The sequence below is a fragment of the Pinus tabuliformis genome, chromosome 7 (assembly GCF_031772625.1).
Source record: "Pinus tabuliformis cultivar Carrire ecotype Pingquan chromosome 7, CPIR1, whole genome shotgun sequence".
Lineage (NCBI taxonomy): Eukaryota > Viridiplantae > Streptophyta > Pinopsida > Pinales > Pinaceae > Pinus > Pinus tabuliformis.
In genome coordinates, this window is record NC_142293.1 from 1,793,193,308 (window position 1) to 1,793,337,486 (window position 144,179).

At 40.0% G+C, this 144,179-nt stretch overlaps 1 protein-coding gene and 1 pseudogene across 1 annotated transcript; both read left to right on the forward strand.

Moving 5' to 3' along the window:
- Positions 1-44,902: 44,902 nt before the first annotated feature.
- On the forward strand, positions 44,903-45,301 carry LOC149255510 (uncharacterized). Its single transcript, XM_089455063.1, has one exon. It carries the CDS (start codon positions 44,903-44,905, stop codon positions 45,299-45,301), a length of 399 nt encoding a protein of 132 aa, XP_089311189.1.
- Positions 45,302-45,355: 54 nt separating this feature from the next.
- On the forward strand, positions 45,356-86,907 carry LOC149255511 (uncharacterized; annotated as a pseudogene).
- Positions 86,908-144,179: the final 57,272 nt, after the last annotated feature.

A 144,179-nucleotide genomic window follows, 5' to 3' on the forward strand; every position in this document is an offset into this window, starting at 1 on the left:
TGGCTTCACCAAAAGCAAAGCAGATCACTATGTATATTTTAAATTAATTGGTGACCATGTTATTTATCTAGTCTTTTATGTGGATGATATGTTGTTGTTGGAGATGACAAAGAAATTATCTAGGATTTGAAGACTCAATTGTCCTCCAAATTTGACATGAAAGATCTTGGTGCTGGAAATTATATTTTGGGCATGGAAATTAAAAGAGATCAGGCAAAGAGAAAGCTCTGGTTAAACCAAAGGAAGTATGTCGAGACAATACTACAGAGGTTTAATATGCATGATAGTAAACCGGTGAAGGTTCCTATTCCTGTAGGTGTAAAGTTATCTGTTGAACAGTGTCCCAAGACACAAGAAGAGGAAGAGGATATGTCCTGTGTTCCATATGCAAGTGCAGTCGGTAGCCTGATGTATGCAATGGTTTTTACTAGACAAGACATTACACATGCAGTGGGAGTATTGAGTAGGTTTATGTCAAAACCAGGGAAGGAGGACTGGACAGTAGTGAAGCGGGTTTTCAAGTATTTGCGTGGCACTAGTGATTATGGTTTGTGCTACCAAGGAAGATCAGGATTGGACAGAGTGTTGGATATTCGTGGCTTTGATGATGTAGACTGGGCTAGAGATCTGGATTAGAGAAGATCTACAAGTGGGTATGTGTTTAACCTATTTGGAGGTGCAATTAGTTGGATGAGAAAGAAACAATCTGTAGTGGCACTATCAACTACAGAGGCAGAATACATGGCAGCCACTCATGCAAGCAAGCAAGCAATTTGGTTGCAGAGATTTTGTTCAAGTGTGGGGTTAGTATAGGGAGCTATAAGGATAGACTGTGATAGCCAAAGTGAAATTTTCTTGGCAAAGAACCCCACATATCATTCAAAGACAAAGCACATTGATGTTCAGTATCACTTTGTGAGGGATATGATAGAAGACAAAAAGGTGTTGCTGGTAAAGGTGGACACTTTGAAGAATACTGCAGATGCATTGACACAATATGTGAGCTCTGAGAAGTTATCTTGGTGTAGAGAGACAATGGGCATTTCAAATATGGAAAAATGACTAAGCTCTCTTGTGGCCCCCTCTGGAAAGAAAACAACAAGTGGGAGAATGTTGGGTTGTGTTATATTCTTTCCATGACTAGCCCACGTAGTTAACTGGGGGGTTAGAGGGGGGGCGGAGCCCCCCTTCATTGCGCTGATTGTGTAGCGAGGGTGGGTGAGTCACAGGGGTTTTGAGGCATACCCATAACTCCACTTTATGGGGTCCAGGGTAGTGCCCCAGAAAATTTTGGTTTTGGACCTTATGTTTAGATGGGTAGACCCACCTATGGTTTTGTGCATGTTTTTCGCACATGTTTTTGGAATGCGATGGTTTTCGGTCCATGGTATCGGATGTTTCGACATGTATAAATATGTATCGTAACATTGAAATAAAAATAATGAAAAATCAAACTGGTAGTCCCAGTTTTGTGATCCAGGGGAAAATCTTTCTGTATATGTGTTTTATGTGTTATGCTCTTGCATTGTTTATTTTCTGTGTTTTAGAATTCGTATGCAGGTAATTTCTATACGGGTTAAAACCTACAATGTAGGTTCTAACCCATACAAAAATTACCTACATACGAATTCTAAAAACATAGAAAATAAACAATGCGAGAGCATAACACATGAAACACTTATACGCAGAGATCTTCCCCTAGATCCCAAAACCAGGACTACTATCTTGATTTTCCATTATGTTCCTTTCAATGTTACAATACATATTTATACATGTCGAAGCATCCAATACCATGGATAAAAAACCATCGCGTGCAAAACCATGGACCGAAAAGCATCACATCCAAAACCATGTGCAAAAAGCATGCACAAAACCATATGTAGGTCCACCCAACCTAATATAGGGTCCAAAACCAAAATTTTCCGAGGCACTTCCCCAGTCCCCATAAAGTGGGGTTACCTACACCCTCAAACCCCCTATGACTCCCCCCGCTATGCAATCAGTGCAACGATGGGGAGACTCCACCCCCCTTCTAACTCCTAGTTAACTACATGGGTTAGTTGTGGAAAGAATATAACATAACCCAACAAAGAACTCTCTTTCATAGATCACAATTGCATAGATAGAAATTTGATTTTAACAACAGGAAAGGAAATTGTGCATAGATTACATTTGCATAGTTTTTAGGGGAGTTGTGCATAGATTACATTACATGATTTAACATCTTTTAATGCTTTGAACTGAATTGGAATAGTGAAATTTAAAGATCTAGTTAGGAAGCTCTTATTTGTGGCATATTTGGTTGTTGCATCATTATTTGCACCTCTTCCCTACACTAGATAACATTCATCAAAAATGGAAAGATTTTTTTTTCATATTAGTTGCATTATAGGCGTGTTCACGTGACATCGAGTTTTGAGCCTTGTAACTGAAATCTAATTCAAGATCAACTCTAAAGTTTACCTAAATTAACCTAAGGATCATTTGAAACTTAATGACACACATAGAGGTCTAGGTTAGAGACGTGTTCTAGCATCGTTAAATGTAGGAGCTATCATTTTTTTCTAGTGTTTCATTGTGGGCTGATATCCCATTACATGTACATAAGTGTATATGATCGTTCTCCAAGTACCTTTGGGTATGTCGGATAGCACTCCACACATGATAAGTATATGGGAATGCTCTGATCGAACAATTATGCATTAGATAGCACTACTATAGACTCCACTTCCACATATAGTCGAGTATATTTTGGAAGTCCACCCTAGGTTGCTATCTATCCATAGGTACACTACATGAAAAAAAGGTCATTGATCAGGGTCATGCTTGTGATAGACCTTTAATGTTAGGTCCCTATAATACTAGTCATGCCCCCATTAATATTGTAGTTGTATCCTTTATTAATATTGTTGTGCCCCTATTGTCTCCATATTGTTATTACTGTGCCCCATAGAATTCCTCTATTGTTATTTTTGTGCCTTTATATTATTATTGTTAGGTCGGCTTGGTTATATTGTGACCCCTTAGACTCCTATATATAGAAAGGAGGTTTTGTCATTTGAATCATCCAAGAATTGTTCTTTTGTGTAATGTAAAGGAGGTTGCCCCCTTGAAGAGGCTGAATTCTAAGGCATTCAACTATCTTTTCTATCTTTTTGTGAGCTGGTTTCATAACATTTGGTATCAGAGCTTTGGATTCTAGGGTTTCACTGCTCCAAATAGGTCATCGTTGCATTTTGGCTATAAATTTTTTTCTGCAGTGTTTCAAAAGCGAAAAAAAAAACCATTTGAGATGAAATCGCACTGAACCTTGGATCTAAACTTCAGAGCTTTTCGTGCTATATTCGCGGAGATATGATCTGAGGAAGTTGGTCTTTTTGTAGACTCCTGAATTACATTTCAAACAGGTGACCTAGGGAAAATCGTCATAACATTCTCTCTAGGCATCGGATTGAAATTTCATAAGAAGTTATAGAAAGAGGACAGACTATAGTTTCTTGTATATATTTTTCAGAGCCAAAGGTCGAAATAATGAGATGTGGCACTTCATACAATTTCTCCCTTCTAGAAAGGTCTATAATTAGGTCATCTTGGGAAATTGTGCATAACTTTGCCTTGGAGAATCTAAATTTGATCAGAATGGTGGCATTGGAAAGAGGACACAGAGGGCTACTGCAAGTCACAATTTCAGAACTAGATGATCCGAAATTACAGAGATACATCAGATTCAATATCAAGCTCCTACAAAGTGAAAAATGGTGTGTAGTTTTTTTAAATTTTTTCATAAGCTTGGTTTGAAACATTAGTTTGAAGGGCATAGTAAAGCATTATTATCGGTAATTGATGCGCTGAGGAAAGAAAATTCAAACTCCTAGTAAGAAACCTGAAAGCTCTAGCATGACTCATGAAGAAGAAGAAGAAATGCAACATGATATATCAAAATTACAAGACCAAGTGCAACAAGTGTCACTTGCACAAAAAGTAACAAAATCTAAGATGGATGGTTTAAAGAAAGATGTAGAAGCTAAGATGGATGGTTTAAAGAAAGGTGTAGAAGCTAAGATGGATTGTTTAAAGAAAGACGTAGAAGTTAAGATGGATGGCATGGAAGCTAATATGAATAGCATGGAAGCTAATATGAATGGCATGGATGCTAAGATGAATGGCATGGACGCTAAGATGGATGACATGGATGATAAGATGGAAGAATTGAAGATAAATTTGAACAAGTTGCTACAAGAAATGGTCACTAATGGTGAAAGGGTAGTAAAGGAAACTCATGATGAGAACAAAAGAAATGTTAATCATGATTTCATAGACTCTAATGTTGGATCGAAGACCCACCATATTCCAAAAATCGATATGAGGAAGTTTGATGGCAAGGATCCCACAACATGGATATTACAGATGGAGCAATTTTTCGATCTCAATAATGTGCAAAACACACAAAAGGTACGTATTGCAACTTTATATTTGGAACCAAATCAGTTTGTATGGTATCAATGGCTTTTCTCTCGTAAACAAATTATCACTTGGGCAATTTTTATGGAAGAATTGACAGCACATTATGAGGATACAAAAAGCAACACTTTTTTTAGCCAATTGATAAGTCTCAAACAAAAGGGTTCAATAATGGAGCACATTGAGGAGTTCCAAAAATTGAACATAAGGGTAAAAAATATTCCAGAGGAGCATAGGATTGATGTGTTTTTCATAGGGACTTTAAAGGATAATATACAACATGATGTTCGCCTTTGGGAACCTGAATCATTAGAGAAGGCATTCAGGTTAGCAAGAAAAATGGAAAGAAAAATTATGGCAACCAGGAAGCATACCACTCACAACTATAAAGATGGAAATGTTGTTGCCCCTAGTCTTCCACAACCTATAAGGTTGACACCACAACAATTGGAAGAAAAAAGAGCAAAAGGGCTTTGTTACAGTTGTGATAGCAAATACACTAAAGGTCATAAGTGTGCTGAGAAGAAATTATTCTACCTAGATTGTGAAGAGGAAGAAGAAAAGGAGCAAGAAAGGTCAAAAGAAGAGGATATACTCTAGGAACAAAGCCTAGATAAAGAAGAAATGAATCTGACCATATATTGTAATGCATTGGCTGGAATTACCACTTCTCAAACCATCAAGATAGAAGGACAAATCAAGAAGAAAAAGGTAATAGTGTTGATTGATTCAAGAAGTACCCACAATTTTATTCATTGTAAGATAGCAAAAGAATTGAATTGATTCCTATATCCAGCACCAGAGTGTCAAGTGATGGTTGCAAATGGAGGAATGATAAATTGCTCTGGAAAGTGCCATAATATCAAGCTATCCATGGGAGAATATGTATTGAAAAGCCCAATGCTTTCCATTCCAATGGGAGGTGTTGATGTTGTACTAGGATTCCAATGGCTACAATCCTTGGGTACAATAGCTTTTAACTTTCAAGAACTTTTCATGAAATTTTATGCAGAAGGAAAGGAAGTTGAATTAAGGGGTATTGCAGGGAAACCATGAAAGATAATAAGCTCTAACGATATGACAAAGCTTCTAAAAAAGGAACAACGAGGTGTAATGACACAATTATGTTTGCTAGATGTTTCCACATCTAAATCATCTATTTCTCCAGATCTCCAAACAGTCTTGGACAATCATTTCAAGGTATTTGAGACTCCCAAAGGTCTCCCACCTATTCGTGATCATGATCATGCTATTCATTTGATTCCAGGAAGTGTTCCTCCAAACATCAGGCCGTACAGATATCACTATGCCCAAAAGAGTGAACTTGAACGTATGGTTGTAGAAATGCTTGAGGCTGGTATAATTCAACCTAGCCAAAGTTCTTTCTCTGCTTTAGTAGTATTGGTGCACAAGAAGGATGGATCATGGTGCATGTGTCCAGATTATAGGGAGCTCAACAAGCTCACTATTAAAGATAATTTTCCCATTCCTGTCATTGATGAATTATTGGATGAATTGCATGGATCAATTTACTTCACCAAGTTAGATCTTCGTTCAGGATATCATCAAATCAGAATGAAGATTCAAGACATTCCAAAAGTAGCATTTAGAACTCATGAGGGTCACTATGAGTTTTTGGTCATGCCTTTTGGCTTTACCAATGCACCTTCTACATTTCAAGGTTTGATGAATTCCATTTTGAAACCCTTCCTTAGAAAATTTGTGTTAGTATTTTTTGATGATATACTAATCTATAGCAAGTCTTGGAAGGATCATGTTGAACACGTTGACAGGGTGCTACAACTATTGGAGGAGAAACAATTATATGCAAAAAGATCCAAATGTTTCTTTGGAGTATAAGAGGTGGAATATCTGGGTCATATTGTATCTCATGAAGGAGTTAAGGTAGACCCTAGCAAAATTAAAGCCATTAAGGAATGGGAAATCCCCACATCCATAAAGCATTTGCGAGGATTTCTCAGGTTGACAGGGTATTATCACAAGTTTGTTAAGAATTATGGGAAAATAACAACACCTCTAACAACATTGTTGAAGAAAGATGCATTTTCATGGACTCCAAAAGCAACAAAGACCTTTGAATATCTTAAAGAGGCAATGTGCCAAGCACCGGTCTTAGCTACACCAGACTTCACAAAAACCTTTATTGTGGAATGTGATGCTTCTGGAAATGGAATTGGTGCTATTTTAATGCAAGATGAAAGACCCATTGCTTTCAAAAGTCATCCAATCAAGGGAAAGTATTTACACAAAGCTATTTATGACAAGGAAATGTTGGCAATACTACATGCACTTAAGAAATGGTGACCCTACCTAATGGGAAGACACTTCAAGGTAAAAACGGATCATGATAGTCTTAAATACTTTTTAGAACAAAGATTATCCTCTGAAGAACAACAAAAATGGGTTACAAAGATGTTGGGTTATGACTTTGAAATCATACACAAAAAAGGGAAGAAAAATGTTGTGGCAGATGCACTCTCAAGAAAGGATGAGGATGTGGAATCATTGTTGTGTGCCATTTCTATTATCCAACCTGATTGGATAAATGGAGCAAGGGAGGAATGGAAGAATGACGAAGAAGTGTGGGAACTTATTTGAAAGTTACAACAAGATTCCAGTACATCTGATACATTTAGCTGGAAAAATGATTCGTTATGGTACAAAGATCACTTATACCTCTGTAAGAATTCCCAACTCAAACAAAAGATTGTTCTAGAATTGCATGCTTCTCCCTTAGGAGGACACTCAGGATTTTTAAAAACTTACCACAGGGTTAAGAAAGAATTTTTTTGGGGTGGCCTTAAATTGGATATTCAAAAGTTTGTGGCAGAATGTTTGGTATGCCAACAAAAGAAAGCTGAAACAATTAAGACACTAGGTCTATTACAACGTTTATCCATTCCAAGCCAACGCTGGGAGGAGGTTTCAATGGATTTTATCATAGGTTTACCCAAGTCTGAGGGAAAGTGTGTCATCATGGTGGTAGTTGACAGACTTACCAAGTATGCACACTTTTGTGCATTATCACATCCATTTAAAGCCAATACAGTTTCTACGACATTTACGAAAACAATTCAAAATCTACATGGAAACCCAAAGATTATTGTAAGTGACAATGATCCCATTTTTACAGGAAATTTTTGGACAAAATTATTTTCTTGTCTTGGTACTCAGTTAGCTCATAGCTCATCTTATCATCCTCAATCTGATGGGAAAACGAAGATAGTAAACAAATGTTTGGAAGGATATCTTTGTTGCTTTGTATCTGATAAACAGACACAATGGGTCAAATGGTTGCCTCTGGCTGAATGGTGGTATAACACTTCCTTCCATACTGCAACAAAAATGACCCCATTTATGGCACTTTATGGATATCAGTCACCATCCATGACATCATATTTAAGAGAAAATTCTAAGGTTCAAGCAGTGGAACATCACATCAAGCATCAACAACAATTTCTCCAACTCTTAAAGGATAACCTCATGTTGGTGCAAAATAGAATGAAACAACAGGCAGATCAACATCGCAGTGAAAGAATTTTTGATATAGGTGATTGGGTATTCCTATGAATACAACCATATAAACAAATGTCCCTCAAGCAAGCTAAGAAGGATAATAAGTTGTCACCAAAGTATTATGGTTCGTACAAGGTGTTTCAAAAGATTGGTATTATGGCATACAAATTGGAGCTTCCTGCAGCTTCTCGAGTGCACCCAATTTTCCATGTTTCATGTTTGAAGAAGGTTATAGGCGACAAGCTCCCAGTTCAAACAATATTGCCAGAACTTGATGAGGAAGGAAAAATTATATTGGAACCAGAAGCAGTCATAGAAACAAGAACTTGACAACTACGAAATCGATCCATTTCAGAGTATCTCATCAAGTGGAAGAACTTATCTGCTGAAGATTCCACATGGGAGGATGAGAATTTTATACAGAAGCATCCAGAACTACTCAAGCGTTGAGGACAACATTTTTTTGAAGGAGAGGGGCATGTTAGGTCCCTATAATACTAGTGATGCCCCCATTAATATTGTAGTTGTATCCCTTATTAATATTGTTGTGCCCCTATTGTCCCCATATTGTTATTATTGTGCCCCATAGAATCCCTCTATTGTTATTTTTGTGCCTTTATATTATTATTGTTAGGTCAGCTTGGTTATATTGTGACCCCTTAGACTCCTATATATAGAAAGGAGGTTTTTTCATTTGAATCATCCAAGAATTGTTCTTTTGTGTAATGTAAAGGAGGTTGCCCCCTCAAAGAGGTTGAATTATAAGGTGTTAAACTATCTTTTCTATCTTTTTGTGAGCTAGTTTCATAACATTTAAGGTCCGTCACCAATGTCGCATATGGTGACTGTCCTTAAAAAAACATTGTTTTAAGTGTATATAGTGATGGTCCTTTAAGGTTTGTCACCAAAGCCATTTTCAATGACACTTTTGATGAGGTCATTAAATTCCCGTCACTAATTCTCTCTTTGGTGACACTTTTGGTGAGGGTCATTAAGGCCCATCATTAATTATCTCTTTGGTGACACTTTCAGCGACAATCTTTTATTGACCCTCAACAATGCTCTTTTTGGTTAATTTTGGTGACCCTAGAAAAATGTTCGTCATCATTGATCATTCCAATGAATTTTTGATGACGCTATGTATATATTACTATATTTTTGTCAAAATATAATGATTTAAGACCATTCTTTTGGAGTCCTTTTCATTATGTTTCCTTGGACATAGTGGTTAGAGTCAGACAACTTGTTAAGAAATAATTAGTGTGTATCATTTCCCTCAAGTCATAAAAATATAGTTTTCCTATTAGTCAACACATGATTAATATTTGTTAGGTCTACTATCTAGAAAATTCCCTTTAGATAAAGTTCCACTAGTGTTTGTAGGAACTATATTATTTAATACATAATCAACCTCTATCAATTCTATTAATGAGAGAGGCCTAGCACTCCTCGACACTCATGGCACACCTTAACATGGTTTGGAACACACTAACATTCCTTGGCATCTCGCATGTCTTGGAACATATTTGTACCTGGAACATATTTGTACCTAGAACATCTTGCCATGAGTAGGATGCCCAAGCACATGTTGGCATGCCCTAACATAGCATAGCACTCCCCTAACATGTGTTGGAATGCCTTGTATTCCCTAGGATGCCATGGAACACCTTGGCATAATATTGCATTGACATACATTAACACTTGGCACACATTGGCACTTGGAATGTATTGGAACATATTATTAGGGTTTCTAAAATTTCCATTTTGAAAAGTATAAATTCCAAACTTATTAACCCTCTTATGTGTTCATTTCCTTGCATTTTAGCTTGGTTATTCCTTTTGTTGTCTTGAAACTCCTTGACAAATATTGACATACTCTGGCACCCTACACATCCTAGCATCTCTTAGCACCTGGAATGTCTTAGCATGCCTTGGCACTATTTAGCACATGTTACCACACCCCGGAACTACCTAGCACACTCTAGAACTTCTTGACATGCCTTGATATCCCCTGGGATTCCTTACCTGTGCTTAAAATACCTTTTCACTCTCTCCTTGGCATGACAGCTAACACTCATTGACACTCCTTGACACACCCTCATATTCATTCACTTCCACACATTTTTAGCTAGTTCTCTCGTATTGTCCTAGTATTCCTTAACACTCCTCAGCATGCATTGGCACTCTCTAGTGCACCTTAGAACTCTTCAACATGCTCCACCACTTCATAGCATGCATCACACTCCAGACACATGTTGGAACTTGGCACGTGTTGGCACTTGGCAAGTCTTATCATGTTTGGCATGCATTGAGATGAGTTGGTATGCTTTGGCATGGTTTAATATTAAATTTATTCGAGATAAATTATTGGAAAGTAGATGAGAAGCAATTTTTGGGTAAAAGTATGGTAAAGGTTCCGCGAAGTGCGCGGAGCACAAATTGTAATAAGTCAAAGGGTTGTTTGCCCGAGAATAATGTAAGATAATAGAAAGTGAGTCAGCCTACCCATGGTCCGTAGACCATGGGAATGTATAAATAGACCAGGGCTCTAGGTTTAGAAGTTAGTTTTTGGTAGCTTGATGAAGATCTAAGTATTATGGGTTTGTGAATGCAGTATTGGCTCTGAGTCTGTATGTTTGAGTCACGGTTGGTAATAGTTATATAGAGGCTCTACTGCTGCATGCGCAAAGGCCTGGTAGAGTCCACAGCTGTGTGCGCAGACCCTTGCAACTAAGTGCACGGGGTGGAATTGGAATGTACTGGATCAAAGTTAATAAAAGATAAGTTGTTCTGGAAATATTGTGCATTTGATCGCAAATCTATATGTTTATGCTTATGTTCTGAGTTTATGCATATGTTTAGGGTTTAATATTGTGCGCACTGGTTATAACTGTTGAATGCTTTACTAAAGACCTTAAGAATTAGATTGGATCTATAATAAGCACATTAATTAATAAGAATCTAAGAAGTTCCCTGTTGCCAAGCTACGTGAAGGCTAGACAGCTATGCAGGGTAGCACTAGTGCGCAGATTGGTTCCCGACCCTTCCAATCCTCATCAAGACATCCTTAGGGTGCAAAAAACTAGTTCCAGTAGCCTCCCATACTACCTCAGGTGAGACTTCATTTCGCGCTCTATGGACTGTTGCCAAAAGGGCCAGTAGTGCAGGATTTGTTTGGCTAAAACACTTTTGAACCTGGGTCAAGCCCCATCAAGCCAACAAATGGTTCTGTTGCCGGGACTGGGATCTACCTAAGGGATGTCTAAAGTCAAGATGCTAGAACCCTACAAAGAAAGGGATTGAAGATTGGTTGGATCAGAATCTTCATGAGTTCATAGTGCAGGAAAACAAAACCCCGTAGATATCTGAGAAAAGGTTGTTGGATTGCTACATATACACAGAAATCCACGAGATCTTCTTCGCGTCCTTCTCATCAGAACTGTATGAATGGATCGTGAGGCTAGCTGATAGTTATGGAAGGTGTAAAATTGATCGACCAATAGTGTGGACTCCAGAGTTGGTGAACAGGCTAGAAGCATATGAAGACAAAATCGCACGGGTAGTAGATCATTGGTTGGATCGAATAATAGGAGGGTTTATCACTGAGTTCATGATAGAGATTACCTATAAGCCACAGCAAAGCTGAGAGACATTTTCTCAAGGGACCGCAAGATAGGCACATCAAATCCCTGAATACCTAGATTAAGATGTTGTTATGTGAAAAATGGGTGATGCAAATCTATTAATGAGTGGAATGACGCGAAGTGGGAGGGCCTACAAGGGTATCGAAGGGTTAGGAAATAGCCCGTTAATTTTGCCTCCGTGAGGGGATGAGGAAGAGCGCACTTGGGCTTCTCTAAGGAGTGTAGTCAATTTGATAAGACAATGCATTCCACAACTATCAACTCTGCTAACACCACCACTCGTGTCACCTCCGTCACCTCCATCTTCGCCCACACCACCTCCACCAAACCAACGGCTTAACATGGTGAGCACAATCAAGTTGCCTATATTCAGAGGAGTAGGAACTGAAGATCTAGATCAGTTTTGGTTTATAGTAAGAGCAGTGTGGGAAGCGCACAGAGTTATGGATGATAACATTAAAAAGGCCACCTTGGTAAGTGCACTGCAGGATCGTGCATAGACTTGGTACATCAAGCACTCGAATGATCATCCGAATGCTAAGATAGTGGAAATCTAGATTGCATTAAACGAAGAATTTAGCTGGCCGAAATTAGAGACACAGTCAACCATCGGATTCAAGGAGATCGTGATGCTTCTAGGCGAAACCCCATGGGATCTGGATCAGAGACTGAAGAGTACGATCTGGGAGGCTAACATGACACTGACAGATGTGCAGCACCACATGTGGTTTGTGGTGTCTCTAACACCACATTTGAGGATGATGCTATCACAGTAGAAGATTTCAACATAGGTAGAAACATTGGAAATAGCGATGAGGTTACATGAAACTCCAATACCGGATCCTGGGTTGGGGGTTCAGCGAATCCACGTGCAACTACAAAACCTATGCTTGGAGATGGAGAGTTTGAAATAGGATAGGGTGCCCCGGACAGAAGCATGAGAAGAAGTATGGTGCATAAAATGTAGAAGCTAGGGCCACAATAAGGATCATTGTCTGGTATTCACGAACTATTTAGCATGGAGAGGGTCAATGCCGTTGAGACCAGAGGCACAGGCAGGACCAAGTGCGGCGCCCGTGCTCTGGTGCATGATCTGTTAGGTGGGAGGAAAGCAAACAATGGATAACTATCATCTATTGCAGAAGCTTACCCAAACTCCCCAGCAGCTATTTTGCAATTTTTGTCGATTGGTGGGTCATGATGAACAAAACTGTCGGAGTTATGAATTGTTGGTGGATCAAACACCTACCTACAGGATGCATACCAAGGCACGAGGCCAGGATCCAGCCATCGCAATAGCTTGTGGAGGATTCTAGGGACAAGGATAGGGACGAGGAGGAATGGGACCCGGACGACGTTGTGGATTGTTAATCTGCTACAATTGTGGAGGACCTGGGCACTACGTGCGTGACTATACGAACCTGACCAGAACATGTTGTCCGTACTGTTATCAGTTTGATCATGAAGTAGTAGATTTCCCCACTCTAATTGCATAGATGCGTGAGAAAGGAGCACTTCAGACTACTCCAATGCAGAACATCCAAATGATAAGGTCTGAACCATGTGAGAAACACCCCAACATGAACATGGTGCTCAGAAGCGGTGCAACCACATGGGAAGATACGGGAAAGAAACCTGAGGAGAATACATGGGTTCTCAAGGCCCCTACAAAGAAACCCGAGTTTGACTTGGAACACGCAAAGGAGACATTTATCAAAGATAAGAAGAGCTTCATGGAGGCCTCTACTTCAAGTAGTAAGGATCAAATTGAACCAAAAATGGATCCTTCTATGATAACTACCTTTTTAGAGACATGCATGAAGCTACTACGAGACAATAAATTAGTTAAGGGATTACAGGAGCTAATAACTAGGGGTGTAGGGTTGGGCGAACCGCGCGTGGTCTGAAAACTAGGAAAGCATGCTTTGCGCACCAGGAGGGAAATGCGATTGACAGCATAGATTGGCAAATTTGAGATGGATCGGGTCATCTTGGACTTAGGTTCAGATGTGAATGTGTGACCTAAACAGACATGGGCACGCATGGGCAAGCCCACATTACAATGGTCTCCTATTTAATTATGGATGGCAAACCAATAGAAGATCTTTCCCATGGGGAGATGGGAAGGAATCACAGTGGAAATCGAATGCGTGAGCACACAAATAGATTTTGAGGCAATAGACATTGTGGATGATAGTAACCCTTACCCCGCATTGTTAGGGATAGACTAGGTCATGAACATGTATGAAGTCATCAACTTAAAGAGGTGAAAAATGATATTTGAGAAAAAGTCTCTATGTGTAGTAATTCCACTGGACCCAGCTGAAGGAGCACACTACACTGAACCTGTGCGCCATGAGGACAGTGACGATGAACTAGACTGCATCTACCAAATAACAACATAAGACCAAGATCGGGTGAATCTGACAACGGATGGGAGAATATCATGGGAACATGACAGTTCTTGCATGTCGAATTCAAATGAAGAGAAAGAATGATGGCAAAACCGATTGCATGAAGTAACAACACTAAATTGTAATATGATGGTTAGATCACTACGACGTGTGACGACCAAAGCAAGGGAACTGCCAATCGATGAGGGCACAATGAACGTGGAGGAATCTGTAGACCACTGTGAAAAGATGATACTTAAACAAAAGCAGCACGATGCGCAAACAGGGGTGCTGTGTGCAACAACTACATAAGGGTGGAATACACATCAGTAGACTAGGTGGACCTAGTGCGAATATAGAAGGCAGCCGTGTGTACGGTTTGGAGGACAAAGTGGTTTGAGAATCCACCGGTGGCATAGGATGCAGATGTATGTTGTGTAATTGCCTACTCGACTAAGAAACAGAAATTAGAGTCCACCACGATAGTAGGAAAAGTGACGCATTCCACCAGTTGTTTGCAACAAAGCAATCAAAAAAATAGGTGGGAGCATGAATAGATTTGGCCAGATAAAACAAACCAATAAGAATCTGCGTGTATCAAGGGTTCGATGGGCTTATAGGACCATAAGAAAAAAGAGGAGTGCGAAGGTGATCCTATCATTGATAAGACAAGATGAAATCATGAGGACAGGGGAATATCCCTAGACCGCAGCCCCCACAGTTTGGACAAGACGCGAGGACCAGGGTAAAGGAATTCGGCATTTATAGGAAGCCATTCGGCATGAGAGCTTAAAACTTCACAAACTCAATGACGAATGGGCACGGCTGAGAAGGAAAAGCATGATATTGGACGAAGAAATCAGCAAACTAAACACTGGAGTCACACGAGTGGATCACGTGGAACTAAGGGGACCAGGCCTAGCCGGCCCTACTACTGCATTAGAACAACCTGTGACCCTACTATCATGGTTGGGACTGCACCTTACTAAGCAAAGGAATGTAGAATGCGATGTGTTATCTAATACAAAGGTACTCAAGGGATGCCCATAGCCCGGGCTAGCAGGGAAGCAGAAGTCTCGCACGTGGGGTGTGGCCACCTCACTATCTGTGGAAATCACAGTCTCAGCACTCCAAACAGTTGAAAGGAGGCGCGGGACTATAAACAAGTCTGCAAGAGAGCTGCGTAGAAAGGAGGGTCTGCATAGGGCCAATTGATCATCAAGATCGCGGTCGCGTAGAAGAGGCTACACTGCCGCGTGGGAAGTCTGGGAGTTGACCGTTGACGTCAGTGTTCATGACAAGAAGTCCGATTTATGATAGAGAGGAATGGGTGGTGGGCCATTAAGACAGGAATTCCGAGCTAGATACAAAAAGATCTACCGCCAAGAAGATATTAATGACTCAGAAGTGGAGGGAAGGGTCGAATTCAAATTCACACATTCCTATAAAAACCCTTGGGGTAGCCCCACAACAACACTTGCATATTTGAGATTCGAGCCAGTACAGAATAGCAAACACCCAGCTACCTGGCCACCCATGAGTATGTACCCGAGTGGATCCAGGATAGAAACCATGTCTCGAACCAGAGTAAGGTTCGCAGAAGAGCTGTATCTAACCCAGGAGGAGCCGAGAGAGGCAGCTACTACCCCAGAGGTTCCAAAGTCCCCATGCATGCTGCAACCCTGGAAAGACAAGTAGGCTATGGGGCCAGTCTGGGTATCGCTGCGATTCAGTAAAATGTCAATGGCAGAAAAGGGCAAAGAAATCACCATTGAACTCAAGGAGGAAGAGCAAGATTTGTAAGCACTGATCGCTCAAATTGAAGCATAGGATGAGGAAGAGGAAAATGTTTCCCAAGTACCTTCGCTACCACCATATATCTCTCCATGGAAAGGGATGACCAAGATATCGAAGGACCTAGAGGCCATGAAGAGTATGCTCCAGATCCCGCTTCTTCTGGATGAAATAAGGTTTGACAATCTACCGCTGGGTCAAATACTGAATATCAAGTTTGAAGATTGGGATCTTGCAGATAGTGAGAAGTTACCCAAATTGTTCGAGGAGAAATTACTGTGGTGGAAGTGATTACAGGGTGTGGAGAAGTCGGGATTACTCAATCTAAGGTGGATACCCCACTATCACTGCACGGCCTTGTTATCTAACAGTTACTATGTCTAGTACATGATGGGTATCTTTGGCTAGAGGAACCGATTCCCATCACGGCCGATTTAATACACCAAATTTCCAAGTTGCCTACTAAAGGAAACAATCCTGCAGACGTAGCCGGAACGAGTAGCGACGTGGGCCTTGCAGAAGCCATTAAGGTTAAATATAATCTGGAAAAGTGGAAGCGAGGGTATGTAATAGAAAGCATCAAAGACCAAGGGGTGCGCATCGCCACCTAGTTACTGGCTGATAAGCTCATGAGGAAATTCTGCGCAGATGAGGTGTTAGCCTCTATCATTGCGCTCGAAGAGCAATGTGCAGAAGGGGTTTAGTTCAACTAGGCGCAGTTTCTCTATGACAAATTTTTGATGAATTGTCGGGAAGCCCAGGAGCAAGGTAAGACTTTCCATTACACATGGTTGCTCCTAACAATCCTACTGGTTGTAGGAGAGCTGCCAAAGGGTAGCTAGTTTCCAAACATTGAGAAGAACCTACCTGAAGACGTGCGATATAACTCGCTCCGAGCTACGAAAGATGCCACAAGGATTCGTGAGATCAAGGTGTTTTGGATATTCATGGAGGCCAGTATCCAGACACGGATCAACCACAGACCACGGTTATCCCCAACAGTATACAACTATTTGCAAAGTGTGACCAAGTTCAAGGCAGATATACATAATCTGTATATTTGGGCGTGAAAGGATCCCCCTCGAACATGGGTAAAGCTTCCATTCATTGCAACGGATGATGCAATTTTCGAGGCAATGGCGGCATGGCCTCCAGAGTGGCACACTCTGGACTTGGCCGAATTAGAAAAGATTGCAGCTCAGTAGTGAAAGAAGGAAATCAAGCTGCGCATCACAAAGTTCGCGAAAGAACGCATCAAGAACAAAAAACACCCACGCAGCTGGAGGCGCCCGAGGCAGCAGCAGAGACCATCACTACATCCATCGAAGAGATTGTGGAGGCTCAGGAATGTCCATGGAGCAGGACATACAGGGGGAAGTGGAGACACAAGAATGCATGGACTTGACCACCGCATTGACTCAACTTAAGAGACCACGTGTCCACGAGTAGCCACTTGCATGCAAAAAGACGAAGAAAGCAAGGAATTTGGAGGGAGATCTTCTTGCCAACTATGTACCAATGCGTGATATCGCCAAGAATGCTTTGGAGGAATTGATGATGGAGCAGAAAGCTATGTTGGGAGTGCTCAAAGTGTAGGTGCAGGAATTACAGGTGTGACCCCCAGGAGGGATGATACCAAACCTAGCGGATGATACATCCACAGCTGAGCAGATGGTGCACGCCCACACAATGAACACTTTAGTGTTACCAACAGGTGCTATCATAGCAGAAGTCGAAGGTGACATGAGGAGTTGGGGGTTGAATTTGGCCGCCCTTCCCAGAGAGACCCTATACCACCTACAGGATGGGGTAACCGCTAAGCTCCGCGCCAGGGAAGGCCGCGCCCTCTAGATCTTGACGAAGAAAAATGGAAATCTGGAGCAATTCAGTCTACAACATGATGACTTGGTTGCACACACCCAAGAATTGGAATAGGCCATGGCAGAGGTCTGTAGTAGTGTACAAGAACTGGCTATGCTAGTGGAACTCCCAGCAACCGAAAAGATTCGTCACATGGCTGACGAATTTCGTAAGGCCTAAGAGGAGGCTGCCAAAGCTCCGTGGGAATTGAACTTGCAGATTGTGGAGCTAAGGCTGAAAGTGTAGCCTCCTACACCACCAGAAGTCAGAGAGTAGCACCGACGCGCCCTTTAGGTAGGATTGGCAGTGATAGAGCGTGCTATATGGGATTGCATAGGATTGTTGGGTCAGTCACTTCCTACACTCACATCACTGAAAGAAGATCCAATGCTGCAGTAGGTAGAGACAAAAGTATGAGAGTTACAACAAGCTTATGACAATGTCCAAGGGACTGTGCAAACGGTCACCCTCACTCAGTGCTTAGCCAAGATGAGGGAGGCCCAAGCCATGAAGTAACAGGTGGATGTCGCATGCCAGAAAGAAGTCGAGCTTAAAGCTCACATCCAGCCTTGGCTGGAGGAAGCGTTCATGATCACCACTATGATTGAGGGGAAGTTGACTCAGCTGCAGGACACATATGCCCTAGGACAGGAAGGTGCCTCCAACAGTGCATCAAAAAGCTTCGCACAAGTGATATAGTGGACAGCGGAAGAATGTGTGGTAGGTATCAGCATAGTGTGGATGTTGTTGGATGGACTCTGAGCCAAGATCACCGCACCAGCCGAGTGACTCGGGACGAGTCACGATGATTGTGTTGGGGTCCTGTTGGGCAGCGGGTCCCTCGTGTAAGTGTTTCTGGGCTCAAAGCCCACAATTTTGTGGTAAAAGTATGGTAAAGGTTCGACAAAGTGCACGGAGCATGAATTATAATAAGTCAAAGGGTTGTCCGCTTGAGAATAATTTAAGATAATAGAAAGGGAGTCAGCCTGCCCATGGTCCGTGGACGATGGGAATGTATAAATAGAGTAGGGCTCTAGGTTTAGAAGTCAGTTTTTGGTAGCTTGATGAAGATCTAATTTTTATGGGTTTGTGAATGCAATATTGGCTCTGAGTCTATATGTCTAAGTCGCGGTTGGTAGTAGTTAGATAGAGGCTCTACTGCTACGTGCACAGATACCTAGTAGAGTCCATAGTGTGTGCGCTGACCCCTACAGCTGAGTACGTAGGGTGGAATTGGAATGTATTGGATAATATTTAATAAAAGATAAATTGTTCTAGAAATATTGCGCATTTGATCACAGATCTATATGTTTATTCTTATGTTCTGAGTTTATGCATATCTTTAAGGTTTAAGATTATGCGCACTAGTTATAACTATTGAATGCTTGACTAAAGACCTTAAGAATTAGATTAGATCTATAATAAACACATTAATTAATAAGAATCTAATAAGTACCCCATCCCTAAGCTACGCGAAGGCCAGATAGCTATGTAGAGTAGCGCGAGTGCACAGATCAGTTTACGACCCTTCCAGTCCTCATCAAGACATCCCGAGGGTGTGGAAACCTGGTTCCAGCACCCTCGCATACTACCTCAGGTGAGACTTCAGTCCACGCTCCACGGACTGTTGCCGAAAGGGCTAGTATAGCAGGATTTGTTTGGCTAAAACACTTCCGAACCTGGGTCAGGCCCCATCAAGCCAACAAACATCTTGGTTGCATGTCACCCTAGTAACATGGCATGACTTAGTGTAACCTAGCATACCATGTCACTCTCTCTTTAACACACTTGGAACTCGTTGACACTCCTTGTCACACACTCTTATTCATTCATTTCCATGCATTTTTACCTAGTGCTCCATTTTGGGCAAAATTTAGTGTTTTAACAAATGCCTAACCCTCTAGACTTAGTATCTAGTCTAGAAACAACAGACAAAGTAATTCACTACCTTTTCTTTAATCAACAAATAAGAGAGGTAAGAAGAGAGAAACCAACTCGTAGCTTTCACTTGCTCCCTCTCTCCCTTGACCGATCTTTCCACTCCTTTCTATACTTAACTCGGTTAGAAAGTACCCACACAGAAGCCGAGATAGAAACCAATCAAAGCATACAATAAATATTTGTTAATCAAACATATCATAGAATCCAAAATATGATATACATATGAGGACATGAATGGAAAAAGCTTTGAATTATTTATTGATGAAAGGAAGGATTACAACCCATGAATGTTCATGCTTGATTCAGTGTCCTCCTTCAAGTTCAATCCCTTTTCTCCTCATGAAGAAACAATTCGACATCATTAGAATACTCTTACTAATCTCATTCAAACAACATCTCCTTAGCTCAATAAGTTCCAACCTAGACTAGCCTTTGAATACTTGATCAATTAATAGCTTAATGGAGGAGGTTAAGTCATTAATGGCCCTCATGAATTCTCTACTAAATTTGGGAGGTGGTTCCCTGGAAGAAGGGATAATGGATTGAGGTTCATTAATCCTCTTCCTCATCCAAATGCGAGCTCAAATAACTTGGAAACTTCCAGAATCATCCATTGGATGAGGAATCCAATGGATTCATTTAAAAGATTAGTTAAAACTTGCTCAGCGCAGGTGAAACAAAGGCTAGGTGCATTGCAGTGCACCCAGTCAGTGAAGTTCCTGCATTGTAATGTAGCTTGATAGAAGGCTACCTGCGCTGATCTCCTTAGGGACACTTTTTGGATGAATGGTTTCATGGAAACTCTTGGGAGGCAAGCATGATGTAGGTTGACCTCATTAGGGAATGAAAACAACTGAATTAGTGAATGATGGACCCTAATAATACGGATCTGGAAGCTGGGGTTGATGTGCCCAAATTGACCTGTAACAGTTTCCCCCTAAAGCATGAAGTTGAAAATAAACATGTCAAGTGAGATGCTTTACTATTTGGAGAGAAGGTGTCGAAGTGGAAGGTGACCTGCATCAGTTACAATACAAATATCATGATAATTTGATTTTTCTCACGAACTAACTGAGGGAAGGCATACCTATGCTCATCTTATAAACTTTCATTACATGTACAAATATAGTCATCTACAGATGAAAACCCATGAATGGATGACCATGAATGTAAGGCAATTCATACATTTGATATAGTACTCTTGAAAATATATCGCAACCTGGATGGATGAAACTAGATTTGGGGTATTCAATCTCATTCAATCTATACTCAATGTACAAGTCTAACCATGTGAATAGATGATCTAAAGTTGAACATGGAGATACATCGTCTGATTACCAGCCAATGATGTAAGCTGTTAACAGACGCAAGAGGAATCACCGATAATTTTAATGGTCCTCAAGGTACTACAGTACATTTCGCAAGGTGTGAATAAATGATTTGATTTCGAACACCATACGAAGTCTTTCGGTTGAAGTCCAATGATGTCAACCTATCACCGGAAGCAAGAAACCTGCCATTGATGTATGCAAGCCTCAAGGTACTGAAGGGGTGTTTCTAAGTCAACTTCTTGGATGATTTGCTAATGTTGACAAGAAGCAACTCGTCGCAGGAGGGCCTTGATGTATCCCACATCAATGACATGAAACGAGATAAATGATTTTGGAGATGAAACATCAACTGATGACATAAGGTTCAGGAATGGTGGGCATGAAAATGAAGGTTTACTATATTGTAAAGGATAAAGTTTTGAACTGAATGACTTCTCTTGAAAATATCAGTGACATTGAATGAATTGGCAGTGTTAACCCAAAACAAAGTAATGGATGGTGTGATAGACCATAGGTATGATAACCATCAAGTAGATAACCCAACCCAAGTAGTCTAAATGAATTGGTAGCATTTACCCAAAACAAAAGTTATGGATGGTGTGATAGACCATAAGTATGATAACTGTCATGCAGATAACCCAACCCAAATAGACATAGAGATGATGTGAAAATGTCATGTTCAATAGTGACCTCCTACCATAAAGTTTTCTCGGCTTTTTCCATTTTCCCCAGTCATTTCTGACTAGTACCTCTTTATTTTTATCAAGATTGAGGAGGATAACATATGCTTGTTGTACAATTTCACCCTTCGGGTGAATCCATCGCTATTTCATGTTTCAATGAGTCTAGAGAAGGTGAAACTTGGTCTTGTCTAGACGGACAAGTTTGTCGCTATTTGATGTTTTTGACAAGTTTAACGACAAAGATAACTCAATCCTTTTCATGTTTAAAGAGTTTGAAAAGGGATGAAAGTAAAAATCTACAAGTTATTTTTCATAAAATAATCTCTCAAGTCCAAAAAAGCATAAAATAATACATGAGAGATATCGTTTCCAATCCTTTAACGAGCTGGAAAGGAAAAGCACTCGGCAATCTTTTCATGTTTAGAGAGTCTAAAAAGAGCTTAAAGAGGACTCCATTTTGAGGAATGAGTGGTGTCTATGGTAGCAACTAGTTCCAATGATGTTCGAACTTCTAAAAACATGTTGATTTATGTGAAGAGGCCGCTAATAAGACCACTCATTGCAACTGTTCCTCAAAAAAGGGTAAAACAACCAAGTGAAAGCATATGATTGGCCAAAGGGATAGTGGTGATGGAATGAAACAAACAAGGCTCATCTGATAGAAAAGGCCAATAGAATGGAAATCACAAGGGTTAAAAATGGAAATGGGTTCATTTTTACACAAGCTTGAACCATAGGGAACTATGCTTGGATTCAGTTTCATGTTTACACAAGCTTGAAATGAAAAACTATGCTTCGATTTAGTTTCATTTTTACACAATCTTAAAACGAAAAACTATGCTTGAGATTGGTTTACATGCCCCCAACATGATGAAATGGAGAGTCTCCTGTAACCATATGGAAGTCGTTGTAGTGAAGCAGGATGATTATCCAACACCTTTTTGCTTCATCCAAAAGGTGAATGGGGTGATTCCCTTCACATAACCTACAAGGAATCTTAACTTTACCATTAGGTGTATGCCCCCAAGCTTCATTACATTCACCTAAGTAGACTACTCATGGCTATCAGGTGGATGGAATGAAGGTTCATTTACGAGATCAAGTGAACAAACTCGACTGGGATTTTACGAGATCTAATCAAAGACTCGACTTGGAACTTGGGACCTTGTTTCATTTTTTATTGAGCTTAACACAAGACAAGGAACTTTGCTCAGATTCCTTGTTTCATTTTTTTAATGAGCTTGACACAAGATAAGGAACTATGCTCATATCCTTGGTTTCATCTTTTAACGAGGTTGACACAAGACAAGGAACTATCATCATTGACCTGTTTCATTTTTTAATGAGGTTGACATAGTCAAAGAACTATCCTCATGCCCTTTGTTTCTTTTTTTAATGAGGTTGACAGAAGACAAGGAACTATCCTCATATCCTTGGTTTCATTTTCTAACAAGGTCGACACAAGACAAGGAACTCTTCTCGAGAACCTGTTATATTTTTTAATGAGGTTGACATAGTAAAAGAACTATCCTCATGTTCCTTGGTTTAATTTTTTAACAAGGTTGACACAAGACAAAGAACCATCCTCATAGAACTTCACAACTCATAAGAGGTCATGAAGGAGAGATCTGGTTCCAATGCCCCCAGTGCATGTTGTACAACATCACTGAATTGATCATCAGTTGATGTAGGTATGGAACAGGTTACCACATAATTAACCCGTGGCAGGGATGATACCATTGGTATGGATCATTTAGGGAAGATGGTTGACTAGAAGCCATATTTGGACCAGGAAATGAAAGCTGGTCAATGGTGACAATTCCGCCTTCATGCAGGAAACACATCACTCGAAAGAGTTTCGAAACAATAGCTCCCATTGCATAAACATAGTCTTACCCTAGAATTAAGTTATAATCTAAAGGGCTTGGGACTACCATCACATTCAAATAAATGATTTTTCCTCCCAGAGTAATAGGTAACTGAGGAAGGATCTCTAATAGTTGACTGGTTCCTCTATTAAAAGCCAACATTTTTTGGGTAACTGGCACAAACGGCGGTGAACCGAGTGCTTTCCAAGAAGTTGAGAAAAGGATACTCACTAATGCGCCTTCATCTATAATAGTGTCTGATACAATCATATTACAAACTTGTACTATGATTTGGAAGGGCACATAAGAAGGAAGGCAAAATTCTGCCAGTCAATTCCAATCAAAGGAAGTGACTAGACTACTTTGGTGAGGGTACCGTAGAAACGGGAGAATTAACCCCTTGAGTTGCGAGAATTGGAGGATTTCCCTCTTGTCTTGATGGAACATGAGGACTGCCCCCAAGCTCATTTGAATCTAAAGAAACAAAAAGAACTTGAGTGGTATCATATTTACTCTCCTCAGGAATAGTACGATTTACTGAAGGTGAAATCAGGTCAACTGTTACCTCGACTTGTTGATTTGGTTTGGGTATGGACTCATAGGATTCACATTCAAAGAGAGTGGGTTTGACCGATGGTTGATTTTGGTCAATCAGTTCATCAACTAGTGAAGGATTTAGGGAGAGTTTCCTGTAACCAGATGGAAGTCACTGTGGTGAAGCAGGACAGTTATCCAACACTTTCTCGGCTTCATCGAGATAGGGACAAAGGTGAATGGCGTGATTCCCTTCACATAACCTACATGGAAACTTAACTTTTTCCTTCTTTCCATGATCTTTACTACCACTAGTTGATGGTGTGTCACCAACATGATCTCGAAAAGTTGATGGCACAGGATGATGTGAACGGGAAGACCATTCTTCTAAGATTTGAGGAATATTAGGACAATTTCGAAGAATATTGTCTCGCACACAAATTTTGCATGGATATCGAACTTTATGAGGCTTGACGGATGATTTCTCATCAGATGTTGCATTCAAAGCAATGGTTGCTTTGTTTCCCCTCTGTTGAATTTTCTTCTTCTTCTTCTTCTTCCCTTTCTTCTTCTTCTTAGCCACCTGGTTACTAGTACCAATACTTTCACCAAGCGAATAGGAAGAAGGGGAGGAAGAAACAACTGAGGAAGAAGGCAAAGGGTAAACTTTAGGATCAACTAGATGTTGATTTTGTCAAGTTGGAGGTGTACTCGATTGGGGAGAAATCACGACATTTTGAACCAAGGAGGTTGAAAACAACCATATTAGCATGCCAATGGTAAATCCTAAAAGGGACAATGTAGCCATGTAAGGAGCACCAATATTTCTGAAAGAAGGAAAAGGACTAGGATTCCCATCAAAAGGAATTCCTTGATCAGTGGACTCCAAATTTGTTGCCATATGTTTCAACCTAAGATCAACTAAGGAGCAAGCGTGGAGGATGTTATCCATAGTCAATTAATTTTACGACACTGGAACACAAAATATGACTCTAATCGCCTTCGATGTTTAATGAGACTGAAAGGACAAGTGCTCAGATAATCCTTTTACTTTTAAAGAGTCTAAAAGGAATGAAAGTGACTGCTCTAGAGATTCTAGACAAGAGGGTTTACCAGAAAAATCGCAAAACTACAATATACACCTTGGTGATAAATGAAAGAGAAATGACCAAGGACTTTACGTACGACAGTTAATATTCTTGAATGCTGTGTTTGGTGCATTGCGATCAATAAGGCAACAGACTCGACCTCCTAGGGATAAAGGATTTCAACCTATTGGGGTCTCCCATCATATACTTGACGGTACAGGGAGCACAAGTCCATAATAGCACTTATCGAATCTAAGAGGAGGAATCACACATCCTTAGTGAAAATGACAGCCACTGGGTTTAAATATGTCGGAAAACGTCTCTAGCCTAGACCTCTAGATGTTTCTTGTTAAGTTCCAATGTGTTATTAGATTAATTGATGTAAATTTTAGGTTGATCTTGCTTAAAATTTGCCTTTAAGGTTCACCACGAGATGTTTTTTGAAATTCCTAAGAACGCAACTAGAATGAGAAGCACTCTTTCCATTTAATTTCAGCAATGAAAATCCTAGCTATGAGGGATAGAGCATACACGTACTTTTTGAACAAGCAACAAAGAGCACAAACTAATGCAATTCCCTAAACTATTCCTTTCAAGCATTCACAAACTACAAAATGCAAATTGCATGTATTTATTTTCAGTTTATCTTAATGTGAACGATGCAATAAGAAAAACTAATGCACAAACGATTCATAACTCTTTTCATAAAAAATGACGATTTGTGACAATTTCTTTTAAAGGGAAAGGAAGATTATACAACACTTTTGATTTTAAAGAAATGAAGATTTTCGACACTTTAAATGAAAATACAAATCAAATGCACACATCAATCAATCGATCTTTCATGAATGAAGACTTTACAACAATTCAACTTTTGAAAGAAAAGACAATTTTACGACACTTTCTTTCGACAAAGATCAATCAACTATATTCTAACTTTGACTATAGACTGATAATGACAAAGAAAAAATTAAAGAAACATTAATCAATCCAATCAAAGTAGGGTTGGATTAAGGAGATGAAAAACTATTTTCAGAGATAAGACATCATTTACATTCAATAAGCAATTCAAACTGATGAAAATTAACAAAATTCTTCAGTTCCTAGATGGGAAAACTGATGCTAAAGGGATTAGCGCAAGTAGAAGTTAGAGACAGTGCATTGAATCACACTGGATCTATGCAGGAAGTGCACTGTGTCAGTTAGAGAAGTGCACTGATTACAAGAAGCCATTCTGAAGGCGATTTTATGCTTAAATTTGATTCAATTTTCAGTGAATTTAGACTTGAATTCTATAAATGATAGGAAGTACAGTATGTCAAAATGCTTTAAGAAGACAGATAAGCTACTAAAAGGGTTAATTGATCCCCAGTGGAGTAGCCAATTTTTTTTGGTAAAATTTAGTGTTTTAACAAACGCCTAACCCTCTAGACTTAGTAACTAGTCTAGAAACAACAAGCGAAGTAATTCGCTACCTTTTCTTTAATCAACAGGTAAGAGAGGCAAGAAGAGAGAAACCAACTTGTAGCTTTCACTTCCTCCTTCTCTCCTCATGAAGCAACAATTCGACATCATTACAATACTCTTACTAATCTCATTCAAACAACATCTCCTTAGCTCAATAAATTCCAATCTAGACCAACCTTTGAATGCTTGATCAATTTATAGCTGAATGGAGGAGGTTAAGCCATTAATGACCCTCATGAATGCTCTGCCAAATTTGGGAGGTGGTTCCATGGAGGAATGGATAATGGATTGAGGTTCATTAATCCTCTTCCTCATCCAAATGTGAGCTCAACTAGCTTGGAAACTTCCAGAAGCATCCATTGGATGAGGAATCCAATGGATTCATTTGAAAAATTAGTTAAAACTTGCTCAGCGCAGGTGAAACAAAGGCTAGGTGCACTGCAGTGCATCTAGTCAATGCAATTCCTGCATTGCAATGCATCTTGATAGAAGGCTTCCTGCGCTGATCTCCTTAGGGACACTTTTTGGATGAATGGTGTCATGGAAACTCTTGGGAGGCAAGCATGATGTAGGTTGACCTCATTAGGGAATGAAAACAACTGAATTAGGGATTGATGAACCCTAATAATACGGATCTGGAAGTTGGAGTCGATGTGACCAAATTGGCCTATAACACACACACTCTTATTCATTCATTTCTATGTACTTGAAACTAGTGATCCCTTTTGTTTCCTTGGCACTCCATGACACTCCCTGGCATGCATTGGCACACCCTAACACCTGGCACATCTTGGCATGTTTCCCTAGCCTATAGAATTCCTTAGCACTTCCTACCATACCTTGTTACTCCCTCAACACACATATATCTCACTGACACTTCTTGTCACAAACTCTTATTTATTCATTTGCATGCATTAATTTGACCTAGTTCTCCCTTGTGTTTCCCTGGCACTCCCTAGCACTTCCTACAACATGTTGACACACCCTGGCACCTGGAACATCTTGGCTACATGTCGCTCTAGTAATATGGCATGACTTAGCGTATCCTAGCATACCATGTCACTCTCTCCTTAACACACTTGGAACTCACTAACATTCCCTTTCACACACTCTTATTCATTCATTTCCATGCATTTTTACCTAGTGCTTCCTTATGTTTCCATGGAACTCCCTAACACTCCTTAGCACACATTGGCACACCTTGGTGCTTCGCACATCTTGGTATGCTCCCATAACACTCTAGCATACCTTGGTACTGCATATCATACCTTTTCACTCCCTCTTTATCACACCTAGAACTCAATTAAACTTCATTTCCATGCATTTGAAACTAGTGTTCCCTTATGTGTCCTTGGTACTTGGTGCTAGAAATCCCTAGCATGTATTCACGCCACCCTGGAACCTAGCACATCTTGGTGTGCCTTAGTAGTTGGATTGTCTTAATATGCCTAATATTCCTTGGAATTTTCTAGTATGTGTCAATACTTCCTAGCATTCCCTGTCACACCTTAGCACTCCCTAATTGTCATGCACTCATAGATATATTTTCGATTTTTGCGACTTGGGAATGCAACCAAGTCATTGGAAAAATAGTGTTGTGCCCAACCCAAAGTATTCCTTTGTCTGAAACTACTTTGAGCAACCCCTTATAATTGTAACCATATGCTTGCCTCCTACAATTCCTATTCTGAACTTCTCTTAACACACTTTGTCCTGGAGACACTTGGAATTCATTAGCACTCCTTGGGACACACACTTATGTGTTCATTTCAATGTATTTTGACCTAGTTCTCCCTTGTGATGCCCTAAAACTCCCTAACATTCCTCAACATGCAATGGAAATGTTTGACATGTGTTAGCATTCTTTTTCATTCCTTGGCATGCCCTGACACTCCTTAGCTATAATTCCCTCACAACTACCCTTACTTTTTTTGGGACTTGGGAACCCAACCAAGTCTTGCCTCGGCTACAAAAACTTGACCAAGTTATAGATACTACAACTATACTATTCTTTGTTCACCTAAGAACTGACTATAACTCATCTTAGGCTACTCATGTATAATTTCAACTTATCCAACTTAACAAGTTACAAGTTATGATGTCAAGGCTCACGTCCAACTGTGGCCATAAAACAACTAAGCAACATAGTTTACATCTTAACATGCCATGGCACCTAGCACATCTAAAAATCCCTTGGAACTATGTGGCATGTGTTAGCGCCCCCTACATTCCTTGGCATGATTTGGTACTCCCTAGCACTCCCTCTCATGCCTTGGAAATCTAGCACGCCTTGGCACTACCTAGCATATAACCTTGTCACTCCCTCCTTAACACACCTGAATCTCACTGACACTCCCTATCACACACTCTTATTCTTTCATTTCCATGCATTTTGACCTAGTTCTCCCTTGTGTTTCCATGGCACTCCGTAACACTTCCTAACACCTGGCACATCTTGGCATGTCACCCTGGAACTCTTGCATTCCTGGCACTACCTAGCACACCTTATTACTCACTCCTTAACACACCTAGAACTCACTGACACTATCTGTCGCATGCTCTTATTCATTCATTTCCATGCATTTGAAACTAGTACTCCCTTGTGTTTCTATGGCACTCCTTAACACTCCTTGGCATGCATTGGCACACCCTAGCACTTGGCACATCTTGACATATCGTTGCCCTGGCCTCTAGGATGACTTAGCACTGCAAATAATATCTTGTCACTCCCTGAACACAGCTGAAACTCACTGACACTTCCTTTCACAAAATCTTATTCATTCATTTCCATGCATTATTTTGACCTAGTGGTCCATTGTGCTCCAATGGAACTCTATAACACTTCCTAGAACACGTTGGCACTTGAAACATCTTGATCAAATGATGCCCTCACACTCTAGACTTCCTTAGCCCTACCTAGCATACCATGTCACTCCCTCCTTAAAACACATGTAATTGGTTGCACTCTCTGTCACACACTCTTATTCATTCATTTCCATGCATTTTGACCTAGTGCTCCCTTGTGTTTCCCTAGCACTCACTAACACTCCTTTGCATGCATTGGTACACCGTGGAACTTGGTACATCTTGGCATGCTTCCATAGCACTATAGCATGCCTTGGCACTACCTAGCATACATTTTCACTCCCTCCTTAGCACTCTTGGAACTCGTTAACACTCCCTATCACACATTGTTATTCATTCATTTCCATGCAATTGAAACTAGTGCTCCCTTGTGTTTCCTAGCACTCCCTAGCATGTGTTGGTGTCACACCCTAACATATGGCACATCTTGGCATGCCTTAGTACTTGGCATGAATTTTCATGTGTTGGCATGAAAATGTGAATAGGGAAGAGACCCTGGGTTTAGGTACAAGGGGCCAAGAAGGCTCCATTGTAGTCTATAACAACATTGACATTTTCACCTTGCCTAGAGAGGGTAAGGAGTGTCACCTGAGGTGTGTCATGACTGAAGTGTGAGGGGGTAGAATGAGGCACCAAGGGAATGGAAACCTACAACTGATCTTAACTCATAACAACCAAGCACCTATTGTAATCTAACCAGACTATTCTACTCACATTACCTTAGGAAATCATACAACATATAGATAGATATCTAGATTTTTTAAAGAACTAGTATAGAACTCAACTGTCTCTTTCATTACGCTTCATAGAAAGAAATACATAAATAAGTATAGAAGGCTCGAAGCCCAATAATAACCAACAAGAATGGCCCAACCCACAGATCAGAGACCAATAGAGAAAGGGTGTACTCACCTTCCTCAACTCAACAAGGTTGCACTAATTCCTAGCTCACTTGGTTCATGATCAACAACTAGTATTCACCAATGCTTTCCCATCCTTTCATCTGCCTTTTATCCTCTGCTCCACACCTAGACTACTAGTTCCACTTGTTTCCTTCTCGGCTGACTCTGTCTTTGGCTTCCTTTGCTCTCTACTTTCTTGGTTTCTCTTGCTCAAATGCTCTTGCTCTCCCCCGCCACCTTTCCACAATTGTTGGACCACTCTTGGTTCATGTTCCCCCCCTCAGCTGCCAGCTTCGCAACTCGACCGGTCATCCCCGCCACATGTTCATGTCTTGTCTTCTCGCAAAAACTCAAAATGAAGGCCCCAGCAACATGCTTAACATGCCTTGGAACTATCTAGCATGTGTTAACACTTCTTGGCATTTCCTAGCACATGTTAGCACTCCCTAGTTGTCATGCCCTTATAGATAGCCTTACCATTTTTTTGACTTAGAAAACCAACCAAGTAATTGAAAACATAATATTGTGCCTAGCCCTAACACTCCCCAACACTCCTTGGCATGAAAATACATTGTCTGGCATGTGTTAGCATGCCTTTTCATTCCTTAGCATGCCCTAACACTCCTTAGCTATCATGCCCTCACAACTACCCTTACATTTTTTGCAACATGGGAACTGAACCAAATCCTGCCTCAACTATAACAACAACTTGACCAAGTTACAATTACTACAACTAGACTATGCCTTGTTCACCTAAGAACTTCCTATAACTCATCTTAGGCTACTCGTGTTGAATATCAACTCATACAGCTTAACAAGTTACAAATACAAGGCTCACATCCAACAGTGGTTGTAAAACAACCAAGCAGAAAAGTTTACATCTTGACATGCCATATCACCTGGCATGCCTAACAATCCTTTGGCACTATGTAGCATGCGTTCACATCCTCTGCATTTCTTGGCATGCTTTGGCACTCCCTAGCATATCCTAGCACTCCTCGACACTTAGCACACCTCGTACTCATTAACATTCTTTGTCACACTCTTGTTCATTCATTTCCATACATTTGAAACTAGTGCTCCCTTGTTTTTCCCTGGAACTTGGCCCTAATGCTCCCTAGCATGTGTTGGCGCCACACCCTGGCACCTAGAACTTCTTAGCATGCCTTAGCACTTGGCATGTCTTGGCATGCCTAAAATGCCTTGGAATTGTCTAGCATGTGTTAGTACTTCCTGGCATTCCCTAAAACACCTTGGAACTCCCTAGTTATCATGCCCTCACATATAGATTTACTTCTTTTGCGACTTGGGAACCCAACCAAGTCATTGACAAAACAATGTTATGCCCAAATCAAATTCTCCCTTTGTCTGAAACTACTTTGTACATGCCTTATCACAACCATAGGCTTGCATCTTGCAAGTCGTATTATGAACTTCTCCTAACACACTCCATCCTTGGGACACCTAGAATTCACTGACACTCCTTAGCACACACTCTTATTCATTCATTTCCATGCATTTTGACCTAGTTCTCCCTTGTGATGCCTTGGCACTGGATAACATACCTTTTCTCTCCCTCCTTAGCACACCTGAAACTCGCTGACACTTCATTCCCATGCATTTGAAATGAGTGCTCCCTTGTGATTCCCTGGTACTTGGCCCCCACACTCCCTAGCATGCATTCACACCACACCTTGGCACCTGACACATCTTGGCATGCCTATCATGCCTTGGAACTATCTAGCATGTGTTAGTACTTCACTTGTAAATAAAGAAAAACATCATTTCATTAACATAGACAGCGGATTATTTAAGTTGTACAAGCTATGTCAATTAAGAAATCAACAAGTTTTCATGCATTGGTCCTTCGAAATGTCAGTTCTATTATGTAGGACAGTTACATCAGACTGAAGATATGTCACAGAATATGCTATATAACATGAATTTGTATGGGTAGGAGTAAGATAATTTTTCTCCAATTTACACTACTCCACAAACCCATCCAATCATAGCATAATTTCAGTTATTTGTTTCTCCAAAATATGGTTATGAATTAGCTCAAGTGTCCAAGACTTTTGATTTTCCAAGACTTGAGTTTTCCTTTCTTAATAGTTAATCCAAACACCTGCAGATATATTATCTCAATTGTTATATTTCTAGCATGTACTCCTACAACATGTAGCCAAATCACATCTCAAAAAAAACCATAAATATTAGAGTTACCAAATCATAAAAACCTTTAGTCATGATATCAAATACTACTACTTGCTTGTTCTAAGATCAACATCCCTTTACTTGGTTTATTTTCACATAATACTTAGAGTTCCCTTTTCCATGCTCTTCATCTTGCAAACATCAATCAATATATTCCTGAAACGAATCAATCAACAAGCTTCAACATCATATCCATCAAGGTATTTGCATCTCCCTATGAAGTTATCATGGATCATTTTCATTTTTCAAGAGACCAGATTGGATGTTGATCAATATCACTAGGTTTTATGCACAACTGTCACGCTTCTATACATCGAACACCCATAGGGAAGAGTCCTTATTTCATCTAGTATTTAATCAAGACTGTTGGGTAGCGGAAGCCCCGTGGAACGAGTATGGGGTGCGAAGCCCAAAATTTTGGGTAATATTAGGGTAAAAGACTTCGCGGAAAGCGTGGAGTGTGAACTATAGTAGGTTGAGTCAAAGGGTAGTCCACCCAAAAATAATGTAAAGAAATAGTAATAGAGTCGGCCCGCGGCGGGAGCGCAGGCCAAGGGAGAGTATAAATAGAGCGTGGCTCTATGAGGGAAAATAAGTTCTTTGGGAAGATGGAATGTAATGGGTCCTAAAAGGAAATAGCTTGAAAGCATCTATAAGTCTGAGTCGAGGGAGTAGGGTAGAAGGTAGAGGCTCTAAAGCTATGTGCACAGAGGCCTGGAAAGTTCACAACTATGTGCACGGACCCCTGTAGTTGAGTGCGCAGGGTGGATCTAGATGTATTGTTTAAGATTGATAATAAAGATAAGTTTCTTTTGAATTCTATGTTGGTTACGACTTTACTCTATTATGATAAATGAACTATTATGATTTCTACATTTGCTATGATTGAATAAATGTAAACTAGATTAATCTTGATGTGCAAAGTCACCAAAAGAAATAAATGTTTGCTTAAAGACCATTTTAACTAGATCAAACCAGTAATAAGTGATTCAATATATAATAAGCGTGATAAGGGTATTTCGATATGTGTGGATCTAGCATAGTGCGAGGCTGCAGAATAGCGTGCAAGCCCCAAACCACATCCAAGACATCCCCAGGGTGCAGAAACCTGGTTCTAGCACCCTCCCTTCCTACCTCGGGTGAGACCTCAGTTCGCGCCTCACGGGTTGTTGCCGAAAGGGCCGGTAGCTGCGGGATTTGTTTAGCTAAATAATTCTTTCGAACTTGGGCCAAGCCCAAATAATCCAACAAATGGTTCCGTTGTTGGGACTAGAATCTTCCTAAGGGGTGTCTAGTGTGAAAGGCAGGGACACTAGAAGAAAAAGTGACGAAGGATTAGGACAGTAATAATGGCGAGCGCCATCCAATTACCAATATTGAAGGGAGCAGGAAGTGAAGATCCGAAAATTTTTTGGTTTGTATTGAATTCAGTATGGGATGTGCAGTAGATCATGGATGATATTATCAAGAAAGTCATCTTAGTTAGCACACTGTAGGACTGAGCGCTAACATGGTATATGAAGTATTCGGGCATTAATCCAACGGCAGGGATAGCATACATCTACACGGAGTTAAAAAAGGAGTTCAGTCGGCCAAAATCAGAGTCGCAATTGGTCGTAGGATTCAAAGAAATCACGATAATGCCTGGTGAGACCTTGTGGGATCTGGATCAGAGGTTAAAAAGCACTATTCATGAAGCCAACATGACCCTGATGGATGCATAACACCCCGCTTGGTTTATCGCATCATTAACGCCATATCTTAAATCGACTTTGTCACAATAGAAGATCTCAACCTAAGCAGAAGTGCTAGAGGCATCAATGCAGCTGCACAAAACCCCGGTACAAGACCCAGGGTTGGGAGCTCAGCAAATCCAAGCGCAGGTCAAAAATTTGTGTTTGGAAATACAAAAGTTAAAACAAGACCAGGTGCCGAAAGTTCGGGAAGAATTTTGGTGCGTCAAGTGTAGGGGCCAGGGACATGATAAAGACCATTTTCCAGTCGCAGTAAACCTTGTGGTCACGGGGGGACCAGCACCATTGTGACAAGAGGCACAGGCAGGGCCGAGTGTGATCGTGCCACTCTGGTGCATAATCTGTCAAGTAGGAGGAAAACATAACACAGATAATTGCCACCTGTTGCCGAAATACAATCAAACCCCACAGCATCTCTTTTGCAACTTTTGTAGATCGGTGGGTCACAAGGACAGAGATTGTCGAATGTTGGTGGATCAGGTACCTGCCTACCAAATACAGATTGTGGGATGAGGTCAAAATCCAGTTGCAACATTTCTGCGCAGTGGATTCCAAGGACGAGGTCGAGGACAGCTAATTTGTGACAATTGTGGAGGACCAGGACACTACGCGTGGGATTGCACAAATCCAACTCAAGTATCATATCCCTATTGTGAAAAATTCAACCATGAACTGCTAGATTGCCCTATACTACTAGCACAGATTCATGAAAAAAGGACAGCACCTCTTGCGTCGACACAGAATGTCTAGATGATAAGGGCCGAACCACGCGATGAAGAACCTACAATAAATATGATACTAAGGAGCGATGCAACCTTAGAAGGAGATCAATCTTAGGCATATAAAGGTCCCTCGATGTTAGCAACTTTGATAGAAACTTGCATGAAGTTACTTCGCGATAATAAGGCAGTGAAAGGATTGCAGGAGGTAATTAACAAATACGCAGGATGGGGAGAACCTTGCATAGTCCGATGAATGGGGAGCCATACATTGCGGATCAGACAAGAAATGTGGTTAACCACGTGGATTGGTGACTATGAGATGGATCAAGTCATTCTCGACCTCAGTTCGGATGAAAACGTCTTGCCCAACCAGACATGGGAGCGTAATGGCAAACCCCCACTCCAATGGTCACCGATCCAATTACGGATGGAAAATCAACAGAAGATCTTGCCCATGGGTAGGCTGCAAGGAGTCACCATAGACCTGGATGGTGCAAGCACTAGAATGGACTTTGAAGTTATTGAGATAGTGGATGAAAGAAGCCCATACCCACATTGTTGGGAATAGACTGGGCCATTGACATGAATGGGATTATTAATTTCAAGCATAGGAAGATGATATTTGAGAAAAATTAGCACCGCGTAGTGGTTCTTCTAGATCCAATCGAGGGACCCGCTACATGGAACCTGTGCGCGACGACGAGAAGGACAAAGAATTGGATTGCATCTACAAAATTGTTGCATAAAGGCCAATAAAGGGTAAGGTAATGGAGGAACAGAGAATCTCACAGGGTTACATGGAACCATACATCGATGGTTCAGAGGAAGAAGATGAGCAATGGCGAAATAGAATGAACGGGGCAACTACTTTAAGCTGCAATATGCTAACAAAATCTGTATACTGCATTAAAGCTCAGGACCACGAGCTACCAGTGTATGACAGGCTCACAATAGTAAATGAATTCCTGATGAAGTTTGAGAAGGCAGTACCAAAGTACCAGTGATTTGATGTGCTCAAATGGGCATTGCGCTTGACACCGATGACATGGTGGGGTACCCATGAAGGAAATTTCACAGATTGGCGAAGTTGTAAGTGCATGATGCAGGTACAATTTGGGAAGCCAACACTCCAACTAATGGAGAAATATGACGAATGAGAGAAACCGCACATACACCTGAGAAAATGGACCAAAGCCTATGGCGAGGAGCCGCAACCAGAATGGGTACACCTTTTTTTTCATACCCTAGATGTCATCCCAAGGAATTGGTATACTGAAACAAAGCTCCGACGTGGAACAGGTAAGTGGGATATCTTGCGTGAAAGGTTTCTATCAACATTTCTTTTTGAGGATCAATGGATGGATACAGTGGATGACGCCTTAAAGCTAGTAAAGACCGCAATTTTCATGTTGCCATTGGAACCAGAAGAAGTCATGCAACCAGACTGGTCGTGACAGTTGAGCCGGGCCTTGGAATGTTACAATGTAACAGTAGAAGAGGACAAGGATGATCCACGTGACATACATATACCATAATCCAAAGGAAGTCGGGAAGTGCGCAACCCTGAAATAGAAGATCCAGGGGTCGCACTGATCTGAACTTAAACAGGAATGCAACAAATTATAGAGATAACCATAGACACAGATATGCAGCGGAAATAATACTTCATTTCGTTAATGTAAAATACTGAAATATTCTTACAAATAGTAATGGAAATAAACCGGCTAGGGCAATGGCAGCTTATCTCTAAGAAGAGATGTGGTGGCTACATGCCTCTGAAATGTCTTACAATGAGGCTCGAAGGCCTATTTATTGTTGAGAAACAATGGAAAACCCTTAACATTCCAAAACCTAACCCTAGAAGATGAAACGCCAAACTGTGGGCCCTGTTTGGGTAAATTGGTATATCAACTTCTCGGGGTCATAAATTTAGCATACGATCTCTGTTTGATGTGTACAATAGCTCGTTAGAAATATCTATCCGAGAAATACCACTTTAGGAAGGGCAACATTAGTCCATGGACCCATGTTTCCCCCATATTTCCCAAAAAACGTTTTTTAGGGCCTCAAAATGGCTCCGGAAGTTCAGGACCTGAAAAACTGCTAAAAATAGTAAGTTGTGCTACGATTAAGGAAACTGAAAATGCAGAGAGAAAAAATGGTGGGGGTCCAGGTGGACTTGGAAGGTGGCCACCAATATCCACCTGGATCAGTCCTCCCCCCTTAGGAAGAAATGGTCCCCATTGCATTGAGTTCCTGCATGAGATGAGGAAACTTTTGCTGAACTTGGTCCCTGGTGACCCACTTGCCCTGGTGAAGGAGTTGGCTTGCTTTGACAACTCGATACAGTTGGATATTCTGTTGGCGAGTGTTCTTGATCTGTGTGTCCATGATTCAATCAGTTGCAGCTTGTTCCATGCAATCTGGATTTAATTATGTGGGTGTGGGCTATTCTGCAATGTCGGATGTGTCTAGTAATGGTGGAAAGTATGGCCAAAGGCGGTCCACATTGAACACTGGGTGCAGGCCAAGGAATGGGGGAATGTTGAGGTCAAATGCATTGTCTCCCACAGCCTTAGTAATGGTGTAACGACCATATCATAGTGGTCTCAGTTTTCGATAGGCTCTAGTAAGGCATTCCTTTTGCAGATGCAACCAGACTTTGTCGCCCACCTGAAACTTGTGTGGCACCCGATGTTGATCATGTCGCTGCTTGTACTTGGCATTTAATTTCTCCAGAATGTCATGGACCTGCTGGCGAATATGTTGGATGTGCTCGATGAAGCTGGTTGCCTTATCTGTTTCAGACTAGACATGAGCTGAATCTATGTGAGTAGCTACAAGTGGCATGGCCACGTCAATGGGGCTTAGTGGCTGGAATCCCAAGCCCACCTGAAAAGGGCTGTGGCCAGTAGAGCTGTGAAGAGCTTGGTTGTAGCTATGCTGAACATAGGGGAGGCTCTAGTCCCATGTACGTGGATGCTTTGAGTTGTACATGCGGAGAATGTGCATAATCATCCTATTGACAACCTCTGTTTGGCCATTAGTTTGAGGATGGAAGGCTATGGACTTAGTGAGTTTGGTGTCCAGCATTGACCAGAGACTGGACCAAAATGTACTAAGGAACCGACTGTCCCGATCTGAGATGATAGACTATGGGATCCCAAAGTACACTCACACTCGTTCAAAGAAGAGTTTAGCAATGGCTTCTACTGTGATATTCTTCTTGCAGGCCACCATAATAGCCATCTTCGAGAACCTGTCGACGACCACAAAAACACATTCATTTCCATGCTTAGTGGAAGGAAGGCCTGACATGTAATCCATGGAGATGGATTCCCAAGGTCCACTAGGGTTAGGCAGTGGGGCATAGAGGCCTTGCTTCTTGATGGCCAGTTTGGCAATGGCACAGGCAATACATGATCTGATGTACTTCCCAACATCCTGTCGAAGATTCGGCCAATAGAAATACTTTTGCAATACTGCCACTATTTTCTCGACCTTGAAATGCCCAGCAGCCTGACTGTAGTGTGCTTCCCAAATCATCTTGGCACGCTCACTTGAAGGAACACAAAGGTGACCCAGGTGGCATAACAGGGCATCCTAGAGGTGAAAATCTGGAACATGCTGACCCTCCAAGAGTGTCTAGTATGTGTGGTCGAATTCTGGGTCACTTTTGTAGAGAAGTGGCCAATCAAAAGTCTCATGCCCACAAGAGTTGAGCGCAGTGGTTAATGCCATGATCGGTGGTCGACTGAGGCAATCTGCAACATTATTGGTGCTGCCCTTCTTATACTTGATATTCAAATGGAACTGTTGTAGGTGTGTAGACCACTTCTGATGGCGATCATTCTGCAATTTCCCTTGGGTCTGTATGAACTGCAAGGGTCGGTGGTCTATGTGGATGACCGTTTCCTTCCCCAAAATGTAATGCTTCCATTGTCGGTAGGCCTGCACAATGGAATACATCTCTTTATCATAAGTGGGATACTTCTTGACTATGTCTGAAAGTGTTTCACTTCGATATGCCACTGGATGCCCATGTTGAGTAAGGACTGCCCCAATAGCATAGTCAGAGGCATCTGTCTCAACCTCAAATGGTTGTTGTAAATCTGGTAACGCAAGCACTGGTGCCATGCAAAGGCGATCTTTCAACTCTATGAATGCCTTCTGTTGAGATTCAGACCAAAATAATTTTTCTTTCGCTCCTCCCTTGGTGACTTGACTCAAGGGCCAAGTGATATGAGAAAACCCCAACACAAACCTGCGGTAGAAGTTGGCAAGACCTAGAAAGTTGTGGAGCTCTATCAGAGTGGTTGGAGATGGCCAATCCCGAATGACTTGGATCTTGGCTAGATCGACATGCACCCCCTGTTCATCAATAATGTATCCTAGATACTAGACTTGGGTCATGCCAAAAGTGCATTTCTCCAAATTGGCACATAACTTGTGTTGCCGCAGTGTTTGGAGAACCTGTCGGATATGGTGGAGGTGCTCTTCCCAACTCTGGCTGAAGATCAAAATGTCATCCAAGTATACCACTACAAATGAGTTGTTGAATGGCCACAAGATGTCATCCATTAGCCTCATGAAGGTTGCAGGAGCATTCGTCAATCCAAAAGGCATAACCAACCATTTGAAAAGGCCCTCCTTGGCTTTGAAGGCAGTCTTCCACACATCAGAGGGTTCGATTGGTACTTGGTGATATCCTGACTTCAAATCGATCTTGCTGAAATATTTCGCCCCCTTTAATTGGTCTAGGAGGTCATCAATCTACAGGATCGGGTACCTATTATGGACAGTGATCTTGTTCAGCGCCCGATAGTCAATACAGAGTCTCCAAGTCCCATCCTTCTTCTGTACCAACATGATTGGGCTCCCACAAGGTGATGAACTAGGATGGATGTGACCTTTCTACAAGAGCTCCTGAATCTGCCTCTTGATTTCATCATTCTCTAGAACAGAGCGTCGATAAATTGGTCCATTGGGTAGCGGTGCACCTGGGGTCAGATCGATGGAGTGCTTGACCTGACAGTGCAGAGGAACCCCTGCGGGGGAGGTGAAGATGTCCTCGTACTCCTCCACGACCTCGTCCATCTGTAGTTGTCATGCGGAGGGGCCCTGTCTGGAGGCCACAACCACCATCTTCTTCTTTCCTTGAGGGCGTATCATCAGGAAAACAAATTTCCCGGTTTTGGAAATGAGCTCACTGCATTGTTTTGCAGTGATCAAAGAGATGGCGATAGGTGGTGCTACCTCTGGTATCCTGTACAACTTATTTCCCAATGTAATAATAACAACATGGGGCCTTGATTCATACACAACATGTCGTTTCCACAAGTATGGTTTTCCTAATAATACATCACAAACTTCAAGGGGAGCAATGTCACACAATACCTCATCCGTGAAGGGCTTGATGTTGTATGGAAGGGGACACTGCTGGCTCACGCGAAGATCTCGTCCTTGGTGAAGCCACCCAATGGTATACAGTTGTGGATGTGCTGTAGTCAGTAAGCCCAACCGCTTCATGACCTCTGCCGAAATGAGGTTCTTTTGGCTCCCTCTATCGATAATGAATTGTAGTGGGGAGCCCTTTACCCACATCTGGGAGTGGAAGAGACGCTCCTCCTCCTCTAGATCTTCGGGTTGATTTTTCTGGATCTTGGCGGTAGCAACAGTGGCGTTGGGATCCGCATCAATGATCTGCTTCCCTTTGTCATTCCCCTTGTCAGGTTCTAACTCAGAATTGGAACATGCATCTGATTCTGAAACCTTTAGCTCAGCCACCAGTGACTACTTGGCCCAACACTCACTTGTGTTGTGAGTGGAGCTCTTATGGAACTCACACCATTTTCCCATGTCCTTTTTTGGCTTCACGGCGCTATTCTTTGGTTGCAGCTTCGGCGGGTTGTCTTGGGCTGCCCCACCTTGGCTTTGTCCTTTGTTATGTGGTTTAGGGGCACCTTTCCCTTGCTTTGGATTCACAGATCCAAAGTCTCGCTTCTTCTGTTTAAACTTCTGCTCGACCTTGATAGCATATTGGTATGCTGTGCCGAGCGAGGAGATGTTTAGGAATTGTATTTCTTCCTGGATGTACTTGTACAGGCAACCGCGGTATTTGAGTATCAAATGCTGCTCTGAATCCTTGATACCCAACCTTATGTGAAGGGTATGGAAAAGATTGGTGAACTCCGGCACGTCTTGGTCCCTTCCCTGCCGCAGCATGGTCCACTTTATGTATTCATCCTCATAGCTTCCGACAGGGTAGTACTACTCCTTGATGGCCTCCCGGAATGAATTCCAGGTGGGTGCGGCTGAAAATAGTGAGCCGGTACTTTCATCCTTCTGCTCGCAGTAGGTTTCCCACCAGTCCTTGACGTGGGGTCTGCTTTGAGAAGAGCGAAAACAATCTTTTATCGACTTGAAAATTCATGAACAGAAAAATAACCCTCTAGCATATTTAACTATTTATCTACAACATCTGCATCTATCTGACCCTTGAATATGGGGATTTCAAAATTAACTTGTACCTTAAAGGGCGTCGCGTTTCTAGAGTAGCTGCTGGAAGCCGATGCGTCGCTGAAGGATTTGGGCAAAGCTGTCCATCATCACGTTCCATTGTCACTCGAGGGCTTCTTCGAGCAATATTTTGATAGGATCTCCTACCCCCTCGTCTTTCTTCTCATCCTCCATGGGAGGCCGTCGGGATTTGCGAGGCTAGTCTTGCAAAGGTTCGACCAGTTCAAGCCCTAACTCCTTATATCCCGACCTCGTTGGGGACATGCAAAGAAAAACAGAGAAAAAGTAGACCGCTCTGATACCACTGATCTGGACTTAAATAGGAATGCAACAAATTACAGAGATAACCATAAACACAGATATGCAGTGGAAATAATACTTCATTTCATTAATGTAAAATACTGAAATATGCTTACAAACAATAATGGAAATAAACCAGCTAGGGCGATGGTAGCTTATCTCTGAGAAGAGATGTGGTGGCTACATGCCTCTGAATTGTCTTACAATGAGGCTCAAAGGCCTATTTATTTTTTAGAAACAATGGAAAACCCTTAACATTCCAAAACCTAACCCTAGAAGATGAAATGCCAAACTGTTGGCCCCGTTTGGGTAAATTGGTATATCAACTTCTTGGGGTCATAACTTTGGCATACGATCTCTGTTTGACGCGTACAATAGCTCGTTAGAAAGATCTATCTAAGCACTACCACTTTGGGAAGGGAAACATCCATCGATGGACCCATGCTGCCCCCAGATTTCCCAAAAAATGTCATTTAGGGCCTCAAAATGGCTCCGAAAGTTTAGGACCCGAAAAACTGCTAAAAATAGTAGGTTGTGCTACAACTAAGGAAACTGAAAATACTGAGAGAAACAATGGTGGGGGTCCAGGTGGACATGGCAGGTGGCCACCAATATCCACCTGGATCATGCAGCGCCATTAAAAATGAAGCAAGTGAATATCAAAACAGAGGAAGAACCGAAGTATGTTATGCTTGGGGATTACTGGGACGACGCTACAGTGGAAAAGGTCGTCGAGTTGCTCAAGGAATATCGAGACCTCTTCCCTACTAAGATTACAGAGCTAAAAGGAATTCGGGGCCAACTAGGAATGATGAAGATAACTTTGAAGCCTGACGTGAAGCCAATAAATCAGTGACCTTACTGATTGAATCCAAAATACAAAGCAAAAGTACGAGAAGAGTTGGACAAGATGCTGGTAGCCGGGATCATTGAACTAGTTGAGGAGTCTGATTGGGTAAGTCCGATGGTGGTACAAGAGAAGAAACAGAAGGGTGAGATCCGCATCTGCATGGATTTACGAAAACTCAATAATGCTTGTGTTAACGATCCATTTCCCACACCATTTACCGATGAAGTCTTAGAAAATGTGGGTGGACAGGAAGCATATTCCTTTATGGATGGATTCTCTAGATACCATCAGATCAAGATCACACCGGAGGATCGAAGAAAGACAACATTTGCTACGGAATGGGGTTGCTTTCAGTATACAATGATGCCATTTGTGCTGAAGAACACGCTGGCAATATTTTCCCGCATTATGGTAGCCACATTCAAGGAATTTATACATAAATTCTTGGAAGTCTATATTCATGATTGGACCGTCTTTGGCCTAGTTAAGAAACATAGTGAGAGCTTACGATTAATGCTGGATACCTGCCGTCAACACCAGATTGCGCTCAATCTAAAGAAGTGTACATTCCTTGTTCCTTTCGGGAACTTGCTGGGTCACATAGTTTGTAGGCAAGGTCTGATGGTGGATCCAGAAAATGTCATTTTTGTACTAGGTTTGCAAGCACCGCATAGTGTCAAACAGCTCCATGCCACACTGGGACACACAGGGTACTATCAGAAGTTCATAAAAGGTTAATCCCAAATCACGGCTCTAATGGAACAATTGTTAAAAAAGGATGCTACGTATTGCTGGAATGAGGAATGTAACAAAAGCCTGGAATTGCTGAAGGAAAAAATGGGAGCTACCACTATTTTGATCTTTCCAAAATTGGACATGGAGTTCCATGTGCATGTCGTGTATCGCGTTAAGAGTAGTACTTACTCAGGAAGGCGTGGAGGAATTGACCACCCAATTGCGTTTGGAAGTCGAAGGTTGTCAAAAGCCAAAAAGAATTACTCTACTATTGAGCGAGAGGGATTGGCAATGGTGTACGCACTCCAGAAGTATCATCACTACTTTCTTGGAGGAAATTTTAAGATCTATACTGATCACTCTGTGTGAAAATACCTAGTGAATAAGCTTATGTTGGGGGGTCGCATCTATTGATGGTTGCTGTTGTTTCAGGACTATGATTTTGAGGTTGTTGTAAAGCCTGGACATCTAAATGCGGGTCTAGACCACTTATCTTGGATTGAAACAGGTGAGGAACCCACGAATCTAGAAGAAGGACACCCAAACACCTAGTTGTATGCAGTGCACATTGTGGATGGCCACTTTGAAGATATAATCTATTTTTTGACTACCAACACTGCGCCGCAGGGGTATTCTATGTAAAAAAAAAAGGAATTGGTGACACGAGCAGCAAATTTCACTGTGACTGTCGGCCATCTCTACAAGATGGGCCATGATGAGATATTACGCAGATGTATACCAGAGTTTGAGCGAGAACTGATCCTTGCCGAAGCACATGGAGGGGTTGCTAGTGGACATTATGTGGGCCGTGCCACAGCCCAGAAGGTTCTTCGCGCCAGATTATGGTGGCCTACCCTCCATCAAGATTCAAAAGCATAATGTTGGGCCTGCGATGTATGCCAACGAATGGGTAAGCCGTCGCGAAGGGATGAAATGCCACTTCAGCCACAAGTAACGCTACAACCATTTGAGAAATGGGCGATCAACTTCGTCGAGCCTATTGAACCACGAGGGAAGATAGGTGCATGATATATTATCACTGCAACCAAATACTTAACTCGGTGGGAAGAAGCACAGCTTGTTAAAGATTGCATAGCCACGATAGTAGCAAAGTTCTTGCTCGAAAATGTGTTGAATAGGTTTGGGTGTCCTAAGATTCTCATGAGTGTTCGAGGAACACATTTTTTGAATGAAAGTGTCAACGCGCTCACTAAGGAATTCCAGATACATCACCAACAGAGCACGCCATACCATCCACAAGCAAACAGGACCATTGAGGCATTCAACAAAATTTTGGAAACCGCGCTGACTAAGATCTGCAATGCGTGATGGAATGATTGGGACTTGCGCATCCCTACTGTGTTATGGGCATACTGAAGCACGTGCAAAAAGTTGACAGGCCAGACACCGTTTCGACTAGTCTATGGTAAGGAGGTCATGATGCCTATGGAATATATCTTGCCCAGTCTGCGGATTGTAGCAGCTACAGGAATGGCAGATTGTGGGGTCTTCGAGGAAAGGTTCGCACAACTCAATGAACTGGACGAAGAACGATTTCTAGCGGGATTTCACCAACAACTACAAAAACAGATCGAGAAAGCATGGCATGATCGCCATATCAAGGGGCGCACGTTCAAGGAGGATGATCTCGTATTGTTATATAACAGTACGTTCAAGAAATTCCTAGGTAAGCTCTGCATGCATTGGTTGGGGCCTTATGCCATCAAAGAAGTAATTGATGGGGACGCAGTTCAGCTGGGTAAGCTCAACGGATACCCCTTCCTGGGAAGAGTGAATGGCAGTCACCTGAAGCTCTATACAAGTAGGCCGACTGCCTGACTAATTGTTCCATGAAGAGTCTCACCACTCTGACCAGTTGAAAGAGAGTGAGGGATGATAAAGCAGTCTGGGGAACAGATGTGTGGATATCAGGGTGTGTGTACAATTGGCCAACAATTAGGGGCATGGTTCTGCGGACAGAGCCCTGCGGGTGCACCGCTCCAAGAACTGATGACCGTTAATACCACTGTTCATGACAAGATGGCTGCATTATGGCAAAAGGAAGTGGGCGGCAGGTAATTAAGAGCCACAATACGAGCCATATATGAAATGATCGACCACATATTTCACACGAGAAGGTTACACGAACTGGAACAAGCAGTAATCCAGGCATTTGCAGTTCACATGGCTTATAAATCACCATGGGAAATCCGCTGGGCAACCTATGCTTTGAAAATACAAATGGAGTTGTTCATCATCTTTGCACCCGGCATATGCCCGAAGGTAGTAATCTGGCTGAAGAAGGGGTAGGACTCTCTAAGGAGTCTGGTATTGACAGCTGCGGGTATCCCATAGGCTACAGTGTCACTAGCAGGGGATGTACCGGAAAACAGGGAATGCGAAGTAGAATTGGTCCGGATGTCGTCGCCCCGCCTAGGGGCCAGATGGCGTGTTATAATAGAACAAAAGAAGGATGGACAGATGATGACCATGGGTGGAGATGCAGTCCATAAGTCGCCTCTAATTGTTCCTGATGATTGGGATCACGCGGAACGCACCCAGGGTCTTTCAAAATTGCAACACAAGCTGTAGCAGACGGTGCGAAAAGAAGATACATTGGTCGGAAAGGACTACAATGGTACCAGGGGTTCCCGTATGTGGCTCCCCCGATTATGCTAAAATCCTCGGAGGGGGTGTTATGTGTTAATCGAGAAAAGAAAATGAGTATCATTGGTTGCAAGATATGGTCAAAAAACTGAAGCAGGGAAAGCATTGCAGGAGACAAAGTAGGAGCAGCCGGATGACAAGCACCACTCAACGAAAGGCAGACTGTGAAGTCAAGCCAAAGCATCTAGCCATGCTAGTAAGTGACTCGGGATCACTCATGATGATTGTGTTGGGGGACTATTGGGTAGCACAAGCCCCGTGGAATGAGTATGGGGTACGAAGCCCGGAATTTTGGGTAATATTAGGGTAAAAGACTCCGCGGAAAGTGTGGAGTGTGAACTATAGTAGGTTGAGTCAAAGGGTAGTCCACCCAAAAATAATGTAAAGAAAGAGTAATAGAGTCGGCCTACGGAGGGAGCGTAGGCCAAGGGAGAGTATAAATAGAGCGCGGCTCTATGAGGGAAAAGCAGTTATTTGGGAAGATGGAATGTAATGGGTCCTAAAAGGCAATAGCTTGAAAGTGTCTGTAAGTCCGAGTCGAGGGAGTAGGGTAGAAGGTAGAGGCTCTGCAGTTGTGTGCATAGAGGCCTGGAAAGTTCGTAGTTGTGTGCGTGGATCCCTATAGCTGAGTGCGCAGGGTGGATCTGGATGTATTGTTGAAGATTGATAATAAAGATAAGTTTCTTCTGAATTCTGTGTTGGTTACGACTTTACTCTATTATGATAACTGAACTATTATGATTTCTACATTTTCTACGATTGAATACATGTAAACTGGATTAATATTGATGTGAGAAGTCACCAAAAGTAATAAATGTTTGCTTAAAGACCTTTTCAACTAGATCAAACTAGTAATAACTGATTCAATCTGTAATAAGCGCGATAAAGGTATTCTGATCTGCACGGATCTAGCGTAGCGCGAGGCTGCAGAACATCGTGTGAGCCCCAAACCACATCCAAGACATCCCTAGGGTGCGGAAACCTAGTTCCAGCACCCTCCCCTGCTACCTAGGATGAGACCTCAATCCGCGCCTCGCGGGCTATTGTCAAAAGGGTTGGTAGCTGCGAGATTTGTTTGGCTAAATAATTCTTTCGAACCTGGGTCAAGCCCAAATAAGCCAACAAAGACATACAATGCACATGATTCCAAATATATTTTTGCATCCAACTCTTCCTACCATATCTTTGAATACATAAAAACTATTTCTTCCAACCCAACCCTATACAACTTGATGATGCATTACACCACTTTCCATATAAACCACAATAAGTAAAATAATTAAAATTATAAATCTATAAAACATAATAAATAAAATTATAAATCTATAAAATAAAATAAGAGAAGACATTCCATTTGTCCCTAAATTTATATCCATAGTTTAAATGGTTTATGTTTTGTTTTGGCACGTAGTTTGGTTGCAATGTGGGGGATTTGGTAGGAAATTTGATTAAGGATAATCAAAAGTGGATTAAGAGGGAGAAGCAGAGGGCATAATTTGGTAGAGAAGTGATGGGTCCAAATTCTCTACCCGATTGGGCCTGCGAGTGGATTAAGAGGGGGAAGCGGAGGGTGTACTTTGGTAGAGAAGTGATGGGTCTGAATTCTCTACCTGATTGGGCCTGCGAGCCATGTAATGGGCATAGACGAAGATGACAGAGGACCTGTTTTATGTTGGACATGCTTTTGCTAATAAATATCTCTATTTAGAAATTTTTTCTGTGTGAAATTTGGCCTAATTAGTTTTTGTTATTCTCAAGTTCCATGGTGTATGGATGCTTATACAATTCAACTTCTTACCAAAAAACCCTTGCTACATTGAAGTTTGTAGGTTATTATTTTTTCATATTTTTTTCTTTTTCTTTTCTTCTATTAGAAATAATGCATTAGCATTACGATTTAATGTCCATAATAAATGTTGGATGGATTTGAGTATTAGGATGGCCTCTGTGTGATCGTGCATGCACACAATTATGTTATTTGCATCACTTCAAAAATGCAGAGCTAGACGTAACACGTCCCCATTGCATGAACCCTAAACTATCCATACAATTAGTATACACGTAGATCTATTTTGTCTGGTTGGCGCATAACACTACCCTTGCTTGTTTTTTATATCGATGTTTTAAATAATTTTATTGGAGATTAGCCCATTATGTGTCTTCTCTGCACCATCTTATCTAATTTTCATTTTTTACTTATGGTTTTTTTAAAGTTGCAAAGAAAAAATTGTCTTGGAGTTGGTGTTGCATTGCATAACAAGGGCTTCCCTGGGCTTAGGTTCTAGGTGTGATGGATATCTGTTTTTCCAAATTCAAGTGAAACTTGTAACCAGCTTTGACATGACACTCAGGTGAGGCATACCATAACAAAATGGGAACATTGGAAATGATTAAGGTCTAGTTGGAAACACACCATCATTTTTCAATGTTATGAATTTAATGTTGTAGAGGAGATTAATAGTTCTCTGCCTATTATTTTATTGTTGATTTTGTTCCTCTATTTTTACCTCCCAAACATAGCAGGGAGATCCTTGAACCTATTGTTTCCATGTTTCTTTTATAATGGAAATATATCTCTAATCTTGAAGCCATAGAGGATTAAATCAGAAGGGAGGAGGGCCATATTTTTGGGTCCACTATAACAAAAGAGAAATTGGCCTATGATCTAGAGCTCTATAAGGAATTATATTGGAGGTTATTTCCATTTTCTTCATAAGAAGCCCACTAAAGATTAAGAACTAATCCAAGATGGCCACAATGCCTCTTGGCCTAGCCCTTTAATTCTTCCATGTATATTTTCACCTCTTTGACTTGATATATACTAGATCTCTGTCTAAAATCTAGTGCACCTTTTCTCTAAATTGATCCCAAATAATGCTTTCTCATTATTTTTTCATCTTTGAAATGCAAATGAATTAAAATATCTTGCTATAATACTATTATCTATATAAATAATGCCCTTCATTTCTCATACTTCCAACACTCAAATTCCTCTCTATGATGAACATAAGCGTAAATGTTAAATAGATTAACTTGTTGACTTGTATTTCTACATACTAGCATTTTAAGGATCCAATGTTGAGTAATATTGAAGACTTGGACTAAACAATATAAAATAAGGATCAATTTCAAATACTTTATATACCCCCCAAATTCTCCCATCTAGTTTGTTATTGTTCATGGACTTTCCTTCCATTGTTGGCTTGAGGCATAAATGTTTTTCGTAGTGACCCAGTTATAACATAGTTCGATAGCCTACTAGTGGTTAGGCTGGGCTCTTTCAACTCTTAACTAGAGTTACAACATTGGCTCTTCTTGAGTTTTCTTCATCATGATCATGTGGTTAGCCCCTTTTCCATGAATAGTGGGGGCTGATATGGCATCCTATGAATTATGGTGTTCAATTTCGATATGTCAACTTTCGAGAGGCATAAATTTCTCATACGAGCTCTGATTAAGGTGATCCTTGCATTGTTAGAGAGGTATCAATGTGCAGATTATGGAACCTAGATCCATAATAAGGTTGGGACTACACAAATTGTTCATTTAAGGCCTAAAAATGGCTCCTAGAGTTTTTGACCCATTTTTTTTCAAACTAGGACCGTTGGTAAAAATGGTCTGATGTGTTGATACCTCCACTTTTTTCCACTTTGAAAGTGTTAAGATGGATGAAAAATAATACAATGATCCAATTTGGATCATGGACTATCTTTGAAGCTTTGTGTTTGAATTCCTAGACTTGTTAGAGATGAATTTGCTCCCTTTGAAGTCACATTCATTTTATTTTTTAGCTGTAGATATGTCTGTATAAACAACTTTTTGCTGATCTAGTGTCTTTCCTCGGTCCTTACCTTTCCATTCTTCAATGAGGTTTGAAAGACTGAATTCACCCATATCCATGTTCTCCGACCCAACAACATTCCCTGTTCCTTATATGTTTGACATATCAATTTTCCGTATTGGTGCGTTCTTTGTGGATTCCTTTGTCATTTTTCTCTTATGAGATTCCACCTTTAGTTTTCTAATTCCCTTCTCTTGATTCATTTATTAAGGATGTACTTGATTCGACATATCTTGCTCCTCTCTAGTCACTACCTCATAATGGTTTTTGGATTGAAAGGGCTCCTCTAGTGCTGCCCCATTTTGTGCTTGAGGCTTTTTTCAAGATGTTGGACTTTCTGAAAATCCTCGTTATCTAATTTTGGTTGAATTTTTTTTGTTGCCTCTATGAGACTCAAGGGACAATCCCTGAATAAATGGTTTTATTCATGACACCTACAACATCTTAACACTACATGCCCATAATCTAGAGGTTGTTTCCAAACCTCATCATGGTAGTAGATTTCGATTGATTCTTGTAGTGGTTGGGAGACATTCATATACACACATATACTTGCATATGAGGTGTAGCATCCACACTTGCCACTTTGAATATTTTCACAAAATCTCTAATCATGTTTCCAATACCTTGTAAGATTCTCCATAGGGGAACCCAAATTAGGGTTGTGAGGATTTTTTTTTGTCTTGTACCTTTCTTGCTAGAATTTCATGAATACCATTGCATTATTAAAAAAGTCTAGGTAGTTCTTGAATACTCTATCTTTGTCTTCTAGATTTGCAAAAATCACCGTGAAGAAACCATGTGCTCTTACCTCAATATCAATGTGTCCCTTCAATTTCCATGTTAATTGGATCCATCTAACCAATGCTCTCTTTATTGGCCAAATCCCAATGAACTTGCATATTAAGGCACAATCCTTCATATGTTGGATGCAACTCCCAATTTTGTCTAATTCTATTTCATATTTCATATTCTTGACTGCCTTAGGGAGGCATCTTTCTTGATACAATTTTTCCAATTCAACTTAGTGGAGGATCGTCTTTGTTTCTATCCACACGACTTGGCCCCAAAGTTGATCCATGGGGCGCTTGCATCTGATGGCTCAAACCAGAATTTCCATCTCTTGTGCCCACATTATTAAAAGATGGATTTGTACCCCCTGAGGCACTCGCCATAACTGTTGTGATGCCACAATATATAATTTAAGAGCTAGATCAGTTTGGCAACAATGCAAAAGAAATTACTTCCGTACAATGATGCATTCAAGCCCTACAAAATAAACCCTAACCCATTTACTAAGACAAACCTAACATATACATATAAAAAAACAACCCTAACATATTCTCTAAAATATAATAATTTTAGCTAATTATATTATTTTGACATATATATATATATATATATATATATATATATATATATATATATATATATATATATATATATATATATATATATCATACTCAATAAAAAAATCACTATTATTAATTAAAAACTTGTTTACTAATATAATTAGTTATTCAAAACTTTAATTTACCATGTGTTATCTATAAACTCAAATAATACGCTCTTCCATATCATATTGAGATAAAGTTTCTATGATAATAATGCATATATATCCAATGATAAAAACAGACACATTATATAGATTATATATTTATTATTAAATTAAATACCTTTATATTTAACATTATATTTCAATTTATATAACCTTTATGACTTTGTTACATGCTTTATATTGTTTTCCATTTCTAATATGTACGTTTTTTCAATCTTCCATTAATAAATCAAACTCCTTTACACTAGGTTTGTGTGTTCTCTAACATTAGATATTAAGGGTGGAAGAATCAAACCCATAGTCACATTGCCTTAGTTTTGAGTAATCCTTGTCACGGATCTCCGTAGCGCCAATGGTGTGACAGTGGTGGCAACCCAATTTCTCCATTTTCCCATCTGCATTTCCCGCAATATTCCAATATCGTTAAACTTCTGATACCCTTCTTTTTCTGCTCGCCAGTGTGATCACACTGAACGCCCATTCTATCTAAATTAAGGAGATCTGTTCACGGCAAGGGCTGAGACCACAAAGAGTCGAGTATCGTGAAATAAAGGTTTCATAATTGTCACGTACACCTTCAACGAAAAAAGGATCGAAGAGAAAGCGTTCTTTATTTTTGGAAACCTTAGGTTTAGAGTCTAAAGCAGGAAATTTCTTCACTGTTCCAGTATTTCAGTGAAGGGTTTGAAAAATATAGCTCTTAAGGCTCTGATGAAATCGTGGATATGGGCAGCAACAGTACCAATGTGATTGTTGCACGATTTTTGGAAGAAAGTAGGCTTCCATACTCAAAACTAGTGCAACAGATTTGAGAAGTTGAAAGACAAAATAGATCAAAATGGAGGAGCAGAGATCAGACTGGCAGCTGTAAGAAGTTCAGTGCTGCTTATTGGACAACGTCCTTTCTATGGCATTCCAAAAGCAGATGCTGATGTTCTCAAAGATGAATCTGAAACTTGTCTGTGGTGCTGGGAGGTAAAACACAAGTTATAGTTATCTCATTCTTTCCTTTGTTTTCAAATTTCATAAACGACTAAAGGTTCAGTTCATTAAAATCCTTTTGCACGGTAGTACATCACGCCAATGCAAGATTTTGCATTGTTGAACTCAATTTTGCTGCTTGGTTGTTGTCAACTCCATTTTATTTCTTCAACTAATTTTTTCATCCATGAAGGCCCGAACTAAATATATTTGATCTTTCCCATGATAGGTTCGGGAGACAAAGTTTTTTCCCAAGTGTTGGGCATGGGATCTCTTGCAGCCAGTTTTGGGGCTCAAAGCCCAAGTTTTGGTCAATTGTATTGTAAGACTCTGCGAAAGTCTAGGATGAGTCATAGGGTTGTCCGCCCTAAGAATTGTAAAATAATGTAAAGTTGTGTCGGCTTACCCATGGTCTGCGAACCATGGGATTGTATAAATAGAGCGAGGCTCTAAGTATAAAGATAGCTTGGTAGAGAAAAAGGAAGAGAATAGATGGAATAACGAAGGCATGGTAAAAGCAAAGAGTGAAAGTTGAAGTGTATTGGGTCGTAGTAGTAAGAAGAGGCTCTCTGAGTGCGCAGAGGTTTAGTAGAGTCTGCAGCTGAGTGCACAGACCCCTGCAGCTGAGTGCACAGAGCGGAGTTGGGTCTATACTTTGGATTGAAAGATAATAAAGAGAATTTTATTCTGTGCATCTGTTTTTGAATCCTTACGTTGATGTTATTCATTACTTTACTCTGTTTATTTACTGCACACACTTAATGAATACTTGTATGAATGCTTATATGCGAATTTAATTTAAGTAATCTGCAAAGAAAGAATAAGTAAGGAAGACTTGGGTAAATAACATGGGTCGCACTGCCGCTGAAACCGCACAAAGGCAATATCACAGGGCGCGGGATGCCCACAGGTGCGCGTGGCGCAGTAAGTGCGAAGATTGGACCGCATACCAATCACCACATATCAGACATCCCCAGGGTGCGGAAACCTGGTTCTAGTACCTTCCCATACTACTTCGGGTGAGACCTCAGTCCGAGCTCCATGGAATGTTGCCGAAAGGGCCAATAGTACTGGGATTTGCTTGGCTAAATCACTTCCAAACTTGGGTCAGGCCCCACTAAGCCAATAAATTGTTCCGTCGCTGGAACTAGGATCTACATAAGGGATGTCTGATGTCGTGCCACTAGAACCCAGCGAAGAAGGAAATTGAAGAGTGGTTGGACAAGAAGATTCACGAGTTCGCGACACAGGAAAGAAAAACTCCACAAGTATCTAAGAAAAAGTGGTTGGATCGCTACGTGTATACAGAAATCCATGATATTTTCTATGCATCCTTTTTGTCTGAGTTGTATGAGTGGATCGCGAGGTTAGCTGACAACTAGGGAAGGTGTAGGCTCAACCAACCGATAGTTTGGACTCTGGATCTAGTGCACAGACTAGAAGCCTCAGAGGATAAGATAGTGCGAGCTGTGGACCACTGGCTCGACCAAATAATAGGAGGATTTATCACTGAGTTCACGGTGGACACGACTGTCAGTTACAGTGAGGCAGAGCAACGTTTTCTCAAGGGACCGCGAGGTAAGTATATTAGATCTTTGAACACCTGTATTAAGATGTTGTTATGTGAAAAGCGGGTTATGCGAATAAATTAATTTTTGGGACTACGCGGAGTGGAAAGATCTACATAAGTGGAAGTAGCAAAGAATTAGAAAACAGTCCCTTAATTTCACCCTCGCGAGAGAGTGAGGATGAGCTTGCAAAAGTTTCTCCGAGAAGCATGGTCAGTTTGATAAGGCAGTGGATTCCATGGTTCCCACCTCCACCCACACCACCACCCACTTCACCTCCCTCACCTCCATCTCCACTCACTCCACCTCCACCACCCCCACAGTTTAGTATGGCAAGCGCAATCAAACTACCAGTGTTCAGAGGAGTAGGGAATGAGGATCTTGACCAATTCTGGTTCATGGTAAGAGTAGTATGGGAAGCACAGGGTGTCACAGACGACAAAATTAAGAAGGCTACGTTAGTGAGTGTGCTACAAGATCGCGCATTGACATGGTATATCAAACACTCTAATGACCACCCAAATGCAGGGATAGCAGAGATCCAGAATGCGCTAAACAGGGAATTTAGCAGGCCAAAGTTAGAAACATAATCAATCATTGGGTTTAAAGAGATTGCGATGCTCCTGGGCGAGACTCCCTAGGATCTAGATCAATGGCTGAAGAGTATGATCCGCAAAGCCAATATGACGTTGACAGATGCATAGCATCGCGCATGGTCTGTAGCATGTTTGGCACTGTACTTAAGGATGGCGTTGTCACAACAAAAACTTTCCAGGCTGAAGCATTGGAAATGGTGATGAGATTACATGAGACCCCGATACAAGACCCTAGGTTGGGAGTTCAACAAATCCGCGTGCAGCTACAAAATCTGTGTTTGGAAATGCAAAGATTGAAGCAGGATAGGGCACCGCGGCTAGAGGTGCATGAGGAAGTATGGTTCATAAAATGCAAAGGCTAGGGCCATGACAAGGATCATTGTCTGGTGTTCCCGAACTACTTGGCAGGAGGAGGGCCAATTCCATTGAGGCCGGAGGCGTAGGCAGGGCCAAGTGTGGCACCCGCTTTATGGTGTGAAATCTAACAGATAGGAGGAAAACACATGACGGACAATTGTCATTTGCTACAGAAATATACACAGACACGCCAGCAATTATTTTGTAATTTTTGCAGGTCAGTAGGCCACGATGAGTGCACTTCCTGTAGTTACGAGCTAATGATGGATTAGACCCTAGCCTATAGGATGCAAACCGAAACGCGAGCCCTCGACCCAAATGCGAGGATGACACACGGTGGATTTCAGGGGCGATGTCAGGGACGAGGTGGAATGGGACCAGGAAAGGGTCGCAGACAATTAATTTGTTACAATTGCGGAGGACTAGGGCACTATACCCGCAACTGTATCAACCCGACCAGAATATCTTGTATGTATTGTGGTCAGTTTGATCATGAAATAGTAGATTGTCCCATGTTGATCAAAAAGATGTGTGAAAAATGGGTATTCCAGCCTCCTCCAACTCAGAATATACAAATAATGAGGTTTGAGTGGCACGAATAGGACCCGAACGTAAACATGATGCTCAAAAGTGGTGTGACCACAGGAGATGATAAGGGGGAGCAGCGAGAGGAAAGTACATGGGTTCATAAGGATCCTGTAAAGAAACCTGAGTTTGACTTAAAACGCGCAAAGGAGACATTCGTGGAAGCTAACAAGAGCTTTGCAGAGGTCTCCACTTCAAATAGTAAGGATCAACCAGAGCCAGGAATGGACCTTTCAATGCTCACTACCTTTCTGGAGACATGCATGAAACTACTACGCGACAACAAGGTAGTTAAAGGACTACAGGAATTGATCACCAGGTGCGTGGGGTCAAGGGAACCGCACGTCGTCTTGAAATTGGGGAAGCATGCATTGCGCACTGGAAGGGAAATGAGGTTGACTGCACATATTGGGGAATATGAAATGGATCAAGTAATCCTAGATGTGGGTTTGGACATGAATGTATTACTGAAGCAAACATGGGAATGCATGGGCAGGCTCGCGTTAAAGTGGTCCCCTGTTCAATTATGAATGGCGAACCAACAGAAGATTTTGCCCATGGGAAAGTTGTAAGGGGTAATAGTTGATATTGAAGGCACGAGCACGTAGACATATTTTGAAGTGATAGAGATTGTTAATGACAACAATCCCTATCCCACGTTGTTAGGAATAGTTTGGGCCACCGATATGAACAGAGTCATCAATATAATGAAGTGCAAAATGACCTTCGAGAAGAAGTCACTACACATAGTAGTCCCACTGGACCCAGCCAAAGTAGCGTGCTACAATGAACCAGTGCGTGATGATGAAAACGATGATGATCTTGATTTTATTTACAAGATAACTAAGTGAGACCAGGATTGGGGGAATTTGACTGCAGATGGGATGATCTCGTGGGAGCGTGAAAGCTCTTGCACTTTAGATTTAGACAAAGAAGTAGAGCGTTGGTAGAATCAGTTGCATGAAGTGACAACACTGAATTGCAACATGATGGTTAGATCACTGCGCTACATGGCAACGGAAGTGAGAGAACTGGCAACATATGATGGATTGGCAGCGATGGATGAATTCCTGAGCGAATTTGAAAGTGCAATACTAGAACAGCAACGATTTGATGCGTTGAAGTGGGCACTGCACAAAACAACCGTAAGATGGTGGGTTACACATCAAGGAAACTTTGAGGACTGGTGTGGATGTAGAAGGATAATGCGCCTATGGTTTGGAAGCCCCCAGCTTCTAACAAGAGTCGGGCAGCAAGGACGGAGCAACTTGCGTGCCCACCTGTGTCGATGGGTACAGACGTGTGCTGTGCAACCCACTCAAGCACACCTTGAACTAAGGATTGAATATCGTAACAGGACACAACAGCGGGAGAGGCGACACACACCACAAACGTTCCACGTAGGAGCATTCAAGAAGGTATACGTAATCCTGAAGAGAGTTCACCAAGCGAGACAAACTGATTGGGACCTGCGCGTACCAACGATCTGATGGGCTTATAGGGCCATGTGCAAAAGCCTAAGCACGGAGATGATTTCGAAGATGAGGAGCAAGGTCGAGACCATAATTTTGGAGGAAAGGAATCCTCACGCAATAACTCCCACAGTTGGGACAGTACGCGAGGACCAGAACGAAGGAATTATGCAGCTACGTGAAGGTGAACATATGCGGATTTAGGAAGCCATTTGATGTGGGAACCTTAAGCTTCGTGAATTTGAAGAGAATCAAGTATGACTAAGGAAGAAAAGCATGTTAATGGATGTGGAGATCAAAAGACTAGAACACGAAATCATGCAAAAATGTATCGTCGATAAATTAAGAATGACAAGACAAGATACAGACAATCATACTACTGCATTAGAAGATGTCGTCGAGAATTTGGGACCCTACTACCATGGCTGCGACCGCACCTTACCAAACAAAGTAACTAGGGGAGCACACCGCATAAGGAAGAATGCACGGTGCAGACTATCACAAGGATAATTAAGGAGTGCCCACGGACTAGGCTGGAAGGTGAATTGCAATCTTGCACGGGTGGTGCGACCACCTGACTAACCGTCGGAAGCATAGTCTTAGTGCTCCAAGTAGTTGACAGAGAGCACGGGACTATAAAAGAGTCTGTGTGGGAGCTACGCGATCGAGAGGGTATGCGTAGGATCAGTATGTCACAGGGGTCGTGCTCGTGCATAGGGGGATGCACTGCCATGAGGGCAGGCTAGGAGGTAACCGTTGGTGTCACTGTTCATGACAAGATGTCCAATTTAAAGCAAAGAAGAGCGAGCGACAGGAAAATAAGACATGAAGTCAGAACTAGATTTGGAACGATCTGTTGCCAATCTAGCATTAATGGGCTGAATATGTGGGGAACGATCGAATTTGAATTCAAAAAGGCCTATAAATCACAGGTGGCTATCCAACAAACAACCCTTGGCATTTTGAGAATTCAGTTGTTGCGCTATCAAGTGGGTATGGACCTTACAAATTTAAAGGCTTTGAGAGCAAGTTCAGTGTTTGAGACATTGCCAGAGACACAAGACCTCATAAATAAAATGATGTCGACAACCAAGAAAGCCGCACAGAGCCCTATGATGTAGGTAGGGGATGCACCAGAAATTCTAAAATCACCCCGAACGCCAAGGCCTAAAAAGGAGCCACAGGCAGTAGGACCGGTCCGCATGTCTCCGTGAAATCCATAGTTTGGTAAACTTTCTATGGAAGACAAGGGCAGAACTATTAATCTTGAGACAGATGATGAGGAGGAGGACCTCCAAACTTTCATAGAAGAGATCAAAGCAGTTGAAGAAATGGAAGAAGACATTCAACCGGTGCGCGTTATAGCAAAATTACCAAAGTATGTCCCTCAGTGGAAAGGGAAAGCAAAAGTACCAAAGGATTTGGATGCCATTAAGAGCTCACTCCAAACCCCGCTCCTCGCAGATGGAATTCTATTTGAAGGTTCAGTTCTAGGCCATGTGTCCACGATGAAAGTTGATGATTGGGACCTCGTGGAAAGTGAAAATTTCCCACATGTAGACACTAGCAAACTCATGAAATAGAGCAAGGAGGCATCCTTTACAATGCTAGAACCGCAAAAATGGCTGCGTGGTGTGGAGGAGGTTGGGCTACTCCACCTACTATGGATTCTGCATTTTCACCGTGCACCGATTATGATCTTTGTCATCAGGAAGTTGCTTTGCCTAGAGCACGATGGGTACCTGTCGCTGGAGGAGCCCATTCCCATCACGATGGAGCTTATTCACAGGATTTCTCAGATTCCCTGTGAGGGAAGGGACCTTGCGGAAATAGCTGGAAAAAACAGAGATTTGGCACTCGAAGAGGCAATGAAGAAGAAATACAAGTTGGAAAAGAAGTAGAGAGGCTACGTAATTATTAGCATTCCAGACAAAGCAATGCACGTAGCCACCTAGCTACTAGCGGGGAAGGTGATGAGAAAATGTTGAGGCAACGAGGTACCAATGACAGTCATTGTGTTGGCCAAACAATGCATGAAGGGTGTCCAATTCAACTGGGCCACCTACCTCTGTGAAGAATTCCTCACCAACTGCAAGGAAGTCTAGGAGTGAGGCAAGACCTTCCACTACGTGTGGTTGTTCTTGTCCATCTTATTGCTAACCAAGGAACTGCCTAAGGACAGTCAGTTCCCTCCTCTTGAATAGGACCTGCTAGAGGTGGAAAAGTACGCATCGCTCTGGGCTACGAAGGGAACCATGAGGATCCGCGAGACTAAGATCTTCTGGGTGCTCATGGAGGCGAGCGTTTGAATGTGGATCAACAAAAGGCCGTGCCTATCCCCTACAGTGTACGATAGTATGCGGAGCTTTGCAGACTTCAAGGCGGATATGCAAAATGTGTATATTAAGGCATGCAAAGATCCGGTGCAGAACTGGACCAAACTGTCGTTCATCATGACTGATGATGCCATTTTCACTGTGCTCAGCTCATGGCCACCCAAGTGGCATGCCCTTGATTTGGCTGTACATGATAAGACAACAGTACAAAAATAAAAGGATACCACCAAGTTGTTGGCACAACAGAAGCGAAACAAGCAGTTGGCCAAGGAGGTAAGGGCTTCCCGCGAGGCAGCGAAGGCTACCGCAGAGTAGACTAAGGCCACCAAAATAGCAGCAGCACCACCAGCAACAGGGGCTACCATGACACAGGAGGAAGGAGGCCCAAACCTGACCACAGGACAAGGGACAGAGGACATGGTGGAAGGCGTGGACCCAACCACGACATCTACACAACTGAAACGGCTGCACGGTACGGAAGAAACAGGCCCACAGAAGAAGACCAAGGCTTCCAAATTGGATGGTGAACCCATTACACTGACAGAGGGAGACCTATATGACATCGATGACACAGTTCGCAAGGTCACTAGGGAAGCGCTCTAGGAAGCGATGATGGAGCAACAAAATGTGTTGGGGGCCCTTAGGGTGCAACTGTAGGAGCTTCAGGTGCAGCCCCCACAAGAAGGGACGGTATCCGCATATGGTGCTGCAGGTACATCGACAACGGAGCAGTTGCTGTGGGCCAAAATGGCTAACACCATCGTGTTGCCAGAAGGAGCACTGACAACGGACAGCACGAAGGATAGAGCCATGGTGGGCCAGATCAAGGGACCTGGCCTAAACTTGGCTACCCTTCTACGGGAGACATTATACCAGTTATAGGACAATGCGACGACAAAAATCTACGCTAGGGAAGGACATGCTGTACACATGCTCAGCGAACAACGAATCAACATTAAGTAGCTTAGTCTACAACGCAATGAAACGTTGGCACAGAATCAGCAACTGGAACATATAGTAGAGGAAGCATGTCGTCGCGGTCCAGAGTTAGAAATTGCGATAGACCTACCTGTTGGAATGCGAATTCACAGATTGGCTAGTGGATTCCGCGAGGAAAAGGAGGAAGCAATGAGGATACAGCTGGACCTCAACCTTCAGATTGTCGAACTGTGATTAAAGACCGAGTCATCCATGCCCCCAGAAGTTAGGGAACAGTGTGCTGGTGCTATCCAAAAGGGACTAGAGGAAATAGGACAGGAAGTGTAGGACTGTACTATGATTTTGGAAGAATCCCTCGCGGTCCTCACTTCCTTATAGGAGGATCCCACCATACAGTGCGTCAGAAAAAAAGTGAGGGAAATTCAAGTGCAGTATGATAGTGTGCGTGGAATGGCGCAGACAGTTGTCCTAACGTAGTGGTTGGTGAAGCTACAACAAGTGAAGGTGTTGAAGGAATAGGTGGATGTCGCACGATAGAAAGTGTTACACTAAAAAATGTCACCATGACTATTTACAGTTAGTATGGCTCAATCAACAGTCATGCTACCCTCTTAGGCAAGTCTTATGCCTCTGCTATCCATCTCAAACTCAAAGAAGAGAGAAAGTCTTGTAAAAAATGTGTTTATCTCTGGGGACACAGGTTCTCTCAAGCCTTACCTGCGGGGACGCTCACAATGTTCACAAAGGCTGCATCTTTGGACGCTCTGTATGTTAAGGGACAGGTGCGTCCTTCTGTAAAAGGCAAAATGCGCAAGTTTCATCTTAAAAAAGTTACTTGTGGTTACTTCTAGAACTTTCTAGAGGTCGGTTTGATGAAATGGATGCGCCTCCAGTTGGTTCATGTATCCCTATTAAGGAGGAACTTATCCCATCAATAAGGGAGCTATCCCACCCAAAGAGGGGGATTATCCCATTGATGGTGGACCTGAATAACCTCTTTACAGCACTATAAATAAAGGCATTGAGCCAGAGGGAGGGGAGGTTGAAGCTATACATTTTCTTTGGGTAAATGCTGCAGGAATTAGGACTCCCATTTAGAACCTTGTGAGGAGAGATTGTCTTTGCTTGATTCTACTTGGAAGTGGGTGAGCTTTGTCAAAGTAGAGGAAAACCCTTGATGGACCCTAGGAGGAACTTGCACAACACCAAGGCCAGGTTGTAAGAGTTTCTTTGTTTCGTTATTAATACAGACTGGTTCATTTTTCTCAATAGCTTGTGTTAATGAGTTATTTCATGTGTTCCTTGGTCTGCATGTTGAATATATGTTTTATTATATGAGATGCAAGTGCTTGGTAATTGTTTGATTGTTTGTGGTTGCAGGAATTGATGTGAAGGAGGAGCTCATCCGGATCGGCAAGGACGGACTACAACAACAGCGTTTTGGAATAAGGTAAGCCTAAACACTTGTAGTTTTCATGTTTTAAAAGGTGTATTTAGAGAAAGATCGCTCCATTTTGTCTTGTTTGTCGCTAGAGAGTTTAGACTCCTAGGGAGGTCAGTTGTGTCCGTGCAAACGACTTTTTCCGCCACGACAAATTGGCGACTCCACTGGGGAATCCATTAATGTGAAAGTCTTTTCCTTTGTGTGAACTTTGCTCTGAGAAAATCATTTTTATTTTCTGGTTTTTGACTGTGAGAATTAGTATTTGGGTGGCTTAGCTTTAGATTTAGTTAGATTTGGTCTTTCTTAACTTTTCCAGAAGGACGCATCCTCTGAGTACTGCACAGTGCGTCTTTGGACGCGCTGTTGCTGTTTGCACAGAGCGGGCCCGCGCCTGTTCTAACGGGTTGCCTGCGTCTTCCTGTAAAAATTTAGGAAAACTCCATTTTTGCTTTAATTGCTTTTAGATTTTGTTTTTTCTTAGTGTTTTCTGCCCAGATCCTTTAGTACCTTGTCGAAAATTTTCACCTGAACTTGTTTTGTGAGCTTGGAGTGTTTTAGTGGATTTCAACGAAGTTTAGGCCTAGGGTTTGATTTTTGAATAGGTCTTGTAGTGACTTTGACGGTAGGAAGTTGTCCAGCCTTAGATCTCTCTGGTTTGTCAGCCTTCTTAGAAGTCGGGCCTGTCGTAAAGTCTCCTTGTGTGAGCAGCTTGCCATTTAAGTTGTCTTTTGGGTCAAATTTCGAATTACTTGTTTATAAAGTGTTGATTTCCATTTTACAAAAGAACAAAAAGATTAGAGTTTTGTTTTGACTAGTTTTTGGTTCTGCAATAAGCTAGTCCTTGATTTGATTGTGATCAAGTAAAACACCTTAGAATAATCATTGTTGGCTTTGCCTCATTAGGTTTAATTAGGGTAATTTCCTTTTGATTTGTTTTTTTGAGTGAATTTTCATAGATTTCATAGTTTGAAATTGATTTTTATTAAAATAGATTTATGTTTTTTGTTAAATAAGAAAAATACAAAAACATCTCCTTTTAAAAGTTTTGTTTCAAGTAGCATTTAAAGTTTTTGGAAGAAAAAGAGTTTTTTCATGCAAGTAAAGAGCGGTCATGTTTTTATGCTTGGAAAAGACAAACGAATTGTTTCTTTGATTGTCTTTAATTAAGAAGTTGCTTTTATAAAAATTGCATTCTCTCAACTTTTTAGTTAAGCAATTCATCGAAAAAGTAAAGTAGTGGGTAAATCATCCTAGGTGCATTTTGTAGTGGTTTCGAGTCGAGTCAACACACCACTAGTTTCACTTCCATCACCTTTTGACTTAAGAAACAACCTTAAAAGTAACGCTTAAATTAAAATCAATCTAGTAATTTTTATTTTTCTAGGGCTCTGAAACACCAACATAGCTTAGGCTAGGGTCTTGGAGTAGGTGAGTGCTTAACTCTCCAAGACTACAAAACCAAACAGATAGTTTATCTTGAGTAGAATAAATCCAATTGTTTCAATTGCACTCTGGGAAAGCTCCTCTTAAAGGAGAAGCACGAGCTCGTGTCCGAACCAGTGAGGGGATCATTCCCCCCTCGTTGGGAACGACGCCAGACAGTACGTATTACAAATGGTAAACCTCGGATTAACCATTGTCGAGGAGCCAGGGGTCACTTATCGGTAAACCTTGGATTACTGTCAAGGAACCGGTAAGGGGATTGAGCTTGTTACTCTGCCCTTGCGTGCTGTCGGAGTTTAGACTGTTCCCCCAGGTGTAATTGTTGTGATTGGTAACTTTAGTGACCATAATCTTTAGGGTTCTACCGAGGTGACGGTGGAGGGAAGGTCCCACTGTACCTGGAGCAGACGTCGGTTATACTCACTTGGATTTTCCAGGGGGTTCACTTCACTTCGAGACGGTTAAAGTGGAGGAACTTGTGCCGGTCTATTCATTAAGCAGGTTGCCGGGGTAACTGTTCCACCCGCCATTTCTGTACTGAATCCAGCGAGGTTGGGCTTCATCACCAACTAGCGCTTTTGGTCCGGAAGACTACTGTTTGTGTTTGGTTTGACGCTCTAGATTCTTTAGGCATGTGCTTCAAATTTGTTTGCTTCTTTAGAAGACTTTAGGTGGTTTGATTTGAAATTTTTACTTTGTTTTCGTGTGTTGTAGTTAAAAATCTTTAATTGTGGCGGAATTACCGAGACAGTCCCGTCGACTTCGGGGCAAGTCTCCTGAGATTGTTACCGGAATAGATTTGTTAAGAAAACTCCGTAAATCACGGGGTGAACCTCCTGAAGACATTCCGGGTCAGTACGAAGGGTTAAAGGTCCTTGTAACTCCTCCTAGTGACAGTAGAGTAGGTTCACCTGAAGAAGGAGAATCTTCCTTGGTAGTCCATCCAGATTACCAAAGTTTAGAGACAAATTATAATCCCGAAGCTGTTTCAGTTTCTGAACTTACTGGTAATTTTTCGTCTGCTAGTGATACAGGCGAAGAACCTGAAATAACTGAACCTGTTACTCCAACTTCTAGTGTTCCAGATTCACCAAGAATAGAAAGAATTATCACCGAAATCTTCCTACTGGTTTGATTGCTATAGAAGAACTTGCTCCAGAAGAGGATATAGGTGTCTCTCACCTTGAAGGTCAACTTACTATTGATCTAAGGGAGCGTGAATCCATCTTTTACAGTCCTCCTAGAAGTACTACTTGGTACCTTTTGTTAACCAATTATTTAGACAACTCAGGGGTAGGTTTTTCTCCACCTCGTACTCCTTTTCCACCTGGAGGTATTTATACTCCTGTAAATATGACTGGTCAGTCGTCCGTGTTTACTCAAAGTCCTGAATCTTTCTTACACGGCGGTCCTTCTGTCCCCACTGGGTATCAATCTCTTTCTGGTACCTTTGCGGGAGCATCTCCTCAACCCGTTGATCGTGGGTTATTAATTGGAAACAGTGGTAATGTACCATTGGGTGTAGGAGACATTTACATGATGTCAGGTTCAGTTCCTGTTTCTCAACCTCAAGGTGGCCAATTACCGCCTGGGGGGCAACCGCAGTTAACGCCTGGGGGGCAACCTCAAGGTACACAAATCGTGTCTGGGGGGCAACCTCAAAGTCAGTATGCACCTATGGTGCAATACGCGCCTCAAGGTCAACCCCAGCCTCAATATGTACCCCAGGGTCAACCTCAGTATCAATATCAACCTCAAGGATGGCAACCTCAAGGATGGCAACCTCAAGGGTATCAACCCCAAGGTTATCAACCTCAAGGGTACCAACCTCAAGGTCAAGGTCAACCCCAGTATCAGTATTTACCTCAAGGTTATCAACCTCAAAGTCAATACTCGAGTCAAGGTTATCAACCGCCTCAAGGTCAGTCATATGTTCCAAGTGTGGGAACTGCACCTTACAATTATCAATCCTACCCTCAATCCGGTTATGGATCTCAGTATCCTCAACCTGTTACGGGTCAATACCCTGGAATGTTAGTGTGGGATCCATCACAGGGTCAACAGGTGTTGCAGCCAAGTGTAAAGATGGTTCCTCAAGCTGGACAACCCGTAGTTTCTGGTCCAACCCAGCAACTGCAACCTGTCCAGCCAAATGTTCAAACTTCTGTAACTTCGGTAGTTACTCAGCCACCAATTGCACCTAGTACTCCATCTCAAATGGCTGCTACAACTACCGCTACATCTACCATACTTATTTCTGGAGTATCGACGGCTCCAGTTTCTACTGTCCCTGTTACCACACCTCAGACATCTTTACCGTTGTCTGGATCTACGATTCAAACCACGGTCCAGATGCCTATAGGTCAGCCTGGTATAAGTACGGTTGTTACTACTCAACCTCAATTTGTTCAACCTCCGTACCAGGGACAGTACCAACATGGGCAAGCTGTCCAACAACCGGTTTACCAGTATCAACCGTATCCTGGGTACACTTATCAACAACCTCAACAACCCCAGTACGGTCCGGTTAATCCTGGTTTTCCAGGAGGATATAATATCCCAAATGCGACTCCTGTTCCTAGTTATCCTGGATATCCTCCTCCTGGGGCTGGTATTGTGACCCAGAGTTTTAGAGATCCTAACCGGCAGTTACCGTTTATCGCAACTTTGGATTTACCAGACTTGACGCGCCTAATGAACGATCCAATTCAATATCTTCCGTTCTGGCCGCCAATGCCAAACAAGTTGCCCAGTGATATACCCAAGTTTGAAGGTAAGTCTGGAGAGGATCCATCCAATCACGTGATGACTTACCACCTCTGGTGTGCTTCGAATTCTATCTCAGATGATTCCATCCGCTTACGTCTTTTTCAACGTACACTCATTGGTCTCGCGGCCAAGTGGTACATTGAGTTACCACGGGCCTCTTTTTACAACTTTAGTCAGTTAGCTACCTCGTTCTTAACTCACTTTCAGTTGCCGGTCAGATACGATAACGGCACGGAATTATTAACTTCACTAAAACAATCGACGTCCACGTATATTTCTGATCACATTCATGAGTGGAGACGTCGTAGGAGGTTAGTGAAAGTTTTTATCCCGGACCAAATCTTAGCTGAATGGTTTGTCAAATCATTATTACCGAAGATTACTGAAGATGTAGCTAAGGCCAGAGTAGTTACTGAGGAGCAAGTCATTGCTCAGGCACAATACCTTGACTTAGTTTACACTCAGTCAGGTACGTTACACGAGAAGATTCCGGATCTTCCCAAATCGAATCAAATCGCTGCTGCTCCTTCGGGATCTCATGCCGCTGATGGTATGATTGGTATCGTGAATACAAAGAGCAAGAAGAAGTCTTCCAAGGCTTCAACTACTCCAATTATCACTTTGCCTGATTCTCCGATAGGAGAGTCTTCTCCTCCTGAACTTACCGCTGATATTCACGCTGTAGAGTCATCTACGGCCAAATAAAAAAACGGTGGAAAGAAGAAAGGAAAGAAGAAGGCTAAAGCAGACAAGGCTCCGAAGGAGAAAACAGAAAAGTCGGAAACCAATGACGAAAAGCGCAAACCTCGATATCCTTGTCTTATTTGTGAAGAGGATCATTTTACGAGAGATTGCCCTCATCGGGCCGAGGTTGTGAAAATAGTCAAAGGTTCTCCCACTCCTGCTGTGTTAAAAAATCCATTTCCGAAGCAGGAGAATAAGATGATAGGTTCTTCTTCGAATGCCAGTGAAGAACCCATTTTGATGATGTCTCATGTGAGGATTGCGACTCGATCGCAAGATTATGGTAGTAAGAATCCTGTTGATGGTAAGGAAGCAGAATCTTCTCACTCTAACCCATCAACCTCAGCTCCTGGTTCCGATCCACTACAGATCGAAAAACCTAACCCAGACTTAGTGATTAAGCCGCCCGCCAAGGGTGTACTTCGAAGGTCTGCTTTCAATCCACATGCGAGAGCAGCCCAGAATTACAACATTGTTGAGGACTTAGCTGTTTCACCCTCAGCAATGTCGGCGTTAGAAGTGCTGCAATCATGCCCAGCACAACGAAAATTGCTTTTGTCGGCTATCGGAGCTGTTGATGTTCAGGATCCAAATCTAATGATCTTCGATCTAGAAAATAGTACACCGCGTCTCCCCCATCAAATGGCTTTCCAAATTCCAGTGATAGTCAAAAACAGGCCTATTCATCGGACTGTGATTGATGAGGGAGCTTCTACGTGTATTATGTCGATTCAATGTTGGAGATCCCTTGGTTCTCCTTCGTTGAACCAATCCCCCACCATCCTTAAGGCCTTTGATGGCCGTGGGTTCCGTCCGTTTGGTATTCTACAAGAATTGCCTATAGGGGTAGAAGGTAAAACCGTTAGTCTGGATGTGGAAGTGGTTGATGCCCCTCTAGACTACAACCTTCTTTTGGGTCGAAGTTGGTCATATGCTATGACAGCGGTCGTTTCATCGGTCTTCAGAATAATCAAGTTTCCACATAACGGTAAGATCGTGACTATTGATCAGCTGACATACTTTTCATCCGACCCAGCCTCTTCAGAGAGTATCCAGCATGTCGGTAAGACGACAATCCCTTATAGGGACGTTGGTGTAGGTTTAGTTAAGGATTCCGGTTTACTGGGAACTTTTCCTCTCCCTCCACTCAACGTAGACCCTTCATTTGCAACAATTCATATGATTACATCAGAAAATATTATTTATGATGATCCTTGGATTGTCCCATCTGACTCTGAGATAGACTCATTCGGTGATGCTATGCCTTTGAGTCCATATGAAATTGCTTATGAAGCTGTCATGTCTTTTACCGACTCGCATTCAACCGAAATCAACCAAATGAATGTGGTCAGTGAAGAATCACTTTTCACCTCACCCTTAGAACGGATAGCGTTTCCCGAAGTCGTGTCATCTGACGAACAACTTCGCGAAATCCTAAGTGTAGATGATCTACCATGGGAGGATCTCCATCACAGATCTTCGTTTTTACCTAAGGATGATGCATTTGAAAATGATTTTTCATCTATCTTTACCGCTGAATATGTCAAAGACGCTCAGGATCCAACGAAACATTCTGATTCAGAGTTGAATTTAGGGAATATTTCTCGTACTATTCCCATTGATATTTCAGTGAAGCCCGGAATCGAGGAAAACATTCATATAGGTGCCGCTTGTACAGAAGATGAAATCCAAACTTACAAGGCCCTATTCCAAGAATTCCGCGATGTGTTTGCCTGGTCTTACGAGGAAATGCCGGGAATCGATCCTGCCATTGTTGTTCATGAAATAAATACCTACCCGGATGCTAAACCCGTCCGGCAACGGTTGCGTCAGATTCACCCTCGAAAAGCGGCTGCGATTAAAGCAGAAGTCGAAAAGCTGTTGAAAGCAGGTTTCATTTATCCGATCCCGTTAACGGATTGGGTATCGAATATTGTTCCAGTCAACAAGAAACAAGGAACAATAAGAATCTGTATCGACTATAGGGATATAAATCGAGCTTGTCCAAAAGACAACTATCCTACGCCTTATATCGATCAAATTATTGATGATTGTGCCGAAAGTGAAATGTTTTCCTTCATGGATGGTTTTTCGGGCTATAATCAAATCAATATTCTACCTGCCGACCAACCAAAAACGGCATTCATTTGTCCATGGGGGACATTTGCTTATTGCAAATTACCTTTTGGGCTTAAGAATGCCGACGCTACTTTTCAACGGGCGATGTCTTATCTCGATGATTTGCCTGCTCATTCTTTACATCGAGCTGATCACCTTGTCCACCTACGAGCAATCTTTATGAGGTGTAGGCATTATCGAATTCGGTTGAATCCCCACAAGTGTGTTTTCTGTATAGAAACAGGTCGATTGCTGGGATTTGTTGTTTCAAAAGCCGGCATTCGCGTCGATCCCTCGAAAGTCGAGGCTATCATCAAATTGCCTCCTCCTTCGAGTTTGCGCCAACTCCAAAGTTTGCAAGGGAAAGCGAACCTTTTACGCCGATTCATCCCAAACTACGCCGAGGTAGGTTTTACACGGTTATTGAAACAGAACACACAATTCTTTTGGGACGAGATTGCCCAACAATCTTTTGATGCACTTAAACACGCGTTGACCCATGCACCGTTATTGCATCCTCCCAACTACAACCAGGACTACTTCTTATACCTCGCAGCTTCGCATTCCACCATTGGAATGGTGTTAGTTCAAGAAGATGAATTCGGAGCGGAACATGTGATATATTATCTTAGTAGGACCTTAAATCCCACTGAGTTAAAATATTCGCATGTGGAGAAATTGGCCCTGGCAGCCGTTCAAGCTGTCCAGCGTTTTCGTCACTACATTCTTCTCCGTAAAACTACAGTTATTTCGGATTGCAACCCTATGATTTATATTTTGACAAAACAATTGCTAGGGGGCAAGTACTCTAAATGGATCGTTATCCTGCAAGAGTTCGACTTGGAGTTCGAGAAGTCCAAGTCTAAGAAATCCTTAGTTTTCGAGGAATTGATGTGTGATTTCCCGAGTGCTGACACAGAGACTGTGGCAGAAGAGTCCATTGCGGACGAATCTTTGTTTCTTATCAGTACTGTAGATCCGTGGTATGGGGATATAATCATCTATCTCCAAACCCAAACCTTTCGGCCTGAAGCTTCCAAAGCGGAACGTCGAAAAATTCGGTTTCAATCCCAGCAATACAGAATTATTGGAGATACACTTTATCGCCGGGGGGCAGACTTAGTTTTTCGACGTTGTTTAACTCACGAAGAGGCTGAGAAGGTTTTGAATGATTGTCACTCTGGAGCATGTGGCGGTCATATGTCTGGGTATGCCACAGCTCAGAAGGTGTTGCGCGCTGGCTATTTCTGGCCGTCTATGTTTAAGGATTGTATCATTGCCGTCAGGAAATGCCACAACTGTCAAGTGTTTGATCGCAAGATGCGCACTCCACCTGCTCCTCTCCACCCTATAATTGCCGCTGGTCCATTCGCCAAATGGGGTATCGACTTTATTACTTGTAACCCTCACTCGGCCGGGGGGCATGCGTATATCATCCTTGCGGTTGATTATTTTACTAAGTGGGCCGAGGCGATGCCTACATTTGACGCAAGCGGCAAAACAGCTGCAGTTTTCGTATTCAATCATATCATAACTAGGTTTGGTGTCCCACAAGCAATCATTACTGACCATGGGAGCCATTTTCGAAACATCATGATGACTGAGCTTACAAGCCAGCTTGGTTTGCGCCACGATAGCTCTACTCCTTATTATCCGCAAGCCAACGGTTTGGTTGAGTCTATCAACAAAGTTCTGGTTATCATGATCCGACGAACCATTGGTGTTCATCGGTCGAATTGGCACAACATGTTATTTTCAGCGCTATGGGCATACCGAACTTCAGTGAAAAATTCAACAGGGTTCACTCCTTTCCAGCTAGTTTATGGCTTGGAAGCTGTGTTACCCATTGAATGCGAAATCCCATCACTTCAAATGGCTGTCGAATTACTTCCAGCTACTTCCGAAGAGGAGAAACGTTTATTGTACTTGGCTAAATTAGATGAGACTCGACGTGACGCTACATTGGCAATCGAGACTCACGCGAAACGAATGAAAGCTCAGTATGATAGAAATGTAACACCTCGAAGTTTTTCGGAAGGAGACCTAGTGCTATTATATGATCAAGCTAACGATAAGCTAGGTGCTGGAAAATTCGTTCCTATGTGGCATGGACCCTACATTGTAAAGCGAAAGCTAGCAAAAGGGGCTTATGAGCTGGTTGATTTTGATGGGGACTCTTTGGGTAAACCCAGAAATGGACTTTACCTAAAGAGGTATTATGCTTAAATGGTGGGTATGGAGAAATCTTTAGATAGGTTAGATTTTCTTTCTAGCTAGCGTGTTTGTTAGTTTAGTCAGTGTGCTTAGCTTAGAGAGTGTGTTTTTCGTCGTTATTCTGGCTTATCTTGGTTTTACTCTTGATATTGCAGATGTCGACGCCTCTCCAAACATACATTGGATTTGCTGATGGTGCTTGTCGTAGTACACGGAATATCTCTTCCGCAGCTTGGGTTATCTATTCGCCCTCTGACGAGTTAGTTTCTATGCATGGGGTAAGCCTCGGTCAAACAACGAACAACATTGCAGAATACAGTGCAGTGGTTGAATTATTATCCGAATCTATTTCATTTGGAATTCGACGTTTGATAGTGAGGTTAGATTCTGAACTTGTTGTATTACAGCTTAATAGAGTTTATGCCATTAGAAATCCTGTGTTATTAAGGTTGTTTTTGAGAGTGCGTCTCTTGGAACGTGAATTTGATTACATTGAATATCAGCATATTCCAAGGTCTTTAAATACATTAGCAGATGCAATTGCTTCTCGAATGTTGGACAGACATTTACAATAATCATGCAAGTAAATTTAAAAACATTTCATCACATATGTTAAACAAGATAAGCCGGTAATAGTGATATATATAGATAGGAGTGTGTCAAAAAATATATACATCGTCTTCGATCATAGGTTGAAAACACCTTATGATCGGCAAAATGATAGTACAAAAAGTCAAAATGTCACATGTGACTACAAAAGTGACTAGTCAATCACTGGTGGTGCTCTCTATATGACACCACTGCACGGGCTACCTTACGCAAAAATCTCCTAAACGGTCCAGGGACCGCGACTACGAAGCGCTGAAGCCTGGTAGGAATGTCGTCCATAGTAGTCTCAGGTATATCTACCGTGAGACGCTCTAGATCATGCCCAACTCAGCTAGTACTTCTGCAGCCGCGTCCTGTGGGGCCGGTACCGGTGCTGCTGGATGTAGTCTATCAAAAGGCCGGAGGTTGGCTGGACGCTGTGGACCAACATCTGCATTTTGAAAATTTTACTGTTAGTTTTGAGACGATATATATGAAAAATAAAAAAATACATAATTAGAACACTTGTGAAAAATAAAGTACCTCTGTCATCCCATTGTTCTCCCGGTGGAAGAACCATGTCCGGATCACCTCTAAAATCCACTCCGGCATACGGAAAGTCCTGTATCGAAAAAACCTGGTCCTCTAACCAGTGAAAGTAACTATCTGAGAATCGAACCACCGCCGTGCCCTCGTCAGGATGCCGGGCCATCACCGCAACCCATCGTATCAGCTTTGGCTCCCGAGGACCCAAGATATCAACAGTGAGTTGCTGAGGGATCAGCATTGGAACTCTCTCCAAGGCAAAGCTCACGACTAGAGGCCCATATCCAAAAGTCTTTAGTCGTCCGTTCTTTGCCTTGGTCAGTTGGCTCTTCATATGAGCCGACACAGCTTCACACCAGTTGAAAATGGTGCCTTGGTAACAGTCAATTGCCATCCGCATTTGGGATCCGGAAGCAATGTGTAAAGCGGCCGCGCCGCAAATTCTGGTAACCGTGAACGCTATGACTTTGAGTTCACGCAGAGTGATGTGTTTTATCTCTATGCCTTTCGAATGGTGAGCCCCAGGTGTGCACCACTCGTCGCGGGGACTATCAAGGGATTGGCCACCCGGCCTAGTTCCCGCAAGACTGAGTTGCTCGCCTCTGTTCGGCAAGCCAGTGAGAAAGTATACATCCGAGGGCTCTATCTCGAGCTGGTGCCCTCCTATGTAAAAGCATTGTTCTTGAACGTTCCATCGCTCAACCAGCCATTCCAAAAATCTTACTTGGCCCCTCATGCCCGGTATGGTCCAGTATTTGTATAACCCACATGCTCTTAGGGCATCCAGGGAAGGTTGATGATTTATTGCAGCTTCATCATCCTCTACATGCTCTCTTTCTCTCCAATCTAACATGGTTAATGCCCTGCACACCAGAAATAGTCATTAGAAATTGATTTGGGAATTTTTAGATAGTTATTTGAGGGGGTTGGGGTTTTGAAATGCGCGTTTCACGGAAGACGCACCCCGCCTTTACAACACAGGGCGCCCGGACGCGGCTGGCCTGAAGGCGGACTGCGTCTTCCGACCATTTTCCTGTATAGGAAAAAGTCGGGGGACGCGGGTCACCCGAAGGGCACCCGCGTCCGCCGAGAGGCGCATTCCAAAACCAAAACCCCCCCAAAAAATGAAACTAAGACCTAAAAATTAATTCTAAACGGATAGAAATGCAGAGTAGGATGTGTAAAATACCTGGATAAGACGGCGTTCGATTCCGACGGTCGGATTTTCCGCAGCAACCACAGGAAGTTTCTTGTCAAAAGCTCCTTTTTCAACCTCAACAGTCAAATGGTAAAAATGACATGGTAAAAGGTCTTTTTATAGGTTTTTTGGATGAATTAGTTCATTTTTTACCATGAAAAGATGTTTTTCAATGTATTTTTGCCTATTTTAAACAGGTATGAGTAATGTGTTGCTTTTGTGCAGGACAAAGGGATTTCGAGGGAAATTGTCATTTTTCACAAACAGAAATATCAGAGTCATCTTTTAAGCCCTTTTCTGACTCCTAAAACATGAAAAGATCGTTGAACGTTTCTTTTACACTCGTTAAAACGAAATTAAAAGACGGTCCCCTTTTAGCTCTTTTCTGACCGCAAAATCAGGAAAAGATTGCCGGGTTTTTGTCGTTTCAAACTCGATAAGGAAATAAAACGACGTGTCCTTGATCGCTTTTTACTTTTCAGGTCAACGACACTATTATGAAAGTACTCCTTGGTCACAAGATCAAGCAGTGCCCCCAGGTATTATTTTATACTTTTTCGGGCTTGAGGGACACAAATGTACGAAAAAGTTCAACGTGGAGTCTCCTTTAGTTTTTTCAGACTCTCTAAAATTGAAAAACGCCGAGTTTCTCCTATATTGGGCTCGTTAAACTTTTACAGTAGAGGACCTGTTCAATTACAAACAGGAACGAACCACTCCTTCCTAGGGTTCGAATTTAAACTAGGTTGGACTCGTCCGAAGGATGAGCTTATAATCAAGCATATGTTATCCTCCTCAAGCTTGTTAAAAATAAAGAGGTACTTGCTAGAAATGGTGGGGGAAAAGAGAGAAGAATGAACCTATTTGTTACCTTTTGTCTCAAAAGAAACTTTATTACCACTCTTGAACACGACACTGTTTCATTCACCTGGGTTGGGAAATCTTTTACCTCACAGTTGATCAAACCACTTTGAAAGTCTTTAACCGGGTTCCAGGGATTAACTTTGAGTTATTCGTTACCAAGCCATCTGTCGTGTCATTATGTGTTCAAGAGGTCTGCAAGCAAAACTTTCATCTGCAAAATACTTGTCATCCATTTGACCATCCCTGAGTCAGTCCTTACAGCAACATTTCTTCAACTTGAACAATGATTTCGTGTTGCGGGCTTGCCTGCAACGGGTCGCTTTCTATCGACGTCGACACATTATCTAGAAATATGACTTAGGAATCGACAGTACCTTGAAGTCTGCATGCATTAATGGCAGGTTTCTCGCCTTTGACGTCAGTTTACATCATTGACTTTCGATCAAAGGATTCCGTGAAGTGTTCGACATCAAAACATCTATTCACATTTCACGGGTTGTGCTTGGTACTTTGAGAACCATTGACATTACTGGAGGTCTCTCTCACGCTTGTTAACAGTTTACATCATCGACTGGTAATCAAGTGGTTTCTAACATGTTCGACATCAAATCATTTAATCACATGGCTAGAATCGTACCAATTCGGGAAGTAGAAGTGAAGACCCTGGATCTAGTTTCTACCATCCAGGCTGCGAGGAGTTTTGTATTCATTATCTATGTAGACTAATCATAAACAGATGGCTGCGTCCATACTGTGTCTACAAAAGTCTATAAAAATGATGTACTGCAAGATCATTCCTGTATCAGAGTAGTTAGTCCATTAGTTAAAGTTTTGAATCTGAGTATGGGAATGCCTACCTCAGTGATGATATAATCTTATACATGTATTTTGTGTTGAAAATTGCAGGTTCCAACCAGGTCATCCACAAGACAATCCTTGAAATGATAAAGCGCTTCACCCTTCCTAGAATTACAAAACCCTAATCTATTCCAGGCTTCGCACTTTAGGGGGCAATCTGTTACACTAAAAAATGTCACCATGACTATTTACAGTTAGTATGGCTCAATCAACAGTCATGCTACCCTCTTAGGCAAGTCTTATGCCTCTGCTATCCATCTCAAACTCAAAGAAGAGAGAAAGTCTTGTAAAAAATGTGTTTATCTCTGGGGACGCAGGTTCTCTCAAGCCTTACCTGCGGGGACGCTCACAATGTTCACAAAGGCTGCGTGTTTGGACGCTCTGTATGTTAAGGGACAGGTGCGTCCTTCTGTAAAAGGCAAAATGCGCAAGTTTCATCTTAAAAAAGTTACTTGTGGTTACTTCTAGAACTTTCTAGAGGTCGGTTTGATGAAATGGATGCGCCTCCAATTGGTTCATGTATCCCTATTAAGGAGGAACTTATCCCATCAATAAGGGAGCTATCCCACCCAAAGAGGGGGATTATCCCATTGATGGTGGACCTGAATAACCTCTTTACAGCACTATAAATAAAGGCATTGAGCCAGAGGGAGGGGAGGTTGAAGCTATACATTTTCTTTGGGTAAATGCTGTAGGAATTAGGACTCCCATTTAGAACCTTGTGAGGAGAGATTGTCTTTGCTTGATTCTACTTGGAAGTGGGTGAGCTTTGTCAAAGTAGAGGAAAACCCTTGATGGACCCTGGGAGGAACTTGCACAACACCAAGGCCAGGTTGTAAGAGTTTCTTTGTTTCGTTATTAATACAGACTGGTTCATTTTTCTCAATAGCTTGTGTTAATGAGTTATTTCATGTGTTCCTTGGTCTGCATGTTGAATATATGTTTTATTATATGAGATGCAAGTGCTTGGTAATTGTTTGATTGTTTGTGGTTGCAGGAATTGATGTGAAGGAGGAGCTCATCCGGATCGGCAAGGACGGACTACAACAACAGCGTTTTGGAATAAGGTAAGCCTAAACACTTGTAGTTTTCATGTTTTAAAAGGTGTATTTAGAGAAAAATCGCTCCATTTTGTCTTGTTTGTCGCTAGAGAGTTTAGACTCCTAGGGAGGTCAGTTGTGTCCGCACAAACGACTTTTTCCGCCACGACAGAAAGAGGTAGTACTTAAAGCACGCGTCTAGCCATGGATTGATGGGGCTTTCTGCACCACTACGGATATCGAAGGAAAGCTTGTGAAAATGAAGGTGATGCAGGCCTTAAGATAGGGATCTGCCCCTAACAGTAAGCATTCGGCAGAAAGACTAGAGCAGATGCAGCAGATGGCAGAACAGTGCGTTGCGGACCTTTGTACAACACAGCACAGTTGGAAGGGCTGCATGCCAAGATTGTCGCATTGAAGGAGTGACTCAGGACGAGTCACGATGATTGTGTTGGGGGCTTTTTGGGCATGGGATCCTCCGCAGCAGGTTTTGGGGCTTAAAGCCCAAGTTTTGGTCAATGGTATTATAAGACTCCACGAAGTGTAGGCGCAAAATGCGAAAGTCTAGGATGAGTGATAGGGTTGTCCGCCCTAAGAATTGTAAAATAATGTAAAGTTGTGTTAGCCTACCCATGGTCTGTGGACCATGGGATTGTATAAATAGAGCGAGGCTCTATGTGTAAAGATAGCTTGGTAGAGAAAAAAGAAGAGAATAGATGGAATATCGAAGGCATGGTAAAAGCATAGAGTGAAAGTTTAAGTGTATTGGATCGTAGTAGTAGGAAGAGGCTTTGCAGTTGAGTGCGCAGAGGCCTAGTAGAGTCTACAGCTGAGTGCACAGACCCCTATAGCTGGGTGCGTAGGGCGGAGTTGGGTTTGTACATGGAATTGAAATATAATAAAGAGACGTTTATTCTGTGCATCTGTTTTGGAATCCTTATGTTGATGTTATTCATTATTTTACTCTATTTATTTACTACGCGCACCTAATGAATATTCATATGAATGCTTATATGTGAATTTAATCTAAGTAATCAACAAATGAAGACTAAGTAAGGAAGACTTGGGTAAATAACAGGGGTCGCGCTGTGGCTAGAATTGCATGAAGACAATATCATAGGGCGCGGCGTGCCCGTAGGTGCGCGTAGCATAGTAAGTGCGAAAGTTGGACCATGTATCAATCACCACATATCATACATCCCCAAGGTGTGGAAACTTGATTCTAGCACCCTCCCATACTGCTTCGGGTGAGACCTTAATTCGTGCTCCACGGACTGTTGCCGAAAGGGCCAGTAGTACCGAGATTTGCTTGGCTAAATCACTTCTAAACCTGGGTCAGGCCCCACTAAGACAACACCAAGTCACATCGTGATCTTGTTGGTATTTGCTACCGATGTCGAAAAAACATCCATGAATGCATCACTGCTCTTTCAGGTTGATAATGATTCTTCCTATTAATGCTTCTTATTTTGATCTTTTCCCTCCTACCAATCTAGCTTTTTTCTTTTTATTTTTCCTTTTTAAGAGATTCCTTTCATGTTCCTCCTTTCCCATTTGTGCTTCTTGTATTTTATTTTTTAATCTTTATTCAAGTACCTAGTTTCCATCCCATAGCAAAGGTAGGAAAGCCTAAGACTATTTAACAAGGCACAAAGTTATTACAATAATATATTTGATATAAACTTAATATGTCACTTGCAAGAATTGAATGTAGGTGCGGAATATTAACAATCATTTTTTTCAACCACCAAAAATAAACCTAATTGACAATAATTTTTGTACTTATAAATCCCATTAACTTATTTTAGTCATAATTAGAATTATTTTTTCTTATTTCCAATAAATTTATCTTCATCCTGAGATAGAGCTAAAGTAAATTACATAATCCAGATCTTTTCTCTGCTTGTTTCCATGTGCTTTGTTCCCCTTTGCAACTTTGGATAATGATATTACACTTCAATTTAAATAAACAATGGATGCTTTAATGGAGATGTGGATAAAGAGATCCTCCCAATCCGGTTAATTGCTTTGTGAAGTGATTTGGTGAATCGTTGATTAGGACAACACCTTTTATTTCTATTTCTTTAATGCCACTAACATTTCCTTTTGAAATCAATTTTTGTGATTTTTGGACGCCTTTTAGCAGGCCTTTTGGCTGTATCTTTATTGGTATGATGAGCTATCAGATGTAATCCTTTTATTTGTAGTAATGCAAATGTGCGTGTTTTTTAATTTCCTTAGAAAATATGATGGATGCTAAGTCATATGACACTAGGAAACTAGACATGGAGGACATGGAAATACAAGTATCTAATATAGGCATATTTTCCATGTTAGATATTTGTATTTCCATTTCCTCTATGCCATGTTCAATACTTGTATTTCTATTTCTCCATGTATGTATATGTGTACACATGTTTTGTAAATGTTTTATTTTTTAGAAAATGTGGATCTTTATGTCTATATTTCATTTTTGTATTTGTAGTGCTTTTTTTCTCTCTCTATATATAAAATACTTTCTATTTCAAGAAAGAAATTGAAAGTGCATTCTCTAGGTGATGTGACAACATCAAAATTTCAAAATTCTCCTCATCCTTTTCCAACTCTTCTACTTGATATGCTTCTAGATTGTGCTTTCCAAGATGTACTGGATACCAAAAAACAAAAAATATTCTTAACAAGGCCATAAAGGAGCCTTCTTGAGAGTCAAATAACATAGAAAACTAAATGCAAAGACTAGCCAAAGCTTTTGTTTGACACTGTATGCACTTTAACCAACATGCAGTATGTAGTTTTCATGGCATCGTTGATGTCGAAGGAGATTATGCTTATCATGTATCGTTTTTGACACACCAATTTGAGAGACTACATTTTTTGTTAGAGAATTATATATTACGAAGCAATGGAACACATAAAATATTGTAGAAATATAAAGTTAGAAAACACATAAAACAAGAGAGACACAGATATACGTGGTTCACCCAGTTTCGGCTACGTCCATGGAGAAACAACCAGTCCTTCTTTTTTATATTATCCAGCAAACTGAAGAGATACAACCTACAGTAGATCTGTTGTAACTCCCTCTTCGCTCTCAATCTCCACTATCTTCCTCACTCAGAATACAGATGTACATAGACGCAGTACAATTCCCTCATATATAGTGAGGGGTTTCCTTCTTAGGAAAAAACCCTAAATGAAACATAACTTCTACCGTCATATCTCCACCTAATGAATGACCAAGATTGACTACAAAATTACAACATTTTACAAGGCAATTTTACATCTATTCTTAGCTTCAGGGGCACAGCTGCCCCCCCTAACCCCCCCTGTAGTGAATATTTTATGGGCGACATTGCCGCCCCATTTCGAACTGGGGTCCAATGCGGCGATACCTTTGAATACAGAAGATAATCAGGCTCCACACCCAACAATCTCCCACTTGGAGACTGATTATAGAAACTCCACCACTGCTTCATTTGCTGGACAATGACTCCACTTTGGACCTAGCTATTTCTCATCTTCTTCGTCATACTTGAAGACCAATTGAAACTTATCAGATTCTCAGTTTCTCCCTGGTTACAACCTTTGTTAACATATCTACAGGATTTTGGCTAGTTTGTATCTTTTCCAGCTTCAACTGTCCATCTTCCAATGCTGATCATATGAAATGGTACTTGAGCTATATATGCTTAGTCTTGGAATGAAATGCAGAGTTCTTTGCAAGACATATGGCACTCTGGCTGTCACTGTATAACCTGCCCAACTCCTGCTTCTTACCCAATTCATCCAAAAACCTTTGTAACCAAATCATTTTTTTACTAGCCTCTGTAGCAATAACATACTATGCTTCCATTGTTGAGAGTGCAACAACACTTTGCAGTTTTGAAACCCAACTGACAGCTGTTCCACCTACAGTAAACACATACCCTGTTGTGCTCCTCCTGTTATCTCTATCACCTGCCATATCTGCATCAACATATCCCTATAGAGCAATGTTTGAACCACCAAAGCATAATGCTTGATTTGTGGTACCTCTCAAATACCTGAGAATCCACTTCACTGCCATCCAATGTTCTTTTCCTGGATTGTTCATGTACCTGCTTACAACTCCCACTGCATGTGTAATATCAGGCCTTGTGCAGACCATTGCATACATTAAGCTTCCAACTGCTGATGCATATGGAACTTTAGACATATAATCCATGTCTTCTTGGGTCTTTGGGCACATCTCCTTTCTTAATTTGAAATGGCTAGCTAAAGGTATACTAACTAGTTTTGCATTTTGCATATTAAACCTTTTCAACACATTTTCTATGTACTCACTTTGAGACAATGTTAATTTGCGATTCTTCCGGTCTCTAGTTATTCTCATACTAAGGATTTGTTTTGCAGCACCCAAATCCTTCATTGCAAATGGGTTTGCCAATTTCCTTTTGAGCACATTTATTTCCTGCATTTTAGAACCTGCAACAAGCATGTCATCCACATACAATAACAATATAATATAAATGCCATCATTTTTCCTTTTGAGATAAACACAATGATCAGAGTGACACCTAGTATAACCTTGTTCAGACATAAACCTGTCAAATTTTAGATACCACTGCCTTGGAGCCTATTTTAAGCCATACAAGCTCTTCTTCAACCTACACACTAGTTTCTCCTTCCCTTTTACCTCATATCCTTGTGGCTGCTGCATATATATGTCTCTTCCTCCAAATCCCCATGGAGAAAGGTTGTCTTTACATCTAACTGCTCAAGATGCAAATCTTCACCTGCTACTAGACTTAGAATAGTTCTGATTGAAGTCATTTTCACAACAGGAGGAAATATCTCATCAAAGTCTATACCCTTTTTCTGTGCAAACCCTTTCACCACAAGTCTAGCTTTATACCTTTTTCTACCTCCATCTTCTTCCTTCAACTTGTAAACCCATTTATTCTGCAATGTTCTTTTACTTGCAGACAACTTGACTAGGTCCCAAGTTTGGTTATGTGCTAAGGAGTCCATCTCTTCTTTCATGGCTTTCTCCCACTTCTTCCTGGTTTCTACCTACACTACTTCTTCATAACATTCTGGTTCACCAGAATCAATCAACAATACATAATATAATGAAGGAGAGTATCGTTCAGGGGGTCTACTCATCTTGGTAGATCTTCTAACACCACTTTCAGGTGTTTGAAGTGCTTGTTGTTGTTGTGGTTGTTGATCATTATGATTTTCAAGCACCATCACTTTTTCTATGATCTCGTCAAGCACTGAGTATTCTCTGTTTTCTTTTTCCTATTTCTTTTCCTACATTTGATCCTTATATAAAACCTTTTCATTAAATATGACATCTCTGCTCCTAATGATTTTTTGTTTTTCATAATCATAAAAGTGATAACAAAAATCATTAACACCATATCCAATAAAGGTACATTTCTTTGATTTTGCCTCAAGCTTTGTTCTATTTTCTTTATTAATGTGGACAAAGGCTTCACAACCAAAAGTCTTTAAAAAAGAGTAGTTTACCTTTTTACCTGTCCATGCCTCCTCTGGAATACCACCATCCAAGGAACATGAAGGCCCTCTGTTTATTAGATAAACAACAGTATCTACAACATCTACCCAAAATTGTAAAGGAAATCCTGCATGCAATCTCATGCACCTTGCACGGTCCATGATTGTGCTATTCATCCTTTCTGACGCACCATTTTCTTGTGGTGTTCCTGGAACTGTCTTCTCTCTATGAATTCCATTCTCAGAACAATACCTATCAAACTCTTTGTTGCAATATTCACCTCCATTGTCTAATCTGAGACACTTCAACCTTTTTCCTATCTCATTTTCAACCAAAGCTTTCCATTTCTTGAAAGTATCAAATACATCAGATTTATTTCGAATACAATAAATCTAGGTTTTTTTGGTTGCATCATTAATAAAAGTAACATAATAACAAGAACCACCAAGAGATGATACATGAGCAGGTCTCCATACATCTGTATGCACAAGCTCTAATTTTTCGATCTTCTTTTCTTTCCCAACTCTGAGGAATCTGACTCTCTTCTGTTTTCCATAAACACAATTCTCACAGAATTTTAAATCAACATGCTTCAAACCTGGCAACAAATTTCTTGAGTGAAGAATCTACATCCTCTTCTCACTCATGTGCTTGAGCCTATGATGCCACAATGTCGTATCTTCTCCTCTAGAGGTCAAAGCATTAACAGAATTAGAAATACCACTGCATAAATACAATGTACCAACCTTTCCTCTTTTTGCTATTACCAAGGATCCTTTAGTGACCTTCCAGGTTTTATCTATGAAAGTAGTTATGCAATCTTCACCTCCCAACTTCCCAGTTGAAATCAGATTTTTCTTTAGATCTAGAACATGCCTTACCTCCTTCAATAGCCATTAATTTCCATTTTGCTGTTTTATGAAAACTGTACCCAATCCAATGATTTTATAAGGTTTATCATCACCTAATCGAACCTGTCCAAAATCTCCTTGAACATAATCATAAAAATGTTTCCTATCAGGTGTGGCATGGAATGTGGCCCCTGAATCTACCACCCAGGCATCAATAATATTTTCTAATGAAATAATCAAAGCATCTTGCAACACATCACCTGTTACATTCGCTTCATGATTAGTTTCTTGTTGTGTGTATCCTTCGTTTCCCTTCCAAGACTTGCAGTCTTTCTTCAGGTATCCTTTCTTCCCCCATTTCTAGCACACTATCCCCGATCTGGACATGGATCTGCCTTTTCTTGACTTACTGTGATATCTTGGGATCTTTCCTCTTTCCACTTTTCTTCCCTTAGTCTCTACAGTCAAAGAATTACCTGATGTCTCACCAGAGCTTTTCTGTCGCATTTCATTGCTAAGGATTGCACTGACAACATCATCAAACTTTAAAGTACTAGATCCAGAGATAGAGTTACTATTGGCCATAACTAAACCATTCCATCTTTTTGGCAATGAGCACAGAAATAAAAGAGCCCTAACTTCATCATCAAAATTTACCCCTACAGAATTTAACTAACTTGTAACTATATTAAAATCATTTAAATGATCAGCAACAGATCCACCTTCTGACATCTTCATATTAAATAAACGCTTCATAAGAAATACCTTATTTGAGGTCGATGGTTTTTCATATCATTTGGCCAATGTCGACATTAAACCCTCTATTGTCGTTTCCTTTGAAATATTAAACTCTACCGATGCTGTTAGGCACAGCCGTATTGTTCCAAGTGCCTTTTTGTCGTGAATATTCCATTCTGTGTCTGTCATACTCATCGGCTTCTTTGTCTTTCCGCTCAATGGTAGGTACAGATCTCTCTGATACAGATAATCTTCCATCTGCATCTTCCACAGCTGGTAGTTTTGGCCGTTGAATTTTTTGCCCCTAAACGTACCATCTTCTGCCATTGCTCCCACTTGACCCAGGAACCCTTCTCTCCTGCGAGTTTATCAGCCAAATAGACCTTCGGCTCTGATACCAGTTGTTAGAAACTTATCTATTACGGAAAAATGGAACACATAAAATATTGCAGAAATATAAACACAAAAAACACATAAAACAAGAGAGACATAGATATACATGGTTCACCCAGTTTGGGCTACATCCACAGAGAAAAAACAAATGCTTTTTTTTTATATTATACAACAAACTAAAGAGATACAACTTATGGCAGATCTGTTGTAACTCCGTCTTCGCTCTCAATCTCCACTCTCTTCCTCACTCATAATATAGATGTACATAGACGCAATACAATTCTCTCATATATAGTGAGGGGTTGCCTTGTAGGGAAAAAAACCCTAAAATAAACATAACTTCTATTGTCAGATCTCCACCTAATGAACGGCCAAGATTGACTACGAAATTACAACATTTTACAAGGGAATTTTACATCTATTCTTAGCTTTGGGGGCGATGCCCTCAAAACCCCTTGCCAAGGGGGGGCTCCCCAAAGGCCGCAGCCACCCCCGCCTCGAACCCCCCCTGCATCGAATATTTTTTGCGCAGCGATGCCACCCCATTTCGAACTGGGGTCCAATGTGGCAATACCTTTGAATACAAAAGATAATCAGGCTCCACACCCAACATTTTTATCAAGTATTTAATTGTTTTACTCATATTTCTCTTTTAGTGTACTGATTGGACTTTATGCCTTTGTTTTTTGGATGTGAAGGAGTATTACATCGAACATATAGATGGTTGCCCAGTGAACTCAGAAGCAGAACAATGATGAGTAATCCATTGTTTGGAGGCAGCCATAGAGAGAAGGGTCCCCAAGGTATGTCACATTATTCATATAAGCATTTTGAAATAATACGGATATATTATGAGATTTTAGGGATATATACTCACAGACATAGACATATGCATACATAGATAAGTATACACAGAGTCATAAATAGTTATACAAATACATAAATTGTGGTCAATTTAGGTGAGTTCCCTTGAATTGTTTGACAAACTAAACATATGGTTGGTTGGCAATAAGAAGTGTCTGATTTGATCCAATTTGCATGGGTTGAGACTTGAATTGTGCAGTGGTGATCATGTTGGTCTTCTCTCTAATGTCACATGGATATTTCGTGAAAATGGACTTGAATTTATAAGTGTTTCCCATGACTAGGTTCTCTTTTTGTTTTTCTAATTGTCTTTTTCACCATGGGCTTGAGGCATTGATTAACTCTGTCAAGATTTGGAAACCATTCCTTAAACATTTTAGATGGATAATAGGTGCAATATCTGACCTTAATATTTTTTCTTACAAATTGCATTTCCTCATGACATATAGGAATATTTTCTTTAGAAATAATGATTTTTCTTAGTTTTGATTATTGTTGTGATGCCTTATAGGCATATTTAAATCAAGCAATTTCAATGGTTTCATGTTATGCTTCATCATCTGAGCCAAATCAGGTATGGGCTAAAACTATCTACCTTCAATACTCCAACAAATAAGAAATTTTCAATAGCAAGAACACTGGGGATATTGCCAACAATGTTCTGCTGGTGACTATTGAGGGTGTAGAGGCTAGTGATGTTAGCATTGGTGTTTTGAATTTTGTAAGTCTTTAAAACTTCACAATGAAAAGATCAAGACTTGGAGTAGAAAAGGTATTTTAGCCTCTTTAAGTCAATGATCCAGGAGGATCCTCAATTTTCTCCAAGTTCAAAGGTCTCAGATGTTCCCAGAAATAGTACCAAGTTGAAGAGCTCGTCGCATTGAATCTGGCAGTGTCTTTGGTTTCACATTTGGCCTCTAGATGAAGGAGAAATTTCTGTTTAAGTTTATGGAAAACAGGTGAAAAAGGGGCCTTGCTGGCCATGTGGCATTCACGCAGCTCGACAAGTGGAAGTGGTCAAATCAACGCAGTCAAAAAGGTCAAAGTTCAGTTTTTGGGTTTGATTGGTTAAAAGGTGCATATGTTAATTAATGTGGGTGCATTAATATGTGCATGGTGAGAATTTGAGTTACAAACTACATGTTAAAACCTAAATACTATGGTGGTGTAGTTTTCAAATGCCAAACCATATTTTAAAACCATATAATAACTATGGCATAGATACAAAGTTGAAAACTATATATTAACCTATATATCACCATGGTGGGATAAAAATTCTTCTATTTTACTACAAGAGACAATGAAGTATGTTGAAAATCAAGTCGTTGTAGTTGGTACAAATGTCTAAAAAAATTGTTAAGAAGTCATCCAGCATATCCTTCCACCAGGTCCCAACTCTGATATCAAAAGCATAGCTTCTGACATATCTCTTGACTTTGTTGAAGAGTTTGAGTTGTTTGAAAAGCCAAAATCAAATCAAAAAAAGTTACATGCTTTAAATGTGGAATCTGAGGCCTATCCCAAATTGGAGCAAAACTATGTTTCTAATGAAAGCTTATCTTCTCACACATCTGTCAACTTTACTAAAGAGTTTGGCACTTCCCCAAATCAGAAAAATCTAGACAGTTTAAATGTGGAATCTGTGGTCTCTTCCAAATTGGAGCATAACTATGTCTCTAGTGGGAAAGATTCAGTTTGTGCCTTTCCAGTTCTTGATAAATTGCAAAAGGACCATCTAGTTCTGCCTGAGGAAAAACCTTCTGAATTCCCAGCCTTGGACATTTTGGAACAACCACCTTGTCTGTATGTTGAGGATCTGTCTACTCCTGAAGACTTAAGCTTTAAAAATGAATCACACAAGCAATCTCTCCAGCTACATCTTGAAGCAAATGCACGCATTGATCTTTCCCAAGGTGCTTTGCTTAAATCACCAACATATAAAATTGGGTTTGAACTGTATCAAGATGATTAGAAAAATGAAGATATTTTTGAAATAGCTGAAATGCAAGTAAATGATCATCCAATTCATAAGGATGGGATTAATGAAACCATTAGGGAATATGGGGTGCATTGCATTGAGAAAATAGGTAATTGTGAAGAGAATGTCGAAGTGTACGAAGAAGACATTTTTTTTTTGCCATTATTGAACCTTTTATTCCAGATCCTGCAAATTTATCTGAGGAAGAATCTCTTCATGAACTTCTAGCTGTTGCACAAGATGAAAAAGAAGAGCCATCATATTGGTATGAAAATGAAGATGTACAAAAGTTGTATATGATCGATACCTAAACACCTAATTCTTTATTAGATATGAATGTTGAGAAATGGAATCATGTTAAAAATTGTGATTTAGAGTGGGAATTTCTTTGAGACATTCCTAGGTCTAATAAATATTAAGCTAACATAAAAAGGAAATATTAAGCTATGATGTCTAGTCCATCTCACTGCCAAAACCCTGAAGCTTTTAACAAGACTATGATTCAGGGGAACATTATATTTTGTGGATACTCATACAACTTTGCATATGCTGCTACATTTGAAGACGTCTATTATAAACTGTAAAGAGTTTAGGTGCAGCTGGGTTCATTCTGACTTTCAAGAATCCATTTCCAAGCGCTAAATGTAGGTTTTAACCCCATACAGAAATTACCTGCATACGAATTCTAAAACACAGAAAATAAACAATGCGAGAGCATAACACATAAAACACATATACATAGAGATTTTCCCCTGGATCCCAAAATCGGGATTACTAGATTGATTTTTCATTATGTTCCTTCTAATGTTACAATACATATTTATACATGCCGAAGCATCCAATACCATGGACCAAAAACCGTCGCGTCCAAAAAACATGTGCAAAAATCATGCACAAAACCATAGGTGGGTCCGCCCAACCTAACATAGTGGGGTTATGGGTATTCCTCAAACCCCATGTGACCCCCCTCTAACCCCTTGGTTAACTACGTGGGCTAGTCGTGGAAAGAATATAACACAACCCAAAATTCTCCCACTTGTTGTTTTCTTTCCACAGGGGGCCACAAGAGAGCTTAGTCATTTTTCCAGTCCTAAAATGCCCATTGTCTCTCTACACCAAGAGAACTTCTGAGAGCTCACAGTTTTTTTCAATGCATCTGCAGTATTCTTCAAAGTGTCCACATTTACTAGCAACACCTTTTTGTCTTCTATCATATCCCTCACAAAGTGATATTGAACATCAATGTGCTTTGTCTTTGAATGATATGCGGGGTTCTTTGCCAAGAAAATTGCACTTTGGCTGTCACAATCTATCGTTATAGCTTCCTATACTAACCCCATTCTTGAACACAATCTCTGCAACCAAACTATTTCCTTGCTTCCATGAGTGGATGCCATGTATTCTGCCTCTGTAGTTGATAGTGCCACTACAGATTGTTTCTTACTCATCCAACTGACTACACCTCTAAATAGGTTAAACACATACCCACTTGTAGATCTTATCTGATCTAGATCTCAACCCAGTCTGCATCAACAAAGCCATGAATATCCAACACTCTGTCCAATCCTGGTCTTCCTTGGTAGCACAAACCATAATCACTAGTGCCACGCAAATACCTGAAAACCCGCTTCACTGCTGTCCAATGCCCCTTCCCTGGTTTTGACATAAACCTACTCAATACTCCCACTGCATGTGCAATGTCTGGTCTAGTACAGACCATTGCATACATCAGGCTACCGACTGCACTTGCATATGGAACATGGGACTTGTCCTCTTCCTCTTCTTGTGTCTTGGGACACTGTTCAGCAGATAACCTCACACCTACAGGAATAGGAACCTTCACCGGTTTACTATCCTACATATTAAACCTCTGCAGTATTGTCTCGACATACTTCCTCTGGTTTAACCAGAGCTTCCTCTTTGCCCGATCTCTTTTAATTTCCATGCCCAAAATATAGTTTGCAACACCAAGATCTTTCATGTCGAATTTGGAGGAAAATTGGGTCTTCAAATCCTGGATAATTTCTTTGTCATTTCCAACCAGCAACATGTCATCCACATATAAGACTAGATAAATAACACAGTCACCAATTAATTTAAAATACACATAGTGATCTGTTTTGCTTTTGGTGAAGCCAAGTCCCCGTATAAATGTATCAAATTTCTGATACCACATCCTTGGTGACTGTTTTAACCCATACAAAGACTTCTTTAACTTGCATACCAGTTCTTTCTTACCCTTCACTGCAAAGCCTTCATGTTGCTTCATGTATATTTCCTCTTCTAGATCCCCGTGAAGAAATGTTGTCTTCACATCCATCTGTTCTACCTCAAAATCAAAAGCACAACAACAGATAAAATTAATCTAATAGAAGTTACCTTGGCATCAAGAGAAAAAATATCACCAAAATCAATTCCCGGCACCTGGGAATAACCTTTTGCTACCGACCGAGCTTTTTATTTCTCCACCTTTCCTTTTGCATTTGTATTCTTCTTGAACACACATTTGTTGCCAATGGGTTTCCTTCCAGCCGGAAACTCCACCAGATCCCAACCCTCATTTTTGTGCAAAGATGCCATTTCATCAACCATGGCCTCTTTCTAGAGTTTTCCATCCTTTGAATCTAATTCTTCCTTCAGAGTTATGTGATCATCGTCAGTAATAAATAAAGCAAAATTTGAATAGAAAGCAGATGGACTATACCTTTCTGGCTGCCTTCTTTCTCGAACTAATCTTCTCACACTCGGAGTTTGTGGCTCTTCATCTTTTGATTCCTCCTCTACTGTAGAGTATGATTCTTCCTCCTTAAGCTCAAACTCTATCTTCTCAGGTTCCTTTGGTTGGACTTCATGCTTAATAACATCTTTTACCTCTCTAAACACCACATCTCGGTTGTACACAACCTTCCGTTTGACTGGGTTCCAAAGCTTATAACCTTTTAAACCATCCTTATACCCAATAAAGATGCACTTTTCAGATTTACTATTCAACTTGGTTCATTTCTCCTTTGGAACATGTACATATGCATCACATCCAAATAGCCTCAAATGTGAAAGAGATGGTTTCTTACCGGTCCATACCTCTTGTGGAGTCTTATCCTCCAACGTTGATGAAGGTGACCTATTGACCAGGTAACATGCAGTATCCACTGCCTCTGCCCAGAATTCCTGTCCTAACCTAACACCACTGAGCATGCTTCTTGCCCTTTCCATCAATGTCTTGTTCATTCTTTCTGCAACTCCATTTTGCTGAGGTGTATATGGAGTAGTCTTCTGCCATGCTATACCACACTTCTTACAAAATTCTTCAAATTCCTTGCTGCAAAACTCTCCATCATTATCTGTCCTCAGCACCTTTATCTTATTCTCTGTCTGATTTTCCACGAGAGTCTTAAATTCTTTAAACCCATCAAAGACTTTAGATTTCTTCTTAAGGAAATATATCCATGTATTCCTTGAGAAGTCATCTATAAATGATACATAGTACACATACTTACCCAGTGATGGAACCTTCACAAGTCCAAACACATCACTATGCACAGGTTCTAATATTTGTTTTGCCCTGTCACTACCAGAGGGGAAACTCACCCGATTCTGCTTCCCATATTCACAATTTTCATAGAAATCAAAATCCAGAGAGCTATTACTCATACCTTCTACCATACCCTTACCATAAGTATTCGAAGGTCGTTCTCTCCAATATGTCCAAGCCCTTGATGCCACAACATGGTCTTCTCTCCAGAGACCACTAGATTTTCTGATCCACTTTCAGGAACCATAGAATTGTTGCACCCATCAATAATAGTGCTACCTTGCACCTTGTACATAGTTCCAATTCAAACTCCCCACATCAATACCAGTGCTCCCCGAACCATTTTGCAAGTATCCTTCTCAAACACTATTTTTACACCTGCATCATTGAGCTTACTTACAGAAATCAGATTTTTGGCCAATGCAGGAATATGCAGAACACCCGGATGTGTTCTAACCCTTCCACCTTGCAACTTCAAATTTACTTTTTTGCGACCAATGATTCTAGCCTTCCTATCATCCCCTAAGAAGACATCACCACCATCGTATTTCTCATACTCGCAAAACCACTCTCTATGGGGAGTGAAGTGAAAGGATGCACCTGAGTCAATCAACCATGCCTCATGATCTACATGTGTACTTGAAGAAACTAAGTACACATCCCCACCTTCATTTGAGGTTGTTTTCGCCTCTATAGAAGGAGCATCATCAGATCCCTTTCCTTTATCAAGAGCTTTAGATTTACAGTCCCTTTTGTAGTACCCTTCCTTTCCGCATTTCCAGCACACCACCTTTACAAGTTTTCCTGGAGATTTAGATCTCCCTCTAGATTTAGATATCCCACTCGATGACTTATTTTTGTTTGTATTATGGGACCATCCTTGTACAGACAAGGCGTCACCATTTTGGTTCTCCATATTTTTCCACCTCATCTCCTCTGTTAGAAAGGATGAGACTATTTCATCAAACTGTAAGGTAGTTGCATTGCTACCTATTGCAATAACCATACCATCCCACGAATTTGGTAGAGAACACAACAAACTGATGCACTTATCTTCATTTGAAATTTTAATATCAACAAATGTTAACTGACTTACCATAGTATTAAATGCGTTCAGATGCTCTATCATTAAGTCTCCATATTTCATCCTAAGGTTATCTAGCTTTTTCCACAGGAACAGTTTATTCACCAGAGACTTAGATTGGTACAAAGTCCCTAACTTGTCCCACAAAGCCTTCACCATAGCTTCCCCTGATACTTTCAACAATACTAAATCTGAGACACACAATCGTATTGTGCTCTTTGCTCTCCAATCCAACTTCTTCCATTCTTCATCGAACACTCCCATTGGTTTAGTACCCAAATCTACCGTGATCCACTGATCTTTATCCACCAACAGATCCTCCATCTTGAGTTTCCACAACTCAAAACTCTAACCATTAAATTTCTTGATCTCTATCTTTCCACTGCTCACCATCTTCTTTCACCACCAGACTCGATCTCGCAGATCTCCCACTGAATATGGTCTACCACAGGCCCGAGCAAAACGCCTCGGCAACAAAGACATCCCCTTGAAGCCAAAACAACTCCGATACCAAATGTAGGTTTTAACCTCGTACAGAAATTACCTGCATACGAATTCTAAAACACATAAAATAAACAATGCGAGAGCATAACACATAAAACACATATACATAGAGATTTTCGCCTGGATCCCAAAATCGGGACTGCCAGCTTGATTTTTCATTACGTTCCTTTCAATGTTACAATACATATATATACATGTCGAAGCATCCAATACCATGGACCAAAAAGCATCGCATCCAATACCATGGACGAAAACCATCACGTCCAAAAAACATGTGCGAAAATCATGCACAAAACCATAGGTGGGTCCGCCCAACCTAACATAGGTTCCAAAACCAAAATTTTTTAGGGCACTGCCTGGACCCCATAAAGTGGGGTTACGGGTATGCCTCAAACCCCATGTGACCCCCGCTTTAACCCCCCAGTTACCTACGTGGGCTAGTCATGGAAGGAATATAACACAACCCAACACTAAATTTGATCTAGTTCTAGTGGGAATTCTAGGAATTGTTATAAAAGAAGTAGATCAAACACATATTCTTGTAGATTAATATAATAGATCAACAATAAGGGATCCATCAGGTCAAATCACAAGGTTTGGAGATAAGGCTTCCATTGAACATGGGTTGAAGCCTATATATGAAGGTACAACTCCGTAGGTAGCATTCTATTCCTCTAGAGGGACAGATATTAAGGATTCCAGCTTTCAAGAAACTGATGTTTTAAAGCCAAATATTCTGGTTCCTGGTTATCTAATATGGGTAGCATGGTCTCCTCACTGATGAATTCGATTTTCAAGGAGAAGGATTTATCATGATATTAGGGAAAAGAATGGCGATACCACATATAGTTGGCATTGCAACTTTGGTGAAGCAGAAGCATCCTGATTGGAGCCCTATTGCCATCAAGTTAGCGTTAAAAACAACATCAACAGTTTTTGACCACATGGGGAAGCCCCTACAAGAACAAAATCAATCTTTTCAAAAGTACTTATCTTTTCAAATATTTTAGATCAAATTGATTAAATGTGATTTCTATTTTCTCAGGATATTTTCCTAATTAATGTAAAGTTCACACATGAATTATCAAAAATCCTTAGTGATTGAGTATGATTATACATAGTTTTATTGGTATATCTCACGCACTTGAGACAAATATATTAATATCCTCCCCAACCATACTCAATCACTAAGTATTTTTTATAATTTATCTCTATATTGGGCTCCTTAAACTATCTCAATTAGCAACAAATAATTATTGTTAAAATCCTTCACTACAAACTTTCATTTATATTTTTATGACCACTTACAATTACCACGAGTCACTATTTGTGGCTTGCTTGTCATTCCAAGCACTATCATGATTTCGCATAGACATAATTACTATCCTCATGGACTTTTATTCCTCTCTTACCATATACAGGGAAGGAAAATTGATGGATTCCAACATATCCATAGTTTAGATTTTCATTATTTTAGTAAAATTATTATGCCTTCCACATGAAGAAGAGAAGAAACAATATTACATACATACTAAATTTTTTGGAACAATTCTTAGTGATATGTCATTAAACTTGGAGAACAACTGCTATAGAGATGTTAATACCACAGTGGTACCAAATGAAGCAGAATAACCAAATCATGAGAACGATATACATAGAACAATCAGTGGAGGGTCCAACCTTCTATTTCTAGGAATTTCAAATTGTCTTAAATTATAGATGGAGAATGAAACCACATGTAAATGAGCTTAATGAAACCCTTAAAAGAATGAAGCAAACTTTGAGTCCATAAATTTATTTGGAGATATATATGGTAGGAATATTTACAATTATTACTACAAACCCCTTCAAATGCATCATGATATTTAGACAAAGAAACTCTTACAACTGAATTTTGATACACCAACTACACACATACCTTTGCTACTCCTTCAAATTTCAATATTTTGAATGAGTATATTTTTGTACCTCTACAGCTGCAAAAACACTCTTACTGAAAAATGCTGCTATAGAAGAATTATAACAGTGAAACCTCCTTAAATGATGAAAGTTTGTCTCACTTCAAATCCTTACAGCATAACTATGAAGTGCTGATGACAACAAATGCCCAAAAGTATGCCACAATAGAGTGCAAAGATTATGTCCCTTACTACTTGACACTGCTAAAGATTAAGCAAGAAGAGGGCCTAAAACAAATATCTATATTGGGTTGCTGCAAAGGTTGTGTGCTTCAGATACATGCTACTTCTAGTTTCATACATGTTCAATGATATTCTTTATACTAATGCAACAACACATATTTAGAACTAGAATTTTCGTACAATTATTCATAATTGTAAACATACCTCTGTCTATTCAATATGCTGCCTTAGAGTCATATTCGTTTTGCTGCTACAGTCTACCTCTATCAGAATCTTGACAAATATGACTTTTTTAAACTTTCATACTCACATAGATATGAAGGTAATAGCCAATCAACTTGCAATTTGTAGGATGGTATAATGAATCAATTCTCTCTCAAAGAGGCCAAAGTTATGTTAATGACAAGGTTATCATGCTTAATTCAGCAAGCAAGTTCAATATGCCACATGGTTTAGATATGAGCCTTCCAAATAATAACAACCAATTTTTCATAGTTACTACAACTTTCACCAACAGGAATATACTATAATTTCACTGCAACAATGATCTTCAAGGAGGTCAAGAGATTGTGTAAAATGACCTTCGAGTGCCTAATGTTGACAAATCGAACCTTCTCTACTCAGATTATCGATAACCTTGTTTTAGCGATACCTCCAACATAAACATAATCTGTCTCTTGAGATAAATATGATCCTTCTTTAAGTTTTCTCTTACGCAATCCCTCAGACTTATTCCTGCAACAAGTCAGATGATTTGATCGTTCAAGCAAGGAATCATAGTGACTTGACCCTATCGCAGAAAATTTCTATCTTCAAAGAGAAATATCCTTCCAAAACTAGAGGCACTCATAGAGAATATAGGTGCTGAACAATTGATACTAATCAATGATTATGGTGGACATGTTCAAAATTTGATGGAGGAACTTTAGATTCTTTGACCCTTCTAAAATATTTTGTGGTCTAGGATTTGGTACTCTTAATCGATGCCTAGGACTCTAACTTCTTAGGAAAGAATCTCAACTTCAAAAGTAATGATAGAATGAATGCAAGCCTATGCCTATTATCTAAAGTATTCCAGATATCTTAGATAGATATCTCTTGCACTTGATTAGTCCTCTAGAGATGAGAATAGTACTTCAAGCAAAGATCTATAGAGGATTGACCTTACCTCCAGGGATCATAAAAAATATCTTTCCATAAGCTTAATGATGATACAATCTCAAGCTTGATGAGTAGGATTGTTATAAAGTACAGGAACATAGCTTGATGTCTTCCAAGTTTTTCTTGCAATAGCTGAATATATTTAGGATTGGTGCCCATGTTTACTGATTAGGGCTTGAAGAAGGCCTTAATAAATAACCCAGATTTGAACACTCACTTGATTTACGACAGAGAGCTAGAGGTATCAATGAAATTCGACTTTAGTGATTGCAATATCATTAAGCTTGGGATTGTCCTCACCTGAGCTCAAATACCATGTTAATTTTCAGCTAACAAGTTATTTGTTAGATACTTCATTCAACCATATGCCCATTAATCCATTTACCAATTACATTAGACATTATATAAAAATAATTGACAAAAGAGCATAAATTATAGATGAAGAAGAAAAGCTAAGACAAAAAGACATGAGAATATGGCTCAAGTCAAGGAAAAACCCCAAGATGGGGAAAACCCTTTGGTCAAATCTTCTTATTATTATCATAAAATGTTCATTGGAGAAAGAGAGAGAGTACAATGATATAAAATAACTTGCCAATATGAAGATTAGGCATCACTTCTCTTAGATCCATTCAATCTTGTAATCTTGGCAGTATGTTCATAGAGGACAAATCATTTTGTTGTAGAATATCAGTTTGGTTAGGGCAACAACAGTCCACTCCTTTCTAAGTTGATTGATCCAAAAATCCTCCTTTCTACTGTGACCTTCCTTATTTCACATGATGCTCCCTTTCGCTGGCTTAAGGAGCTAGTTTATGACCACATTAAGGTCACCATTAATATTATCTATGTGGTTCTGGATTAGGGCTTATGAAGCATGCTACTCTAGCCCTTGAATATCTGCAAACAGTGCAACCTTTTTATTCTTACAAGGGCTCTATTATTTGTAGTAGTCCTCTCAAAAAGATAAATGCAATGCCAAAGTTATCTTCCCCAAAGGAGCTGTTCAAAGTGGAATTTGGCCCTAGTTGTCATTCTTAACTAAAATAACCATCAATATTTTTTTCTAGCATTTTGGGTTGAATTCAAAATAGTATGCTAAAAAGTGTCATTTCAATGTCTGCAAATTAGGATATATAAATGTGAGATATATACTCTACATCATTGGGTTATCTCCTTTTCAAATTTGAGCTTTTTTAGGCTACATGTTAATTGTTTGAACTTTGAACTTTGAAGAAATTCTTGAGTGGACCTCGTAAATACTCGAATGAATGGACTTCGTAAGGCAATGGTATCATAAATTATGTTATTTCAAAGATTTGACTTCCATATTTTCACAAAATACAATGTCCTTAATAAATACTTATATGTATAGATACTTATGTTTAGGATTATATATGTGTTGGAGCGGTTCCTTTATGTTTTACTATAATCCTGATGTTGACAAGCTTTAGCTAACTATTTTCATCAATTTCTCATAGAATATGAAAAAGGAACTGATTGCCAAAATGTGGAAAAAATTAAATTGCTCCTAATTTCTTTTTTTGTTGTTCATGACAAGATAATCATGTTGCAGGAATGAGTTATTCTATAGTCTATTTCAATTTGTGGAATTTTTTTCCTCCCATTTTTTTACAAGGGTGTATATTTCATTTTCATCTTGATGGTTTTTGCATGTATCTTATCTATCCCCAAATGTTGGTAATGGAGAAAATATTGAGAAATAGTCATGGACATAGACTCTATCAAAGGTTAATGTTACAATACCACTTCCTCCTAGTATTAGAAAAATTTTAATGGTCTGTGACATAAATAAGAGTTATTTAAGGACAGGGTTGAAAGGGAAACCTCATGTCTTAGTTGTAAGTCATTTATTTGTGTTTCTTAGCTATAAGTCATATGTTTGATTTTGAGCATTAACATATCAATTATTTCACTAATCCAATATGCATGGCATGTATTTCTCACCTGATGTTAGTTACTTGACATGGTTGATATAACATTCAATTCTAGGCCATTTTTATTTAAGTCCAAGATTTATTGATTAAAAGGATCATATTTTGATTGGTTTAATTGGAGCTTCATTTAAAAGTGTTTTGTAAATTCCACGTGGATGTCATTTTTTCAGGGTGAGCTCTTTGCACCAGTAAGGTTAGATGAGTCTTAGAACATAGGTATACAACAAGCACATCTTTGGCCTTTGTTCTGTATTTGTTATTCTTTATGTTATTGATGAATGGTTATTGATTGATGTAAAATAGAGGATTGAAAGGTCCTGCCAATTCTCTTGACAAAACAAAATCAAATGGAGTGGTAGAATTTTGTTTTAAAGGGTGAGCCTGAAATCAGTACTTGAAAGGTAGAACTTGAGAATAGCAAGCTATCTAATCTGGATCTAGAGACACAACAAACCATGGAAAAAATATGATGGTATTGATGAGTTGCCCTTGCAAACAAGCTCTAACTTTTGGACCACTACCCAAATTTCAGTTATTTGCAATGGTAATACTAACTCTAGCTTTATTTGTATGAATAGTGACTTTGGCCATTGTCCCATTCGTTTACCATGAATGATTTTGATTTTCAAACTCCAACTAGTTTGTTGTTATACTAATTAAAACTTTGATGGAAAACATATAGTTTTCAAAGCTCTTTTCTAAATCTATTTTCTTGAGAAAATTTGTCTTTTTTACTTTAGGTACTGTAGATTGCTACTGTGTCACTTATGCTATGATATAATTTCCCAGATAAACAGACAGAAGTGTTGTACAATGCAATGTTTTTTTAAATCTAAATAAATAGAATTTCCAAATACAAAGTTTATTAATTAAGAACATCTTTTAGACTTCTTAGCTAAGTTATGATTATATTTCGGTAGGGGATTTTGTGTACGCTAAGATTGTGTTGTCTCTTTGGTTTCTGTCAGGTAACAATTGTCAATAAGGTATGTGTTCTTGAGCAGTAGGCACACATCTTATTCTACTATCGACAGGGATCTCGTTGGCTTTCAAGCATGGAAACAAAAACATAGATGTCTGTGGGATCTCCAAAGTTCGTGTTAGATGAATTTAATACTAGTGATGATTTTGATTCCTTGTCAGATAAATAATGTCACAAGTCAAATTCAAATAAATAGAAGCAACTCAAGAATGAATGTGAAGCTATTTCTTTCTCTCCAAGTCAAATTTTTTTATTCGTTGGTTGATGTCATGTTTTGAGTGTGGACTTCTGAAATTCCAAATTATATATATAATGTTTTTTTATCCTATGTCATTCATGGTTTCCAGAGATCCGTGTTATGTTTGCACAAATGTTTAGATATCATTCAGATATCTAAACACCCAACAACAAAAACATTGATATTTTTCTCTCACTCAACCTATAACATATTGCATCTATCTTCAACAATGATCTTCTTCTATATTCTATCCACTTATGACATTTCCTTTGCAATATTTGGTGCATTCGCTAGTTGTAGGTCATTTATAGGTTATAAATGTCTTTAGAGTTTCACTTCTAATTGAGTATTCAATTGAACATATTGAATCTCTTATAGATAACTATTTTTCCCTCCACCCACTTTTCATAACTTCCATAACCATTAGGTAGGGACCTACAACTTCGATGTTGCTTTGCTTGTTTAGTAAAAGATTGTCGAAACTTTAATTTATTGAAAGTTGTAGAATTTACTATTTATGAATTTTCAAGGTTTAAATTTTAAAATTCTAATTCTTTAAAGGGAGCTAGCTCAATGGAAGAGCACCTGCTTTACAAGGAGGAGGTTGGTGGTCTGATTCCGTCATGCCCTAATATCCATACGGAATGGCAATGATCATTTTTTGGTGACGAAGGCTCTTTTGCCCATCATCAATGAACTTATGGTGACATTTTCTTACCCTCACCAAAATATGAAATGGTGATGGTCAATGAACACCACCATATATATGCATCAATAGTGACAACCATGAAAGGTCTATAACCATAAATTGTTGTTGTTGATATGAAATGGTGGCGGTCATTGTCTGTCATTATAGTCATTATTCATGACAGACCTTGAATGTCACCACAACACCTATACTTTTGGCAATGCGACTTTTGGTGACAATCAATGAACTTCACCATATATATGCACCAATAGTGATGGCCATGAAAGCTCCATCACAATAAATCATTGGTTTTCATATGAAATGGTGACGGTCACTATCCGTCATTATAATCAATATTTGTGACGAACCTTAAATGTCACCATAACACTTATACTTTTGGTGATGCAACCTTTGGTGATGTTTAAGTTCTGGTGACCGAGGCTATGGTCAGTCACCATTGCTCATATGAAATGGTGACAGTCGCTCTCCGTCATTATAAATCATTATTGGTGATAGAATTTGAATGTCACCAAAACACCTATACTTTTGGCGACACCACCTTTGGTGGCATTCAGTTTTTGGTGACGAAGGCTCCTTTGACCATCACCAATGAGCTTATGGTGACATTTTTCACCTGTCACCAATGTTATTTTTTCTTGTAGTGGTAACTGAGTCGGCTACCTTATACACTATGATATGCTGAACACAACATTTGGGGAGATTTCCTACACATACGTTAAGTCCTTGGTTTGCCAAGGTGTATATTGTAGTTCACAATTCCTTGGTAAACCTTTTGCATAGTTTACTGCTTTGTTTTATATTGCGTCTGTAATTTCTAAAACCAATTAATTGAATATGGAACAACATCCTCCCCATGGAACAACTCCTTAGTAGATATTAGGTTGAGACTAATGGCAACAGTTCCTAAGTCTACCAATCAAGGAAACCCCTCTAATGGGAATCCTATTCCTTTTCCTCCTTTTGAAAATATTGGAGCTCCTTATATGGTGATGCCATCCCTTCCCAGATTTACCATTGATTTTCCAGTTTGGTTATTTTCAACCCCAACGGTTCTAAATATCCAAAATTCTTCTTGATCAAGTTCTCCTCCACCGAAACAACATCAACCTCCTTTTCATCCTAATGTTGACCCTTTTCCTTCTTCACCTATTGTTTCTTCACCCATTTCCTCTTCTTCACATGTGAAAACCTTGATTCTAGTAACCAGGAATCTAAGAAGAAGAAGAAGAAAAAGACAAAGAAGAAGAGGCGAAATAAGTAGGGGGAAACCAAGAAGCCATTACTATGGACACAACTAGTATGGAAAAACCTTCCAATCAGCCCCGTAGAGTTAAATTTCCTTGAATTTTATGTGAGGGTGACCACCTTCTCAGAGGTTGTCCTAGTATTCCGAAGGTATTAGAAGTGTGGTGCAAATACCCACATTGGCCTTTGTCGTCAGCTTTTGGAGATCATGCTGGTGACAAACCCTTAACTAGTGATAGTAAGGTCCATGGGAAAAAGGGTAAATTCAAATTTCCTTGTAAGTTATGTGAAGGGAATCATCCTATTCACCTTTTTTCTTATATGGATGAAGCCTCAAAAGTGTCGAAAAAAGTTACAACTTGTCACCCACGACTTCTAGCTAGGTACCAGAATCTTTCTCCCAATCCTTCACTTGTTGATGAAATGATTGATCAAAATATGAATCTAATCAATCCCACTCTTTTTGAACGTGAATCCCATGATTCCATTCCCGACCAACCATAGGTTGAGAAAATGGTTGACTTGATTCCACCTTGAGTTGATTGTACCTTTCCCATAGAGAGTGAAGTTCATATTGCTCATGTTCTTCTTATTTCTTTAGATTCTAGAGAACTGGGGGGCATTCCTCCTATTCCAATGGCACAAGAGGGAAATCCTCTCATTCCCACAGTACTAAAGAGAATTTTTCCCATTCCCATAGCACAAGGGGGTATTTCTTGTGTTCCCATGACACCCCCTCCAAGTAGCATGGTCACTTCCTTTGATTCGAGTCGACTGGTAAGATATTGTCCTCCTCATTACATGACCCTCTAGATCCTAGTACAAGACTATAATGTGGTTTAACTATCACAATCATTTATGAAGGCACATATGTTAGTAATCCTTCCTCAACTACTTGGCAAGCTTTAGGTTCTCCACACTCTGTTCCTATTACCTAGAATCTATTGGCTTTTAACAGAGGAACCAGTCAACCATTAGGGATGTTTCCTCAATTTCCTATTACTTTTGGAGGAAATACTTTCTATATATATGTTATGGTTGTCCAAGGCCATTTGGATTTTAATTTACTCCTTATGCGTGACTATGTTTATGTCATGTGATCTCTTGTCTCTTCACTCTTTCATGTGATGTGTTTCCCGCATGAAGGAAGAATCATGACTATTGACCAACTTTCATTCATTGGTCCTAATTTCACTCCCTTATCAACTAACATCCCTAAATTGTCCTTAAATGAAAGTGGTATCCCCCTTGCCACAGGCTAATTATGTGGCAACTTGTTCAATGCCAGCATCTACTGATGATCTAGTAGGTGATGTAGTGAATCATTTACTGGAGGAATTGGAGTCTGATCTTTCCATTGGATCCTTTGATCCCTTATAGAGTGTTGTTCTCCCATCTTATGAGAACCTCTTGGAAGCCATGATATTATTTTGGAGAAGATTTATTTTTATTGTGTCAATCTCATTAAAAAATGAAATGAGGCGTCATGAGCATAGTTATTTTCTTGTGTCAAGCTCATTAAGAAATGAAACAAATCCCCTTCCAATTTGAGTCTTTGATTAGAACTCATAAATGCCCAATTGAGTCTTTCACTTGATCTCATAAATGGACCTTCATTCCATCCACTTGTTAGTACCTATTAGTCTACTTAGGTGCATGAAATAAACCTTGGGGGGCATGTACCTCGAATTGAGTCATTATGTTGGGGTCATGCAAACTTATTTCAAGCAAAGTTTTTCCTCTACTTCAAGCTTGTCTAAAAATCAAACCAATATCAACCATATTTTTACTTTGTTTCAAGCTTGTGTAAAAATGAAACAACTATGAACCATAGTTTCCCATGTTTCAAGCTTCTGTAAAAATGAAACCATTCCCATTTTATCCCTTGTGATTTCGATTTTTATCAGCCTATTTTTTCTAGATGAGCCTTGGTTTTCACATTCCATCATCATCATCTGCTTAGCTGATCATACACTTTCACTTTGTTGTTTTACCCTTTCCCGAGGAACAATTGGGATGAGTGGTCTTATTAGCGAGCCTCTTGACCTTTGTTTGTTTTGAGAAGTTCCATCATGTCAAGAACCATTTTCTACCCTTTATACCACTTGTTCCTCTAGGAGAAGTCCTATTTCAAATCTTTTGAGACTCCCAAAATATGAAAATATTATTGAGCACTTGTCTTTTTGAACTCGTAAGAGTAAATGAAGAGACGTATACTCAGTATAAGTTTAACCCTTTTTCCAAACTGAGAAAGACTAGCTACAAAAAAAAATACCTTAGTCGAACATGGCTTAGAGGTTCTCTTGGGTATTGTTTTCTACATTTTCAGACCTAAGGGACTATATACAAAAAGGGACATTTGGATTTTTCTTTTTCTCCTCTTTTTAAAAATCTCTAAACATGAAAAAGATGTTGAGTTTTACCTTCGTTGTACTCGTTAAAACATCAAACAATGATGGACTTGTCGAACATGATAAGACCAAACCACTCCTTCTAAGGGTTTGTTAAATATACACAAAGGGATTCATCTAAAGGATGAACTTACAAATCAAGCATATGTTATCCTCCTCAAGGTTTTTAAAAATTAAAGAGGTACTGACCATTATGGTTGGGGAAATTGGGAAGACAAGGGATTCCATTTTGCTAATGGCAGCGAGTCGCTCTTGAAAATGACACTCTTCCACTTCATCTCCATGGTTGTTGGGTTGGGTAATCTCCTTGTATTTTGGTTATCATACCATTTTCAGAACCTCCATTTTGGATTTGGGTCAACACTTCCAACTCATTCATTGACATTGGTGTAATAAAGAGAAATCGTTCAGTTGATCTCTGCTACAATACTCTTAAGCCTTCATTTCATGTGTGGCTTTCCTGATCCAATTTCATATCAACATCATTTTGATCATTCTATCTCATTGATGATACCATTTTATTGTCATTGATGGGGGATACATCAAGGCCCCCCTATGAAGGGTCACTTCCTGTCGACATTAGCACATCACCCAAGAAGTTGACTTAGAAACACAGCTTTGGTACCTTGGTGCTTGCATACATCAATGGAAATTTTCCTCACTCTCAGCGACAGGTTTACATCAATGGCCTTTCACCAAAATATTACATGTTGTGTTTGACATCAACTCATTTATTCATACCATATAGATTGTGACATAGTACCTTGCAAACCATTAACATCATCAGTGGTTTTTCTTGTGTCTGTTAATGGCTTACATCATTGACCAATAATCAGATAATGTCTACCATGTTTGAATCTATCTCATTGATTCACATGGTTAGACTTGTACATTGGTTGGTCATGTGAACAAGATAAAAGAGCCTGAATCTAGTTCCATCCATCCGGGTTGCGATTTTAGGAGTTATACAAAAGTCATAATGTATGATGGTTGTGATCATATAAACATTCATCTAGTGATGGGTCCACCAGTTGCAATCATGGACACGTCTTTTGATCATTATACACGTTATGTTAGATAATGAGTTGAGTATGGGTATGTCTCCCTCAAAGAAAAAGAAATGTCATGTTGTAAATGTATTGTAATAGATGAATCTCTCCGGTTTTCCTTGATCCTAACTTGTCACAAGGTAAATCACTTCAGTCGTTAGTCATCGTCTCTCACTTTGTGCTTTAGGGGCATTTCTGTTATAGTCCATTTTATCACATCAGATCAGTGAGCCTCATAATGGAATCAATCAACATTCTATTCCCCCTTGTCTCCATCTTGCACAAATCCCTAAGCATTTTCCCTTCATATCCCATAATTTTGGCCCTAAACTGCATCATTTGAGCCAGTTTCACGACCAACACTCCCCATAAGCCTACTAGGGTGTGTTCACCTGTAGGTTTCTCCACTATGGCCTATGTTTTTCACCAGCAGGTTGCTCCCCTTCGCACATGTTAGTTCTAGAAATCGAGGGGAATGATCAAGATTCCAGAAACTTCCCCTTCTAGGAGTTTCTAGAAGTGGTTTGAACTACTTACCTTGGATAAAACATTCAGATCCTATCCTTCCCTACTTTGGAGTTTCCACCACTTATCGTTTGATCCTATCCCTCCATCAAAGGTGGATATCTTACCCTAGCCATGGTAATTGGATAAGAACTCCCAACATACCCTAGTTCTCTATATATTCCCAACATTATATGTATTTGGATGTTAGATTTTGGAGAGTGTTTCTTCCCTTATGTTGTTGTAGTGAGTGGTCATCATCTCATTCAATTAGGGTGCTTAGAGGTTCATATTGTGATGAGGAAAGGACAAGTCAACAACTTGGAGGAGCTCTTCTAAAAAATCAACTTCTACTTATGGTTGTAATCTACTTCCATCTATATTAATGAAAAGATTTCATTGTTTTCCTAAATGTGATGTTGTTATTTCACTTATTTCAATACCATATTGATCTATTGAATTAAGTACTTATATGATACTGCATAGATCTTGTAGTTTCTTGGCTTGTGTTATTTGACTGTGCAGGTTCTAATTTTGGCATTCAGAGCTAGAATTGGAGCTTCCAAGCTAAAGAAGGAATGAAGTGTGTGAAGGATTCTAGGTAGGCCTCACTCCATCATCTATTTAATTTAAGGAAAAGCATTGGGTTCCTTGTCTCTTTGTTGTTCTAGGCTAGTCACTGACCTAGGGGAGATACTTTTGTCTGCAATCGTAAATCACGTATAACAAAAAGGAGATCTAATATCAAGGAAACCATCCCAATTTGTAGTTGATGAAGGGTAATGAGAAGTCAAAAAAGGGCACTGGAAAGTGGTGTGAGTTCCATGAAATATCTTGGCATAACATTGATAAATATTGCTTGAAATAATCATTGTTGGAACAACTTAAGGAAAAGGAAATAGACTTTGGCTCTTATTATAATTTAGAACAAGATATAGGAAAGTGGACCATTGATGCGAAGCCCAATGCTACTATCCTAACAATAAAGATACAACCAGTAGAGTTAGAGGATCTTTAAGAGGGGTAGCACCTCTTTCATTCACAGATGTGGGTGAAGTGAACCCCGTTCCATTTCATCATTTATAGTAAGGTCCAATGTTAGGAAACATACTAATAGGGTGGGGGGTGGGGGTTGAATCAAAACTTTTAAGTACTTTAATTTCCAATTTCTAATTCAAAAATTTGTAAGCTACTGTTATTTATGTAACCCGCATGTGTACGCAACTATAGTGAATACAAACCACACATGTTCATATTACTTATTTTTCCAGAACTTCCATCAAATTATTAACTTAATCATTGCATTATTAGATCATTATCCATTTAGTATGAAATAAATAATATATAAATAAAAACACATAATAAACACATATGAACACCAGGATTTTAGGTGGAAACACCATGTGGGAGAAACCTCTGATGTCATCGTCTTTGTATTCTTTCTTATCATATAAAAAAATATTAATAATATTTTGTACTAGTGCAGAATCTTACTAGCATGCAGACACCCACTTGCAGGAGGCTACAACCTCTACTTGTTCTCCAACACCCACTGGAAGGGAGATACAACCCCTTGATGTAATTAATCAATTCCTATCAGAAGGGAGCTTCTACCCCCTCACTAAAGGATCCAACCCTCAACAACCTATGGACCATGTTTTAGAATGCTTCATGCTAGATCAACCTATAAAGAAATCATCAAACAACCTATAGGCAACCTTTCATCAAATTTTCACACTGGACACATATCAACAATAAGCCCAAATCAATATACCAATTTGAATGTCGAATCACAAAATATGAATACAAGCACTGAACCACGGCCAAACACAAACCACATTACTGAAGAAACTGAAACACTAAATATTGAGTCTTCATAAGCAGATCATACCAATTGACAATGAACCATCATTATATCAAGGCATATATCAATCCATATAATAATCAATCAGAAATCAAGATCATAGCCACACTGTCATCAACATGGAAGTAATATGCAGTCATTACAAACTCTAACCAACTTTACTTCATAAATTATGCGTGAATGTTCTAAAGTGTAACCATGTATATACATGCTTCCTCTACATAGAACCTGTGTACAGATTTCAAATCACTGAATGCTAAAACTGAACCACTGCATCACTCACAGATTTACTAACATACCGAGTCACAATAGCAATTTAATCACAAATCAACATCTTGTAGAATAATCACTAACCAATATTCCAATCCAAAATCAAATTAACACATTCAACAATATCAAATACAAATCATTCTTATTAACACACCATTGACAAACAACAACAATTATAACAAACATCATCAATTGTCATCATCAAGCAACAATTCAAACCCTAGTACATATATGCAACTTCCATAAAATAGATTTGCATGTGTATGCGATTATTATGGATAAAACCCATGTATATATATCAATATACTAAATAAAATATCACAAAATTTATACGCAATTATTATGCACCCAATTTGTGTATGTACATGACCTTATTGAAGAAAACCAGCGTACTCATCAAACTATTGGATCTGATCTTCACTGCAAATCATAATCATACTTTCTGCAAATTTCATTGTTAGATCATAGTTCACTTCAAACACCTTCAAAAAAATATTGCATTATTAGATATTCAAAGATAAACAAATCAGTCAATTATAACCATAAGTACTTAGTGCAATTTTAGATCTTCTAGATTTGAGTCATCTCCTTGCTCCCTAGTGCACACCTATTTTAGATTAGATCACACATGAATGACTCTTCACTTGCACACACAATACCTTGATCTCCATCTCCATAATTTTTTTTTCCTTAGCCAATACCTTAGGTAAATCCCTTGGTAATATTGTTAGTATTTGTTCATGGGGTCAAATAAACATTGTCGCCCAAATTACTAAGGGAAAATACTATGGTAATGATCCTTGGTATCCATATTTCCATGGTTCAAATTATGTACATGACTTTTTCACATAAATCCTATGTATGTACGTAACTTGTATTCAATGGGGTCATGTATACTTTCTTAAAATTCACATTTTTCATCCATATATAATTGAACTAATATTTCTTCTCCATATCTTCTATAATGCTTATATTATACTATCTATTATCTACATTAGTTCCACAATCATTATATTATAACCAAGTTGACATCATGTGCATCTTTGTAAAATAGGTTTCATCAAGCAAAACAAATTAGCCATAATGCCAACAATATCCCCCTTTATACTTTATGGAAACCACTTTTTTGTTTGGAAACCACCTACAAACACACTTGAAAACTCCAAGTCTTCTCTCTTCCTTTGAAATCAAGGAAAAAGGGTTGAAGCAGGCTGAATGCAGTACTTCCCTTGAAAAGCTCATCATTGAAGGTCAGATCTGTTGATATGAACCCTAAAATCTACATATTGACCATGTTGTCCATGAGAATATGTTGGACCTTATAAAAAGATAGAATAAAATTACAAGGCTCCCATGTTTACATTGTTGGAAATAATACTGAGAGGGGGGGTGAATCAGTATTATCAAGTCACTTATTTTCTTTTTCAAACCCAGATCATATACGCTACTTCAGTTAGATAAAACCGTGTAGATACGCAACTACAGAGAAGGAAACCCACGTATGCAATGCAGACTTATAAATTAATTTATCTTACTGATGTTGATCATTAATCTGTGCATTAGGATCAAATAAACAGTAACCAGAAATAGTAAAACAGATCTGAAGATAATCACACACACAAGAACACAATATATAAGGTGGAAACCCAATGTGGGTGAAAACCACCTGTTGCAATTCGTCTCTATCTTCTTTAATTAGAAAATTATTTTTACAATGTACTAGTGCAGTCCTTTACCAGTACACAGGCTGCAACCTGCAGAGAGCTACAACCCTCTCTCGTTCTCCAGCTTCTCCTGGAAGGGAGCTACAACCCCCTTAGCTCTTGCACTAGCTAAGATACTAGTACGTAGGTACTGGCCTACAGAAGGCTACAACCTTCTCTTTCTTCCAGGGACCACGTTTCATAAATTTTCAGACTGGATCCATGAACATCAATCAATCATCAAGAATTTCTGCATCAAACAATCTCCTTTTCACCTATTAGAACTGAATCAAGTAGATACTTCTCTAACAGCTGTACCCAAAACACAGTAACAGTAACCACACACCAAATTCTGAACCCAGAACACTGCAGCAATAAACAGAAGTAGCTAGATAACTCAAAAGATATACGCTACTTCAATAACCTGAAACCTGCGTGCATACGCTTCTGTGTTTGGAGAAACTTGCGTATACGCTATTTTTATTCACTGAACCAGTGTGTATACGCGCCTTCGCTTCACTGAACCTACGTACAGATCTATAAAGGATAATTCACTCTTTCAAATATTCAGACACTAATTAACCCAGATTATCAAATTTATAGATCAAGCATGCGCCACATATAACAGATCGAAATCATACAAAGATACTATCATTCAAGCCAAAAGATTATGAACCATCAATAGAACTTATCCTTCTTTGCGCTAAGGTTCCTCCTTCATTCAGATCCAGATCTGCACCATAACCCCAATCACCAATATTTCAGATCTATCACTTATTAGATATTCAATTAATTTAGATTGTTCTTTGCCAAATGATCTCCTTCCTCTTTTATAGTCTTAGGCCTTTCACAATACCATGGTCCAAAACCATAATAAGACAATACCAAGGACCCAATACTTGGGATCAATACTTCTGACGAGATACCATGGTCCAAAATCATAGGTTCAAATACCAAGGACTAACTACCAAGGACTAACTACCACGGACCAAAAGTAAGTTCTCTAACATATACGCGCTTTTCCTTGCGTGAAAGTGCATGTATACGCATATGCACCTTTGTAACGTCTAACCCGCGTGTATACACACCTTCGTCTAGGTGAACCTGCATATATATATTTTTCTTCATTCTGAGAGCATGTACTGAGATCTGTCACCAAAGTGAGTTGCCATCAAGGACAACACCTGTACTATAGCTCTAAATCAGTGCCATAATGCCAAAAATCTCCCCTTTGGACTTGATGGCAACCCCAAGATCCTCAAAGTCATTCTCCCCCTTTGTCATCAAGGGAAAAGGGTTGTGCTCCCCTTGAGTACATGCTGAAATTTCTGCCCTGCTATGCTGACCATGCTCCCCCTGACTGTAGGCAAGATTTGCAAAAAGATGTTCTTCAAGAAGAACCATGACTTATACATCATAAAAGACCTTCCTATCACCAAAAGACTCAATACATACATCCATCACCCAACCAAGTGGGGATCATCCACCCAACCAAGTAGGGATACATTAGAAATTTACATATGACAACCAATTACATTACATCTTCATCCCAGGCATAGTGGGGAAACCAAAATAGGCCGTTACATGACCTTAACACCATAAAAGAGATACATGACATAGAGACGAAATATCTAGAGCAAGACTTATGAAATTCACCAATAACTGATATCAGCAGCATCTATCAATCACCATTCAGATCAACAGCCAAGATTTCCTTCTGTTCTCCCTCTGCCTTAGTTCCATCTGAAACCAACAATAGTTGAGACCTTGAACCAAAAGCTTCAACAATGTATCATTAGAAGTTTATCTACTCCCCCTGAACCTGTGCTGGATGGTCTATGTCAGACCCATATCAGAATATCTTCAACCAGAGCCTGTCCCTACTGATATCCATCAAACCTCCATATACGCGACTGTCTCTGCACAAACCAGCATATGTACGCGGATCCTCCTCAAGAAACTCGCGTACACCCATTTTTCTCTCAAACAAACAAGTTTTAACAACAAGATGATGCATCAACTACTCCCAGCTTTTTTCTGAGGTATTCAAAAGTTTCCCTTGGCAGTGGGTTGGTGAGAATATCAGCAACTTGTTCCTTAGAAGGAACATACTCCAATTTGACCTCTTGTTCCAACACTTGTTCCTAGAGAAAGTGATACTTGATCAGTATGTGCTTGGTCTTTGAATGCATGACTGGGTTCTTTGAAATGCTGATTGCACTTGTATTATCAAATAAGATGGAGATAGGTGGTGTACAAGTGATTTGAAAATCCTACAAGGTTTGCATCATCCAAAGGAGTTGAGTGCAGCAAGATGCAACAGCCACATATTCCACTTTAGCTGTAGATAAAGCAATTGAACTCTGTTTCTTGCTGAACCAAGATACTAATCTGGAACCCATAAATAATGCACCACCACTTGTGCTCTTTCTGTCATCCACGCTTCCAGCCCAATCTGCATCTGTATAAGCATGAAGACTGAGATCTGTATCTCTAGGATACCATAAGCCATAGTTTTGAGTTCCTTGAAGATACTTGAAAATTCTCTTCACTACCTGAAGATGAGTTTCCTTTGGATTTGCCTGAAATCTTCCAACTATTCCCACTACATGCATGATGTCTGGTCGGGTACCTGTCAAATAAAGTAGACTTCCAATCATAGATCTATAGGTTGGTTGATGCACTGCTACTGATTCATCATTTGCACTGAGGTTGCATCCTGTAACCATGGGGGTACATACTGGTTTTGCATCTTCCATGCCATATTTCTTCAAGATCTGCTTGAGATACTTGGTTTGAGACAAAAAGATACCGCCTTCATTTTGTTGGATTTGCAATCCAAGAAAATATGTCAGTTATCCAAGCAAAGACATTTCGAATTCTTTCTACATCACCAAGGCAAAGCTTTGACTCATAGCTTCTTCATTGCTGCCAAAGATAATATCATCTACATATACAACAAGTATTAGCAATTTGTCATTTTCAATTTTTATATAAAGATTGCTATCTGCTGATCCTTTTGAAAAACCTTGTTGATGAAGATATTTGTCCAAATGGTAGTACCAAGCCCTTGGAGCCTGTTTAAGACCATAGAGAGCCTTTTTTAGTCTACATACAAGATTTGGATCATTCCCAAGAATGAAACCATCTAGTTGCTCAATGTACACTTCTTCTTCTAAGTCTCCATTCAGAAAGGCTGATTTCACGTCCATTTGAAATACTTTGAACTTCTGAAAGCTAGAGAGAGCAAGGAACATTCTGATGGCCTCAAGTCTAGCAATGGGAGCAAAAGTTTCTTCAAAGTCTATTCCTTCTTGTTGAGCATGCCCTTTACAGGCAAGTCTGGCCTTGTTTCTAATCACTTCCCCATTTTCATTCAACTTATTTTTGAAGATCCATTTTGTCCCTATGACATTCTTATATTTTGGTCTAGGAACCAACTCCCAAGTGTTATTCTTTTCGATCTGCTCAAGTTCTTCATCCATTGCCTTGACCCAACATTCATCCTTGCATGCTTCTTTTACATTTTGTGGTTCAGTGGAGGAAAGCAAGGCCAAATAGCTTGAGGCTTCTGCAATTGTTCTTCTTGTTTGTATACCTGCCTCTTTCTGCCCCAAAATTTGAGATTTTGGATGATTCTTCTGAACGTACCTGGATGGAGTCTTCTCTTCTATTCTTATCTGTTCTTCTGGTGCCTCTTGAGCTTCTTCTTCATCATAGTTCTGATTTGATGTTGAAGGATAGTCATCATCTTCGAGATATTCAGAATTTACTTGCCTAGGAATGTTCCCTTCTTCATCAACCACTACATCAATGCTATCAACAATTCTTCCAAGTCTTTTGTTGTAACACTTATATGCTTTGCTGTGGGGAGAATAACCAAGGAGAATGCCTTCATCTGCTCTAGGTTCAAACTTGCCAAGATTTTCATCATTATTTTTAATATAGCATTTGCTTCCAAAAATTTTGAAGTGTTTTACCGAAGGAGTCTCGCCATACCAGAGCTCATGAGGAGTTTGAGTGCTGTTCACCCGGAAATTTATCTTGTTGAGAATGACAACTGCAGCAAATGCGGCTTCACCCCAGAAAGTTGTGGGAGTTCCAGACTCATCAAGCATTGCACGAGCCATTTGTTGAACCGTTCTGTTCATCCTTTCCACTACTCCATTTTGCTGAGCAGTCCTAGCTATAGAGAATTCCCTTCTTATTCCATGTTCTTCACAAAAATCGAAAAATTCATTCGAGGTGAATTCTCCTCCTCAATCCGACCTGAGGCATTTGATTCTGAGATCTGATTCGTTCTCCACCAAGGCTTTGAATGATTTGAATTTTTCAAAGGCTTCGTCTTTGTGCTTCATAAGTCCTATCCAACACATCCTAGAATAGTCATCAATGAATAATATAAAGTATTCTTCTCCTCGAGGTGACCTTTTCCTAGTTGGTCCACATACATCAGTATGGACAAGTTCAAGTGGCTTGTTGGCTGATCCTTCCTTCTCAGGGAAGTTAGTTCTGGTTTGCTTACCAAACTAACATGATTTGCATATTGTATTGTCTGGGATTCTGATGTCTGGAAGACCACGAACTGCCTGGTATTTGCATGCTTTCCTTATTTGCATTCTGTTTCTTGTTCCATCTAATAGGTCCCTTCCCTTGTTAGTCTTATCCTTATGAGGACATTTGGCAGCATAGTGACCGACTCTTCCACAAGCAAAGTATTTGAAAGGTAACTTACCTCGGAATCGTCCAGCACCCTGTTGAAGGTTTTTGACAAAATTTGATTCCTCTTCCTCTTCTGACACGTGTCCTGAATCATAGTAATCTCCTTTGCCTGAAGCCTTGAAGGCAGCTTCTCTCCTGTCTGATGGTCCTCCTTTCCTCATTTCATAAGCAGTCAGAATTCCGTGCAGCTGTGACATGGTAAGGTCTCGTAGATTCTCTTTTTCTTCTATTGCAGAAACTTTAGATTCAAACCTAGGGGACAAATATCTTAGTACCTTTTCAACCACAATAGCCTCTTTTATTTCTTCACCCAAATTTTTCATACAATTAACAATCTCATCTACATGAAGGAAATAGTTGGCCACACTTTCATCATTATGCATTCTGAGATTTTCATACTAAATTCTGAGGGTTTGAAGTTTTTCTCATTTTACCTATTCATCTCCTTCATAGCTCAGAACAATCTTGTCCCATATTTCTTTTGCGGATTTATACTGCATAACCTTCATGAATTCTGATTGAGATAGACATCCTAATAGAGTATTGACAGCCTTTGCATTTGTTTCATATTTCTTCTTCTCAACCGGATCTGTAGGAGTTGCTGATGGAAAAGTGTACCCTGTATCTATGATATCCCAGACTTCTGTACCAAGAGATTGAAGATAGGCAGTAACTCTTACCTTCCAATATACGAAGTTTGTCCCATCAAAAATTGGTGGCCTGATAGATGCTTCTCTCTCGTAGTTGCTCATGATGATGGATCTTCCTTCAAGCGATCAAGCTTCTTCAGAAGGACCTGCTCTGATACCAATTGTTGAAAATAATACTGAGAGGGGGGTGAATCAGTATTATCAAGTCACTTATTTTCTTTTTCAAACCCAGATCATATACACTACTTTAGTTAGATAAAACCGCGTATATACGCAACTACAGAGAAGGAAACCTGCGTATGCAATGCAGACTTATAAATTAATTTATCTTACTGATGTTGATCATTAATCTGTGCATTAGGATCAAATAAACAGTAACTAGAAACAGTAAAACAGATTTGAAGACAATCACACACACAAGAACACAAGATATAAGGTGGAAACCCAATGTGGGTGAAAACCACCTGCTGCAATTCGTCTCTATCTTCTTTACTTAGAAACTTCTTTTTACAATGTACTGGTACAGTCCTTTACCAGTACGTAGGCTGCAACCTGCAGAGAGATACAACCCTCTCTCGTTCTCCAGCTTCTCCTAGAAGGGAGCTACAACCCCCTTAGCTCTTGCACTAGCCAAGATACTAGTACGTAGGTGCTGGCCTACAGAGGGCTACAACCTTCTCTTTCTTCCAGGGACCACGTTTCATAAATTTTCAGTCTGGATCCATGAACATCAATCAATCATCAAGAATTTCTGCATCAAACAATCTCCTTTTCACCAATTAGAACTGAATCAAGTAGATACTTCTCTGACAGCTGTACCCAAAACACAGTAACAGTAACCACACACCAAATTCTGAACCCAGAACACTGTAGCAATAAACAGAAGCAGCTAGATAACTCAAAAGATATACGCTACCTCAATAACCTGAAACATGCGTGCATACGCTTCTGTGTTTGGAGAAACTTGCGTATATGTTGTTTTTGTTCATTGAACCGGCGTGTATACGCACCTTCGCTTCACTAAACCTGCGTACAGATCTATCAAGGATAATTCACTCTTTCAAAGATTCAGACACTAATTAACCCAGATTATCAAATTTATAGATCAAGCATGCGCCACATATAATAGATCAAAATCATACAAAGATACTATCATTCAAGCCAAAAGATTATGAGCCATCAATAGAACTTATCCTTCTTTGCGCTTAGGTTCCTCCTTCATTCAGATCCAGATCTACACCATAACCCCAAGCACCAATATTTCAGATCTAGCACTTATGAGATATTCAATAATTCAGATTTTTATTTGCCAAATGATCTCCTTCCTCTTTTATAGTCTTAGGCCTTTCACAATACCACGGTCCAAAACCATAATAAGACAATACCAAGGACCCAATACTTGGGATCAATACTTCTGACGAGATACCATGGTCCAAAATCATAGGTTCAAATACCAAGGACTAACTACTACGGACCAAAAGTAAGTTCTCTAACATATACACACTTTTCCTTGCATGAAAGTTCATGTATACACATACGCGCCTTTGTAACGTCTAACCCGCGTGTATACGCGCCTTCGTCGAGGTGAACCTGCGTATATATCTTTTTCTTCATTCTGAGAGCATGTACTGAGATCTGTCACCAAAGTGAGTTGCCATCAAGGACAACACCTGTACTATAGCTCTAAATCAGTTCCATAATGCCACATACATTAATCACCCAACATAATGTGGTTACATATTGAACCCAATTTTACATAAATTTCCCAAAATATTGGGGTTACATGACATGAATTGAGCTGAATAACCCATACATGACTGAATTTTACAGTGATTACAACATAGGTCTTTGCATGAAATTTAAGTCAAGAGATATACATGACACTGATAACCATAAACATGAATTTCAATAATGAAGGATCCTTTGTAGCAAGACCATGATAGTCATCAAAAACCATCATGCACCATATAGGAATCTACAACATAATCATCTGACAACAGCAACATAATTGGCATAAATACAACATCATGAATATCCTCATTGTCAAGAAGAAATAGGCAGATAAGATAATGTAGCATAAATAGCATACATATCCTCCTTATCAAGTGCATTAAGATGTAGCATCAATCAATAATAATGCATTATTCATAACTTCATCATGAGCAATCCAAGCATCATTGGTATAGTGGTAGCAACACATATGTGTTTGGTAATGACATCAATAATAACCATATAGCAAGATCACCAACAATCATAGTCATCATAATGCAACAAGAAAATCTCGAGAAACCATAATTCCAACAATTATGGACCATTAGAAGCATGGAAGATGCTCCCCATAAACCTTTGTCAACTCTTAATCATCTGATCACATCACATATTTTTCACCAATCAAGGATACATATCAAAGATATTGCAACATATCAATATTCATCATGAGACAATACCCTAATCAACATAATATCATCACCAATAGACCGCAAGAAATCAATTTTAGAAGCAAAAATACAGGAATAAACTGCTGAAAACATATGATAAGCTCCCCCTGAATTTGCATCATTCATTTATCACCACAGGAAACCATACATGACTGTTTAAGTCAAACACTACGTATACACATGACTCTCTTTCATATGATCCAGGAACATAATAAAAAATGATGATTCTTTATAGCCACAACTCCCACTGAATGTGACATTCATATTCCTCTTATGTTAGAATAATTAGCAGAGTGAAGAGGTAGGAATCATTCCTAATTTTTGTATGAGATATTCAAAGGAATCACATGGAAGAGGCTTGGTGAAGAATTTGCAACTTCTTCCTTTGAAGGAACATATTCCAACTTGAATTTTTGTTCAATAACTTACTCTCTAATAGAATGGTATTTGATTGGGATATGCTTTTTTTTAGTGAATGATAAGATTTTTAGAGATACTTATGGCACTAGTGTTTTCACAGAGAATAGGAATAGGTTGAGGACAAGTGACTTGAATGTCCTGCAATGTTTGGATCATCCATAGAAGTTAAGTATAGTAAGAGACAACAACAAGATATTCAGATTCAACATTTGATAAAGCAATAGAAATTCATTTCTTATTGAACCAAAAGCGAGGTCCCAAATAGAATTCTCCTCCACTATTACTTCTGTGGTCATCAACATTACCTTCCCATTTTGCATCTGTGTAAGAATGAAGTGAAAAATCTACGCTTTTTGGATACCATAAACCAAAATATTGAGTGCTTACAGATATTTGAATATCCTCTTGACTTATTTGAGATGAGTTTCCTTAGGATTAGCTTGGAGTCATCCAACTATTCCAACTACATGTGTAATTTTTGGTCTTGTACCGGTAATATACATCAAGATTCCAAACATAGATTTGTATTCAGGTTTATTAACTATAGGAGAGTCATCATTTTGGCTGAAATTGCATCTTGTTGACATTGGTGTGCACACAGGTTTACAATCTTCCATTCCATATTTCTTCATAATATGCTTGAGATACTTGGTTTGAGAAATAAAGATTCCATCTTTAGCTTGATGAACTTGAAGACCAAGAAAGTATCTTAGCTCACCAAGTAAAGACATTTCAAATTCTTGATGCATAGATGAAGCAAATCCTTGACTCGTAGATTTAATACTGCTTCCAAATATGATGTCATTGACAAAAACCACTACTACCAAAAGTTTATCTTTTTCATATTTGATATATAAATTCATATATGTAGATCCTTTCTTGAATTGTTGTTGCCAAAGATACCTATCAAGAAGATAATATCATGCACAAGGAGCCTATTTTAACCCATATAATACCTTAAGTTTGGAAACAAGATTTTTATCATTGTTGAGTATGAATCATTCAGGTTGTTCAATATAAACTTCTTCTTCTAGGTCCCCATTTAAAAATCCAAATTTAATATCCATTTGATATACCTTAAAGTTACGAAAGCTGGAAAATGCAATAAAAATCCTTATGGCCTTAAGTCTGGCTATAGGTGAAAATGTTTCTTCAAAGTCTATCCCTTGCTATTGAGCGTAGCCTTTTTATACAAGTCTTGCTTTGCTTTGAATTACTTCTACATTTTCATTAAGTTTATTATTAAATACCCACTTTGTCTCAATCACATTTTTATCATGAGGGCTTGGTACAAATTCCCATGTATGGTTATTTTATATTTGATTAAGTTCTTCATGCATTTCCTTAACCAAACATTTGCCTTTTCTTGCTTGATTCACATTTTGAGGTTCAATTATGGATTGAAAGGCTAAGTGACTAGATGATCCAACAAACGTTATTCTAGTTTGAATTCCTTCTTCCTTGTCCCCTAAAATTTGAGATTCAGGATGATTTTTTTGAGCACGCCTTGATGGTGTCTTTTCTGACATACTTGTATTTTCATTTCCTACTTCTGATGCTTCTGTTTCTTCTTTTCCTACAACTTCTTGGATTTTAGTAGGGAGTGATTCATCATTAAAATATTCTTCCTTTTTGGTTCCTGTGGATGCTTCATCAATCAAAACATATATACTTTCAATAATATTTTGGAGCCTTTTATTATAACATTTATATCCTTTACTTATGGAAGAGTGTACGAGAAGGATTCCTTCATCAACTCTACATTCAAAATTTCCATGCTTATCATCATTTTTCTTTATGAAACATTTGCTTCCAAAGATTATAAAGTGTTTGAGAGTTGTAGGCTTACCATATGAGAGTTCATATGGAGTTTGATCATTGTTTATTCGAACATGGGCTTTGTTAAGTATATCCACGATTGTATGTACTACTACCTAGAAATTGTGAGGTGTTCCACACTAATCAAGCATGACATGCACCATTTGTTGAATTATTATGTTCAATCTTTCTACCACTCCATTTTGTTGATGAGTTTTAGCTCTAGAAAAATATCTTTTGATGCCATGTTGTTCACAAAATTAAATAATTCCTCTGATATAAACTCTCCTTGTCTATCAGATCTAAGATATTTTATTTTTAGTTCCAATTCTTTTCCACCATAGATTTGAATACTTTAAACTTTTCAAATGCCTCATCTTTATACTTTAGTAAACCAACCCAACATATTATTATAAACTTATCAATCAACAACTTGAAGTATTATTCACCACAAGGAGACTTCTTTCTCACTGGTCCACATAAATCAATGTGAACAAGTTTAAGGGGTTTACCCGGAGTGCATTCATTAGATTTAAACTCAACTCTAGATTGACTACCACATTGACATAATTTAAAAATACTATTTTCAGGTGGAGAAATGTCTGGCAATTCACGAGTTGATCCCATCTTGCTTGATTTGTATAGTTGAAAAAAGTTGAGGTGTCCCAATATTTTTTGCAAAAACCAACTTTCTTCAGATTTGCTCAAAAAATGTGTTATTTCTCGCCTTATAGGATATAGAAATTACCTGGAGTTTCATTTCCCTTGATTATCATCTTACATATATCCAAATTTGTTACCATGGAATTATTTGATCTGAAAATAAATTCATGCCCCTGATCACACATTTGACTAACACTTAACATGTTATGTCTTAGCCCATCAAAAAATAATACATTATCAGCCTTGAACTTTTCTTTTAATACCACAGATCCTTTTCCTTGAATAGTATATGGTGAGTTATTAACAAAAGTCACATTCTTTTCTTTCTTAATTTCATTAAAAGAAACAAACTTATCTTTTTCACCCGTCATATGCTTTGAACAATCGCTATCAATGTGTCATAGATTCTCTTGATCTCCTACATATAATGCTAGACCACAATTTTCAGAATAAATTTTCTTTTTCCATAGGTTGGGAGGATTTTTCTTCTGCTCATGTTGATAAGATGAATTTATATTTCTTTTCCATTCAATTTCTCTGTGACTGAAGTTATTGCAAATAGAACATTCAACTTCATTCTAAAGAGGAGAAAGAGAATTAGAAGAAGACTTCTTTGTCTTGTTTACATTGTGTTGTTTTCTTTCTTCTCTAGTCATAATCATTTTATAAACAACACAATGAACTAATTTGTGACCAACGTTGTGAAAAGTGAAGCATTGATCACTGAAGTAAGAGTACGAAGGAGTATGATACCTTTTTGAGTAGATTGCCCTTTGTTCATGGAAAGGTTTTTTTGCCAGAGAATAATTTGTCCCTTCATTATTTTATTGAGTCCTATAATTTTGATGATTGCTTCCTTTAACCACATTAACATAGCCTTTTTTACCTGTTTCAAAAGATTTCATAAGTTCTAATGTTTCACCATTTTGATTTGGATTGTATCAAAGACCTGTCGTCATTAGTGGAGAAATTTGAACTTTAATGATTTCTTCCAAAGTTTCATATCCTTTAACAAATCTAAGATTTAGAGCCATTGTTTTCTCAAGTTCCTTTCTTAGACCCAGAATTTCAAGTTCTAAGCTTTCACAATGATTTTCCATGTCTTGTATTTGTTTCTTAAAATATTTTTCTAGTAATTTAGCTTCTTCTAGACATATCTTTAGCTCAGTTATTTCTTCAACAAGGGTTTTTTCTTTATACATATTGATTTCCTTTTCTTGATTCTTCTTTATGACCCTGATTTTATCAATTTATTCTAGAGAATCCCTAAATACATCATGAGAGTCGTCTACAAATTGTTTTTCAAATTTCATATGTAATCGACAATCTTGGTCTTGTTCATCATCCTCATTATTGGAGGAATATTCACTATCTTAATGAGTATAAAAACTTTTCTTGCTAGTAAAACTTCTTTTAACTTTCTTATTTGAAATATTCTTTCTATTTTCATGATTTTCGTTATAAGGAAACTTAGTGGAATAGTGACCTACTCTTCCATAGGAAAAACATTTGAAAGGAAGCTTACCTTTGAACCTCTTAGTTCCTACTTGGAGCTTCTTCAAAAAATTCACTTCTTCTCTATCTGAAATGTAACTTGCTTCGTTAGGCTCTTCTTTTTATTTCCATTTGTTTGTAGCTTTGAATGTTTCTTTTCTAATACCTAATGTATCCCCTTTTCTCATCTCATAAACTTCCAAGATTCCATGGAGTTGTTCAATAGTGAGATTCTTCAAATCCTGCATTTCTTCAATGGAATTGACTTTGGAATAGAACATTGAGGTTAGTGATCTCAAAATATTTTCAACAACATTAGTATCATTTATTTCTCCACCAAGATTTTTCATTGAGTTAGAAATCTCGCCTACTCTAAGGAAAAAGCTTGCAATAATTCATCATGCATTCTAAGAGTCTCATACTAAATTCTATACATTTGAAGTTTAACACTTTTTCCTTAGTGTCACCTTCATAGCTTTGTACAAGCTTATCCCATATTACCTTTGTGGTGTTTAGTTGCATAACTTTCACAAACTCAAATTTGGTCAAACTTCACAAGATAGCATTTACAGCCTTTGCATTGATCTCATATTATTTCTTCCATGCATCATCTGTGGGAATGGAGGTTAGGTATTGATATCCACCTTCAACAATTTCCCATACATCAGCTCCTAGTTCCGTCAAATACACTCTGATTCTAATTTTCCAAATTATAAAATTAGTTCCATTAAACAAAGGTGGCTTGATAGAATATACTCCCCCTTGACTGCTCATATTGATAGATCTCCCTTTAAGCGATCAAGCTTATTTTGCAGGACCAGCTTTGATACCAATTATTAGGAAAAATTACTTTGAGGGGGGGGGGGGTGAATCAGTATTTTTGGGTCACTTTAATTTCCAATTTCAGATTCAGAAATTTATAGGCTACTATTATTTATGAAACACACGTGTGTATGTGAATATAGTGAATACAAACCACGTATGTTCAGATTACTTAATTTTCCAGAACTTCCATTCGATGATTGACTTAATCATTACATTATTAGATAATGTGCTGTTTAGTTCGTAGTAAAGAACATATAAAGTATAGCACACAAGAAATGCATATGAACACCAGGATTTTAGGTGAAAACCCAATGTAGGAGAAAACCACCGATGTCGTCATCTCTGTCTTCTTTCTTATTATATAAAGAAAAAAACTTCATTAAATTTTGTATTGGTGTAGCCTCTTACCATCATGCAAGCACCAACCTCCAGGAGGCTACAACCTCCATTCATTCTCCAACACCCATTGGAAAGGAGCTACAACCCCTTGATCTCGCTTACCGACTCCTACCAGAAGGGACCTGATACCCCCTCACTAAAGGATCCAACACTCAGTAGCTTGTGGACAATGTTTTAGAATGTTTCACACTAGATCCACATGTCAAACAATCATCAAATAACCTATATGCCATCTTTCATCAAATTTCCATGCTAGACCCATATCAATAATAAGCCCAAATCAATATACTAATCTGAACATTGAATCATTGAATTTGAATACAATCACTAAATCAGAGTTGAATACCAACTGAAGCAATTGAAACACTCAATACGGAGTCTTGATAACGAGGTCATACCAATCCAAAATGAACAGTCATTATATCAATCCATAAATTAATCCACAGAATAATCAGTCAAAAATCAAGATCATAGCCACACTGTCATCAATACAGATGTAATTTGTAGTCATTAGAAACTATGTTAAACTTTACTTCATAAATTATATGTTATTTTTCTAAAGCATAATCATGTATATATGTGCTTCCTCTACATACAACCTATGCATAGATCTCAAATCATTGAATGCCAAAACTGAATCACTACATCACTCACTGAGTTACTGACGTACTGAGTCACGATAGAAATTTAATCACATATCAACATATTGTAGCATCATCACTAACTAAGATTCCAATCCACAATCAAATCAACCTAATCAACGCTACCATATACATATCATGCTTATTAAGACACCCTCGATAAACAACATCAAATAGAACAAACATCATCAACTATCATTGTTAAGAAACAATTCAAATTCTAGTACATATATGCGACCTCCATAAAAAAAATCTATGTGTGTATGTGGCTATTATGCATAACACCTATGTATATATATCAACATACTGAATAAAATATCACAAAATTTATACGCAACTATTCTTCACTTGATTTGTGTATGTTCGCGACCTTATTGTAGAAAACCAATGTACAAATCAAACTACTAAATCTGGTCTTAGCTGCAAATCACAATAATACTTTCTACAAATTTCATTATTAGATTACACTAGTACAAATGGGGCCAAAATCCAACAACGATTAGTGAGATATGAAACTTATTAGAGTCGGCTATTTGACACATTGTACTTATCAAATCGTCACTCAAATTGTTTAAAATAGTTAACAACTTAGCTACCATTGGATATGCGACAGTGCAAATTTCAAATATTTGACACATAAAAATCTCGAAATTGTATTTAAAATACCAATGTTTATAAGTTGATTTTGTGATGCTACAAATCGTGAGTTATCTGACAGATATAACATCAAATATTCGGCAGGTCGAGCACCAGTGTCATGTCAGATATTCGATAGATGGGTCCTTTTGTCTAATAGAATAAACCAATGTTTAGGCATTTGGTAATTGACTGAATAAGTAAGTATTGTGACAAAAGTGTTATCGCTTCGATGCTTTCATGCTAATGGTAACATGTCGGATATTCGACAAATAGGTCATTTTATCTGACAAAAAAATTTGATGTTAAGCGTTGGGTAATCGATGACATAAATATATTGTGCAACAAAAGTGTTGTCGCTTTGACAGCTCAAATCTGATGGTGAAGTGTAAGATATGCGATAGATGGGAGTTATGTTTGATGGGAGTTTTAAGGTATCGACGCTTCCATTCATTGTTTTTATCGTCAAATATCCAACGAGTACTCTGACTGGTAGTTGTTGAATATTCAACGACCTTTCTATGCTGTCAAATATTCAATGGTGATATGTAAGTTAAAAATAAAAAAATAAAATACACACAGATTGTGATTTTTCTTGGTGGCTTCACTCCCTTATACATTTAATACAACCAATTATTACAAATTATAGACTGTGGGTTTTCTTATACATTTGATTCTTGCAGCATACCCAAGGGTTTCTTGGTGGTAATTCCTTAGACAATAGCTTCCTACATCTTTGTAAAGGCAACAAGGACATTGATACAGTGACATACTCAGTACGTAAATGTCTTCGAGTATAATACCCAAAATCAAGCATCTCATCTTAATCTTAAATGGACTATGTAGAGATATCTTCAACATTGGTCCCTTTATCCTTTTAATCAAAATTTCCATTAGATTTCTCTATCTTTATCTCTAGATGGCATAATCAATATTAAGGATCTTTCACTAAAAGACCCACCTTAAAATGGATTTATATCTCCCTTCTAAAGTATATATTTTGGCAGATTTAGATTTCTTCGAACAAATCTATTTCTAAAAGCATCTCCATTCCTCCCAAAGTAATAACTTTAAAATCTATCTGCTTTTGTGTGGAATACAATAGGAAGAAATTAAGGGACCAAGATCCTCTCTTGGACCAATAGGAGTATCATTGGATAAACTCTTTGGTTGATCCTTTGGGACATATCCTCATTTCTTCTCTCTTAGATCAATATTCTAAAGTGCCCTCGAAACTTCACCTATTAGATGCATACTTTGAAGAATGTAAAAAATATGAGAAAACTTGGATCCTATTCTTTGATGCAGCCTCAAAAAGGAATCTAGGGGTGGAATTGTTCAGGAGGACTCTCTCAATCCTTAAGAACATCAAGAAGTATTCTTGGGGGCTTGGAAAATGGACTAATAATATGGATGAAATGTATGGGCTCCTCCTTGATATTCAATTATCCAAATATTGTGAAATTTCCAACATAGTAATCCTAGGATATTTTCTCATCACCATTTAATATCTTCAAAATAGATACCTCCCTAAGAACAATCATCTAAGTATTCTATTTCACATAATTATCATTATTTTGGATTCCTTCCCTAACAAGGCCTTCTATCACATTTTGAGAACTCAAAAATAGGATGTTGATGAGTAGGAGAATACAGCTTGTCTCTTAAAAGTTGTAAAGATAGTCATAAATGATGAGCTTGGATGGAAAACTATTACATGAAGACTCTTATTCAGATCTCTTTTTTATGCTTCAACAACAAAATGTATGGATATTAGCACTTAGAAATCCATTTTATGGAGGACTTATTAAATTTATTTTATATGTCCCTTTGCTCCCTCATCATTGTGAATATTAAATAAGTGGGTTTTTGGTGTTGTTCTATCGCCTTGCTTAAAGTGGATGGTGATGGGTGTTCAGGCCACATGCCCCTCCAATCCTTGCATGTGGAAATCTCCTTCATGAGACAAAATCTCATTTATTTATTAGTCCTTGTAGTAGGCTCCATAAAATCTTCAAGGGGGGTGTGAGTTAATTGAATTCAAGGTTGATGCAATTTTTATGGCATGTGACTTATATGGCCTTGAGACTATATCCATGGAGGGAGAAGAAGTGCTTATTATGTAGGATCCCATCTTCTAGAGTTTGTATGTGCAAATGGTGTGCATTTTAGACCATCAATCATTCCCTATAAGTGCATTGAAATTTGTGAGCATTAAAGGATTTATGTTCTGTTTTATGCAAAGAGTCTAGTTTAGTAGTTACAAATTAGGAGCTCTAGAGATTTTCTAGCATTGTTTCAAATTTGAAATTGTATATTGTTCTAAAGGGAGTTTGGAATTGTACTCCTTAAGCTCATAGGAGGTAGCCTCAGTCGACAATTATAGTGACCTTCATGTCTGCTTTTTCATTTTCCTCTGTCTCTTTGTGTGTTCTCAACCTTTCTTTCTCTGAACAAAGGTGATAATGCCATATGGAAGCTATTGTTTAAAATAATTAATCTCACTTTGGTTCTTTAAGTTTAAAAAGGTACCCAACTCTCAATTTTGGAGCTCTTTTCAAATGTTACCTTTGTCTTGTCCTTTTCTCACAATTTTGTTGGGTCTACTCTTGGGTTTCCTTTTGTTTGAAACAACAATTTGGCGTAGATCATTCTAGCCAACTCTGAGCTCTAGTTTTCGTTTCGTGGATCTCCTTCCCCTCTTCTGTTGTTTCTTTAATTTTGTAAGGACCCTTTCACTCTTCTGAAGGACCTATTGGAAAATCCCTGTGACTAATATGTCATTTTAACTCATTGGAGCTCAATTTTGTTCCCTTTACTTTGCCTATTATGGAGCGCAATGAGAAACTTCGAATGGGTTTTAACAATAATAGTGCATGTAGTGTATGCTCACACTCACCGATTGAACACTAAGCTCAAAACAATGACCTCCATCAAAAGATTCTTCAAGAGTCCAATATTATCCTTTTCCTAGGTGAGGAATTTCAAAAACTTCAAGTCCAAGTTAATTGTCAAAAAGATGATATTGAAGTCTTACATTGTTATATGAACAATGTAAACTTTGAAACGGGAACCCACACTGTTACCCGTTTTGTAGAGATAGCAAAAAGGTGACCTGATTTTGAAAAGGGGTTATGCAGAACACACATGTGCTTTGTAAAGCTTAGTTTTTGGCACTATAAATTTTTTATGTACATTGCATTTTATAATGGTAGTGTTTTTTATGTTGATTTAAAAACGTGGTAATTCTACACGAGGCCCTTTTTTAAAAGGATTTTTTTTTTTTTTTAATTTTCTAATGTATGAAATGTAAATAATTATTTTGTAAATTTAATAATTTTTGAAGTGGTCTTTTTCTTCATATTTTCTTGTTTTTATTTTAATTTTATTTTTTTTGTAGTGAGGTTTTTTTTGTTTCGCATATTTAAAGAAGAAGGTTGATATTTTAAATTTTCGATATTCTACATATTTATACATCATTAATTAATTTTTCAATCCACAAGAAATAATTGTTTCTAAAACACAATATTTTTTAACAATGGACATAAAAATAGCCATTTTTAACATAAATATAATTAAAAAACTACACGTTTTGATATTTTTTTGCTACAATTGACATGCGAAAATCACAATTTTTATACGAAAATTTTAACTAAAAATAGTTAAATAATAGTTTTTTTTATGAATTTCATGTCAAAAAAATAATACTAATCACTTTTTTTTTTCAAAAAATAATGGTTAACTTAAAAATTAATTCGAAAATCACATATTACAAATATTGAATGCATAACAACCTTAATTGAGTGTATATTCTTCTCATAAAATGTCAAAGTCAAAACATTACAAGTATAACTACTTAATAGTTACAAAAAATGAGCTTGATTTCCAAGCATAACTTAAATTTAATCAACAATGTCACGTAATCCAAACTTTTCGTCCTCTAGAGTTTCATCATTGGTTTCTTCCTCAATATTTTTTGCTTTCTTTTGCTCATTTTCGTCTTCTAATGAATCTTTCATGTTTGTCAATCTCCCAAAGTATGTCTTTCCAAACATCCCATGTAATGGTGGTTGAGGTTCCTTTGCCTTTTTTGCCACGCGTGATTCACTAAAGTCCCCTTTCTTCAACCCAATTTCTTGTATTGCATCTGGAAGAAATTGAAGAGCATTAATTCTTTGCTGAATGAAATTGCATTGTAATGGATATTTTTTAATCGCAATGTAATTTCTTCCTTCTTGAAGGCAACATGCTAGTGTTTTACCTAATTAGCAAGCACAAAAGAAATAATGAAGTAAATTAGTACAATGACATATTAATTAAAAAAATAACATATTGAAATTCAATTCTATATAATAAAACTTACCTAAGCCAAAAAATAAATCCAGAACCCAATCTCCTTCATTTGAACATATGTCTATAAGATAGTTAATCAATAATTGTGGTTTTTGATAAATGTTAACTATCTCTCCTTTTGCTTCTTTGTCTTCATATGTTAGTTTTCTCACAACAACATCATAATTCAGTATTTGGCTATGACTCTTTCCGTCCACCCGATTAAAAATCATAGACATATAGCTATCATCTTTTGCCCAACTATCAATATGAATGAACTCACAATCATTTATAAATATTTGATTGTCACGGTTAAGAATATTTGACTTTTGCCTGTAACATGAAATAGTAAAAGTTCAATCAACTTGTACATAAATGAATTTTTCAACATTAATCAAATATACATTTTAAATGTCTTACCATGTAAGCTGCAACCTTGAATTTGTTTTCCCTTTGAAGCTTGACAATATCATTGCCAATTGTGTGTCTGAATGAAATGTCACAAATCTCCATAATGGTGATGACGTGACTTCTACAAATCCCGCAACCACTTTACTAAGATCTTGATAAATATAAGGGTCATGATCATAGTCAATATTTGGAATATTGAAACCATGGGGAATATCTACAATAACTAGGGCATACTCCCTTTTAGGTATGACTTTAGCAATGTCTTCACAGTCGCCTTGTATTACTTGATATTGAACAGTGTCTAGCCCATTCCAAATGAAATGAGTAAGAATTGGATCAAGTTCAACATTCTTAACATGTTGCTTCCTCAGTCTTTCGGTCTTTATTTCTTCAATAAAGGTTCTGAAGCTAGTTGGCACTCCATTATCATCCTTCTTCATCTTTTATAAAATAAACAAAAATATGTGTAAGCTATAAATTAAAAATAGTACACAGATGAATAAAAATGAATGTGTAAATCAAGATACCTTTTTAAATGCAAGATAAAAAGCTTTTAATGTTGATGTAGAACTTGAATCTGGATAGTTGCGTACGACATCATCCCAACTATCTTCATTCAACAATCTAACCATTTGTTCTTGAATTTTCATGTAAACTTTGTGACTGCATAGATAAAGTAACAAAAAGTCAATATAATGATATGTATAACAAATACTACCAAGAACAACATGTTTTATTTAAAAGAAAATTATAATCTAGAAATAAATAAAAATAATTCAACAAACTTACTTTTTAAATTCCTCAGACATTTCCTCCAATGATAATTCCCCTGACTTCACACGAGATAATATTATTTTGACAATTTTTTCATCTTTCACTCCTTGCATTGCTCTCCAAGGTGTGATAGTCATATCTTCTGGAAGTTGCTTCAAGTCAGGACCTGATTTACTGCTGCCACATATCAATGGCTTAGACTTTTTGACCTTCTAGTTTTTAATGCCAATGTTTTCCCACATGCTAAAAATCTCATCAATCAACTTCCAAACATCTCCAGTTCTAAATGCCAATTGGAAAATGTTATCAACACCTCTAAATATATCACTAGGAAGGTTGTGTTTTCCACCTTTTGAATTGGGTTTCTCTTCAATTTGATAGCCTATTTCCATACAACATTCCCTTCGGAAATTTGCAGTAACATTTATCCTATCCCCACCACATTTTTCTTGAAATTCACTATGAATAAATCTAACCCTTTGGATGAAAGTCATAGACATCCTATATTCATTATCTAAATTATGATCCCATGCCACTAACTTTGCTTCTGTATCTGATAAACCAGCATAAATTATACATTTCATTGTTTCAAAACATGGCTTATTGGGATATTCCTCCATCAATTGTCTTTGAGCTTCTACATAATGGTTCCCCCCAAACACATAATAATTGTATTCAAAACATTTTGACTTATCAAATGCTTCTTTGTTGGGAACTTGAACTGGATCAACAAGAAGCACATAATTAACCACATGAGCATATGGATTATACCTCATCAATGTCTTCAAGTTGTAAACATGTAGATGGTGTGGCTTTCTGACTTGATATTAACATTGTCCTTCACTTGCCTTATAGGTTTGTCTGACATTAAGCTTAAATGTACGACCACCATCAATTAAGTTTTTCTTTGTCAAATTCTGTCGAATGGCATTTTGTTTTGTTTTGATAATGCCATCCTCTAAATCAACTCCTAGTGTAATGATTTCTCTGCTTTCTTTTGAAGTTTCACTAGGTTCTTGACTTCTGGTAATGACTACTTCAAAATCTTCAACTTTACTTTTCTTCGTCATAACATTCTCAACAGATTTATTTTTTGGCATTGTTACTTTTGGTCTTTTACGACTCTTCTCAGTTCCAATGTCATCTTCAGTAATGACAACATATGCTTCACTATCAGTTTCAACTTCATCGCCCTCAAAAGTAACTTGTTTACCCTTGCTAGATTTATCCACTAGAGGCCTTTTTTTCTGATCCTTTGGATGTAGTTTTGTAGCATCATCAATTACTACATTTTGCTTGTTTTCCATATCTTCTTCTAACACTGAGTAAAAACTGCTGACAACTTTCATGATATCATGCTCTATGAAATGAATGCCTCCCAACCTAATTGAACAACTTTCAACAAAATTCTGCCAAACAAAATATCATATGTCAATAAAAACAAAATTAAAAAAATATAGCGAGACACTTTCAAGAAAGAAAAATACAAATATAAATAACAATACTTACGATGTTTTGTTTCATCTCATTTACGATTTGTTTACACAACTTTATAGATACCTCTCTTGTGTCATACAATGAATATGTTAGTCGATATTTAATCCTTTCATGTGACTTGGGAGCTTTTGTAAGTATGTAAACAACTTCAATGTCTAGTACCGAACACCTATCTATGACTCTTCCCATCAACTCAAAAATTCCATTTTCATTCGGTATATCACTATATAGATATAAGTTCACATTTGCCTTTCTCTTTAATTATTCCAGTCTGAAATCATCTTCTTATCATTTGAGGCACTTGAAAGATTTGTAGCCATGAGCTCAGGTGGAGTTCGTTCACCAATGTTTTTTGAAGATGCACCTTCAAGTGTCTTTTGTCCAGACATATTCACAGAAATCTTTTTTGATGCCATTTTCCTAAAAAATAGAAACACATAAATTAGTAAATAACGAAAACATATTAACTTAAATCTACAACAAAAATATATCATAAATTTTTAATTTGTATAATCAGATAATTGAAATTAAAAAAATATTAACACTAAGAAATGGCAGAAGCCCACTGACACCACCCCGTCCATCCATGGAGTGGTGGGCGAATTCACCACCCCTTACCCCCCACGCCCCCTACCCCTCTTCCCCCTCAACTAACCCACACCATGCCACGCCACCCCACCTCGCAATCGGAAGGCCATCCAACCGCACCCTTACCCCCCTTCCACACCTCCCCCCTACCCCCACACCACCCCACCCCCCAACCACTTCCCCTCCACGCCCCCCTCCACCCCATAACCCCCGACCCCCAACCCCCATGCCACTCCACCCCCTTGCCCCCCACGACCCCAATCCCTATAGCCTACCCCCTTCCCCCCCAACCGAGCCACCCCACCCCACAATCGAACGGCCACCCCAGCCCACCCTTACCTCCCTTCCACCTATTCCCCCTACCCCCCTCACCCTCGCCCCCAACCGAACCACCCCTCCCCACAATCGGACGGCCACCCCACCCCACCCTTACCCCCCTTCCCTCTACCCCCATCCCCCCCTCCTCCTTGCCCCCCTAACCCCCCCTCTCCCTCGGCCCTTCTTGTTATCAAGAAATCTAGTGTCCACTCGAAGCTACTAGTCCCACTAAGACTGGTAGCTATCTTAGAAACAAACAACCTAAAACTACTTTCGCTTTCCTTTATGAGAAGTAGATAAGAGGGGAACAAAGGACACCAACCTCAGTCTTGCGCTTGGTTCCTTGCTTGGTTTCTCTCCCTTCTGACAGATCCTTGCCATTTTTCCTTCGTCTACCCAGCTTCAAAGAGCACCTGTGGAATCAAAGCAGCATAATACTATCAAAGAACAGAGATCTACAATCATAAAAAATATAGGACCAGATATATATTGACGACACAAATGCATATATCATCAAACATACAAGAATGTGGAGGAAAACTTGAATAGCTTTATTAATATCAAAAATAGAAAAGAGGATTACAACCAATTGTTCTGACCCAACATCATCCTCCCAGCATGAAAGCCCTTCTTCACCTCATGAAAAGCTTAGATCACCCAACACTATGATATTCCACCAAGAAACCAACAACACTTCCTTACAAGATACAAAATTCCAGCCTCTGGATCTCTGGGATGAGGGATCCATATATAGATGATTATAGGTGGGTGAGTCAGCTTCTGGGATTTTGATTAGTGTCCTCTCTCTGATAGTTCTTGATTCCACTTGGAGATTGATGATCTCTTACTCATCCCTAGGCGAATTCAGAGAGGCAAGTGTCACAGGAGAAGTTTATGGAAGATTCCATGACGATCCACCTTGCAAACTGTCTTTGCCATTTGTCTACTCTTGCCCATCGCACCCTACAGAAGGGCTTTCCAGTATGCATCACACCCTTTACACTAGGCAGGTGAGATGCATCGCACCCTCTGCATTCGGCAGTCTGTATGGTCCAGCTTTGACCAGTTCTGAGCAGTTTACTGTGGAAAACTTCTGGGATATGAAGTAATCAGCTGACCTTGTTCCTTTAGGGTGTGAAGCAACAATTTTAGGGACTTAGGAGCCCTTGGTTTATGGACATGTATGATTGGGGTTTCAGTGCCCAAAAATGTCTATAACAGTTTCCCCCTAAAGCATGAGGTCGTTAATCTTTTGAGATCGGGTGAAATGCTTTATCATGAGGATCCGAAGTTTTTTTGAGCTGGAAGGCGACCTGTAATAAGATACAATACAATACATTATCTTCATAATATTTTTCATGATCTAGCTGAGGTGGGCATTCCCATGCTCAACTTTATAAATTCATTTTCATGTACATAAGACAGACAACCGTCTGTGTGGTAGACTGATGATTCTGATAGAGTCATCATCCTTTGATTTGGATGATCATCTGTGCAGCAATGATGTACATTTGATGTCTTTATTTTCCTGAATATATCGCAGCCCGGATGGATGAAACTAGATCTGGGGTCTTCAAACTCGTCCAATCTTCACTCGGAGTACAAGTTGATCCATGTGAAAGATGTTCTGGAGTCGAACATGGAAAGACATCACCTAATTACCAGCCAATGATGCAAGCTGTTAATAGGCGCGAGAGGAATCACTGATAACGATGATGACCCTCAAGGTACTACAGTACAATTCACGTGGTGTGAAAAAGGGACTTGGTGTCGAACACCACACAAAATATTTCGGTCGAAGGCCATTGATGTAAACCTGACGCCAGAAGTGAGAAACTTGCCATTGAGGCATGCAAGCTTCTAAGTACTGAAAGGGTTGTTCCTAGGTCGACTTCTTGGATAATGAGCTGATGTCGACAAGAGGCGACCCGTCATACGAGGGCCTTAATGAATCCCACATCTACAACATGGAACATAGTAAATGATTTTGGAGGTGAAAATAATCTGATGATACGGGGTTCAGGGTGGCGGTCATGAAAAAATGGAGCGTGAATGTATTGCAGCGGATGAGACACAGGGGAATTCTCTGAGAGACTTCTCTTGAAAATACTGGCGACACTGACATGGATTGGTAGCGTTAACCCCAAATATGGATGGTGCGATGGACCAATGGTGATATGACCGGTGAACAGAATAACCCAATCCGACTCAGATGTGGAGTGAAAGTGTCATGTTCAAGAGCGACTTGCTACCAATAAAGTTTCTTCAGGTTTTCTTCCCAATTTTTCCCCAGTCATTGTTGACCAGTACCTCTTTATTTTTGTCAAGCTTGAGGAGGATAACATATGCTTGTTCTATAATTTTTCCTTTAGGCAAACCCGTCACTATGTTTTAATGAGCCTAGCGACAGTGAAACTCGTTCTTGTCTATATGGACAAGTTTGTCGCTATTTGGTTTTAACGAGTTTAACGACAAAGATAACTCGGTCCTTTTCAATTTTAGAGAGTCTGAAAGGGATGTAAAGGAAACTCCAATAATCCTTTTTCGTCATATAATCCATTAAGTCCGAAAAAGTATAAAATAATACGAAAGGGATGAATTTTTGATAATTTTAACGAGCCGAACAAAACAAGCGCTCGATCTTTTTGTGTAATAATCCCTCAGGTCCAAAAAGATTAAAATCTAGAGGAGGGATAGCACTCCCGGTAGCTTTAACGAGTTGGAGAGGCCAATTGTTTGGCAATATTTTCATATTTTACGAGTCAAATGAAAAAAGCTTAAAGGAGACTCGTTTTTTGAGGAACGAGTGATAATTTCAGGTAGTAGCTGATTCCAGGTAAGGTTTGGAATTTTCCAATCACGGCAGTGTCACAAGGATGGCTAACATGATCACTCTTCGTAGTTGTTCCTCAAAAAGGGGTAAAAAATCAAATGGAGGTGAATGATCGGCTAAAACAGAGTGGAAGTGATGGTAAGAACATGACCAGGGCTCAAAATCTAATGATAATCCATTCACAATGGTTATTTACTGGGGATTGGTTCATTTTTTAATGAGCTTAAACTCTGGGGGAAACATTTGCTCATTGCTAAGGTTTAATTTTTAACGAGCTTGAACTTCGCATAAAAACTTCTCGTGCCAGTCATATAATAAGGACGTCTCATCTATAGGTTCAATTTTTAGGGAGCTTGCACCACTTGAAACTTTGCTCCGGATCCTTTCATTATGCAAGCTAGGAGCGACCAATCCTACGAGTTTAAAGGGTTAAGAAACTACAAACTAAGAAAATAAATGGTCGCTCTTTACTTCCATGCAAAAAGGTTTGCATGCCCCCAGGCATAGCGAAGTAGAGTTTTCAGGTTACCATATGAAAGCTCTCGCATTTGCAAGATTTCTCCATCTGTGTCCCAGACAAAACACTTCCTTGGTGATGTCTACCGAAATAAACAAAGGTGAGTGGCACGGTCGCCTCCACTCACATAACTTTGATGAGGGAATCTTATTCTAGTCTAATCCCATTTTCCTAAATGGACGAGTGTGTCAGAATAGTCATATATCCTCTGCGGAAACCTACCCTATACCCAAGGTTTTCCTGCCGAAACAGACTAGGGCGCATGCCCCCTGGGTTTCAGTCATGTCCTCCCGAATCACTCGCGCTCTTCAGGTGGACGGACTGGAGATTGATGAGACATTCCTTGCATGAAAAGACCAGTTAGGGATGTCATTTGACTATTAGCTATGTGTGATCCGGGGAACGAAAGCTGGTCTACGAGCTGGACCACTCGGCCTTCATGCGGAAAACACATTACTCTAAAGAGTGAGGAGACAATGGCCCCCATGCTATAAATATAGTCGCGCCCAAGGAGTAGATTATAATATAGAGGTCCTTGGACTACCATTATGTTCATATAAATGGCTTTCCTTCTCAACGTTATGGGCACATTGGGAAGGATCCCTAATGGTCGACTGGTTCCTTTGTCGAAGCCTGTCAGATTTCTCATCTCAGGCAGAAACGATGGCGAACCAAGCGCTTCCCAAGCAATTGAGGAAAGGATACTCACAGAAGCCCCTTCATCTATGATGGTACCTACCATGATCATTTTGCAAGCTTGTACAATGATTCAGAATGGTACATTAGCCGGTAAGCGGGATTTGCCTAGTAGATTCCAATCGAAGGAAACGACTAGGTTGCTTGGAGGTGGGACCGAATATACGGCCGGATATGACTCTGATGAACTTCCTTCCTACAGTAAAGGAATGGGTAGATTGCCCCCATATTCATCGGAGTCCATGTTTATGAAAAGAATTTGAGTGATGTCGTTCTCATTCTCTTCGGTAATTGTATCATCTGAAGATGGACCTTCCGAAGACAAGACCGGGTCGACTGCTGCCTCAACCTTTTGACTTTCATCTGGTATGGATTCAGCAGGTTTATCTTCAATGACAGATGCTTCGACCTACCACAATGGCGTGTCGGTCGGATTTTCAACTAGCGATGGACTCAGAAAGAGTTTCTTGTATCCAGGAGGAAGCCGTAGTGGTGAAGCAGGACGGTTATCTAAGACTCTTTTAGCTTTGTCTAGGAAGGGACAACAGTGGATGACGTGATCACCTTCACACAGTTTACAAGGAAATTTACATTTCCTTTTCTATCCAAATGCTTCACTTTCACTAGTTGATGGTGTACTTTCAACATGATCTTCAGAGGTTGATGACACCGGATTGTGCAAATGAGGAGACCAGTCCCTTAAGATCCGAGGGATGCAAGGACAATCTCGATGATAGTGGTCTCCTTTGCAAATGACACATGGAGATTTAGGCTTGGACAGTGCAGTGTGTGGATTTTCACTAGACGATGCTCGGTTACCCCTTTTCGCCTTTGGCTCCTTCTTCTTCTTCTCTTTCTTCTCCTTCCCCTTCTTCTCCTTCTTAGTTACTTGACTTTTGGCTTTACTAGCTTTATCAAGTGAAGAGGAAGGAGGAGAGGGAGAATCGAATGAAGTAGAAGGTTGGGGATAACTTTAGTATCATCTAGTTGCCGACTCGATTGTTCAAGAATCACAGTGTTCTAAACGATGGAGGTCGAGAAGAGACATATTGGTAAGCCAATCATCAATCCTGGAAGTGACAATGTGGCCATATGAGTTGCACCAACATCTCCCCAAGAGGAGAAAGGACTAGGATTTCCTCCAAGGGGAGATCCTTGGTTGGTGGACTCCATTTTTCTCAACCTAAGACCAACGTGGGAATGGTGATATTATTCAGATTAAAATAAATTTTAGGCGCTTTGACACAACTTGTTTTTTCAATTTTTAAGAGTCGAGAAAAAACAAAAGATGACTCTAGTCACCTTCGATTTTTAATGAGCCTGAAGTGACAAGTGCTCAAATGGACCTTTTCCTTTAAGGATTTTGAAAAGGAATGAAAGAGACTACTCTGGAAATCTAGACAGAGGGATTACCAAACAAATTGCAAAACTGTAGAATACTTTTTACAGTACGGCAGTCAATCTTCTCGAATGTTGTGTTCAGTGCATTGCGATCGATAGGGCGGCAGACACGGCTTCCTATGGATAAAGGATATAGCCTATTTTGGTCTCCCAATATATACTCGATGGTATGTGGGAGCACAAGTCCGTACTGGCACTTGTCGTCTCAAAGAGGAGGAATCACCAAACCAACAGTGAAAGCGACAGTTACCAGGCTTTACAACGCCAGAATACGTCTCTAGCCTAGACTTCTAGATGTTGTGCGTTAGGTTCCAAAGCGTTTTCATGTTCATTAAATTTATTTTACAGTTGATCTTTCTTAAGAAATTTTCCTTTCAGGTTCACCGCGTGATGTAGATATAAAATTCCTAAAATGCAATCTAAGATGATAAACAATCGTTTAATCTTCTTTTTGCAATGAAAATCCTAGCTACTAAAGAAAGAGAGAGGATATTCTTTCAACATAGAGCAGAGAGCACACACTAGATGCATTGTCCTAAATCAAACTAACAAGAAGTCTAAATGAAAATGCACATGCATGTATTTGTTTTTAGCTTTCTTAATGTGTGAATGACAAGAAGAATGCTAAGTACAAATCTGAATTATCTTTTCAAAGTGACAGTACTAACAAATTTCTCTTCAAAAACGAAAGGAAGATAATGACGGCACTTTGCTATTTTGAATTGAAAACTGCTTTCGACACTTGAAAAACTACTAATTCAAATCAAATACAAGATTAACTATATAATCGACCATCAAGAACAATAGAATTCTTTTCCTTGACTGAAAACGACACTTGCAACACTTTCAAATCAAAAGACGACAGTTTGATTATGCTACTTTTTGTAAAAGAGAACTGAAAATGGTGCACAATACATAAAACATTCACAGTTCTTTGCAAAATGGAGGTGGAATGATGGAAAGGAAGGGGGTTTCCATAGTGGTATACTAATCACAGACAACAAAACTCTTGAATAGAGCTGAAGAGAGTGAAGAAAAACCAAAGTCTGAAGGCAAAATTAGCCTTTTCTGACCATCGCACCTATTACACAGGGAAACCAGTATGCATCCCACCTATTGCACATGGGAGGTGTGATGCATACAGACTTCCTTGAAGAGAGGGTGTGATGGTACCAGTGCAAGACTTTTACTTGGTCTTTGGTCACAGTTTGCAGCTCAGTTCAGGGATTTAGGCCAAGCAAGTGATGTTCAGTAAATATAAATCACAGGGGTTGATCTAATGAGGTTACTAGAGCCACCACTAGGGAAATTAGAATGTTTGCAAATCGATTGTTCAGTTTATAAACAAAACCCAGAGATAGACTGAAGCAACATTGATCTACTTTGCACTTGCATAGCAAATGCAGTTCGAAGGCTAGCTGGCTTGACTTCAGGCTCCATCTGTAAGTTTATAAAACAAACAAATATAGACAAGCAAACAATCTATTCGCTCCCCAGTGGAGTCGCCATTTTGTTATTAGGAAATCTAGTGTCCACTCGGAGCTGCTAGTCCCACTAAGACTGGTAGCTATCTTAGAAACAAACAAACTAAAACTACTTTCGCTTTCCTTTATGAGAAATAGATAAGAGGGGAACAAAGGACACCAACCTCAGTCTTGCACTTGGTTCCTTGCTTGGTTCCTCTCCCTTCTGACAGATCCTTGCCATTTTTCCTTCGTCTACCCAGCTTCAAAGAGAACCTGTGGAATCAAAGTAGCATAATACTATCGAAGAACAGAGATCTACAATCATAAACAATATAGGACCAGATATATATTGACCACAAAAATGCATATATCATCAAACATATAAGAATGTGGAGGAAAACTTGAATAGCTTTATTAATATCAAGAATAGCAAAGAGGATTACAACCAATTTTTCTAACCCAGCGTCATCCTCCCAGCATGAAAGCCCTTCTTCACCTCATGAAAAGCTTAGATCACCCAACACTATGATATTCCACCAAGAAACCAACAGCACTTCCTTACAAGATACAAAATTCCAGCCTCTGGATCTCTGGGATGAGGGATCCATATATAGATGATTGCAGGGGGGTGAGTCAGCTTCTGGGATTTTGATTAGTGTCCTCTCTCTGATAATTCTTGATTCCACTTGGAGATTGACGATCTCTTGCTCATCCCTGGGTGAATTTAGAGAGGCAAGTGTCACAGGAGAAGTTTCTGGAAGATTCCATGACGATCCACCCTGCAAACTATCTCTGCCATTTGTCTACTCTCGCCCATCGCACCCTATAGAAGGGCTTTCCAGTATGCATCGCACCCTTTACACTGGGCAGGTGAGATGCATCGCACCCTCTACACTGGGCAGTCTGTATGGTCTAGCTTTGACCAGTTCTGAGCAGTTTACTATGGAGAAATTTTGGGAGATGAAGTAATCAGCTGACCTTGTTGCTTTAGGGTGTGAAGCAACACTTTTAGGGACTTAGGAGCCCTTGGTTTATGGACATGTATGATTGGGGTTTCGGTGCCTAAAAATTTCTATAACACTTCCTCCAACCCCCCCTCTCTCCTACCCCCTCAACCCCCCTACCTCTACTCGCTCTCCCTCCCTCCTACCTCCCTAACTCACCCCTTACCCCCCCCCCTTTCTCCCGGTGCTCCCTCTCACCCCCCTTCCTCCCTACCCCCCTCTCCCCCTCTCTGTCAGCCCTCCCTCCTACCTTGCTTCCCTACCAACCCCTCACCCCTCCCTTCCACCCCAACCCCCTACCCCCTCTACCCCCCTCGGCCCCTCCACTCAACCCCCCTGCCCCGCCCTCATCCTACCCCCACCCCTACCCCCCCACTCTCACCGCCTACCCCCTTACCCGGCCCCCCCTCCCTACTCCCTTACCCAACCCCCCAACCGCACCCCCTTACCCTACCCAGCCCCTCAACCCGACCCCTTTACCCCACTCGACACCCCCATCGCACCCCCCCTACGCGGCCCTACACCCCACCCCCTTACCCTACCCGGCACCACCACCCGACCCCCCTACCCGCGCCTCCCTCCAACCAACCCCACCCCCTTACCCTACTCGGCCCCCCAACCTGACCCCTTTACCCCCCTCGACACCCCCACCACACCCCCTACCTGGCCCTACCACCCATCCCCTTACCCTACCTAGCACCCCCACCCGACCCCCCTACCCGCCCTCCACCCCCTTTCCCCCCACCCGACCCCTACCCCTCCCTCCCTACTCCCCTCCTCCTCCCCCTCCCTCCCCCACTCCCCCCTCCCTCCTCCCCCTCCCCCTCGGCCCACCTCCCTCCCCCTCCCCCATCCCTCCTCCCCCTACCCCCTCCCCCACCTGCCCCTCCCTCCTCCCTACCCGCACCCCTCCCTCCTCCCTACCCGACCCTTACCCTTCCCTCTCTATTCCCCCCCTCCCCTCCCCTCCATCCCTGCAACCCCCCTTCCTCCCCCCTCCCCCCTCTCCTACCCACCCCTCCCCCTGCGGCCCCTCTCCCTTCCCCTCCCCCATCCCTCCTCCACCTCCCCCCTCCCCCACCCGCCCCCCTCCCTCCCCCTTCCCCCTCCCTCCTCCCCCTCCCCACCCCCGCCTCCCTCCCTCCTCCCCTTTGAAACGCCACCCGAGTGAGCCGGCTAGCCGCAGGGGTGGCACGGGGTGGGGCGCGGCCACCCACCCTACGCCACCCCGCCGGCCCGCCCGGGGTGGCCATCCGATTCCCAAAATCGGATGGCCACCTCGGGCGGGCCGACGAGCTGCCGGGGTGGTGCAGGGTGGGCGGCGCGCCCCTCCCCGCGCCACCCCAGCGGCCCACCGGCCTACCCGGGGTGGCCACCCGATTCCGAGAATCAGACGGCCACCTCGAGCGGGCCGGCAGGTTGCTAGGGTGAAGCGGGGTGGGGCAGCGCACCACCCCAGCAGCCCACCGGCCTGCCCAGGGTGGCCGTCCGATTCCGGGAATCGGACGGCCACCCCGGGCGGGTCGACGGGTTGCTAAGGTGGCGTAGGGTGGGGCAGCGCCACCCACCCCATGGCCCACCGGCCCACCCTGGGTGGCCATCCGATTTCTGGAATCGAACGGCCACCCAGGGCGAGCTAGCGGGTCGCTGGGGTGGCGCAGCGAGGGGTGCGTCGCCTAGCCCACGCCGCCCCGCCACCCCACTCGGGGTGGCCGTCTGATTCCTGGGAATCAAATGGCCACCCTAGGTAGGCTGCTGAGGTTGCACGGGGTGGGGCGCGGCCACACACCCCGCGCCACCCCAGCGGCCTGCCAGCTTGCCCCGGGTGGCCGTTCGATTCTCGGGTGGGCCAGCAGGTCGTTGAGGTGGCGTGGGCGCTGGGGCCCGCCCGGTCCAGAATCAGACGGCCACCCCGGGCAGGCCGACGGGCCACCTGGGTGGCACGGGGTGGGGCACGACTACCCACCCGGCGCCACCCCAGTGGCCCACTGGCCCGCTTGGGTGGCCGTCCAAGGGGGTGGAGGGCGGGAGGTGGGGTTGGGGGAGGGGGAGGGCGAGGGATGGGTGGGGGAGGGGGGAGGGGGAGGGAGGGTGGCTGAGGGGGGAGGGAGGGGGACGAAGGAGGGGCAGGTGGGGGAGTGGGGCCGAGGGGGGAGGGAGGGGGAGGATGGAGGGGCAGTTGAGGGAGGGGGGGGAGGGAGAGGGGCTGAGGGGGGAGTGAGTGGGGCCGAGGGGGGGAGGGGGACGGGGAGGTAGGGGGGGCGAGGGGGGAGGGAGGGGGAGGAAGGAAGGGCGGGAGGGGGGAGTGGGGGGTGGGAGGGACGGGGGCTGAGGGGGGAGGGAGGAGGGAGAGGGAGGGGGAGCGAGGTCAAGTCGAGGGGACAAGGGGGAAGGAAGGGGGCCGAGGGAGGAGGGGTAGGGTGGAGGTTAGGGGGCAAGGGGGGCCAGGGGGAGGGGGAGGAGTAGGGGGGGTGGGGGCGGAACGAGGGGGGAGGGGGAAGGGTGAGGGCCAGGTAGGGGGGTAGGGGGGGGAAGGGAGGGCCAGGTAAGGGGGGGAGAGGGGAGGCCGGGTAGGGGGGTGGAAGGGGAAGGGGCGTGGGGTAAGAGGGGGGAGGGGGACATGGCAGGTGGGAGCCGGGTATGGGGGTAGAGGGGTAGGTCGAGGGGGCCGAGTGGGCGGGGGGGTTGGGTAGGGGCCCGAGTAGGGGTGAGGGGGCCGTGGGGGGTAGGGGGGTAGGGAGGTGGGGTGGGATAGGGGTTGAGGGGCGAGAGGTGGGTTAGGGGGGTGGAGTGGGATGGGTGTTGAGGGATGGGGAGGGAAGGGGTGGCTGAGTTTGGGGAGGGGGCCGGAAGGGTGTGCGGAGGGAGTGGGTGTCCGACCGATTGCAGGATGCAGGTGCCCTGGGCCCACCATGCTCATGACGGAAATATTAGTTAATTTGGTTGACAAAAAATCTTAAGTTTAGAAAAAAAAAATCTACTTCGTTAAACTAATTTAATATGAGAATTTTCAAGGAAAAAAATTTAACTGACCTTTCAATTGCAAGAATTCTTTGTTGAATATGTTGTTGATACCAATGTAGCTGCTCCACAAATTCACTCCAAGTCTTTCAACGAACCTCAGAAAACCTTGATGTAATGTGAGTAATAGTGATAATGGAATATATAGGTGAAATTATGGAGATGTTTTACCGTACGGTGAATGTGGGATTAATCAGTTTTAATAAATTTTAACATGTTAATTTTTTTATGGCGATGAATGAAAATATGATAAAGCGAACAGTATGGAATTGTTTTACAATGGGGTGAATGTGGGATTAATTTGTTTCAGAATGTATTATAAAAATTAAAAAAAACATTCAATTGTTTAGTAAATATTATATACTTTGACTATTAAAATAATTTAGGTAGAAGTTGTAGTTTACAATTTTAATTTTAATGATTTATTTCATACAAAAATTTAGTTTACATTTTTCATTAAATTGTAGAATAAAATAATGAAGTGAAATAAATCTCACAAACTTTTAGGAGGGAAATATTTTCACGAAATTTTTTGGGAGGAAAATTTTTAGAGGGAAATATTTTCGCGAAATTTTTGGAGGGAAAATTTCATTCTCTAAGATATATAATATCTTTAGGAGACTCTCCATTTGTATCATTCAACATCTTCTATTTGAAAGGGATGGATTGTCCTGATAGTGAAGTTTCGATTTATACAGCATCAACATCTTCATCGCGTAACAACTCTATTCATATGGATGAATATAGCGGGAATTCTTCCACTATGAATAGAAAGTCAATTCTTCCACTTAGTCCTGATCCTAAGGACTATGAGAGCAGCACTGATGAAAGAGGGGATGGAGAATTTCAAATAAATAAAGAGTCACAGATTCCACTTAGTCCGAACTCGAAGGACTATGAAAGTAGTAGTGATGATGAGCTTGATGACAAATTTCAAAAGAATGGAGTCTCACGGTGTTCACTTAGTCCTAATTCTATGGACTATGAAAGTAGCAGTGATGAAAACCATGATGGTGAAGTTCAAAAGAATGGAGTGTCACGGTGTCCACTTAGTCCTAATTCTAAGGACTATGAGAGCAACAGTGTTGAAAAGCATGATGACAAATTTCAAAAGAATGGATTGTCACAGTGTCAACTTAGTCCTAATTCTAAGGACTATGAGAGCAGCAGTGATGAAGAGCATGATAACGAATTTCAAAAAAATGGAGTGTCAAAGTGTCCACTTAGTCCTAATTCTAAGGACTATGAGAGCAGCATCGATGAAGTGCATGATGATGAATTTCAAAAGTATGGAGTGTCACGATGTCGAGTTAGTCCTAATTCTAAGGACTATGAGAGCAGCTTTGATGAAGAGCGGGATAATGAATTTCAAAAGTATGGGGTGCCACGGTGTCTAGTTAGTCATAATTCTAAGGAGTATGATAGCAGCAGTGATGAAGAGCGAGATGATGAATTTCAAAAGAATGGAGTGTCACAGTGTCCACTTAGTCATAATTCTAAGGACTATGAGAGCAACAATGATGAAGAGCGCGATGATGAATTTCAAAAGAATGGAGTGTCACAATGTCCTCTTAGTCCTAATTCTAAGGACTATGAGAGCAGCAGTGATGAAGGACAGGATGATGCACTTAGTCCTAATTCTAATGAGTATAAAGGTACCAGTGATGAAGGACAAGATGATGCACTTAGTCCTAATTCTATGGACTGTGAGAGCAACACTGAAAATGCACATGAGGAAGAATATCCAATAAACATCGAGTCAAATTTTCCATTGAGTCTGAATTCTATGGACTATGACAATAGCACTAAAGAAGGGGAAGATGAAGAATATCCTCCAAGTCAGTATTTGAAAAGCACAGTTGATCATAGTGTGGATAACATTCCTCTTAATGATGATGAAAATCCTTATACAAATGATGATCTAATGATGGAGATGTTGCCAAGAAATATTGTATCGAGGAGTAGGAGCTGACCTTTTCATATCAATGCAAGATGTTCTAGTTATACAAGGGGTAGACAAGAATATCTAATGAGAAGAAGTTCTATTAGCGCACTTATTTCAAGTGAATGTTGCGAAAAAGATTGCTTGAAACATATGGATTTCAAATTTGCATTAGAGAGCAAGAAGAGATATTTGTCAATGAATAAAAGCATGTAAAATTCATATTTAGTTGGGTGCATGCAATCTACATTGTTAGGTTATGATTATCATATTAAGACTTTATTTATTTGTAGAAAAGATTTCAAAATATTTCATTTGATTGGGAATTTTCGTCTCTCGAGAATTCAAGAAAATTTGGAAAAGGATCCCACATTTTATTCTGAAGTACGTCATAAAAGACAATTTGGGCCATTATCAAACACTGCAATGTCATGGATGAAAGATTTATTTTCAAAGCATGGAGAGTGTATGCCAAATAGAGAGACAATACATATTCCAGATAATTTTTCAAGACACAAAATCTACAACTTATACAAAGAATATGCAGAAGGTGCTGAGGGACATGGCCGGTCTATTACATATCAATATTTTGTGAAGATATGGGAGAAAGAATTCAACAATGTCTGTATTCCTAAGAAGAAAAGGATGGGGATTTGCAGTACATGTGCTTCTCTTAAATAAAAAAGGGACAAATGTGAAGGGTCAGAAAGAGGTAGGCATTCATAACTTTAACTTTTAAAATTGTATATTCATCAAGTATGAAAACATATTTCTTAATGGCTTTCTTTTATGTTGTATAGATT

Excerpts from the sequence above, each read along its gene's own strand:
- LOC149255510 (XM_089455063.1), top strand. The coding sequence starts at position 44,903 with ATGCCTATGGAATATATCTTGCCCAGTCTGCGGATTGTAGCAGCTACA.